General features: G+C 49.9%; 2 long non-coding RNA genes across 4 annotated transcripts; one reads left to right on the plus strand and one right to left on the minus strand.

The window, feature by feature from the left end:
* Positions 1-38,189: 38,189 nt before the first annotated feature.
* On the minus strand, positions 38,190-114,086 carry LOC140429348 (uncharacterized). 3 transcript variants are annotated; one of them, XR_011949050.1, is made up of 4 exons: positions 114,007-114,086; positions 100,489-100,576; positions 54,414-54,522; positions 38,190-39,710 (listed from the first exon to the last, which is right to left on the minus strand). It is a non-coding gene; the product is annotated as an uncharacterized lncRNA (long non-coding RNA). The 3 variants fall into 3 exon arrangements; XR_011949049.1 differs by lacking the exon at positions 114,007-114,086 and adding an exon at positions 108,904-108,981; XR_011949048.1 differs by lacking the exon at positions 114,007-114,086 and adding an exon at positions 108,624-108,735.
* Positions 83,376-92,264, plus strand: LOC140429347 (uncharacterized). The gene is made up of 2 exons (XR_011949046.1): positions 83,376-83,593; positions 85,492-92,264. It is a non-coding gene; the product is annotated as an uncharacterized lncRNA (long non-coding RNA).
* Positions 114,087-144,179: the final 30,093 nt, after the last annotated feature.

The raw sequence follows: 144,179 nt of genomic DNA on the forward strand, positions 1-144,179 counted from the left end.
AGATTGCTCTCTTCCTTTCCACGGCCGGGGACCACGCCATCCATATCTTCAACTCTCTCACTTTTGCTGAAGGTGAAGATATGTCCAAGTTCAAGACAGTCCTGCTCAAATTCGACAGTCATTGTAACATTGAGGTAAATGAAAGTTTTGAGTACTATGTCTTTCAACAGCGTCTGCAGGGTAAGGATGAATCTTTTCAATCTTTCCTCACCCACTTTTGCATCCTCGCGCAGTCCTGCAATTACGGCTCCACTTCCGATTCGATGATCCGTGACCAGATTGTTTTCGGTGTGCAATCGGACCCCCTACGCCAGCAGCTCCTCAAGGTTAAACAGCTCACCCTTGTGATAGCCATCGAGACCTGCGTTCTGCATGAACACACCACAAACCGATACTCGCACATTTAAGCGGCTGAAACAGCGCGGCAAGGTCCCCACGAGGCAGAGCGGGTGCAAGCCATTAAACAACTCCAGGGCCTAAGCCTGGATGAGGGCGGCCATTTTGCGGGCTCCCGCGCATGCGCGCACAAACCGAGGGGACGGCAAGGCCGCAGACCACACTGCGCAGGCACGTACTGTGTACGACCATACCGTGCATGCGCGGTGGCGTACTGAACGTTCTGACGTCATGACGTGCGGCAACTGTGGCTCCGCCCACTTAAAGCGGCAATGTCCTGCAAAATCCCGACACTGTCTCCAATGTGGCAAGCTTGACCACTATGCAGCCCTATGCAGGTCTGCTCAACCTACTACCTCTCGTTGCTCCAACCAGCCACGCAGGGATGTCCGAACCATCCAGCCACCGTTCACCGATTCCTACTTGATTCCGGACCTTGACACCGAGGACCCTAAAGCACCATTTCGGGTGGGCATCATCACCAAACACAAGATGCTCCAGAAGACAAAAGCCAAGTCTCTCCCAATATTCAGCATTGATCCGGACGACGAGTGGTGTGCCACCCTCACGGTCAACCAGAATTCGTCGCCCACCTCAGAGACTGAATTTATGACTGCCTGAATTCATGGACTCTTTGAACTCATGAACTGTTTGTTTTGTTACCCTGTTTGATTAACTCACTGGTTTGTACATACTGATGTTCTAGTTATAGTTTGTGTTACATACTGTCCATCTGCACTAGACACCTTCCAATGTAAATATCTTAGCGTTTCTGTACATAGTCCTGTAAATATGCTCGCATGTGCCACACATAGTTAGGAACATTCGCATACTACATTATTTATTGCCACGAACACACATTTTTTTAGAAAAGGGGGGATGTCATAATATACACATCAGTATATGATGGTACAGAGACACACACTGACTGACACACTGCAAGACCAATCAACACACACAACACAGCAGCCAATCACCAGTTAGGGCACGGTCACTATAAAGACAGAGGGCACTAGTTTTCCCGCTCATTCGGGATGCAGCCTCTGAGTCAGACAGAGCCCGCAGTCAGTAGCACAAACATCCACCATGTGCTAGCAGTATAGGCTGGGTCAGGTTAGGCATAGGTCTTCAGTCAATCTAACATAGTGTCGACTCACAGTGCAAGTATGTTTAACAGCTCTTAGCTAAATAAAAGAGAGTTGTACTATTACAAGTGTTGGTAGCCTGTCTATGTTACTGCTAAGGTAAACGCAGTCTCCACAGATCCAGAGTACCCAACACGTCAGGGGTCTCCCAGGGGATCAGAGGCCCCCAGGTACATACTCTTTGTGGCATTGTTGGTGCCACCCGGTCACCCTGTCACTGCCAGCCCTGCAGTGCCAACTGGGTGCCAGCCTGGCACTGCCAAAGGGCCCAGGTTGCACTGTCAGCTTGCAGGGGCATTGTCAGGGTGCCAGTTTGGAACTACCAAGATGCCAAGCTGGCACATTTTATGTGCAGGCGGTCTGGCCGGCGAAAGCCTGCATGGGTGTTGGGGGGGGTGGGGGCAGGACCCTGCTATAGTTCGTTGGGGCTTGCGGTGGGTCGGGGATTGCATCTGGGGCCTTGGAGATCCATTTTCAAATGGCATCCCAATCTCTCGCAACACTGAGGAGTTCCGGTGAGCTGAGTTCCTCGGTGTAGAAAACGTGGCTATGTGTTAAATAAGGAGCCTCATTCCGTGCTGTGGCCCCTTATTTAATGCAATTGGTGTGGCATAGCCTTGTATATCTCGGCGCTGCGAACGCATTCCCATTTAGTTGAATCATACTCAAAGAGTCATATTGTGATTCTCTCTCCACTGAACCTGCCAGACCTGGTGGGTTTTTCTAGCATATTCTGTTTTCATTTTATATGAGATTTCCTCATGATAGTGCTATTGTCAGAAAATGACCCGTAGCTTAATCAGAGTGGCAATGTCCAGCGGATTAGAAAATAGAACATACAGTACAGGAGGAGGCCATTCGGCCCATCAAGTCTGCACCGATCCACTTAAGCCCTCACTTCCACTATTCCCGTAACCCAATAACCTCTCCTAACCTTTTTGGTCACTAAGGGCAATTTAGCATGGCCAATGTACCTAACCTGCATGTCTTTGGACTGGAAGGAAACCAGAGCACCCGGAGGAAACCCACGCAGACACGGGGAGAACGTGCAGACTCCGCACAGCCAGTGACCCAGCGGGGAATCGAACCTGGGACCCTGGCGCTGTGAAGCCACAGTGCTAGCCACTTGTGCTACTGTGCTGCCCCAATTGCCACTGTCAATGGACTTACCCACATTGAAATTGCAACATCTCTGTCACGTCCAACCTTCCTCACTCAGGCTGGGTGAGACAGGAGCAGCGAAGCGTGTCCCCCATAACTGGCCTGCAGATAAGTAAGACATGCCCTCTTTTTACCGAAATAACTGCTGTAAAGGAAATGTTTAAAGAGACAATTTAAAGGGAGATGGTAAGTTTCAAAGGTAAGTGGTTCAGACAATGGAAGCAGGCAGAGGCAGACTGGGAAGGAGAGCGGTGAGACTGAGAAGGAGATGTAGGGGGTGTTGGACTTGGTGTGGGAGGAGGGGGTGGAAGGGGGAAAATGGAAGGGGGGGGAGAGGTGGCCGGTCAGACTGGGAGAGTGGGGGGTTTGGAATGAATGCGTGGGGGCGGTGGTCAGACTAGAGGGGGGAGGGAAGGGACAGACTGGAGGAGAGGGTGTTGAACCCCCACTCCTGGTCTGACCCACTTCCTGGTGCAACCTGACCCCATCCAGCCCGATCCTCCCCACCCTCCCAGTCCAACCCCGCCCTCCTGGACTGACCCTGCCTCCCAGTCTAATCCAACACGATTTCCTCTCAGTGTTTAATACCATCCAACCCTGGTACCATGTAATTTTTGTGTAGAAGGGCCTGATTTATATTACAAGAACACTTGTAGCTAAAGGTATACATTATTTATTAACATTAACTGTGGGTCAACTATATACAAAACAATATGCATCAAATCTTCAAATTACTCTCTTCATCATTTGCAAATTTAAACGCATTAAACATAACAATTGCTTTGGGCCCTGCACTGTTAGGAGCAATGCTACCTTACACGAATCTGATTGATCTCCTAAATTTACTGCAGGATAAAAACAGATTAAATTGCTGTTTAAACGCACGCCATTTGCTGTCCACATCACCATGAAATCTGAGACTCATTGGTGGCTTTTATAACTCCATGTTGTTGATTCTGGCAGTCTGCAAAATCTCCAACTCTCTGTGGACCATATACAACTACATACAAAACAACGGCTGAATAACAGTATGATCATGCACAAGCAATCGCTCTGCTCTGGAGAAAAGAATCCCAATTGCTCTTGATAGGCATAATAATTCAATCCTGATAATCTGGTAAAACTATTTTTGCACCTTTGTCAGTGCCTGTATATCCTTTTTATAATTTAGTTATGACTCAGTTAGGGGCCAGTACCGTTTTGTTTAAAGTAGATGAAATTTGAATTCCCAGGTATATACTGAGAGAATAAACCCACACGATTTCATGATTTTTAAACAAATGGAAGAATTTTTATTATACAAAAGTCAAAAAAAGCACACAGTAAATACTATCCATTGAACACTCCAGCATCCAGGCTTATTGTGAGGCAAGAAATAATTAATGGGCAAACTGTAGTTGAACACAAATTGCACACCAAGTGGTAGACACAAGCAATACAGGTCCCACGAATATCCCAGCAACCCACCAATGTATCAATGATCACTGAGTCACAGTGTCGTTCCAACTCTGTCTTCTTCGCGAGGGCCTTCAGCTCCTTACTTTCAAGGATTTCGCCCCTTGATTTCTCTTCAATAGCAACTTAGCTCAGCATTAAGAGGGCATCTTGCATCTCCTGCCTGCAATGAGTTGTTGGGCAACAAGACTCCAGCTCAAACTTCCCTCGTGACTGTTCACCTCACAGTGCCTCGTCCTGACACTGAATCCCACTGGGTTTACAAGGCTGCACCCCAGCATCTAGTCACATGCGCAATCCTAGCTCTCTAGCTACACTGAGCAGACTGCCGCCATGGCCTTTTCTTGGCCCAACTCTCGGCTTCACAGAGCAAACAACTAGCTTCACTGAGCTGACAACTGATCCTCATGAGCTTTGTTCTGTGCCCAGGCTCCCACACACACTGAGCAGACACTGCTCCCAGGCTCCTTCTACACTCCAGCTTCCCATCTGCACAGAACTATCAACTGCTGCTGCTCAACTAAATCTCCTCTCATGGGCTAGTTTATGTGCAGCCCACTAGTTTCTTTTTAACGTATTTTATTCCAAATATTGTCAAAAATACAAAAACATAATAATCTGGGGAACATTCTCCCCAACTCACAATTTTACAGTCTGTACAAGGTCTTCCCCTTTTTCACCCCCTTCCACCCCCCCCCCCCCGCCCCCCACGATGAACAATTCTTCGAACATGGTCATGAACAATCCCCACTGTCCCTCAAAGCCCTCCGCTGAACCCCTCAATTCAAAAGTAATCTTCTCAAACCGCAGTAACTCGTACAGGGCCCCTAGCCAGGTCGCCACCCTGTGCAACCAGAAAGGTGAAGCCGACGACATCGGCTTCCCTACACTCTATCTGCTTGGGAATTTCCGATACGCCCAAAATCGCCACCATCGGTTCCGGCCCGACCTCTATCCCTGCTCCTTGCAAGCATCCCGAACACTCCCGCACAGTATCGCTCTAATTTTTCACCCCCCCAAAACATATGTGTGTGGTTTTCTGGTCCTCGCCCACACTTCTCACACATGCCTGCCACCCCCTGGAAGATTCCACTCATCCTCACCTGAGTCATCTGTACCGTTTACTACCTACCCTGTGTACCACCTTAAATTGTATCAACTCATCCTCGCACACAGGGAGGTTGAGTTCACCCTGTGCAGAGCCTCACTCCACACTCCCCAACCAACTCCCCCCCCCCCCAACTCCTCCTCCCGTTTCTCCTTGATCCTCACCACTTGCGTTCCCCCATGCTCCCCCAGCCACATGTATATGTCCCCAATCATATTCTCCCCTTCCACGCCTGGAAGCAGTAACTGTTCCAATAGGGCATACTTTGGCAGCCTGGGAAGTCCTTTCCACACCTTCCGTGCAAAGTCCCTCACTTGTAGATACCTAAATTCACTTCCCTTCGGGAACTCTACCCTCTCCCGCAGCTCTTCCAGCTTGCAAACCTCTCCTCCAAATTTAAATCTCTCACCCTCACCAGCCCCACCTCTCTCCACCTCCTGTACATGCCATCCGCCTCCCCCGGCTTGAACATGTGGTTCTCACACAACGGTGTTAACACCGACATCCCCTCCATCTTACAATGTCTCCTCAGCTGGTTCCACACCCTAACCATGGCCTATACGACCGGGCTCCCTGTATATCTCCATGGTGCCAGCGGTAGTGCCACCATCACCATGGCCCTCAGGCTGGGTCCCCTGCAAGGCTCTTCCTCCCTCCTCACCCATTCCAACCCTTCTCCTTCCCACCACTGCCTCACTTTCTCCACATTCGCTGTTCAATAGTAGTGCAGCAGGTTTGGTAACGCCAACCCCCCTTTCTGCCTCTACCTCTGTAGCAGGGCCCTCTTTGCCCTTGGCACCTTCCTTGCCCATATAAACTCCAAAATAACTGCATCCAGCTTCTGGAAAAAGGAATACAAATAAGAACCTTGGCAGGACATTCATTTTCACCACTTGGACCCTTCCCACCAGCGTCAGATGTAGCATATCCTAAAGTTCTCCTTTATCTCCTCCACCAACTTTGTTCAGTTCCAACTGTGCAATGTCATCAGCAAGGGCTCTATCGCTAGTGCAAACAACAGCAGTGACAGCGGACACCCCTGCCTTGTTCCCTCGTTTCCCGATGCAACCCGAAAGTCCTTGAGCTCATCTCATTGGCCCGTACACTTGTCACCAGAGCCACAAAATTTGGCCCAATACCAAACCTTCCCCGAACCTCAAACAGGTACCGCCACTCCATCCGATCAAATGCCTTTTCAGCGTCCATAGACACCATGATCTCATGTGCCCATTCTCTCTTCAGAATCATGATCACATTCAATAGACTTATGTTACTCAAGAGTTGCCTGCCCTACACAAAGCCCTTTTGATCCTCTGCAACCACTACTGGACACCCATCCTTCCATCCTCCCCGCCACTAATTTAGCCAACATTTTCACATCTGTATTCAACAGTCATATGGGCTTGTATGACCCATATTCTAACAGGTCCTTCCCTTTCTTTGGTATAAGTGTAATCATTGCCTGTGTCATTGTCTATGGCAGCTCCCCCTTCTCCAGCGCCTCGCTAACGTCCCCAGTAGGTGTGGTGTCAGTTCCACCGCAAACTGCCCGCTTACTCTGCCCCCACCACCCCCACCAACACCTCCTGGCTTACCACAAAAAAATTGATTCTGGAGTATACCTTGTACACATGCGAGATGAAGGAGAACTCCTTCCCCTCCAGGTTCTTAAATCTCCATGGGTCCACCATACCCATCCTTTCCATAAACGCTCCCAGCTCTTTCGCCAACTGCAACCTTCCCATTGACCTGGGGCTCGAACTGTCCACCCTCGGCTCCAGCACACATTAATGTCCCCTCCATTAATCAACTGACATGTGGCCAAGTCCAGAATCACTCCCAGCAGCCCCCTCGCGAATCCCACATGGTCCCAATTCGATGCACCAGTTCGCCGGTGTGCCCTCCAACACCCCGTTCACCGTCACGTATCGCCCACCCAGGTCCCGCGCTTGCTTGACACTAACAAACCCCATCTTTTTACTCAACAGAATGGCCAACCCCCCCACCCCCCCACCGCCCGTGACTTTAAGTCAAACCCCGAATGAAATACCTGATGCACCCACCTCTTTGTCAACCTAACCTGATCCCTCACCCGGAGGTGCGTCTCCTGCAGAAAGACCACCCTTGCCTTCCAACTTCTTAGGTGCGCAAAGACCTGAGATCTCTTAACCAGGCAGTTCAGCCCCTGCCGTTCCATGTTATAAGCCTTATTGGAGGCTTATGACTCCACTGCCCTCTATTGTCCACCATCTGTCCCGTTTAATTTCACCCTAAACTGGGCCCATCAAGATAATAATAATCTTTATTGTCACAAGTAGGCTTACATTAAAACTGCAGTGAAGTTACTATGAAAAGCCCTTAGTCGCCACATTCCGTCACCTATTTGGGTACACAGAGGGAGAATTCAAAATGTCCAAATTACCTAACAGCACGTCTTTTGGGACTTGTGGTAGGAAACCGGAGCACCCGGAGGAAACCCATGCAGACACAGGGAGAACGTGCAGACTCCGCAGACAGTGACCCAAGCCAGGAATCGGACCTGGAACCCTGGCGCTGTGAAGCCATAGTGCTAACCACTATGCTACTGTGCTGCCGAAGGGAGATGGCCCCATCTCCGCCCCTGATCACGCTTCTCCTCCAACACTGCCACATCGTATTTTCCTCCCCGCTCCTCCCCCCACCACTCACACCACTCTCTCTGTCCTCCCTCGGCCAACCCTCGTGGCCATCTCCCCCACCTCACTTCCGTTCACCAGCATTACTGCCAGCGTGACAGCTCCTGCCCGTAGGTTCCTCCTATCTATTCCTCCCCCCCTCCCCCCACCCTTTCCTCCTTGATCGACGAAACGGCTCCCTGTGCACCTTCCCCTCCCTCACCCAAACAAAGACACACCCAAAACCACAGGTCACCACCTCCAAAAAATAAACACCACCACAGGCGGCAGGAGGGGGCGGGCGCAGTTGCCTTATTACCCCTTAACAAATAGTCATCACGGTGAAATCCCCCCCACCCGAGAAGAACCCAAACCACCCGCGTCCACCTAATAAACGCCATCAGCTGCTCCATCTGGGGTTTTCGAACAGTCGGTGACCCTTCCCCTCTGCCATCTTTCCAATTGCTACTGCACCACTGGTTTTTCCAATTCCTTGGCCAGGTCTTTAACCTTTTCCTGCCGGGTCTGATGACCAGCAGACATGCCACTCCTGGGGAAACTTCTCCTCCACACCTTCATACCCACTTTCCCGTCAAAATTTTCCCATTTTCGGGCAAAAAGAGCTCAAATCTATGCCTTCGAGGCGGAGTTGCCCTGTGTGTGACCACTCACTCCATGCCCGCCAACGGAAATAGAGCCCACTAGTTTATTTGTATGTCCCGTGACTCATGGCCAGCTTTTGCAAGCTGCTTTGCTCCGCACAGCACACGCCGGTGCATCGCTGCCTCTGTCCGAGCCCTTCAGCTTCTTTAGACAGCTGTGAAAAGAACCCTGGGAGTGGAGCATGCACGCAATTTCTCCCTGCTTGCGCTGGAGTCCTGGGCATACCAGAAATTGTAGTCCTCGGCCTCATAATATATCGTGGAAATTTTAAGAAATACAAATATTGAGTCCAGAACAATCCTCCAAGTGTGGTCTAACTAAATATCCATACAGATTTTAACATAATTTTCTGTTTTTCAATTCTATCCCTCTAGAAAAGAACTCTAATGCTATGTTATATTTTTCTGACCTTATTTAAACGCGTATTGCTTTTGCTGTTATTAACCAGCAAGACTACTTTTAGTGATTTGTACATCTGTACTCTGAGATTCCTTTGCTCCTCTATCCCAGTTAAGGTCTTATTTTTCACCTTCTGGGGCGAAATTCTCCCGAAACGGCGCGATGTCCGCCAACTGGCGCCCAAAATGGCGCCAATCAGACGGGCATCGCTCCGCCCCAAAGGTGCGGAATGCTCCGCATCTTTGGGGGCCGAGCCCCAACATTGAGGGGCTAGGCCGACGCCGGAGGGATTTCCGCCCCGCCAGCTGGTGGAAACGGCCTTTGTTGCGCCGCCAGCTGGCGCGGAAATGACATGTCGGGGCGGCGCATGCGCGAGAGCGTCAGCGGCCGCTGGCAGATTCCCGCGCATGCGCAGTGGAGGGAGTCTCTTCCGCCTCCGCCATGGTGGAGACCGTGGCGGAGGCGGAAGGGAAAGAGTGCCCCCACGGCACAGGCCCGCCCGCGGATCGGTGGGCCCCGATCGCGGGCCAGGCCACCGTGGGGGCACCCCCCGGGGCCAGATCGCCCTGCGACCCCCCCAGGACCCCGGAGCCCGCCTTGTCCCGCCGTTCTAAAGGTGGTTTAATCCACGCCGGCGGGACAGGCAATTTATGTTAATCTTTAAATCAGTGTGTATTTGTGAATTTAAGGGGGGAGTAAAGGAGTATTGCAGAGTAATCCAACTTTTCATGTTTTGTAAACATTTTCTCTTGTTGTTGAAACTAATGAACAATCCTGTGACTTGGTCCTCCACGTTTGATTAAAAAAAAGTAAAAGTTATAGGGCGGGATTGTCCGTTTCTGAAGTGTTAACTCATGTGCAGGATTCATGGAGTTCCATGACAGCAAAACTGGCAGCGCACCTGGACCGATTCTGCTACTGTTGAGGGGCTAGCACTTGGAGCCACGTGGAATACAATCGATTCCAATGAGAAACGGTGTGGGATTCGCCGTATTTCGTGATTGACAGTCAGGAAGCTGACAAGCTGCAGCCGCATATACACACTTCACTCCCCACACACACCATCCCAGCCAACAAGATGGCAGCAAGACACGCAGACCTACACTTCACGGATGCTGAGCTGGAGACCCACCTGGACATGGTGGAGGAGAGGCTGATGACTCTGTACCCTGGCCCTGGAATGAGTTGCCAGCCGTCGCCATTCACCTTGCCTGGGCGCAGGTGGCAGAGGTGGTCAGCGCTGTAGGTAACACTGTCCGGACTGGCCAGCAGTGCCGCAAAAAACTGCATGATCTCCTCAGGGCAGCCAAAGTGAGTAGGCAACACTGTGCCCCTGGCACCAACCCCTGTCCCACACACTTGTAACCCTACCCCAACCCCCCAATCAGAGGGAAGGCGAATCCCCACCCTGCACCACATGTCAGCAACCATACCGGCCACCGTGGCCACTGAGGCCACCAATTACCCACCCCCTGGGCTGCATGCATCGGACCGTCCAACACTGTTGTTTTCTGTTCATCCCCCCCACCAAGAGAAGGCTGCCCACAACCGCCGGGAGCGGGAGAAGACAGAAGGGGGACTGCCGGGCCTGCTGCCCCTAACCATGGCAGAGGAAAGGGCCTGGAGGAACGGGAGCTCACTGGGGTGGGATTCGGCCGCGGACAAGGAAGTGAGACCCTGCTGAGTTGCGGTTTCCCTCGGAACCTCTGAGGGGGTGGACAGTCAGAGGGCAGGCCGACCCCAAGGACTAGCTGCCTTCCAGGTGGGTCTTAGGCCCCTGGAGAGAAGAGTCCCACCGATTGTGGCAATGCAGTCGCAGAGCCAGGGACTACATGAAGGATTGTCGGCGAGCATCCAGCACCTGCAGGTGCAGTTGGAGGAATCCAAACATGTGCAGGAGCAGGAGGTGGTGCTGACCATGCGTCCCCCACCATCACCACCTCCACACTACTCTCACCCTCACCCTCACACCACCTTCACCCGCACCCTCACCGCCATCACCCACACGCCCCCGGCCCACGGTCAAACCATGCGTCTTGTCTTGTGTCTTACAGGACCTGCCGGAGATGGGGCGTGTCCATCTGGGATATCCCACCCCCAGCCAGTGCCACAGCCAGAGCCTCCCTGTGACCCGAGCAGCGACGCTGAGAGCAGCTCGGACACCAGCCCTCTGCCTGAGACTTCTTATCACAGCTGTCTCCAACGCCTTCCACCATCCCAGAGACACTCACCTCAGTTGGGCATATTAGTGAAGAGGCTCCTGGAACACTGTCTGGTGCGAACCACACAGCTGACTCAGTATAGCAGGTGGAGGTAGGAACAGCTGAGGGGGCATACGGTCGGAGGGCAGGCCGACCCCAGGGACTTGCTGCCATCCAGGTGGACATCGGGCTTCTGGAACAAACAATCCCATCGATTGTAGAGTCGCAACCCCGCACGGGTGGCATCCGAGGTGGAGGCATTGGAGGAGACAGGTTTGGCTATGGATCAGCATGTACAATGCCTGGAGCATTCGGTGCGGGTGCTGCTTGTGAGGCCCAGGACAGGATTACCGCCTCACAGACAGCAATGTGCCAGAGCTACGTGGACATCGCAGCGGCACTCCTGAGCATGGCCCAGTCACAGCAGGCCTGTCTGGGAATGTCGACATTGACAGCATTACGGGCAGCACGGTAACACAGTGGTTAGCACAGTTGCTTCACAGGCTCCCAGATTTGATTCCTGGCTTTGGTCACTGTGAGGAATCTGCACGTTCTCCTCGTGTCTGTGTGGGTTTCCCCCGGGTGCTCCGGTTTCCTCCCACATTCCAAAGATGTACAGATTAGGTGGATCGGCTATGATAAATTGCCCTTAGTGTCCAAAAAGGTTAGGTGGGGTTACTGAGTTACAGGGATAAGGTGGAGGTATGGGCTTAAGAGGAGTGCTCTTTCCAAGGGCCGGTGCAGACTCGATGGGCCGAATGGCCTCCTTCTGTACTGTAAATTCTATGAAATAGACTTTAGTTCTATTTCTATGAAATACCCAGGCGCTGGTCGACGTGGCACAGTCACTGGCTGACGTGGCACAAAGCCAGAAGATGATAGCACAGTCAATGGGTAAGATGGTGCAGTCCCAGACAGAGATCGTCCACTCCCTGTGCTCCATGGCCGCGAGCAAGCAGACCTGGTCAAGCCCAGACAGGGCCTGCAGGACTCTCAGCTCCAGGTAGCAGGGCAGTCTCAGGGGATAGCTCTGCTCGCACCCCTTTCCCATTAAGTAGCCCGGGGGCCATCGGGCACCCTGAGGGAGGAGTAGGTGATGGGGCCCGTGCCGGTGACTCGCACAGGGGACGTGCACAAACACCGCAGCACTTCAGGCTCCCACCCTTCCTGTCGTTGGTGCATCTGGTGGGCAGCGGGCAAAACAGGACGGCATCACATCACCTGGGACACCCGAGCAGCATCCAGGTCCGGTCGCCCAAGAAGACGGCTGCCAATGGGGACCCAGGTCGCAGGGCGGGAATCACAGCAGGCTGCCTTCATTCCAGATGTAACGTCTGGGTGATCCACCAAGATGTAGCGTTAGGGCCCGTAAGTAAAGAAAGTTAGACACGAAAGTTGGCACGGGTGCAGGGCACAGTTTAGTTATAGGGGCGAGGGCACAAATCTGCACTTTTGTTGTCACATTAAACATCTGTTCACACTGTTACAACCTGTCTCCGTGCTCTGTCAGATGGGTGTAAGGGGTGGACTGCTCTGGGCTGGCTGGAAGAGAGGAGGGGGTGGAATGTTAGGTCTTTATGGGTGGCCTGGGCTTTCCACCCCACAAACCCCCTTCTCGACCATCCCCACCATCATTACTCCAGGGATTCGATGGGACTGTGTGATGGAGTGGCCAGCTCATATTGCAGGGGTCACCCAGGTGGACGGTGGAAAGTGCTTCCATGGGCAGGAGTCAGACGCTATAATACGATGCGAAGCACCAGAGCTCATCACACAGCGGGTTGTCATCATCCTCCATCCCATGGACCAGACCCGGTGTTACTGCCAACCCAGGGCCCCCACCCCGTAGTGTGGCAGGTATGGTTCATGCAGGGGGTTGCAGGCGAGGGTTGGTCGGAGGGGGGGGAAGTGTGTGGCGGTGGGATGCGGAGTCCATGCTCCTGGCCAGTAACCCTCTCCCCCAGTTGCTGAACCTGGAGGCGATCAGAGCACCCCGTACACATTGGCCCTGGTGCACACGACGTGCGGCCTCCCTTGCCTGCCTGGGCTCCATATCCTGTCTGTCCTCCCCCTCCCCCGCATCCTCCTCGTCAGACAAGGACTGGTGTTCATCCTCCTCCTCAACATGACGCCCCTCTGCTGTGCGATGTGGAGGACACCGCAGGCCATCATGATGCGGATGACCCTCTCAGCATCACCTGGAGGGCCCCTCCAGAGTGATCCAGGCACCTGAACTGCATCTTCAGGAGGCCGAAGCACCGCTCGATCATGATCCTGCTTGCTGTATGGGCGTTGTTGTAGCAGGTCTCCGCGTTGGTTTGTGGCCTCCAGATAGGTATCATCAGCCATGACTGCAGTTGATAACCCCTGTCGCCCGGAGGGCGGGATGGGTGGGGGGGGGGGGCATCCTGGTGGGCTCGGTCTACATTGAAGTGGATGTATTGAGTAGCCTGGGCATATAGGACCCCCGTGACGGCACGGATGCACCTGTGCACCGAGACCTATGAGATCCCAGAGAGGTCCCCACTCGGTGCCCGGAAGGACCCCATGGTGTAATAGTTCAGGGCGACCATCACCTCGACACCCACCGGGAGTGGGTGTCCTTCCGCATAAACCTGCGGTGCCAGGTCTGCCATGATCTGGCAGTTATGTCGCACTTTCTCCCTGCTCAGCCGGAGTCTTCAACGGCATGCCCAGTCCAGCAGGTTCTCGAATGACAGGCAGTGCTGGTACACACGAGGCCTCATATGGCGCCTCCTTGGCACCTCCTCGGCCTGTTGGGTGGCTGCCTCCTGTTCCTCTGGGGCACGCTCCACGGCTGCATGCTCCGCTGCTGTAACTACCTTCTCATCCTCCTCCTCGAGCAGCTCCAGCTCATACAGCCGCCGGGCATCCCCCAGGGCTGCGGCGACTAGCTGGAAGGTCACTATACAAGGTCAATATCCAATATCTGCAGGGGGTGAAAGGCTGACATGTTAGCATGGTGCATACCAATGTGCCCAACCAGGACAACAGGCTACATGGTGGCCCTAATTGGCACTGCGGGGTCTGCTCCCGCATGTCACCCCACCCCATTCCTGCATCCCTGGCCCTGTCAGTGGCCGGCACCATTGGAGCCTCTGGCCCTGATGTAGACCCTGATGCCAGGAGTATAGTTGGCTGGCACTGCCCTTGCTAACGGTATGCTCAGCGGCCCCCACCTGATCCCCCCCGCCCTAGGGGCTACTGTGGGTATTGTCGTGGGTGGGCTGCCGGCGGGTGTCAGCCGCTGGGGAGGGGTAAGCCGGATGGGGGACTGTAGGGGTTAGGTTCGGGGCCAGTTTTACTGTGCAGAATCAGGGGCCAAGGTGGGTGGGGTACACAGCAAGTTGGCTGCCTTGCAGGTCACGGCAATGGAGGTCCATGACTGGACACTACCCCTGTCCCATCAGAGGTCACCCCCAGCCATTCGGCCTGTTCCCCCATCACCCTGGCCCCAGCAGGACCCCCCCCCCCCGACCTCAGCCAGCCTGGCCAGTGTCTGGCCCAACAACCTACTGTCGCACCTCCCTGTGTCCTATCTCCTCTCTCTCTCCTCATCAGCCACGATGCTAGTTTCACAATTTTTAAAAGCACAAGTGAGCTGCACCGTCGGGAACTCGGCCCATCGGAGGCGGTGGATAGTGGAGGCCCCAGAGAATACCTGGTCAGGCATGCTAATGACATGCAAATGGTGTTTACTGTATGTGCATTCCAGATCGCATTGGCATCGCTGTCGAAGTGACCGAGAATGAGGGTTCCCGTCAAATCGCCGCCCGCCGCGATTTTGGCTTCGGAACCTATTCCCCACCCAATCACGTTTTACGATTTCGCGGTCGGCCAACGGAGAATCCCGCACACGGTCTTTTGAGCCAGGGTTCCATTTTGGGTATTTCCCATCCAGTTATAGCACCAACTGTGATCGTAACACACCACACTTCAGTCGTCTATTCAACTCAGCTTACGGACCCTTGTAAACACCAGAGAGCATTGGCCCATTTTACTCAAGGCAGAACATTTCTGGTAATGTACGAAACAAAAAATCTATTGGATATCAATCATGCGTGCAGAAATATTTGTCCTCTTCAATGTATCATAGAATCGCAGAATCCCCACAGTGCAGAAGGAGGCCATTCGGCCTATCGAGTCTGCACCAACAATGTACATCGTCTTATTTGGGTGCCATAAACTTGGGCATATTACAAAATTGTTATGTCCTTGGGAAAACTCAGTAGATATGAATGATATTTAAACTAAATCCCCAATATTAACAATATGCAGGGAGGTAGAGAGAGAATCGCTTTGAGGTTGAGGGGGAGCCTAAAAATCACAGGGATACAGAGATGCAGCTGGATTTTAAAGCAGAACTCATATCATAACCTGCACAGGATATACGAGGTGGCAATGATTAAACTCCCGTGAGCCTTGCCGCATACAAGCTGCCCTGTTAAAGGGGGCGGGGAACCCTGAACCATCTTCTGTATAAAGTCAGCCAGTTTGAGTACTGACAGGAGAGACCTGGCTGGGATCTTTTGTGCTGTGTAAATAATAGTTATCGTAATAAAGGCTAGCTGGCAGCCAGGAGTGGAAGCTAAAGGGGACAATTGGAGGGGTTGGACCACCAGTCTGGAAGGTTGGGAGACGGAGAGAGAACACAGGAAGGAAGGGATGGGGGAATTAAACCGATCATCACGAAGAGGGGGCAAGCTCACGACTGCGGCTTTGGTAGTGTGGATCACCTGATCGGGGCAGTAGATTTGCTTAATGGGCCAGGGGACATCACTCACTCCACTTTGTCCACAAGCAGTGTTGTATGATGCAATCAACTGCTGGATGCAACTGTTTCCATCTCCCTTCAGCTGCTGGGTTTCCTGAGCCCGGAGTGAAACTGATTTGAATATTTTAATGAGGCTTCCCAGCCCTTGAGAATGAGACTCAGAAATGCCACATGAGGTAAGAATGGTGCATGTAACAGATCGGTTTCTCTGACCTCTTTATTTATAACACCCCACCCTCGATTCCCTCTCACTCATCATGGAGGCTGTTAAAACTCCCCCCTTTGGATCAGTACTATCTGCTGATCTGATGGGATTTTGTATTAGTAACGTATAATAAGTAGAAGATATTTGTATTCTGCAGAAATGGTTCCAATGCATTGGATCAATTCCAATACTAATTGAATGGAGGATCTGTGCTTCAGGGCCTGTGCTGAAGGACAAAAAGTACTGATCGTTACTGAGATCAAACTCTTGTTTAAATTGCTGAAGGCCCCCTCTTCATACGTATTTCTTAAAAATGGAAATATTTACCTGGTTCCAAGTATGTCAATTGACTCATGCCTCACCAGCTGATATTGCATTCAACATGGCCTTTATTACTGGCATACTAGCTTTTTTAACAGGTGGACTCTGTTCAGCTTTTAAAATTGGCCACCATTCATCACTGAAAAGCTGACATCAGAATCACATGAACGTGTTTGGGGGAGCATTTTTGGCTTGCTCTGCAAGGCACTGCGTAGGTCTGGTGAGCAAAGTGCTGGGTGGGTCTACAGGAAAGCTTTAAGCTGTGGGAGCAGTTGCACTGCCATCAGGTGATCTTGGTGAGGAGAGCTGGACAGAGAGGAGTAAAGGAATCAAAGTGCTGGAAGTATACGTAATTGAGAATGCTAGTAAGAAACGTACCGCACTGTCGTTTCACTGTATCAATAATGACACTATTCTAGAAACAACTGGAGTACAAAAAAAAGGGTCAAAAAAGAATGGAGACAAAACCACAGAGACCTTTTCAGCGAGACACGTTGTGGTATTATGTATGGGGGTCATGTGGGACTGGAAGCCCTAATGTCATTGGCTGACAGATCCCGGGTCCTGGTTGGCCGTTGACCTCAAGCTCCGCCCTGAAGGCGGAGTATAAGAAGCCGGTGTCTTCCCCCGCAGGCCAGTTTACTATCGAGCTGCTGGGGAACAGACACGCTTAATAAAGCCTCATCGACTTCACTATATTCGTCTCATGGAGTCTTTGTGCGCTACAATTTATTAAGCGTGCCTAAAAAGGACTATGGAGCTCAGGATCATTCCAGAATGCCTGAGCATCAGCCCCCACGCAGTGAATGCGGCAGCAGCCTTCAAACACTGGCAGACTTGCTTCGAGGCCTACATCAGAACGACCACCGGCCGAGTCTCAGACGAACAAAAACTGCAGGTCCTGCACTCGAGGGTGAGCACGGAGATTTTCACCCTCATTGAAGACACCGACGATTTCCAGACGGCGTTCGCAGCACTCAGAAGTCTCTACGTTCGCCCAGTTAACCAAATCTACGCTCGCTACCAGCTCGCGACAAGACGGCAAGCTCCCGGAGAATCGATGGACGAGTTCTACGCCGCGCTGCTGATTTTGGGACGAGCCTGCAGCTGCCCGTCGGTGAATGCAAACGAACACACGGACATGTTAATGCGCGACGCTTTTGTGGCAGGTATGCAATCCTCCCAAATCCGCCAAAGACTTCTAGAAAAATAGTCGCTAGGACTCTCAGAGGCACGGGCCCTAGCAGCCTCCCTAGACGTGGCCGCGCGTAATATCCGCGCCTACGGCCCCGACCGCGCAGCAGGCCATTGGGCCCCGTACGTACCCGTCGCGGCAAACCCCCTACCCCCCCCCGGACACCCCACAGGCTTGCGCAGTCCAAACGCCGAGTCGCACCGGGGGCGCCCGCTGTTATTTCTGCGGCCAGGCGAAACACCCCCGACAGCGCTGGCCGGCCCGCGCAGCCATCTGCAAAAGCTGCGGGAAAAAGGGCCATTATGCGGTGGTGTGCCGATCCCGCGAGGTCGCCGCCGTCCCGGGGCCACAGGGAGCCCTACAAGCAGTCTATGCGTCCCAACCCCCCCAGCACGCCATGTGCGACCCGCAGGCGCAGCCTCTCTGGGTCCTGACCACCGCGGTCCCGGGAGAACTGGGAGCCCTGCACGTCACCTACGCTCCCCAACCCTCCTCCCCGCAGCCCATGTACGACCCGCCGCCGGCGCTGCCGCTTTGGGTCCCGGCCAACATTCTCCACGGAGAGGAGGGGGTTTTTCGCGTCCCTAACGCCACCCTAACCCCCGTCCCGCGCCCCACGCCTGACCCGCCGGTGCCACCTACTTGGACCCCGACCACCGCTGTCCCCGGTGAGGGAGCTCCTCGCGCTCCTTGCGCTCGCGGCCCCACGCCTGACCCGCCGGCGCCGCCGACTTGGGCCCCGACCACCGCTGTCCCCGGTGAGGGAGCTCCGCGCGGTCCTAGCGCTCGCGGTCCTAGCGCTCGTGGTGAGGGAGCTCCGCGCGGTCCTAGCGCTCGCGGTCCTAGCGCTCCCCAGACCCCCCAGCACACCATGTGCGACCCGCAGACGCCGCCATTTTGGGTCCCGACCACCACGAGGGGAGGAGGGGCGCCGTTGTGCGACCCGCAGACGCCGCCATTTTGGGTCCCGACCACCACGAGGGGAGGAGGAGCGCCGCCATCTTGGACCACCCCCGACCTGTACGACGCATGGGGGCGGCCATTTTGTCCACCCCCGCCGCCATCTTGTGACCCCCCAGCCACGTGCGATGTATGGGGACGGCCATTTTGTCCATCCCCGACGCCATCTTGGACGGCAACAATGGACCCCACCCCACTACTACAACCACGGCTCGCTTCGGTTACGCTCGATCAGGCTCGGGCCCGGACACTCCAGACGACGACGACAACGGTCCTAATTAACGGCCACGAGACGCCATGCCTAGTCGACTCCGGGAGCACGGAAAGCTTTATACACCCCGACACGGTAAGACGCTGTTCCTTGACCACCTATCCCAGCGCACAAAAGATTTGCCTAGCTGCAGGATCCCACACCGTACAGATCCAGGGATTCTGCATAGTTACCCTAACGGTGCAGGGGAGGTAGTTCAAAAACTACAAACTTAACGTCCTTCCCCAACTCTGTGCCCCCACCTTGCTGGGATTAGATTTCCAATGCAATCTACAGAGCCTTACGTTCAAATTCGGCGGCCCCATACCCCCACTCACTATCTGCGGCCTCGCAACCCTCAAGGTGCAACCCCCGTCCTTGTTTGCGAACCTCACCCCGGATTGCAAACCCGTCGCCACTAGGAGCAGACGGTACAGCGCCCTGGACCGGACCTTCATTCGGTCCGAAGTCCAGCGGCTACTAAAGGAGGGCATAATCCAGGCCAGCAATAGTCCCTGGAGAGCGCAGGTGGTAGTAGTGAAGACAGGGGAGAAACAACGGATGGTCATTGACTATAGCCAGACCATCAACAGGTACACACAACTAGACGCGTACCCTCTCCCCCGCATATCCGACATGGTCAATCGGATTGCCCAGTATAAAGTCTTCTCCACCGTGGACCTCAAGTCCGCCTACCATCAGCTCCCCATCCGCCCAAGTGACCGCAAGTACACAGCCTTCGAGGCAGACGGGCGATTATACCATTTCCTACGGGTCCCTTTTGGCGTCACAAACGGGGTCTCGGTCTTCCAACGGGAGATGGACCGGATGATTGACCAACATGGGTTACGGGCCACGTTCCCGTACCTCGACAATGTAACCATCTGCGGCCACGATCAGCAGGACCACGACGCCAACCTCCAAAAATTCCTCCAGACCGCCAAAGCCTTGAACATCACGTACAACAAGGACAAGTGCGTTTTTAGCACCGACCGGCTAGCCATTCTGGGCTACATAGTACGCAATAGGATAATAGGCCCCGACCCCGAACGTATGCGCGCACTCATGGAATTTCCCCTCCCGCACTGCCCAAAAGCCCTGAAACGCTGCCTGGGGTTCTTTTCGTACTACGCCCAGTGGGTCCCCCAGTACGCAGACAAGGCCCGCCCCCTAATACAGACCACGACCTTCCCTCTGTCGACAGAGGCTTGCCAGGCCTTCAGCCGCATCAAAGCGGACATCGCAAAGGCCACGATGCGCGCCATCGACGAGTCCCTCCCCTTCCAGGTCGAGAGCGACGCCTCCGACGTAGCTCTAGCGGCCACCCTTAACCAAGCGGGCAGACCCGTGGCCTTTTTCTCCCGAACCCTCCACGCCTCAGAAATCCGCCACTCCTCAGTGGAAAAGGAAGCCCAAGCCATCGTGGAAGCTGTGCGACATTGGAGGCATTACCTGGCCGGCAGGAGATTCACTCTCCTCACTGACCAACGGTCGGAAGCTTTCATGTTCGATAATGCACAGCGGGGCAAAATTAAAAATGACAAGATCTTAAGGTGGAGGATCGAGCTCTCCACCTTCAACTATGAGATCTTGTACCGGCCCGGAAAGCTGAACGAGCCGTCCGATGCCCTATCCCGCGGCACATGTGCCAACGCACAAATTGACCGCCTCCAAACCCTCCACGAGGACCTCTGCCACCCGGGGGTCACTCGGTTTTACCACTTCATCAAGTCCCGCAATCTCCCATACTCTTTAGAAGAGGTCCGTACAGTCACAAGGGACTGCCACATCTGTGCGGAATGCAAGCCGCATTTTTTCAGGCCAGATGGAGCGCACCTGATTAAGGCTTCCCGCCCCTTTGAACGCCTCAGTCTCGATTTCAAAGGGCCCCTCCCCTCCATCGACCGCAACGCATATTTTCTTAATGTAGTGGACGAATACTCCCGCTTCCCTTTTGCCATTCCCTGCTCCGACATGACCGCGACCACAGTCATTAAAGCCCTGACCAGCATCTTCACACTGTTCGGTTACCCGCATACGTCCACAGCGATAGGGGGTCCTCTTTCATGAGTGACGAGCTGCGCCAGTTCCTGCTCAGCAAGGGCATAGCCTCAAGCAGGACGACCAGCTACAACCCCCGGGGGAACGGGCAAGTAGAAAGGGAGAACGGCAAGGTCTGGAAGGCCGTCCTACTGGCCCTACGGTCCAGGGATCTCCCAGTTTCACGGTGGCACGAGTTCCTCCCGGACGCTCACCATTCCATCCGGTCGTTATTATGTACAAGCACTAATCAAACGCCTCACGAGCGTCTCCTTGTCTTCCCTAGGAGGTCCTCCTCTGGAACGTCGCTGCCGACCTGGCTGGCGGCCCCAGGACCCATCCTGCTCCGAAAGCATGTGCGGGCACATAAGGCGGACCCGTTGGTCGAAAGGGTTCACCTCCTCCACGCAAACCCCCAGTACGCCTACGTGGAGTACCCCGACAGCCGACAGGACACGGTCTCCCTGCGGGATCTGGCGCCCGCCAGCACCATGCACACCCCCCCGACACCATCAACCCAACCGCCCCCCTTCCTGCCACCGCCGCACCTCGCGACCGCCCCCTTCCCAGGAGGATCAGTCCCCCTCCCCTTTGCACCGACAGCTGAAACCGTACGGCTCCCGGAGGCGACAACACTGGTACAAGCACCACCACCACCGCCGTGGCCGAGGCGATCGACACGGACGACCAGACCGCCCGACCGACTCGTGGCGTCGATGTAAAACAAAGATGGACTGTTCAAAGAACATTTTGTTTTTTTTTCCTATACCCTCTGTAAATAGTTGCAACAGGACGAAACTGTCCAATACTGTACTACCATGTGAATGTTCTATCCTCCCAGGACCAGCCCTGTAAACCCTTACCACCATACGAAGCATCACCCCGCCGGGTTCATTTTTGACAAGGGGTGAATGTGGTAGTATGTATTGGGGGTCATGTGGGACTGGAAGCCCTAATGTCATTGGCTGACAGATCCCGGGTCCTGGTTGGCCGTTGACCTCAAGCTCCGCCCTGAAGGCGGAGTATAAGAAGCCGGAGTCTTCCCCCGCAGGCCAGTTTACTATCGAGCTGCTGGGGAACAGACACGCTTAATAAAGCCTCATCGACTTCACTATATTCGTCTCATGGAGTCTTTCTGCGCTACACACGTTGGGCAAGATTTTTCAGCTGTTCACACCTACATGAAGAGAAGAAAAGCAGAAAAGAATCTGCGAAGTGGGGATATCCAGCTTAGCTCAAAGCTGCCAGTATCACAGAAAGGCTACCAAGAGCAGCCTCCTTCCTCAACATCCAAGTTCCTCACAATAGCCCAGGAGAGGAACACAAAGATAGGTCCAATCAGAGGAAAGGAAAATGTCAACCTCAAGAATACAGAAGAAACGCAGTCCTCCCCAGGGTCCAATCTCTGCCCATGCCAAAGAGTAATAAAATCACAGTTTCTTAATTCCAGGAACATATAAAACAAAGAGAAAACATATATATCCAAACGAAAAACCCAAAACGGATTAGGTCCAACTGGGGAGGGGGGGTATCCTCAATCTCAGCAAGGACTGAACTAACATTACCAACCATATTCACCCACCCTTCACCCCGCCCCAGCTTCACTCAGTCTCTTCATAATCAAAAGGGGTAAAACTGCACAAATCACACTTCAGGATCTCTCAAAGATTCCATTGACTGAAACGCGAGACACTATCTCTTCCACAATGCCGTCTCACTGATGCCCAGGCAGTCCACAGCCTAGACCCCAGCCTAGGGGGCGTGGAGGGAGTGTGGGGACTACGGTCCTCCCTCAGTGTGTGCATTGGTTCCCCCCACCCCCCTGGACGACCCAGCCTGGATGGGCCCAGCCACTGCTCGGGTGTCCCAGGTGGCGTGGTGCAGTCCTGTTCTGCCTGCGGCCCACCAGATGCACCAGGGACAGGAGGGGGATAGTCCGAGGTGCTGCGGTGTTCCGGCACCTCCCCTGCAGGAGTCACCAGCATGCAGCCCATCACCTCCTCCTCCCTTGGGGTGCCCGATGACCCCCAGGCTATTCCATGGGATGGAGGTGGGAGCGGAGCCATCCCCTGAAACCCCCTGCCACCTGGCACTTCCAGTCCTGGAGGCCCGCTCTGGTCTCGACCAAGGCCCGCACGCACATGGCCATGGAGCACAGGGAGTGAACCATCTCTGTCTGGGACTGCACCACATTACGCTGAGATCCTGTGGGTGTGTGCTGCAGCAGCCAGTGACTGCGCCATCTCCCTCTGGGACTGGGCCACCTCCCTCTGTGTCTGCGACACGCCAGCCAGCACCTGGGCTATGCCGCCGACGTTCCCAGCCATGGTCTGGTGTGACTGGGCCATGCTGAAGAGCACCGCTGCAATGTCCGGGTGGTTCTGGCACATGGCTACCTGTAAGAGGCCTGTCTTGAGCCTTGGCTGACGCCTGCACAGAATATCCCAGGCCTTGGGAACGCTGATCCATAGCCAAAACCGTTGCCCCCCAGTGCCTCCACTGTTGGCGCCACCCGTGCGGTGTTAGCTTGGGTGGCACGCATGGCCGGCACCATACCCTGCTCCTGCGGATGGACTCCCCCACCTGCACCTGGAGGTGCTTGATGCTCGCTGTCATCCCTTCAAGACCCCTCTCCCCAGCATACTCCTGGCAAACGTCCAAGCGATCAAAAACAAGCTGGATGAACTTAACGCCAGACTTACCTCTCAGAGGGAAGTAAGAGACTGCTGTGTGCTCTGTTTCACAGAGACATGGCTCACCCCTGCCTCACCGGACTGTGCCATACAACCTGAAGGCTTCTCAATTCACCGGGCGGACCTCACGGCATCATCAGGCAAAGCGAAGGGTGGAGGGGTTTGCCTCCTCATCAACTCCTCCTGGTGCTTGGATGTGGCGACTCTGGCGACCTACTGCTCCCCAGACCTGGAATGCCTGACCGTGAAGTGCCGCCCATATTATCTTCCACGTGAGTTCACTTCAGCCATTATCACAGCAGTCTACATCCCACCCCAGGCAGTAGTGAGGAAGGCGCTGGACGAACTATACACAGTAATAAACAACTACGAAACAGAACACCCGGAGGCCTTGTTCATCGTGGCCGGAGACTTCAACAAGGCCAACCTCAAGAGTGTACTGCCAAAATTCCACCAGCACATCTCCTGTCCCACCAGGGGCGACAACACTCTTGACCACTGCTACTCAAAAATCAAGGGCGCCTACCGTTCCATCCCCGGACCGCACTTTGGGAAATCAGACCATAAGACCGTGCTCCTTCTCCCGGCATACAAGGAGAAACTCAAGCGGGAGAATCCAGCTAAGAAGGTTGTGCAGTGCTGGTCCGAGGAGACAGAAGAGCTCTTACGTGACTGCTTAGAGACAGTGGGCTGGTCCATATTTAAGAACTCAGCGACCAACTTAAATGAGTATGCCACCACTGTCCACGTTGGGACTAACAACATAGGTAAGACTAGGAAAGAGGACCTGTTTGGGGATTATAAAACACTAGGGGCTAAATTAAAGAACAGGTCCTCCAGGGTTATAATCTCTGGATTACTACCCGAGCCACGTGCCAATTGGCATAGGGTTGAGAAAATTAGAGAAGTTAACACGTGGCTAAAGGAGTGGTGCGGGAAAGAGGGATTCCATTTCATGGGGCATTGGCATCAGTACTGGGGCAGGAGGGACCTGTACCATTGGGAATGTCTTCACCTGAACCATTCTGGGACCAGTGTTCTAGCGAATAGGATAAATAGGTTGGTCGCAAGGACTTTGAACTAGCAAGTTGGGGGGAAGGGAAATGTGAAGCTATGGACAGTATAATGGTTAATGGAGATCAAGGCAGCAGGTTACGTGACAGGTTATTATGTAGAGATATGGGTTCCAAGACAAGGAAAATTAGGAGAAAGGGTAAGAGGAAAAATAAATTGTGAAAAGTTACTGATCAAGGTGTTAGGATTCATAACAAAGACATAAAAAACAGCATAAGTGTACTTTACCTGAATGCTCGTAGTATACAAAATAAGGTAAATGAGTTGATGGTGCAAATCATCGTGAATGACTATGATTTAGTGGCCATTACTGAAACATGGTTAAAAGATGGTCACGACTGGGAGTTAAATATCTAAGGGTATCAGACTATACGAAAGGATAGAATGGACGGTAAGGGCGGTGCTGTAGCTTTGTTGTTTAAGGATGGCATCCGGGCAACAGTAAGGGATGATATTGGTGCTATGGAGGACAAGGTTGAATCAATTTGGGTGGAAATCAGGAATAGCAAGGCGAAAAGGTCACTGATAGGAGTAGTCACAGGCCACCAAATAGTAACAGGATGGTAGGGCAGGCAATAAGCAAAGAAATAACGGATGCATGTAGAAATGGTACAGCGGTTATCATGGGAGATTTTAATCTGCATATCGATTGGTTTAACCAGGTTGGTAAAGGCAGCCTTGAGGAGGAGTTTATAGAATGTGCCCGGGATAATTTCCTGGAACAGTCTGTAATGGAACCTACAAGGGAACAAGCGGTCCTAGATCTGGTCCTGTGTAATGAGGCAGGATTGATTAATGATCTCATAGTTCGGGATCCTCTTGGAAGGAGCGACCACAATATGGTGGAATTTAAAATACAGTTGGAGGATGACAAGGTAAAATCAAACACTAGTGTTTTGTGCTTAAACAAAGGCGATTACAATGGGATGAGAGAAGAACTAGCTAAGGTAGACTGGGAGCAAATACTTCATGGTGAAGCAGTTGAGGAACAGTGGAGAACATTCCGAGCGATCTTTCACAGTGTTCAGAAAAGGTTCATACCGACAAAAAAGAAAGACGGTAGAAAGGGGAAAAATCGACCGTGGATATCTAAGGAGGTGAGGGAGAGTATCAAATTGAAGGAAAAAACATACAAAGTGGCAAACATTAGTGGGAGACTAGAGGACTGGGAAGTCTTTAGGGGACAACAGAAAGCTACTAAAAAAGCCATAAAGATGAGTAAGGTAGACTATGAAGGTAAACTGGCTCAGAACATAAAAGCAGATAGTAAAAGCTTCTACAAATATATAAGACAAAAAAGAGTGGCTAAGGTAAATATTGGTCCTTTGGAAGATGAGAAGGGAGATTTAATAATAGGAGACGGGGAAATGGCTGAGGAGCTGAACAGGTTTTTTGGGTCAGTCTTCACAGTGGAGGACACAAATAACATGCCAGCGACTGATGGAAATAAAGATATGATAGGTGCGGACCTTGAGATGATTGTAATCACTAAGGAGGCAGTATTGGGCAAGTTAATGGGGCTAAAGGTAGACAAATCTCCTGGCCCTGATGGGATGCATCCCAGAGTGTTAAAAGAGATGGCTAGGGAAATTGTAAACGCACTAGTGATAATTTATCAAAATTCACTGGACTCTGGGGTGGTCCCAGAGGATTGGAAAGCAGCAAACGTGACACCACTGTTTAAAAAAGGAGGTCGACAGAAAGTGGGTAATTATAGGCCGTTAAGCTTAACTTCGGTTGTAGGGAAAATGCTGGAATCTATCATTAAGGAGGAAATAGCGGGGCACCTGGAGGGAAATTGTCCCATTGGGCAGACGCAGCATGGGTTCACAAAGGGTAGGTCGTGTCTGACTAATTTGGTAGAATTTTTTGAGGACGTTACCAGTGCAGTAGATAACGGAGAGCCAATGGATGTGGTATATCTGGATTTCCAGAAAGCTTTTGACAAGGTGCCACACAAAAGGTTGCTGCATAAACTAAAGATGCATGGCATTGAGGGTAAAGTGGTAGCATGGGTAGAGGATTGGTTAACTAACAGAAAGCAGAGAGTGGGGATAAATGGGTGTTTCTCTGGTTGGCAACCTGTAACGAGTGGGGTACCTCAAGGATCAGTGTTGGGCCCGCAGTTGTTCACAATTTACATAGACGATTTGGAGTTGGGGATCAAGTGCAATGTGTCAAAGTTTGCAGACGACACTAAGATGAGTGGTAAAGCAAAATGTGCAGAGAATACCGGAAGTCTGCAGAAGGATTTGGATAGGTTACGTGAATGGGCTAGGGTCTGGCAGATGGAATTCAATGTTGCCAAGTGTGAGGCTATCCATTTTGGGAGGAATAACAGCAGAATGGATTATTATTTAAACGGTAAGATGTTAAAGCATGCAGCTGTGCAGAGGGACCTGGGTGTGCTGGTGCACGAGTCGCAAAAAGTTGGTGTGCAGGTGCAACAGGTGATTAAGAAGGTTAATCGAGTTTTGTCTTTCATTGCTAGAAGGATGGAGTTCAAGACTAGTGAGGTTATGCTGCAATTGTATAGGGTGTTGGTGAGGCCGCATCTGGAGTATTGTGTTCAGTTTTGGTCTCCTTACCTGAGAAAGGACATATTGGCACTGGAGGGAGTGCAGAGGAGATTCACTAGGTTGATCCCAGAGTTGAGGGGATTAGATTATGATAAGAGGTTGAGTAGACTGGGACTGTACTCATTGGAGTTTAGAAGGATGCGGGGGGATCTTATTGAGACATATAAAATTATGAAGGGAATAGATAGGATAGATGCGGGCAGGTTGTTTCCACTGGTCGGGGAAAGCAGAACTAGGGGGCATAGCCTCAAAATAAGGGGAGGTAGATTTAGGATGGAGTGTAGGAGGAACTTCTTCACCCAAAGGGTTGTGAATCTCTGGAATTCCTTGCCCAGTGAAGCAGTTGAGGCTCCTTCTTTAAACGTTTTTAAGAAAAAGATAGATGCCTTTCTAAAGAAAGGATTCGGGGATATGGTTTACGGGCCGGAGAGTGGAGCTGAGTCCACAAAGATCAGCCATGATCTCATTAAATGGCGGAGCAGGCTCGAGGGGCCAGATGGCCTACTCCTGTTCCTAGTTCTTATGTTCTTATGTCACAGACTTCATCAGCAAATGTGTGGACGACTGCGTGCCAAAGAAAGCAGTACGTGCGTTCCCCCACCGGAAATCATGGCTCAATCGCAAGATTGACTCCCTACTGAAGGACAGATCTGAGGCGTTCAAGGCAGACGACCCTGACCTATACAAGAAATCCAGGTACGACCTCCGCAAAGCCATCCGGAATGCCAAGAGAGAATATCAAACCAAGCTAGAGTCACAGACAGACTCTCGGCGGTTGTGGCAAGGACTAAACAACATAACGGGCTACAAAGCGAAGCCGAACAGCATCTCTGGCAGCAGCGCACCCCTCCCCGATGAACTCAATGCATTCTATGCTCGGTTCGAGCAGGTAACCAACAATCCGCTGGATTGCTCCAGTGCCCCAGCAGCCCATAATTCACCCATACCCACCATCACAGCTTCCGAAGTCAGATTGGCTGTCCTGAAAGTGAACCCTTGGAAGGCAGCGGGCCCAGACGGGATCCCTGGTCGTGCACTCAGAGCCTGCGCGGACCAGCTGGCAGAGGTATTCACAGACATCTTTAACCTGTCCCTACTCCACTCCAAGGTCCCCACCTGCTTCAAGAAGACCACCATCACACCGGTACCAAAGAAGAACCAAGCAACGTGCCTCAATGACTACCGACCAGTGGCCCTGACTTCAGTCGTAATTAAGTGCTTCGAGAGGTTGATCATGAAGCGCATCACCTTCATACCCTCAGAACGCCTTGATCCACTGCAATTCGCATACCGCTGCAACCGGTCCACATCAGACACCATTTCCCTGGCCATACATTCATCCCTAGAGCATCTTGAAAACAAGGACTCCTACATTAGACTCCTATTTATTGACTACAGCTCCGCGTTCAACACCATAATCCCAGCCAAGCTCATATTAAAGCTCCAAAACCTAGGACTTGGCTCCCCACTCTGCAACTGGATCCTCGCTTTTCTGACCAACAGACCACAATCAGTAAGAATGAACAACAACACCTCCTCCACAATAGTCCTCAACACCGGCGCCCTGCAAGGCTGCGTGCTTAGCCCCCTACTCTACTCCCTGTACACACACGACTACATGGCAAAACTTGGTTCCAACTCCATCTACAGGTTTGCTGACGATACGACCATAGTGGGCCGGATCTCGAATAACTATGAGTCCGAATACAGGAGGGAGATAGAGAACCTAGTGGAGTGGTGTAGCAACAACAATCTCTCCCTCAATGCCAGCAAAACTAAAGAGCTGGTAATTGACTTCAGGAAGCAAAGTACTGTACACACCCCTGTCAGCATCAACGGGGCCGAGGTGGAGATGGTTAGCAGTTTCAAATTCCTAAGGGTGCACATCTCCAAAAATCTGTCCTGGTCCTTCCACGTCGACGCTACCACCAAGAAAGCACATCAGCGCCTATACTTCCTCAGGAAACTAAGGAAATTCAGCATGCCCACATTGACTCTTACCAACTTTTACAAATGCACCATAGAAAGCATCCTATCGGGCTGCATCACAGCCTGGTATGGCAACTGCTCAGCCCAGGACCGTAAGAAACTTCAGAGAGTCGTGAACACCGCCCAGTCCATCACACGAACCTGCCTCCCATCCATTGACTCCATCTACACCTCCTGCTGCCTGGGGAAAGTGGGCAGTATTATCAAAGATCCCTCCCACCCGGCTTACTCACTCTTCCAACTTTTTCCATCGGGCAGGAGATACAGAAGTCTGAGAACACGCACGAACAGACTCAAAAACAGCTTCTTCCCCACTGTCACCAGACTCCTAAATGACCCTCTGATGGACTGACTTCATTAACACTACACCCTGTATGCTTCATCCGATGCCAGTGCTTATGTAGTTACATTGTGTATGTTGTGTTGCCCTATTATGTATTTTCTTTTATTCCCTTTTCTTCTCATGTGCTTAATGAACTGTTGTGCTGCTCGCAGAAAAATACTTTTCACTGTACCTCGGTACACATGACAATAAACAAATCCAATCCAATCCAATCTTGTAGTCCCTGGCTCTCTGACTGCATCTGCACTGTGACTGGGACTGGATGTTCCAGAAGCACAGGACCCGTCTGGACGGCATCTGGTTCCTGGGGCCAGCCTGCCCTCTGACTGTCCGGCCCCTCAGCTGCTCCTACCTCCACCTGCTGTACTGGCTGAGCTGTGTGGTGCGCACCAGTTAGTGTCCCAAGAGCGTCTTCACTAAAATGACCACTCTGGGGTGGTGGAGGATGTAGGAAACAGCTGTGATGGAATGTCAGTGTCATCCTCCGACCCGAGCTCCGGGTTTTCCTGAGTGTCGGGTGGAGGCTGGTGTTCGGGCTGCTCTCCCGATCAGTGCTCGGCTGTCTGGGGGAAACCGGCTCTGGCACGAGTGGGGCGAGGGACTCTGGATGGATTGGCCCCATCTCCAGCAGGTCCTGCAAGACACAAGATGACACGTATGATTAGACAGAGGGCCGGGTTGTGTGGGGGGCACGGTGACGGATGCAGTTCTGCTTGTCCCCCTCCGGTCTTCTGGCAGTTGTGCGAGGCCTTTTTCTGGGGAGGGGGGGGAAACACAAACAATAAAACAGTTGGACGGTCTGATGCATGCAGCCCAGGGGTTGGGTATATGGTGGCCTCAGCGGCCAGGGCACCCGGCCATGGCAGATGGCATGGGTGCTGCCATGTGGGGCAGGGTGGGGGTTCAGCCGTCCCCCGGGGGGAGTGGCCGGGTTACGAGTGTGTGGGGAGGCAGATTTAGTGCTAGGGGCATGGAGCAGTCAACTCACCCTGGCCCCCTGAGGAGGTGGTGCAGTTTCTTTCTGCCCTGCATGGCGATGACCGGCTCTGCCACCTGCGTCCAGGCATGGCGAATGGAGGCGCCTGGCGGCCTTTCTCCCGAGACGGGGTATAGGATCATTCTTCTCTCCTCGATGAAACCGGCACCGTTTTTCATGGAATTGATTGTGTTCCACGTGGCGACGGTGCTAGCCCATTTAAAGTAGCTGAATCGGTGCAGGTGTTGCGCCTATCTTTCTGTTGCAAAACGCTGCACATCTTCCGCTGGCATCAACACTTAGCCTCAGAAACGGAGAAGCTAGTCCTTGATCTATTTTTGTTCTCCATACCTACATATAAAATCGAAGATTGTGGAGCAATATTTTGAATCATAATCTAGATCAAAAAAGCATGAGACGTCAGGCTATAACAACTGCAATAATTTAATTCTTCATGACTGAAGTCTGTAGACAGTTTCCACCAAGTTGCCATAGAAATCCAAGACATGTGTTGTGATCAGCAAAGCACGCATTATAAAGAAAATAAATGCTTTAAATTACTGCGGGGAATTTAGATCAGAAGGGATACACCCTGGAATTCTCAAAAAATGAGTTTGGAAATAGATCAAACTCTACATGGGCAGAGAGCTCATACAAACTTGATGTTCAATGAAGGTTGGAAACAGGGATCAAGAAATTACAGACCAATTAATCTAACACTGCCAGTGCCGAAAATATACATGACCACTTTCTGGGATATTGTAAGACACCATCTGTAAAGCTTAAGGGGAGTTAGCAATACGAGATGCCTCACTAATCTATTCCAATGCTTTGAGGAAATTACTTGGCAAGGCCTATCCAGTGGATATAATGTAATTGAATTCCGAAGTTATTAACAAGCATCTGTATGTGGCATTTTCGAGGAAAAGAATGCATGGAATTAATGAAAATTATACAATTAATTTAAATAATGACTTGGAATGCAGTACATTGAAATGATGTGAATGTTATTTGTCCTCAAGTGTAGACTTTGATAATGCATCACCATTTGTGACATTTGTTCACTTTGCTATTGCAAAATTAAATAAAGAAGGAACTTGAATTGTGTGGTAGTATGTATTAGGGGTCATGTGGGACTGGAAGCCCTAATGTCATTGGCTGACAGATCCCGGGTCCTGGTTGGCCGTTGACTTCAAGCTCCGCCCTGAAGGCGGAGTATAAGAAGCCGGAGTCTTCCCCCGCAGGCCAGTTTACTATCGAGCTGCGGGGGAACAGACACGCTTAATAAAGCCTCATCGACTTCACTCTATTCGTCTCACGGAGTCTTTGTGCGCTACAATTTATTAAGCGTGCCTAAAAAAAAAAAGGACGATGGAGCTCAGGATCATTCCGGAATGCCTGAGGATCAGCCCCCACGCAGTGAACGCGGCAGCAGCCTTCAAGCACTGGCAGACTTGCTTCGAGGCCTACCTCAGAACGACCACCGGCCGAGTCTCAGAAGACCAAAAACTGCAGGTCCTGCACTCGAGGGTGAGCACGGAGATTTTCTCCCTCATCGAAGACTCGGACGATTTCCAGACGGCGTTCGTAGCACTGAAAAGTTTCTATGTCCGCCCTGTTAACCAAATCTACGCTCGCTACCAGCTCGCGACGAGACGGCAAGCTCCCGGAGAATCGATGGACGAGTTCTACGCCGCGCTGCTGATTTTGGGACGAGCCTGCAGCTGCCCGTCGGTGAACGCAAATGAACACACGGACATGTTAATGCGCGATGCTTTTGTGGCAGGTATGCAATCCTCCCAAATCCGCCAAAGACTTCTAGAAAAAGAGTCGCTAGGACTCTCAGAGGCACGGGCCCTAGCAGCCTCCCTAGACGTGGCCGCGCGTAATACCCGCGCCTATGACCCCGACCGCGCGGCAACCCATTGGGCCCCGTACGTACCCGTCGCGGCAAACCCCCTACCCCCCCCCGGACACCCCACAGGCTTGCGCGGTCCAAACGCCGAGTCGAACCGGGGGCGCCCGCTGTTATTTCTGCGGCCAGGCGAAACACCCCCGACAGCGCTGCCCGGCCCGCGCAGCTATCTGCAAAAGCTGCGGGAAAAAGGGCCATTATGCGGTTGTGTGCCGGTCCCGCGAGGCCGCCGCCGTCCCGGGAGCACAGGGAGCCCTACAAGCAGTCTATGCCTCCCAACCCCCCCAGCACGTCTTGTACGACCCGCAGGCGCAGCCGCTCTGGGTCCCGACCACCGCGGTCCGGGAGAACTGGGAGCCCTGCACGCCGCCTACGCTCCCCAAACCCCCTCCCCGCAGCCCATGTATGACCCGCCGCCGGCGCTACCGCTTTGGGTCCCGGCCAACACTCTCCACGGAGAGGAGGGAGTTTTCCGCGTCCCTAATGCCACCCTAACCCCCACCCCGCGCCCCATGCCTGACCCGCCGGCGCCACCTACTTGAGCACCGACCACCGCTGTCCCCGGTGAGGGAGCTCCGCGCGGTCCTAGCGCTCGCGGTCCCAGCGCTCCCCAGCCCCCCCCAGCACACCAGGTGCGACCCGCAGATGCCGCCATTTTGGGTCCCGGCCACCACGAGGGGAGGAGGGGCGCCGATGTGCGACCCGCAGACAACGCCATTTTGGGTCCCGGCCACCACGAGGGGAGGAGGGGCGCCGCCATCTTGGATGCCCCAGACCTGTACGACGCATGGGGGCGGCCATTTTGTCCACCCCCGCCGCTATCTTGTGACCCCCCAGCCACGTGCGATGTATGGGGGCGGCCATTTTGTTCATCCCCGACGCCATCTTGGACGGCAACAACGGACCCCACTCCACTACTACAACCACGGCTCGCTTCGATTACGCTCGATCAAGCTCGGCCCCGGACACTCCAGACGGCGACGACAACGGTACTAATAAACGGCCACGAGACGCCATGCCTTGTCGACTCCTGGAGCACGGAAAGCTTTATACACCCCAACACGGTAAGACGCTGTTCCTTGACCACCTATCCCAGCGCACAAAAGATTTGCCTAGCTGCAGGATCCCACTCCATACAGATCCAGGGATTCTGCATAGTTACCCTAACGGTGCAGGGGAGGGAGTTCAAAAACTACAAACTAAACGTCCTTCCCCAACTCTGTGCCCCCACCTTGCTGGGATTAGATTTCCAATGCAATCTACAGAGCCTTACGTTCAAATTCGGCGGCCCCATACCCCCACTCACTATCTGCGGCCTCGCAACCCTCAAGGTGCAACCCCCGTCCTTGTTTGCGAACCTCACCCCGGATTGCAAACCCGTCGCCACTAGGAGCAGATGGTACAGCGCCCAGGACCGGACCTTCATTCGGTCCGAAGTCCAGCGGCTACTAAAGGAGGGCATAATCCAGGCCAGCAATAGTCCCTGGAGAGCGCAGGTGGTAGTAGTGAAGACAGGGGACAAACAAAGGATGGTCATTGACTATAGCCAGGCCATCAACAGGAACACACAACTAGACGCGTACCCTCTCCCCCGCATATCCGACATGGTCAATCGGATTGCCCAATATAAAGTCTTCTCCACCGTGGACCTCCAGTCCGCCTACCATCAGCTCCCCATCCGCCCAAGTGACCGCAAGTACACAGCCTTCGAGGCAGACGGGCGATTATACCATTTCCTACGGGTCCCTTTTGGCGTCACAAACGGGGTCTCGGTCTTCCAACGGGAGATGGACCGAATGGTTGATCAACATGGGTTGCGGGCCACGTTCCCGTATCTCGACAATGTAACCATCTGCGGCCATGATCAGCAGGACCACGACGCCAACCTCCAAAAATTCCTCCAGACCGCCAAAGCCTTGAACCTCACGTACAATGAGGACAAGTGCGTTTTTAGCACCGACCGGCTAGCCATTCTGGGCTACATAGTACGCAATGGGATAATAGGCCCCGACCCCGAACGTATGCGCGCACTCATGGAATTTCCCCTCCCGCACTGCCCAAAAGCCCTGAAATGCTGCTTGGGGTTCTTTTCGTACTACGCCCAGTGGGTCCCCCAGTTCGCAGACAAGGCCCGCCCCCTAATACAGACCACGACCTTCCCTCTGTCGACAGAGGCTTGCCAGGCCTTCAGCCGCATCAAAGCGGATATTGCAAAGGCCACGATGCGCGCCATCGACGAGTCCCTCCCCTTCCAGGTCGAGAGCGACGCCTCCGACGTAGCTCTAGCGGCCACCCTTAACCAAGCGGGCAGACCCGTGGCCTTTTTCTCCCGGACCCTCCACGCCTCAGAAATCCGCCACTCTTCAGTCGAAAAGGAAGCCCAAGCCATACTGGAAGCTGTGCGACATTGGAGGCATTACCTGGCCGGCAGGAGATTCACTCTCCTCACGGACCAACGGTCGGTAGCCTTCATGTTCGATAGTGCACAGCGGGGCAAAATCAAAAACGACAAAATCTTAAGGTGGAGGATCGAGCTCTCCACCTTCAACTATGAGATTTTGTATCGTCCCGGAAAGCTGAACGAGCCGTCCGATGCCCTATCCCGCGGCACATGTGCCAACTCACAAATTAACCGCCTCCAAACCCTCCACGAGGACCTCTGCCACCCGGGGGTCACTCGGTTTTACCACTTCATCAAGTCCCGCAATCTCCCATACTCTTTAGAGGAGGTCCGTACAGTCACAAGGGACTGCCACATCTGCGCGGAATGCAAGCCGCATTTTTTCAGGCCAGATGGAGCGCACCTGATTAAGGCTTCCCGCCCCTTTGAACGCCTCAGTCTCGATTTCAAAGGGCCCCTCCCCTCGACCGACCGCAACGCATATTTTCTTAATGTAGTGGACGAATACTCCCGCTTCCCTTTTGCCATTCCCTGTTCTGACATGACCGCGGCCACAGTCATTAAAGCCCTGAACAGCATCTTCACACTGTTCGGTTACCCCGCATACGTCCACAGCGACAGGGGGTCCTCTTTCATGAGTGACGAGCTGCGCCAGTTCCTGCTCAGCAAGGGCATAGCCTCAAGCAGGACGACCAGCTACAACCCCCGGGGGAACGGGCAAGTAGAAAGGGAGAACGGCACGGTCTGGAAGGCCGTCCTACTGGCCCTACAGTCCAGGGACTTCCCAGTTTCACGGTGGCAGGAGGTCCTCCCGGACGCTCTCCATTCCATCCGGTCGTTATTATGTACGAGCACTAATCAAACGCCTCATGAGCGTCTCCTTGTCTTCCCTAGGAGGTCCTCCTCTGGAACATCGCTGCCGACCTGGCTGGCGGCCCCAGGACCCATCCTGCTCCGAAAGCATGTGCGGGCACATAAGGCGGACCCGTTGGTCGAAAGGGTTCACCTCCTCCACGCGAACCCCCACTACGCCTACGTGGAGTACCCCGATGGCCGACAGGACACGGTCTCCCTGCGGGATCTGGCGCCCGCCGGCAACACGCACACCCCCCCGACACCATCAACCCAGCCCCCCCCCCTTCCTGCCACCGCCGCACCCCGCGACCGCCCCCTTCCCAGGAGGATCGGTTCCCCTCCCCTCAGCACCGACCAAGAATCAAGCCCGAGCTGAAACCGTACGGCTCCTGGAGGCGACAACACTGGTACAAGCACCACCACCACCACCGGGGCCGAGGCGATCGACACGGACGACCAGACTGCCCGACCGACTCGTGGCGTCGATGTAAAACAAATATGGACTGTTCACAAGAACATTTTGCTTTTCTTCCTATACCCTCTGTAAATAGTTGCAACAGGACAAAATTGTCCAATACTGTATTGCCATGTGAATGTTTTGTCCTCCCAGGACCAGCCCTGTAAACCCTTACCACCATCCGAAGCATCACCCCGCCGGGTTCATTTTTGACAAGGGGTGAATGTGGTAGTATGTATTGGGGGTCATGTGGGACTGGAAGCCCTAATGTCATTGGCTGACAGATCCCGGGTCCTGGTTGGCCGTTGACCTCAAGCTCCGCCCTGAAGGCGGAGTATAAGAAGCCGGAGTCTTCCCGCGCAGGCCAGTTTACTATCGAGCTGCGGGGGAACAGACACGCTTAATAAAGCCTCATCGACTTCACTCTATTCGTCTCACGGAGTCTTTGTGCGCTACAAATTGTTATAGCACTGTATGACATTCCAGAATGCTTCACCACTAATCGACTTTGGGAAGTGAGGTGTAGGACACAATCCTGTCTATATCAATGATGTCAAAGTGGAGATGGTTGACAATTTCAAGTTCTTAGGTGTGAATATTAACAACAATTCGTCCTGGTCCATCCATGTTGATGTTACGATCAAGAAAGCACAACGCCTTTACTTCCTCAGGAAATTAAGGAAATTCGGCATGTCCACAATGACTCTTACCAATTTCTACAGATGCACCATAGAAAGCATTCTATCTGGCTGCATCACAGCCTGATATGGAAACTGTTCTGCTCAAGATTGTAAGAAATTACAGAGACTCGTGATCACAACTCAGTCCATCACGCAAGCCTGTCTTCCATCTGTTGACTATTTCACACTGCCCTGGGAAAGCGGACAACATAATCAAAGACCCCTCCCATCCTAGTTATTCTTTATTCCAACTTCTTCCATCGGGCAGAAAATACAAAAGCTTGAGAACTCATTTTAGCAGATTCAAAAACAGCTTGGGCTGGATTCTCCGCCCCGCCACGACACATTTCAGCCCCGACCCGCCGGTGGGATTCTCTGTTACACCAGCTGGTCAATTGGGTTTCACATTGTGGGGCAGCCCCACTCCGTCGGGAAACCCCCAGGTGCCGGCAAAATGGAGAATCACGCCGGCGGAGAATCCCGGCCTTGATTTCCTGCTGGTACATGACTGTTGAATGCCCGTCTATATGTGGAATTGATCTTTGTATGTCTTTTTCCTTTTTACAGTTGTAATTACTTTTGTATGATGTATTTCTGTGATCTGTCAGGTCTGTTTGCAAAATAATACTTCTCACTGTACCATGGTACATGTGGCAGATTTTATCAATAAACAATAATGAAGTAATTTTGATGTAGAGTCACTGTGACAATGTAGGGAATTGTACATTATTTAAATTATTTTAATAAGTGGAGAATTTACAGTGGCAATCATAGCAGAAAATACACAAACAATTAAAATCAAGCCCCTGATAAAGAATGGAATTCCAAGAAATAAGGATGACCAAATACAATTTTGAACATACTATATGGAGATATTGATGACACCACTTCCATGTTTCAGTTGCAAAATATGCACCGAAGCACCACATAGAGTTGGTTGGATGTTGTACACACATTAGGTGCCATAGGTGTGTCACACACCATATTGGTAAAGGCAGGCTAAGTCCAAGACCTATGTGTAAAATAGACATCAGTCCCTCTGTATCGACACTCTGGTCCATATGCAGCTCAGGTGGTGGTTTGGGGTGGGGAAAGAATGAGGGGCGGTGCAGGTATGCAGCTGATTGCAGGGATCTGCTTGTCCATGTGGCACTGCCAGCGATCTGGGTGCCAGGTTGGCAGTGCCAGGGATCAGGGCCAGGGAGCCTTGCTTGGTGGAGGAGGGGTGAGTGAGTGTTCCCTGGAGCCTCCCTGAGGAAAGGGTGGGAGATGGGGGTGGGGGGGGGGTGGGGGGAAGATTGGGAAGCCAGACAAAATGGCGCCCCTATCTGTGAGGATACTTTCCTGCTGGGCTCACCAGTAGGAAATGACTTAAGTGCAGCCTTAGGGGACAGAAACTGCCCGTGGCCAAAAAAAATGGCTTAGTGCCATTGAATACCAGATGTTTCTTGGCACTATAACCACAGAGAAATACTCTGCTAAACGCGCCCAAAACCGGACATTGATTTTTTTTCCGGTTAAATCGCACCACCAGCCTCTTGCATTTCTTTCTCCTGGAATTCGTGAGTCCTCATAATGGTAGCCTCCATGAATTAAAGCTCACATTTATGTTAAACTGGAAATGTGCAGCTTCATTAAAAGGTTTCACTGAGTGCCTCGCAGCTGCCTCCTGAAAATAGATTGATCACCTGCCTCCTGACCAACCTTTGTTAAAATTGGAGTTGGGTGGATTGCTGGCAGACTCTGGTCGGGTAAGAGAATTTAACCATGTTTGTCTCTTCACCCTGTCATCTCCTCATATTCAGCTGGCATTGGAAACTAAAATTACTCCTGTACCACTGTCAATAATGGCAGTGGAATTCTAATGAGCAGCTTGTAATCTTCAATCTGACTAATCAGGAAATATTTCACTGCAAGCATGTTATTCCACAGTACATGGGTTTAAAATGCAATAATGTCCTCTCAAAAAAGGCATCTGGATTACACCTTATTATGATATACTTTAACAAACCCACATATGTGAAGGTGTATATAGTGGCTATTTTATGGGTGGGCAAGACTCTCAATGCAGATTAGGCATAAAGGAAAGCTTTAAAAGGAAATACATGAGCTCTATAAAATACAGTACATGGGTAAAATTGCATACACAGGAAACAGCAGAATAAAACAAGTGAATTGACATTTTAAAACAGGCACAAGTGGAATGGGTGTGCATCGCCATTATTCTGCCTTCAAGTATTTTCGCCATTCTTTTGCTTGATTATTGCAAAATGTTTGCGTTATCAATCTTGCTGGAGATTATTTATAATATAATCTTCCGGTCCTGCTGGTGGCTACAGCATTTAGCATAGATCGCCCATCCCCAACCAGGAAGATCCTGCCAGTGGGAAGTTCTGGAAAATCCTGCCCAATGTAACTAATGGTGAACAAGTTATTTGTCTACTTGTGCTTACTCTGTTTCTCCTATCAGATGTTATTGGATTCAGAAAATTACATTCTGAAGAATTTCGTGTGATCCAAGTCTTCGGTCACTGAAATTAAGAGTTACACTTTTCCTATTTCATGACAATTAACATTGGCTAACGATACAGCAAATCAGGGGTTTGCTTCAGCTCTTTTCCAACCATTTTGTTTTTTCTCTCACCTCCTCACGGTAAAGCAATTTTTCGTGGAGAACAGAGTGGGGCGAAATCCAATGTGTCAAAGGTACAATTGAGTGCTGTGGGAAATCCTCTTTCAACCTCTTCCATTATCTCACAAATGACTTTTCCAGAATTATTATTCACTCATTCCTGAAGTCCTATAGAATAATAATAATCTTTATTAATGTGGCAAGTAGGCTTACATTAACACTGCAATGAAGTTACTGTGAAAATCCCCTAGTCGCCACACTCCGGCACCTGCTCGGGTACACAGAGGGAGAATTCAGAAAGTTCAGTTCATCTGACAAGCACGTCTTTCAGGACTTAAGGGAGGAAACCGGAAGACCGTGCAGACTCCAGACAGACAGTGACCCAAGCCGGGAATTTAACCCGGGACCCTGGCGCTGTGAAGCAACAGTGCTAACCACTGTGCTACCGTGCCGCCCATATAGGGGGGAATTGTGCTTACAGCAGTAATATCAGCGCAATCTGGATAGGATCATTCGAAGGAGTGCTAAAGATCTGGGATTTGTGAACGTTAATGAGTCATGCCCAAAGTAACTTGTGTTCAAGTGTTCATGCTCTTTTAATATTGCTTTCAGATTAGGGTGGCTGAATCAGGCTTTGGTAGAGTGGCCCTTTAAGGAGCGATACTTCATGGGCCGGGTGATGGGCCTAGAGCCTATCGGGACATAAGCCTAGCAAAAGTTTAGGTGCAGGTTGGCCATTGGAGCTTTGTCAGAGTTAGACCTGGAGTTGTGGGAACAATTGTGCTGCCTGGTGTATATAGTTCGCCTTGGTTCAATAAACCTCATTTGTCTTTCAACACTGCCTCGTTGATCATGTCAGAATATAACACAGACTCTGACCCCAGGTGTAAAATTGCTAGAGTCATATTACAGCAGAGAAGGATGCCATTTGGCCCATCGAATCCACATGAGTTGCACTGGTCAGGAAAAGCTCCTCAAATTAGACTAATTTTCTCAGATGCAGATTGAGTTTTTTGAAGGGATAACCAAGAAGGTAGATGAGGCAGTGCAGTCGATGTTGTCTAAATGGACTTTAGCAAGGCCTTTGACAAGGTACCGCATGGTAGGTTGTTGCATAACGTTAGATCTCACGGGATTCAGGGTGAAGTAGCCAATTGGATACAAAATTGGCTTGATGACAGAAGACAAAGGGTAGTTGTAGAGGATTCTTTTTCAAACTGGAGGTCTGTGACTGGCGGTGTGCCTCAGGGATCAGTGCTGGGTCCACTGTTATTTGTTATTTATATGTATGATTTGGATGAAAATTTAGGAGGCATGGTTAGTAAGTTTGCAGATGCCAAGATTGGTGGCATAGTGGACAGGGAAGAAGGCTATCTAGGATTGCAATGGGATTTTTATCAATTGGGCCAGTGGGCCGATGAATGGCAGATGGAGTTTAATTTAGATAAATGTGAGGTGATGCATTTTGGTCGATCGAATTGGGGCAGGACCTACTCAGTTAATGGTAGGGAGTTGGGGGAGAGTTCGTGAACAAAGAGATCTAGGAGTACAGGTTCATAACTCCTTGAAAATGGAGTCACAGGTGGACAGGCTGTGAAGAAGGCATTCGGCATACTTGGTTTCTGATGCACGATCAATTAAACTCGAAGACGAGTTTGTATCATAACTGAAGGCTTTAATAGGCTAGATCTGTTCCCCAGCAGCTTCGGTACAGAATGAGGGCTGCTGGGACGGCACCTGTTCTTATACCCCGCCTGTCAGGGCGGAGCCACATACTAAACAGCCAATGGTAAGCTGCTAGGCTTACCCAATGGTCTACAGCCTCCCGGCTACTGCAATACCTGATACTACCACAGTTCCATTGTTCAGAACGTTGAAAACAGTAGTTGGGACGTCTTGTTAAAGTTGGACAAGACATCAGTCAGGCCACACTTGGAATACTGTGTACAGTTCTGGTCACCTTATTATAGAAAGGATATTATTAAACTAGAAAGAGTGCAGAAAAGATTTATGAGAATGCTGCCGGGACTTGGTGGTCTGAGTTATAAGGAGAGGCTGGATAGGCTGAGACTTTTCCCCCTGGAATGCAGTAGGCTTAGGGGTGATCTTATAGGTCTATAAAATAATGAGGGGCATCTTTTCTTTTGAGTCAACATCTTTTCCCAAAAATAGGGGAATCTAAAACTGGAGCGCATAGGTTTAAGGTAAGAGGGGAGAGATACAAAAGGGTCCAGAGCAGCAATATTTTCACACAGAGGGTGGTGAGTGTCTGGAGTGAACTGCCCGAGGCAGTGGTAGAGACGGGTACAATTTTGTCTTTTAAAAAGCATTTAGACAGTTATATGGGAAAGCTGGGTACAGAGGGATATGGGCCAAATGCGATCAATTGGGACTAGCTTCGTGGTAAAAACTGGGTGGCATGGACAAATCGGGCCGAAGGGCCTGTTTTCATGCTGTAAACCTCTATGAATCTATGGCATATGCATTTTTCTTAGAAAATGTCCTAAGAAACTGAAATATGTACAACGTGAACCTATAAAATAGTTCAGTATTTTAAAAATCATTGTCGGTGATTACTTACAGGTACTGGACACTTATTAAAAATACTTATTTATTAAAAATAGAGAACTTAGAGTGCAACAGGAGGCCATTTGGCCCTTCATCTTTAAGCCACCAAGCCCAATCCTACTTTCCATCATTTGGTCCACAATTTTAGTCAAACAAATAAAACTGCACCTGGTAACCACTTTGAATACATTAAGCAATGCCTGTTCATAGGAAAGAAAGAAACAATTACACTGCCGAATTGTCCTAATTCATGGAAGGTTTTACGTCTGTGAAGATGCAAATATATTTTAGTAGAAACTTGAATTGTAACCAAACAATTTCAAGCACATTTTTAGTGCAATTCACTGATTGCTCCCAAAGTGGGAAATATGCCCTTGTATGTAAAGGCAAAACATTAGCAATAAATGCGGTGCATGACCGGAGAGGTACTGGGCACATTTCAGTGGCATCCGGGTGTCTTTGGGAGGGGTTTCTCAGCTGCTGAAGTGCTGGGAAATACACAGCTATTCAACGGCACTTTGCCCAATTTTTTGTCATGGGGACTTTCGCCCACAGAGACTGCACTTAGAGAGCTGGGCCGGGATTCTCCCCTACCCGGCGGGGCGGGGGTCCCGGCGGGATGGAGTGGCGGGAACCACTCCGGCATCGGGCTGCCCCAAAGGTGCGGATTTCTCTGCACCTTTAGGGGCCAAGCCCTCACCTTGAGGGGCTAGGCAGGAAAGGCCTTTGGTGCCACGCCAGCCGTGGCCGAAGAGACTTTGCCGGCCGGCGGAAGTCCGCGCATGCGCGGGAGCGTCGACGTCAACACCTGCACATGCGCGGGGGAGGGTCACTTCCGCATCGGCCATCGCGGAGGCGATGGCCGAGGCAGAAGGAAAAGAGTGCCCCCACGGCACAGACCTGCCCGCAGGTCGGTGGGCCCCGATCGCACGCCAGGCCACCGTGGGGGCACCCCCCAGGGCCAGATTGCCCCGTGCCCCCCCCCCCCCCCCAGGGCCCCGGAGCCCACCTGCGCTGCCAGTACCTCCGGTAAGGTAGGTGGTTTGATTCACTCCGGTGGGACTGGCATGACAGCAGCGGGTTTTCAGCCCATCGCGGGCCGGAGAATCGCCGGGGTGGGGGGGGGGGGGGGGGGACTGCCGACCGGCACGATTCCCGCCCCCACCGAATTTCCGGTGCTGGAGAATTCGGCGGCCAGCGGGGGCGGGATTCACGCCGCCCCCCCGGCGATTCTCCGACCTGGCGGGGGATCGGGGAATCCCGCCCCTGATTTCACCAGCAGGAACGGCTGTGCTCATTTTGAGCGGCAGCCCGATCTTCCCCCCCCCCCCCCCCGAACTTCTCTCAGACCCTCCCATTTTATTAACCCCCCCTCCTCATCTCCCCAACCTTGTTGAGGTCCCGAAGAACCCTCCTTCACCCTCCGTCCAATTGGTAAGGCCACCCCCGGCTCCACTCAGGCAATGCCAAGTTGGCAGCCGTGCACCTTGGCACTGCCAGGGTGGCACTGCCATAGTGGAAGGCTGGCAGTACCAAGGTGCCTAGTCCACCACCACAGGGGAGCTTTAATACCCAGCGAGACACCCCGAGGTGCAGTTACACCTGATCAATGTTTGTGTGGACCAATACTAAATGGTGCCTTGGCAAGGTTTTGCAGGCGCAGCTGTTGAGTCCCGGGAGCCGTGTGAATCCGGAGTCCGAGTATGTAAATGAGCTCCATTTAAATATGCAGATCTGGATCTTGTCCACCGAGGGGGAGATCCAGATCTCACCAGGCAAAGTGAGTCGGCTGAGGCTTAGTCGGCCCGGCTCAAAGTCCGAATTGCGACTTTCGCGCAATCCACCCCTTTCATCGATCTGTGCCCGACGCAACGGGGTCGTTGAACCTTGCCCACTAACTACAGCCAGCAGTTAATCGGACTTCACATTTCTGGTGAGGAGCTAGGCCCCCAGCTACTCCTGCCCTGCCCCACCAAGAGCACATTGAAAATTTGAGCAGACACGGTTCAAGATTTTCAGAACATTAATGGAATCTTTCAGTCAGAAAATTATCCCTTGCATTCTCCAAAGCAGCTGTTTTTATGAGCATGCACAAAAAATCTTCACCAATTTTCATTCAAAAGTAAGAATATACTTTTGTCACGGATCCGATTAAATTTTGTCATCTCATTGATTTTCCTTTCTGCTGAAAAGCTATGGAACAAACCTCTACTGAGCTACCACATGTCTGCCAGTCAAGAACAATTTAATAAAATCCAGGGCAATATCCTGTGGGCCTGCAACAAGCAACAAAATATTATTTTGTTTTAGTGCCCATTGTTGGATGTGTTTGAGATTAATAATGTCAGTCTTCCAAAAACTGCAAAACAGAATGAATTAAATGTGATTTATAAATGATGCAGATGTGTTCCAGTATGCTACACTGAAGACAGAACATTGTGGCCAGAATTGTATGCTCAACCCCAAGCTGGGGGGAGCGTAACATTTCAAGTACGGGGTTCCCTCCGGGTTTTCGCCCGCCCCAAACCAGATGCAATTTCATGGTCGGGTGGACAAGGCCACGGACAGGAGGCCTCTCCATCCCCTGATTAAGGCCCTTAATTGACTGCTTAAAGGCTTTTTCCTGCTTAGCTCAATTTCTGGGCTGGCGAACATCGGCCGGATCAGGTTGCAGAATAGAAAAACGGGACAATCTCAATCTCAGGCATGGGGGGCACAACCTGAAGGCCCCTTCAGAGTTGGGGCACCTCCCTCACAGAACGTACAAATGAGGGTGACACAACACCCCCTCCCAGCACCCCACACCAGACACCCCCCACCAGAGAGCCCCACCAGTGACCCCACCAGAGACCCCCATCAAATCCCCTCACCAGAGACCCCCAGCAGAGACTCCCATCAGAACCCCCACCAGAGACCACCACCAGCGACCCCCCATCATATCAAAGATGATCACCACCATGAGGGAGAACCCCCTCATAACAGAGAACCCCCCCGCAGAGAAACTCCCATAGCAGAGACTCACCCATAACAGTGAGCTACTCACCAGAGAACCACTCCATAAGAGAGAACCTTCCCCCATATCAGAGAACTCCTTATAGCAGAGAACACCCCATTAAAGAGAATCCTCCACCAGAGAATCCCACATAGCAGAGAACCCTTTCCCATAACGGAGAACCCCCTATAACAGAGAACCCCCACCCCCCCCCACCCAATCAGTCAACCCGGTCTGCAAGCTAAAGAACAGACCAGGTAGAAACAATGAAAAAAGCACTGCCTTTTCGCTCACCTGTGGTGTACAGCTGCTGCTTCAGACTGATGTCTGGAAAGTAGCAGCTGTAACTTAATAGAAAGCCCAAACCCCATCGCAAACCTTTACATACTGCTCAAATCATCTCATCTCCCTTCACGCTTGAATGCATCTCAGGTAGCTTGCTTTGAACCTAACTGCAATGTTTATAAACATCTAGCTATGATTGGCAGGTCGCCACCACATGAAAAGCAGTTAAGTGCTTTCTGCTCAGAAAAAGAGGAAGTGAAAGCACTTAACTCCTAGATGTTTATAAACATTGTGGTTGGGTTCAAAGCACATTACCAGAGATGCATTCAAGCTTGAAGGAAGATGAAAATTAACAATCCAGACACCTGGCTGTCTGGAAGCTGTCAATTGCAGGCAGCAAAAGGCTATTTCTCTTTGAAGTGAATAGAAGCCTTGCAGGTCAAAGAATCTGGGGAGGGTTTAAAACGTTGTGATGTGGTTTTGGCTTCCTATTAAGTTACAGCTGTTACTTGGAGAATCCAGTGCTCAGCCTGTTAATAGAATGCGAATGGGTCTTTTTGACCTATTTGCAGCCTCCTGTTGGCAGGACGCGAACCTCGATGCCACCGCCAGAAGGGGACCGGACCATCACAAACAGATGATCCCCTCTCCCAGTTTTTTCCCTGAGATGGGACTTTCCACTGTATTGAAAACCTTATCACTGGTAGTGGGTGGTGGAGAATCCCCCCAGGATAATCTCGCAATACATAGAGAATGATAAGGCAGATTCCAAGAGCAGAAACCTCTCACTTGATGTGAAATTTTTTAAAAAACTGTTTATATTAAGACTTTTACAACTTCAGGATACCCAAAGCGCTTCACAGCCAATGAAGTGTGAAAACCGATAAAGTAGAGATAAATGTACCATTCAATTCACTAACATCAATTAGCTGATGACCGATTAAACTGTTTTTGAAGTGTAGGTTGAGGAATAAGTGCTGGTAAGGACAAGGGGAGAACTCCCCTACTCTTCTTCAAATAGTGTCACGGGTTCTTGATTGAAAAGACAAAGGAATCCCATCCCTGCCCCAACAAGGGGAAGGCGCCTCAACCTGAGATTTTCAGGGATCAGGGATTCAGGATTTTGGTCACATTGGCAGACCGAATTATGCATGGGATAATCTAGGATCGAGAACTTCAAAAGAAAGAGAAGAAAAGTACTGAGAAAGAAAAATGGAATCGGAATATAAATCACCCTTCACCATCAATTTGTATCCAGTATGGGTGGAAAGGAGGTAGACAGATAGGAGGTGAACGATCTGCTTGGGAAATTGAGCTCAACTTAGGCAGTGTCAATAAAAAGGAAATGGTTGTTGAAAAGGCAATAATATCTGAACATGGAAACGGGTTTGATTTCTCATCAGGATGACAATAGGATAAGAGATGGGGAATTTGTTTGGGAAGAAGATTGCGGGAACACCAGGTGCTGCAGTGAATATGAGGATAAGGTGTCCAGATTAATCTTTCATCAGTGCATTCATACCATGATTCTTAACCTTCATTTCCTCTTTTCTGAATAGCATGGCTAGTGTGCAGTAAAAATACATATGATTGAATAGAGTTAAAAGATGCAAAAAGATTCTTCCTTTCACTGAGTTAAAATGAACGCATAATACATTAAGAGGTGAGTCATGTCTCAACAGTTGTTTTTTGGCTGTAGCCACCTGGGTTGGCCACTTCCCGACTTAAAATGGAGATCCGCAAAGGCTACAGGGAAATTCAGCCAACACAGGCAAAAACTAGCAAGTGCAGAAATCCTGTGTATTAGAACTTGCAAAAGCCCAGACAGCACTGAAACTCACAGCCATCTGCATACTAATGAGCGATCCCCGGGTACAGTGGAAACATTTAAGGTGAATAAGGCCAAGCCAGACTCCTCGGCGCCAGCAGGAGCCAAGACAAAGGAAAGCCAACGGACACTCAGGGACCGCCCAGCGATCAGGGAACGGCTCCAGTATTGGAGAAATCAATCCAAGTGATCGGAACCCAGTCCAATCACTTGGAACCAGGAACCCCGAAGGGCGGGAAGCCCCTGGGGACTATAAAGTAGTGTCCCCAAGTTCAAATTGGTCTTCTTGGCAGGGTCACTCAGCAGCGAATCAACCCTTGAAAGTGAACTGCCCAAGCTGCCGCATCAACCAAGTAAGTCTCCAGTCAACGCTACGAGATAGGCGCTCCTAGCTACCAGTCCTTACCAGCTTTTGAATCCTGCAGTTTCAGAACCCGAACGGAAGGCCATTTGTTCCCCTGACCTGGTGGGCCAGTCCAAAGCTAAGTATAGGCCTGTTAGTTATAGATATAGTTTATTAAGTAGAATTTATGCATGAGTAGCGATTGTGTATAATAAATGTGTGTTGATTTGAATCTTACTAATTAGTGTGTTGAGTTATTGATCAGTACTTGAACTTGAACCTCGTGTTGGTATCATAAAGATACCTGGCGACTCTAGAGCAAAGGTTATAAAACAGAGCAAATTGAACCAACCAAAAGTTAGCAACATTTACTGGCGACTCTGGTAGGATCCGATTTAGAAGTAGCCGAACCACTCCGGGAGAACCCAGAATTGAATTAAGAATCCAATTGGGAACAGAAAAAACCCACAAGTGTTCAAGCAGTTCTGATCAATCCTCATAATTCGGAAGTGTGTTAATGCATGCGTAACTAACAGGGCTATAAGGTAAAACTGGTAGATTTTTGTTGCGAAAAACTGTCGGGAGTTTGTATTCCGGAAATTAGTGAACGCCGTACCCGTAATTACAGCACCGCCTTAGTACCCCTCGTTCCAAATTTTAAGAGAGTATTTAGAGAGGAAAGATGGCAATGCAGGCAATGCAATGCCTGATGAACCCTGAAGAATTTGTGGTCGCAGCGACCAGCAGCAGAGTAGGACAGTGTCCCGTTTGGGAAGAAGAGATCAGGAAATATCTCAAAGGGAAAGGATGGCCCCTTTGGAGTGAATTCTGTGATAATGAGGAAACAGGGCCCGGGAGTATAGGACATACTTGGTGGGAGAACCTGTCAGAGATCCATAAGAAAAGCTTAGGAAAAGCTCACAAACCGATGGCAATCGTGTCCTGTCTGGCACAATTGCGAGGCACAGAGGAGGTCGTTCGGACGCTCCGCAAAGAGATAGAGGAGAGACATCGAATGAGCAAGGTCGATGTTAGCGAGATCGAGAAAGAGAATATAGAGTTAAGAAGGAAGTTGCCAGCAAAGGTCGGAGAGGTGGATGATGCCAATAGGGTACACCAGTCTTGTCTAGCGCATCTGAGCGGCTTCCAAGCTCAATATGAAAAGGCCTATCAGGACACGCAACGTGCAGTCCTGGTAAGGAAAGAGACAGAGAAACAGGTAGAGCCATTGGAAAGGCAGTGCAGCGATTTAAAGGCAGCGTTAAGAGCACTCCATGCTGCCATGATGGAGCACAGACAAAGCTCATTAGATCATGCGAAGTGCCGGAAGCAGATTGCAGAACTGCAGTCTTTGCTTTCGGTGCAAAATGGGTTCCAGAGCACCTTTGGATCCAAATTAGATGAGGAAGCCGGCCCTGATTGGCAACAATTAAATGAAACCGCGCATAGGTATGTTCAGGGAACATGTGCACAAAGAAAGCCCCAAAGAAGAAAAGCAGCCCAACCCCCCACAGAGCAGATAGTTCAGGCACCCATGAATCCAGTAACCACCCACCGCACAGTCACATCGGAAGGAGACGCGGAATTCCTTTACACCACCCCCTTAACCGTGACCCAATTACGGGACGCGTGCGAAAAGATCACACCATTCCTCCCCACCTCAGACCCCCACCACTTCTTTGCTAGAGTGAAGCAGCAGGCGACCATGTACGGCCTGGATGAATGTGTGCAAGTGAAGCTCACAGTTTTGAGTTTAGACCCTTCAGTTGTAGCAGCCCTTCCCGACCCACAGTATGTAGGAGGAGGCACCCTTGCAGAGATGCACACGGTGATCCTAGACGCGATTGGTTACAACAGAGGTGACCCAGTAGAAGGCCTGAATAAGTGCAGGCAGAAAAAGACAGAACACCCCACAGCGTTTGCTGGACGTCTGTGGATCCATTTTACAGCCGTTTTCGGCAATTTAGACCGTGCCCATTTGTCCCAAGACAACATGGCCAAATGGACCCGCACCCTTATCTCCCATGCCACAGAGGCAGGACAAAAAGCCTGTACCAATTATGACCCCTCGAAGAAGCGCACAACAAACATTGGGTTTTAAAAAGATTGTCCCGCACCTGGGAGCAATCTGTCCAAAACAAAACCGCATTTATAGCACCCGATGAAGAGCAGGTAGAAATGAACCCAGTTAAAGCACACCAGAACCCCGCATGGGTAAATGAGGGCAGGAACAGCCAACCCCAGCCCAAAGCTCAAGAATGTTTCAATTGCGGACAATTAGGACATTACGCACGAGAATGTCAAGCCCCCCTGAAACAGCAACGGAATCAGCCCACAAATGCCCCCCGACCCAGCAAAGACACCAACAGCCCCGACCCCCCACCCAGGAAACCATACCCAAGGGAACAATGCACCAGAGAGCCTGCTCCACCTTATGTTCCCCAGGAGTCATGTTACAACTGTGGGCAGTCAGGACACTTCGCCTGAGATTGCAGGAGACCCCCACCAGCTACACTAGCCCCCAGGTATGAAAGAGAACACCACCCACAGCAGCTACAATGTCCCAGCTGCCCCATGCAAACTGTGAGCGCTTACCCACCACTTCTCCTGGCAGGGACACCTCAGCAAGGCCACTTCATTTTTGTTTCACTCCTCCTTCCTCTCTTCTTCGGCCACACTACACTGCCTCCATATGCTAGTTACACCCCAGTCCAAATGTGATTTACGATGTCCTTTCTGATGAAACATGCAGCATGTTTGTTCAATGTTTGTTCGTTAATGTTATCGTTAAGTGTTGTGTGTAAACTCAAAAGTTTTCACGACCTCACGTCACCACTCCTTTAACGCCCCCCGGCTGTTAAAGGTACAAGTTTGTCCCAAACAATAGTTCAGTTCAGAGGAACTAGTCTGTCGGCAGACAACAATCATAACTACTCTACTGATTCGAAGGTAATCACGAGAGGCAGCCCCCACGACGACCACATTCTTACCCGTCGCGGCCCATACGCACACCATTTTTGGCTCATTACGTTCAAAATTCTTTTGTTTGGTTTAGCAACCCTTAGGATTGCTTCCCTATGCTATTTACATCCTCAAACACTAGGATGGTAAATGACACAGGCTGCGAAACGGCTCGCAGTACGGCAGTATTTTCTTAGATGTCTTGTCCAAATATTCGTTTTTTTTTAAATGAGGGAGTCACACATGGTGACAAATTATAAAGGGAAATTGGCACTACAAGACAGACATGCTAACGCACGAGATATTAACCAAGATAGTAACAGAAACTATGCTTGATCCACATAATTCCAGAAGCTCCAGGAAGAGAGAAGAAACGGAAAGGAAGAGACGAAAAGGAAAGAAGACAACAATGAAGACGTCATACGTGTTTTTCGTCGTTATTGTAATTTGTATCCCGTTCCGCGTGAATGCGAAACCCCTGACCCCTACCACACAGGCCATGAATGATTCCCACCCCTACCATACACTACACCCTGACATAGTTAACCCCGAGATAGTTACCGACACCCCGACCTGGTGCGACAAGTTTCTAACCTGGTATTCACTATCATACGTAATTTAATCCCTTCTAGTATTGGCGATACTCTGCAGCATCGTGCAGACTATCCGCATGAGGAAATGGCGAAGAAGAGCCTACCGCGCTTGCACCCCGGTATACAGGATAAGATCCCCTATTTCCGGTTATCACCAGGACCCCGAACCCCTTGATCTACAATAAAGAACATTTGTGTTGCATCTTTTGTAAATAAAGAAATGTGTTTCGTTTACAACGGAAATATTGTACGCCCCTGTGCTTGACTGCCAAGCCAGAGGAAAAATGTGAATGCTGCTATTATTTTTGTATTGTTAGGAAGTTAGTATGATTGAATGTTTGAGTGAGTGTAGTTTATGAGAGATAGTTAGAGGTACCTTTTTTTGTTGTAATGCATGTCCCTGTCTGACATAGCGCCACTTAGAATTGTTAGTTAAATAATTTTCATACATAGTTATGGTCAGTGTAGAGGCCATGGAAGAGTGCTCACTGGGTCAGGAAGTGAAGACAACGCAGTTATGTGATCCTTTACGCTTCGCGTTAGGGATCACAAGGAGGGTGTGTAGCCACTTGGGTTGGCCACTTTCCAACTTAAAATGGAAGTCCGCAAAGACTACAGGGAAATTCAGCCAACACAGGCAAAAACTAGCAAGTGCAGAAATCCTGTGTATTAGAACTTGCAAAAGCCCAGACAGCACTGAAACTCACAGCCATCTGCATACTAATGCGCGATCCCCGGGTACAACGGAAACATTTAAGGTGAATAAGGCCAAGCCAGACTCCTCGGCGCCAGCAGGAGCCAAGACAAAGGAAAGCCAAAGGACACTCAGGGACCGCCCAGCGATCAGGGAACGGCTCCAGTATTGGAGAAATCAATCCAAGTGATCAGAACCTAGTCCAATCACTTGGAACCAGGTACGGGGTCTGCCCCGAAGGGCGGGAAGCCCCTGGGGACTATAAAGTAGAGTCCCCAAGTTCAAATCGGTCTTCTTGGCAGGGTCACTCAGCAGCGAATCAACCCTTGAAAGTGAACTGCCCAAGCTGCCGCATCAACCAAGTAAGTCTCCAGTCAACGCACGCTACGCGATAGGCGCTCCTAGCTACCAGTCCATACCAGCTTTTGAATCCTGCAGTTTCAGAACCCGAACGAAAGGCCATTTGTTCCCCTGACCTGGTGGGCAAGTCCAAAGCTAAGTATAGGCCTGTTAGTTATAGAGATAGTTTATTAAGTAGAATTTATGCATGAGTAGCGATTGACTGTGTATAATAAATGTGTGTTGATTTGAATCTTACTAATTGGTGTGTTGAGTTATTGATCAGTACTTGAACTTGAACCTCGTGGAGGTATCATAAAGATATCTGGCGACTCTAGAGCAAAGGTTATAAAACAGAGCAAATTGAACCAACCAAAAGTTAGCAACATGGCAAATTGTGATGACTTGTCTTGGCTATCCACGTGAGGTCTGTAAACCTCTTTCCACACCATGTGGCAGTCCATGACATCAATGTAGATTGTATGGGAGGGAGGAATGTAGATGTTGGTGCTTGGAGGGGGTAGACCAGCCATTACGGGAAAGAGGCAGCTGGAGTTTAAGGCTTGGAAGGACAGGTTGGTGACGGCAGAGGGGAGGCCAAAGGCTTCCCTAGCCCACAAGGAATGTTTAAAACGGAATTTATCTTCTTGAGCTGGCAACTCTCCTTTCCTTTAAGCTACCGTATTTCCTGAGCCCAGGAAAGCATGAATGGCAACTGATAAATTTAAATCTGGTCCCAAATCGCTGATTTAAATACGTTAATGAAATGGCCCCCCACCTCTTGAAGGTGAGACACTCGCACAACATGAAACTTCCATCTCAGTTGGGGGCAGGTTGTTTTTGGCTTTAATTTTTAACCTGCTCATTATTGATCTACTGTTGATACTTGGCTCAGTAATTCGTCCACAAATTGATTTCTCAATTATCTTTTTGTTGTGATGGAATCTATTGCTCTTACCATGATATATTCTGTGGTCACTACACTTGAAGGTACTGCTTGTACACCATAAAGCAACCTTATACAAGTGACAAGTAAATCTTTATTAACAATACTTGACTATGTACATAGTTATAATAAATATCGAGAGCATTCCACAATAGGTCTTTCCACATTGATACTCATCTCGTGACTGGCCCCAGCTCGAGGCCATGTGCCTTCTTACGTCACCATATGGTCAGTACTGTACTCAATATCATGTTAACTCTTTAGATACCAGGGGCGGGATTCTCCGACCCCCCACCGGGTCAGAGAATCGCCGGGGGCTGGCGTGAATCCCGCCCCCGCCGGTTGCCGAATTCTCCGGCACCAGATATTCGGTGGGGGGTGGGAATCGCGACGGGCCGGTTGGCGGGACCCCCCCGGCGATTCTCCGGCCCGCGATGGGCCGAAGTCCCGCTGCTGGAATGTCTGTCCTGCAGGCGAGAATCAAACCACCTCTCTTACCGGCGGGACTAGGCGGCACGGGCGGGCTCCGGGCGATCTGGCCCCGGGGGGTGCCCCCACGGTGGCCTGGCCCGCGATCGGGGCCCACCGATCCAGGTGCGGGCCTGTGCCGTGGGGGCACTCTTTTCCCTCTGCCTCGGCCACAGCCTCCGCGATGGCCGACGCGTAAGAGACCCCCCCCACCCCCCCCCCGCACATGCGTGGGGATGACGTCAGCAGCCGCTGACGCTCCTGCGTATGCACGGACTTCCGCCGGCTGGCGAAGTCCTTTCGGCCCCAGCTGGCGTGGCGCCAAAGGCCTTCCACGCCAGCCGGTGGAGCGGAAACCACTCCGGCGCGGGCCTAGCTCCTCACGGTGAGGGCTTGGCCCCTAAAGGTGGGGAGAAATCCCCACCTTTGGGGCGGCCCGACACTGGAGTGGTTCCCGCCACTCCATCCCGCCGGGACCCCGCCCCGCCGGGTAGGGGAGAATCCCGCCCCAGATTCCTCTACTACATACTAAGGTGACCAAAACCCTGCTATTCTTGATCTTTTCAGAGCTGCAACACTCTCCATTCTAAATGACCCTCTCACCAACAGACTGAACAGACTTGTTGCACAGGACAGCTTCAGCACAGAATCAGCCCCATAATTTCAAATATAACCCGATTAATAATCTGTAGAATTTATTAAAAAGATACATCTTGAAGAGTATCCAGAATGTGATTATAGTTAGTGAGAACATCTTCACACTGCAACACATTCATTGAATTCAAACCTTTTCCTTTCATTACAGCTGTTTGATTCAATTATGTGCATAGACGTCACTACCAACTATTCCTCACCATATGTAACATCTGCTGAATAACCGAGGGAAAAGATTGATCGAAGGTTTCTTGGCTATTTACTTCATTCCTTCATATTGTTCATCCATCTCAGCTCACAATTCAGCCTCTGTAATCAATCCAAAACCAATTTACATCATTAATATTGCTGACAATTGCAAGATTTAGAAAACTTGTTGAGCTCCTTTAATTTAAGAACTATATAGAAGGAGATCTGCATTCAATTTCAATGTTTGAAATTGTACTATGTGGCCTGAGGTGAAGTATTGAAAAGTAATGCAATAAGGATCGATTTTTAAAATTATACAAGAGAACCATGAACCAGAGGGGCACCAATATCCTGGGAGGGAGGTTTTCTAGTACTCTTCGGGAGGGTTTAAACTAATTTGGCAGGGGAATGGGAACCGGATTTGTAGTCCAGCAACTAAGGTAGCCGATATTCAGGTCGCCAAAGCGTGTAATGAGGCAGTGGGAAAGGGAACACTGACAAAGGAGAGTACTTGCAGGCACGGAGATGGGTTGAAGTGTGTATACTTCAACGCAAGAAGCATCAGGAATAAGGTGGGTGAACTTAAGGCATGGATCGGTACTTGGGACTACGATGTGGTGGCCATCATGGAAACTTGGATAGAAGAGGGGCAGAAATGGTTGTTGGAGGTCCCTGGTTATAGATGTTTCAATAAGATTAGGGAGGGTGGTAAAAGAGGTGGGGGGGTGGCATTATTAATTAGAGATAGTATAACAGCTGCAGAAAGGCAGTTCGAGGAGTATCACCCTATTGAGGTAGTATGGGTTGAAGTCAGAAATAGGAAAGGAGCAGTCACCTTGTTAGGAGTTTTCTATAGGCCCCCCAATAGTAGCAGAGATGTGGAGGAACAGATTGGGAAACAGATTTTGGAAAGGTGCAGAAGTCATAGGGTAGTAGTCATGGGTGACTTTAACTTCCCAAATATTGAGTGGAAACTCTTTAGATCAAATAGTTTGGATGGGGTGGTGTCTGTGCAGTGTGTCCAGGAAGCTTTTCTAACACAGTATGTAGATTGTCCGACCAGAGGAGGGGCAATATTGGATTTAGTACTGGGTAATGAGCCAGGGCAAGTGATAGATTTGTTAGTGGGGGAGCATTTTGGAGATAGTGACCACAATTCTGTGACTTTCACTTTAGTAATGGAGAGGGATAGGTGCGTGCAACAGGGCAAGGTTTACAATTGGGGGAAGGGTAAATACGATGTTGTCAGACAAGAATTGAAGTGCATAAGTTGGGAACATAGGCTGGCAGGGAAGGACACAAGTGAAATGTGGAACTTGTTCAAGGAACAGGTGCTACGTGTCCTTGATATGTATGTCCCTGTCAGGCAGGGAAGAGATGGTCGAGTGAGGGAACCATGGTTGACAAGAGAGGTTGAATGTCTTGTTAAGAGGAAAAAGGTGACTTATGTAAGGCTGAGGAAACAAGGTTCAGACAGGGCATTGGAGGGATACAAGATAGCCAGGAGGGAACTGAAGAAAGGAATTAGGAGAGCTAAGAGAGGGCATGAACAATCTTTGGCGGGTAGGATCAAGGAAAACCCCAAGGCCTTTTACACATATGTGAGAAATATGAGAATGACTAGAGCGAGGGTAGGTCCGATCAAGGACAGTAGCGGGAGATTGTGTATTGAGTCTGAAGAGATAGGAGAGGTCTTGAACGAGTACTTTTCTTCTGTATTTACAAATGAGAGGGGCGATATTGTTGGAGAGGACAGTGTGAAACAGATTGGTAAGCTCGAGGAAATACTTGTTAGGAAGGAACATGTGTTGGGCATTTTGAAAAACTTGAGGATAGACAAGTCCCCCGGGCCTGATGGGATATATCCAAGGATTCTATGGGAAGCAAGAGATGAAATTGCAGAGCCGTTGGCAATGATCTTTTCGTCCTCACTGTCAACAGGGGTGGTACCAGGGGATTGGAGAGTGGCGAATGTCGTGCCCCTGTTCAAAAAAGGGACTAGGGATAACCCTGGGAATTACAGGCCAGTTAGTCTTACTTCGGTGGTAGGCAAAGTAATGGAAAGGGTACTGAAGGATAGGATTTCTGAGCATCTGGAAAGACACTGCTTGATTAGGGATAGTCAGCACGGATTTGTGAGGGGTAGGTCTTGCCTTACAAATCTTATTGAATTCTTTGAGGATGTGACCAAGCATGTGGATGAAGGTAAAGCAGTGGATGTAGTGTACATGGATTTTAGTAAGGCATTTGATAAAGTTCCCCATGGTAGGCTTATGCAGGAAGTAAAGAGGCATGGGATAGTGGGAAATTTGGCCAGTTGGATAACGAACTGGCTAACCGATAGAAGTCAGAGAGTGGTGGTGGATGGCAAATATTCAGCCTGGATCCCAGTTACCAGTGGCGTACCACAGGGATCAGTTCTGGGTCCTCTGCTGTTTGTGATTTTCATTAATGACTTGGATGAGGGAGTTGAAGGGTGGGTCAGTAAATTTGCAGACGATACGAAGATTGGTGGAGTTGTGGATAGTAAGGAGGGCTGTTGTCGGCTGCAAAGAGACATAGATAGGATGCAGAGCTGGGCTGAGAAGTGGCAGATGGAGTTTAACCCTGAAAAGTGTGAGGTTGTCCATTTTGGAAGGACAAATATGAATGCGGAATACAGGGTTAACGGTAGAGTTCTTGGCAATGTGGAGGAGCAGAGAGATCTTGGGGTCTATGTTCATACATCTTTGAAAGTTGCCACTCAAGTGGATAGAGCTGTGAAGAAGGCCTATGGTGTGCTCGCGTTCATTAACAGAGGGATTGAATTTAAGAGCCGTGAGGTGATGATGCAGCTGTACAAAACTTTGGTAAGGCCACATTTGGAGTACTGTGTACAGTTCTGGTCGCCTCATTTTAGGAAGGATGTGGAAGCTTTGGAAAAGGTGCAAAGAAGATTTACCAGGATGTTGCCTGGAATGGAGAGTAGGTCTTACGAGGAAAGGTTGAGGGTGCTAGGCCTTTTCTCATTAGAACGGAGAAGGATGAGGGGCGACTTGATAGAGGTTTATAAGATGATCAGGGGAATAGATAGAGTAGACAGTCAGAGACTTTTTCCCCGGGTGGAACAAACCATTACAAGGGGACATAAATTTAAGGTGAAAGGTGGAAGATGTAGGAGGGATATCAGAGGTAGGTTCTTTACCCAGAGAGTAGTGGGGGCATGGAATGCACTGCCTGTGGAAGTAGTTGAGTCGGAAACATTAGGGACCTTCAAGCAGCTATTGGATAGGTACATGGATTACAGTAAAATGATAGTGTAGATTTATTTGTTCTCAAGGGCAGCACGGTAGCATTGTGGATAGCACAATTGCTTCACAGCTCCAGGATCCCAGGTTCGATTCCGGCTTGGGTCACTGTCTGTGCGGAGTCTGCACGTCCTCCCCGTGTCTGCGTGGGTTTCCTCCGGGTGCTCCGGTTTCCTCCCACAGTCCAAAGATGTGCGGGTTAGGTGAATTGGCCAATGATAAATTGCCCTTAATGTCCAAATTGCCCTTGGTGTTGGGTGGAAGTGTTGAGTTTGGGTAGGGTGCTCTTTCCAAGAGCCGGTGCAGACTCAAAGGGCCGAATGGCCTCCTTCTGCACTAAAAATTCAATGATAATCTATGATTAATCTAGGACAAAGGTTCGGTACAACATCGTGGGCCGAAGGGCCTGTTCTGTGCTGTATTTTTCTATGTTCTATGTTCATGAGGCAGAAAACTGTGCGAATATAATAGAGGAAGACATTTTTTCCTCTTCGTTTTCCCTGCAGGTGTCTGCTTACTTTAAAATATCAACCTTCACTTTTTTGCTGACATTTTAATTGTTCTACCTGTTTGCTTTGGAAAGCATTTCATTATCATCAAATTGATTTTCCATTTGAAAGCTCCAGCAGTTCATTTTGCTTTGGCTAATATCATAATTGGACATTACTGAAACTTTTTGGGATGTTTGTGGTCACGTTGGCATATATATTTCCAATTTCCTTTGTGGTTTCTTTAAACGGTTCAAAGATTATTTGCTGCTGAATTTTTGTGGGGTTTTTTTGTTTAGAAATATGGTAAATGGCATTAAGACATTTTTTTATGAAGACAGAGCTGGGGTTGTGAGAATCTACTCTACATTTGCAGCAGTTACTGTGTGTTGTAGTGGAGGGTTGAAGACATAATTTAGACTCGGAATCATTTGTGTGCTCCCAGTTCCCATGTGTGTGTGGGGTAAGGAGGGTTGCTGCAGGCCCTTCGATAATCTGGTGACCCACAGTTATACACGTTGGTTTGTTAAATCCTCTGAAGCTTTGCACACAGTAATCTTCAATTACATACAGATATGAGCCCAACTCAATATTTTTCAGTTGGTCTCTTTTTAAATTAATTACAGCAATAACATGAAAGGGCAAAGCTTATAGTGTAGGACACCATAAAGACTGAAAAGAGTAAAGCAGAAAGCAGTGAGTAGGTTATGCCAAATATTTGTTATCTGTCCTGAAGAGTGTGTAAGAAGAAAATAACTGAGGGGGGTAAATGGTTCCATTCTTTTCATGGTTTAGGTCGGAAGAGGAATGAGTTGGAATAGGAGACTGCACTGTGAATTGATTTCAGCTCAGTTGTAGAAAGGAATAAGAACATAGAAAGAGGAGCCAGGAGTGGAACTTTTGGCCCCTCAAGCCTGCTATATTATTCAGTTGGATTATAGATCATAGAATTTACAGTGCAGAAGGAGGCCATTCGGCCCATTGAGTCTTCGCCAGCCCTTCAAAAGAGCACCCTACTCAAGCCCAGACCTCCACCCTATCCCCGTAACCCAGTAACCCCAGCTAACCTTTTTTGGACACTAAGGGCAATTTAGCATGGCCAATCCATCTAACCCGCACATCTTTGGACTGTGGGAGGAAACCGGAGCACCCGGAGGAAACCCATGCAGGTAAGGGGAGAATGTGCAGGCTCCACATTACAGCTGATCTGCTAGTGGCCTCGAATCCACTTTCCTGCCTGCCACCTGTTAGGTCTGGAGGGGCCCGCACTCTGGATTCTGTTAAAATGCGATGCAAGGTTTATTAAGGGTGTTGCTCATACAATCAAGATGGTCATCTGCCAAAGCCCACGCAAATACTCTGCTGACATCATTGCACATCACGTGATGCAGAACCAGCAAGAATGTATTCCCAGATACACAACACCACCATAACTCTGGGCTCCCTTGTAGATCAAAAATCGTGTAACTCAGCTTCGAAGGTATTCAATGACCCAGCGCCCACCACTTTCTAGGGAGGTGAATTCCAAGATTAATAACCCTCCGTGAGAAGAAATTCTTCGTCATCTTTCGTAAATAGGTGACCCCTTATTCTGAAACTGTGCCCCTAGTTCGAGATTTCCCCACAAGACAAAACATTGCCAAGCCCCCTCAGAATCGCATATATTTCCATAAGACAATGGAGCAAGAAGTAGGCCATTTGGCCCATCGAGCCTATTCTGCCATTCAAAGACAACATGACTGATCCAAAATGATAAACCACAAAGCCACATTTCCCCATTACCCTTGATTCCTTTGCTGATTAAACGTCTGCCTATCTGAGTCGTGCATATATTTAGCAATCCAATCTCCACAGCTTTCTGTGGTAACGAGTTCCACAGATTCACTACCCTTTGAGAGAAGAAATTGATCCTCATCCCTGCCTTAAATGTGCAACCCCTTACTCTGAGATTGTGCCCTCTGGTCCTAGACCCTGCCCCAAGCATCTCAGCATCTACCCTCTCAAGCCCCTGAAAATCCTACATGTCTCAATAAGGTTACCTCTCATTCTTCTAAACTTCAATGAGTACAGGCACAACCTATTGAGTGTCTCCTCAGTAGACAACTCCTTCATCGCAAGAATCAATCTACCCATCCTCCACTTAACTACCTCCAATGCAAATATCTCCCTTCTTAAATAAGGAGACCAAAACTGTGCGCAGCATTCTAGGTGTGGTCTGGTCTCACTAATGCTCTGTATAGTCCACCCCCTTTGCAATAAAAGCCCACATTCCATTTGCCTCCCTAATTACTTGCTGTACCTGCATGCTCACCATTAGTAATTCATGTACACAGACAACCAGATCTTTCTGTAGCTCAGCATTATGTAGTCTCTTTCCATTTAAATAATATTCTTCATTTCTACTCAAGGTGGACAGCTCCATGTTTTCCCACATTGTACTTCACCTGTCAAATATTAGCCCACGCTTTGTTAGGAAAGAGTTCATGTTCCCTCGTACTTAAGATGGAATTGGGATTTTAATTGTTTTATTGTTCTTATTTTTTGATATACTGTATCAATAGATAAAGGGGATACAGGTTGCATTGTTATGTTGTGGAGAAGTGAATACTGAACACAGTAAACTTGGAGGTGAAGAAGTTAAGATTTGCTTCCTAATTTTTACGATAGAGTTACCATTGGAGATTAACAATGATAGCAGAGGCTGGCCACTGCCTGGAAGAAAAAAGGATTGTAAACTAAGGGCAAAAGACTACAAAGAACAAAGAAGAAAGAACAATACAGCACAGGAACAGGCCCTTTGGCCCTTCAAGCCTGACCCGGTCACGTGCTCTGTGGGCAGATGTCTGGTGCAGCACACCATCGGGATTCTCCGTTTCGCCGGCTGATCAATGGGGTTTACCATTGTGGGGCAGCCCCATGCCATCGGGAAACCTCTGGGCTGCCAGCGAAACGGAGAATCCCGACGGCGGAGAACTCAGCCTTTTACTCTGAATTCTAACCTAAAGAACAATTTAGAGTAGCTTGGAAAATAAATAGCTGAATCCAAAGGTAGAATGTCAGAATATGACTGTCCACCATTGTTTTCTGAGGATCAACCTGAAGACTAATGAAGAATGAAGTTACCATGTGGACACGGATTACGTCCTTGCCCAAGAAAAAAACAAGGAATGGCCGTGGCATTCTCCCAAACGAGCGGGCGGGCCGTGCGGCGCCAAAGAGTGGCGTGAACCACTCCAGTGCGGGCCGCCCGGAAGTTGCGGAATCCTCCGCACTTCCAGGGGCTAGGCCGGCGCTGGAGTGATTGGTGCCGTGCCAACTGGTGCAGAAGGGCCTCCACCTGCCGGTGCAAGTTGGCGCATGTGCGGCAGCGCCAGCGTGTTCTGGTGCATGCGCAGAACCGCTGGCGTGATTCTTGCACGTGCGCCGGGGATCTCTTCTCCGCGCCGGCCATGGCGGAGCTTTACAGAGGCCGGCGTGGAGGGAAAGAGTGCCCCCACGGCACAGGCCCGCCCGCAAATCGGTGGGCCCGGATGGCAGGCCAGGCCACCGTGGGGGCCCACCCCGGGGCTGGATCCCCCTGCGCCCCCCGAGGACTCCGCAGGCCGCTCTCAGAGCCAGGTCCCGCCGGTATAGACCTTGTGTAATTCATGCCGGCGGGACCGGCCGAAAACGGGCGGCCGCTCGGCCCATCGGGGCCCGGAGAATCGCCAGGGGGGCCACTGCCAACGGCCCCCGACCGGCGCAACGTGATCCCCGCTCCCGCCAAAGAAACAGAGCTGGAGAATTCGGCAGCCGGCGTCGGAGTGGTGGGGCACGATTCACGATTCAGCGGGGGGTCGGAGAATCCCGCCCAAGGTATTTTCTGAATCGGAGATGGAGCAACTGGAGTTAGAAAAATGATGGATATATTAGTAACTTTCATAGATAAGGTCGACTTATTAAGTGCTCAAGAGGCTTGGTCAGATTTTGACAAATTTAGAAAGTCAGATGTTGGCGCGATTCTCTGGAAAGATTTGGTGGCAAGCGGGAACTGCCACGACCTTCCCGGCGAGGTCGGCAAAGCTTTCAAAGGTAATTGTTCCACTTAACGGGGCCTCATGGGCTTCTCGCCACAAATGACAGCTCACCAGCTAACAAGGTCGAGCGGCACTGAAACAGCACTCGCTCAGCCAGCCCCAGTCAGTTCACAGCCATGGCGCCGAGAAGACCGCCCCCAAGATTCAGCAATGCAAACCTGGCCAGGTTCCTAGATGCGGTTGAGGCCAGGAGGGATGTCCTATTCCCTAAGGGTCCCGGAGGGTGAGCCATAGGGCAGCCAGTGCTGCCTTGGATGAGGTAACGGCGGCTGTAAGCTTGGAGTATGACCAGGAGGACTGGCCTCCAATGCTGTAAGAAGGTCAATTACCTACACTGGGCAACACGGGTGATTTGACACCAATGCCCCCCCACCCCTCCCGAGACCTTTCCATTCCACGCGAGCATCCATCTCCCCAACTCTCCATGTGGCCCCCAACCCTCCCTTCCCCCCCCCTCCCTTCAACCCCCCCACCCAACCTTTCCTTCACACTGCCCCCTCCCACTATTGTGAACCATGCGTGTGGCTAATGATGCATTCTCTCTGTGTCTCTGCAGGAGAAGCTCTCGCACAATCGCCGGGAGAGAGTCCAGACTGGCGGAGGTGTGCCGGACACAAGGATCCTCATGGCCTTTGAGGAACGGGCCCTGGAGGTGGCGGATGTGGCTGAGGACAGAGCGGTCACCAACGCGGAGGTTGGTGGAAGTTGCAGAGGCAAGGATCGACCGGGCTCCACCTGGCAGCGTAAGTTGTTATTGCCCCACTGACTGACCCATCCCTCCCACTGACACATGCCAATTCTCCCGCAGATTCTCCAGGAGAACAACTTGGAGGGGAACTCCAAGGAAAACACAAGCGCACGTCACAGCTGTCACCCCACCGTCCGCCAACGCAGAGACACACACCTCGGTGGGAAACGTTAGTGGTCAGGCTTCTGGGGCACAACCTGGTGAGCACCACACAGCTGCTGATGCACATCAGGTGGAGGCAGGAACCCTCAGGCAAGACAGCAGTAGGAGGTCTGCTGGATCCCAGCCAGATGCTGAGACTCTGGTACAGGGTTACCCGGAGCTGATGGAAACATTAGGGAGCAGCCACTATATTCAGAGGGTGATGTCAGCGACACTCTAGCAGGTACATAGCCGATTGGTGGAGTCCAGAGGCTATGCATGCAGGAGATGCCGCCGGCAATGTGTGGCACCGAGGCGAACACTGCTAGGTTGGCGACCACATTGGAGTGCCTTGTGCACGACATCGGCAGCATGAGTGAAGGTGTCCAAGGCATCGTGCAGTCAGTGGAGGCCATGGCTGAGGGTCTCGTCAGAGTGTCCGACTCGCTGGGGGTTGTGGCCCAGTACCAGGCAGACCTTAATGAAGTTCTGCGGGACATGTCCTGCTCTCAGATGGGAATGGCCGAGGCACTGTGGAGCTTGTCCCAGTCGCAGGTGGACATTGCCGATCACTGAGGGGTATTGCTGAAGGTTGTATCAGAGCTCCGCTTAAGTCTCCAGCCTCCATACTGGCATCATTAGCCAGGCCCTCAGTGGATACCCCTTATCCACCAAGAGCCAGCCGCCCATCCTGGGGTGGTCCTCGAAGAGGCCAGGGATGACCGGCTGCCACAGGATGTAGCTGTCGTGGACACTCCCCGGGAAGCATGCACATACATGCATGATCTTCATGTGGTGGTCACACGCAAGCTGCATGTTCAGGAAGTGGAACCCCTTCCTGTTCATGTAGGGCACTCTCTAATGGCCCCGTGAGCACATGGCAACGTGCGTGATGTCTATCAGCCCCTGGACCTGTGGCATCCTGGCGATGGCAGAGAATCCTACTCCCCGGGCATCCTCATGGGCTTGGTCCATGTCAAAGTTGATATAATTTGCCACCCGGGCAAAAAGGATATCCATGACCTGTCAGATGCACCTTGGTCTGTGGCCTGCGAGATGCCACACAGGTCCCTTCTCGAGCCCTGGAAGGATCCTGAGAACATAGAACATGGAACATACAGTGCAGAAGGAGGACATTCGGCCCATCGAGTCTGCACCGACCCACTTAAGCCCTCACTTCCACACTATCCCTCCTAATCCTTTTGGTCACTAAGGGCAATTTATCATGGCCAATCCACCTAACCTACATGTCTGTGGACTGTGGGAGGAAACCGGAGCACCCGGAGGAAACCCACGCAGACACGGGGAGAACGTGCAGATTCCGCACAGACAGTGACCCAGTGGGGAATCGAACATGGGACCCTGGAGTTGTGACGCCACAGTGCTATCCACCTGTGCTACCGTGCTGTCCTGAGGCGTAAACATTCAGGGCTGCAGTGATCTTGATGGCCACCGGGAGTGGGTGTCCTCCTCCACATGATGCCAAGTTCCCGAGGACATGGCACAGGTGCCACACCCTGTCCTTGTTGAGGCGGAGCTTCCTGCGGCACGCACTGTATGTCATCTGTTCAAACGACCAGTGACGCCTGTATACCCTGGACCATCGCAGCCCTCCACCCTCTGAATTCCTCCCTGGCCTGATGTGGGGCAGGGTCCCGCCTCTCCGGTGCCTGGTGCCTGGCCTAGCAGCAGCACCACCAGGACAAGCTCTGCAGGGTCCAAAATACCGTCCATACCATTTAATATCTGTAAGGCATTGAGAGACCTTTAATTATGCAGTATTAGACAGTGGATATACATCTACAGTATGTGGAATGAACTGGCTGAAATGCTATCTGGACTCTTTATGTAACAAAGATCGGAACAAGGTTAAAGAATTTGGATGTTCCGCGAGTTTCAGATTTGGGGATTATAATACCCTCAAATCACTGAAAGAGGAGTAATTCCTTGTAAAATCGCCGGAAGGAATCATTTTATTAGCACGGATGTCGTGTCCAGTGAAACACCTTTATCATGGAACTGACCATCGATGAAGAAAGCACATATGAAGCTTGACATAGAAAACGACAAGGCCTTGTTGATAATTTTTCTCCTGTGGTAGAAAGGTAAATATTGCCTTCTGGCATGGAAAACCAAAAAAGATAAGAGGAGTGGTAAAACGTACAATGGCAGCAGACATTTACCCTAGTCAAGGCAGTAGATGTGGCATTTTTTATATCCATGATACTTACTGAAATTTTAAATGGAACAGGTTATTCATAAACAGTACCTATGGAGTGTCACATCGACAATAATTCTCTTTGGGAGGATGTCCACTCTACAAAATGGGCCAATGGAAAGAGATTACAGATTTACATAACGAGCCCTAAATGGATGCTCGAGAACAAGGAGATACACAAAATCAAGTCGGCTGATAGTAGTTATCAATCATCGGACGTTTTGAAGAAAAGAGGGGCTAACTCAAAGAGGATATTAGAAATTATTAAAGAGGCTCGTCTTTTCCAATAAAGAAGAGATATGTGAGTGGGAAAAAAAGGGAATAGGGTGCATTTATTGCAGAAAAAATATATACGTGCATTTGTAATATGGTATATTGTAATGTAAGTCAAGGTTAAAGAATTTTTACTTTTACATCAAAGATGGCGCCGGACTCTCTGCGAGCTCTCCCCAACAGATCCGCTTTTTACTTAACTTATACACGTTCTAATCTTTTAAAAATTAATTCTAAAACTAACATTATTACTAACCTCTCTCTTTTATCTTCTCTTGCAGGCTTGAACATCCTCCAAGGTCCTTGGAGACCTTTTGACCCGACCCGACCTGACCTCCGCAACCTGGAAGAAGATCGGGCCCAAACCGGAAGTGAAGCCCCGACCTCAATTTGGAGGCGACCCGGACCTCGGTGCTCCCAACCCGGCCTAACTACCGACGCCAGCCCCGGATCGCCTAGCCCACACCCCGGAGCTCCCGACCCGACCCCCGATAGAACATAGAACATAGAACAATACAGCACAGTACAGGCCCTTCGGCCCACGATGTTGCACCGAAACAAAAGCCATCTAACCGATGGCAAGACCCGGCCCAAGGCGACCCCGAGAGATCCGCCCAGCGACCCGACCCGGAGAGGCCCTGGCCAACCTGGTGATGGAAGAAAGAAAAATCCACCTGTAGGCCCGACCAGGCCTACTTCAATATCCGACCCAAGGTGTGCCCAGGGAGGGAACAGACCATGGGACCCAGCCCAACCTGCCTCAGGAAGCCTCTGCCCACGACCCAGAACCCCAAAACGGCAGAGACCCCACGCGAGGACCCGACCGCGCTGCATGGTATTCCCACGCCTGCAGAACGCCGGGACCCATCAGGATCACAAACATGAACCCTTAGCAACCCCTCTACCTCAACCAGCGCCCTGGTCCCCGCCAGCACTCTGGACCCTGCCAGACGCAACCACCTACCTTCCACAAGGGCTGACATCTCCCATCGGATCCCAGGATCATCCAGGAGCAGCCGCCGATCAAGGAAGCGAGGGAAACGAGGCGGTCTGCAGGTTAGACTGAAGCAACGCGGTTTCAAGGCCCCTCTCCCCAGCATACGCCTGGCAAACGTCCAAGTGATCGAAAACAAGCTGGATGAACTTAACGCCAGACTTACTCTCAGAGGGAAGTAAGAGACTGCTGTGTGCTCTGTTTCACAGAGACATAGCTCACCCCCGCCTCACCGGACTGTGCCATACAACCTGAAGGCTTCTCAATTCACCGGGCGGACCGCACGGCATCATCAGGCAAAGCGAAAGGTGGAGGGGTGTGCCTCCTCATCAACTCCTCCTGGTGCTTGGATGTGGTGACCCTGGTGACCTACTGCTCCCCAGACCTGGAATACCTGACCGTGAAGTGCCGCCCATATTATCTTCCACTTGAGTTCACTTCAGCCATTATCACAGCGGTCTACATCCCACCCCAGGCAGTAGTGAGGAAGGCGCTGGACAAACTATACACAGTTATAAACAACTACGAAACAGAACACCCGGAGGCCTTGTTCATCGTGGCCGGAGACTGCAACAAGGCCAACCTCAAGAGTGTACTGCCAAAATTCCACCAGCACATCTCATGTCCCACCAGGGGCGACAACACTCTTGACCACTTCTACTCAAAAATCAAGGGCGCCTACTGTTCTATCCCCCGACCGCAATTTGGGAAATCAGACCATAAGACGGTGCTCCTTCTCCAGGCATACAAGCAGAAACTCAAGCGGGAGAATCCAGCTAAGAAGGATGCGCAGTGCTGGCCCGAGGAGACAGAAGAGCTCTTACGTGACTGCTTAGAGACAGTGGACTGGTCCGTATTTAATAACCCAGCGACCAACTTAAATGAGTATGCCACCACCGTCACAGGCTTCATCAGCAAAGGTGTGGACGACTGCATGCCAAAGAAAGCAGTACGTACATTCCCCAACCGGAAACCATGGCTCAATCGCGAGATTGACTCCCTACTGAAGGACAGATCTGAGGCGTTCAAGACAGACGACCCTGACCTATACAAGAAATCCAGGTACGACCTCCGCAAAGCCATCCGAGATGCTAAGAGAGAATGTCAAACCAAGCTAGAGTCACAGACAAACTCTCGGCGGTTGTGGCAAGGACTAAACAACATAACGGGCTACAAAGCGAAGCCGAACAATATCTCTGGCAGCAGCGCACCCCTCCCCGATGAACTCAATGCATTCTATGCTCGGTTCGAGCAGGTAACCAACAATCCGCTGTCGAGTGCCCCAGCAGCCCATAATTCACCCATACCCACCATCATAGCTTCCGAAGTCAGATCGGCCTTCCTGAAAGTGAACCCTCGGAAGGCGACGGGCCCGGACAGGATCCCTGGTCGTGCACTCAGATCCTGCGCGGACCAGCTGGCAGAGGTATTCGAGGACATCTTTAACCTGTCCCTACTCCACTCCGAGATCCCCACCTGCTTCAAGAAGACCACCATTATACCGGTACCAAAGAAGAACCAGACAACGTGCCTCAATGACTACCGTCCGGTGGCCCTGACTTCAGTCGTAATGAAGTGCTTCGAGAGGTTGATCATGAAGTGCATCATCTCCATACTCCCAGAACGCCTTGATCCACTGCAATTCGCATACCGCCGCAACCGGTCCACATCAGACACCATTTCCCTGGCCCTACACTCATCCCTAGAGCATCTCGAAAACAAGGACTCCTACATCAGACTCCTATTTATTGACTACAGCTCTGCCTTCAACACCATAATCCCAGCCAAGCTCATATCAAAACTCCAAAACCTAGGACTTGGCTCCCCACTCTGCAAATGGATCCTTGATTTTCTGACCAACAGACCACAATCAGTAAGAATGAACAACAACACCTCCTCCACAATCGTCCTCAACACCGGCGCCCTGCAAGGCTGCGTACTTAGCCCCCTACTCTACTCCCTGTACACACACAACTGCGTGGCAAAACTTGGTTCCAACTTCATCTACAAGTTTGCTGATGATACGACCATAGTGGGCCGGATCTCGAATAATGACAAGTCAGAATTCAGACGGGAGATAGAGAACCTAGTGGAGCGGTGAAGCGACAACAATTTCTCCCTCAATGCCAGCAAAACTAAAGAGCTGGTCATTAACTTCAGGAAGCAAAGTACTGTACACACCCCTGTCAGCATCAATGGGGCCGAGGTGGAGATGGTTAGCAGTTTCAAATTCCTAGGGGTGCACATCTCCAAACATCTGTCCTGGTCCACCCACGTCGACGCTACCACCAAGAAAGCACAACAGCGCCTATACCTCCTCAGGAAACTAAGGAAATTCGGCATGTCCACATTAACCCTTACCAACATTTACAGATGCACCATAGAAAGCATCCTATCGGGCTGCATCACAGCCTGGTATGGCAACTGCTCGGCCCAGGACCGCAAGAAACTTCAGAGTGTTGTGAACACCGCCCAGTCCATCACACGAACCTGCTTCCCATCCATTGACTCCATCTACACCTCCCGCTGCCTGGGGAAAGCGGGCAGCATAATCAAAGATCCCTCCCACCCGCCTCACTCACTCTTCTAACTTCTTCCATCGGGCAGGAGATACAGAAGTCTGAGAACACACACGAACAGACTCAAAAACAGCTTCTTCCCCACTTTCACCAGACTCCTAAATGACCCTCTTATGGCCTGACCTCATTAGCACTACACCCTGTATGCTTCATCTGATGCCAGTGCTTATGTAGTTACATTGTATATGTTGTGTTGCCCTATTATGTATTTTCTTTTCTTCCCTTTTCTTCCCATGTACTTAATGATCTGTTGAGCTGCTCGCAGAAAAATACTTTTCACTGTATCTCGGTACACGTGACAATAAACAAATCCAATCCAATCCAAAGATTTTCTTCTTGTTCAATCGACTGCTCCAATATATAAAGGGGATACAAGTAGCACTGTTTCATTGTGGAGAATTACTGAACACAATAAATTTAGAGTTGAGGAAGTCAAGACTTGATTCCTAGTTCTTATTATAGAGTTACCATTGGAGATTAGCACACTTAACCTATTTATATCCCCTTGCAGACTATTTTTATCCCCCTCACAGCATGCTTTCCTACCTATCTTTGCCTCGCCAGTAAATTTGGCTACAATACACTCAGTCCATTTATCCAAGTCATTGATATAGATTGCAAATAATTGAGGCCCGAGCACTGATACCTGTGCCCTCCGCTAGTTACAGTTTGCCAACCTGAAAATGACAGAATTGCTACAGAAGGAGGCCATTCGGCCCATTGAGTCCACACCAACTCTCCGGGAGAGCAACCTACCAGGCCCAAACCAGTGCCCCATCACTGTAACCCCATCTAACCAGCACATGCTGGGACACCCAAAGAGCAATTTAGCATAACTAATCCACCTAACCTGCACATCTTTGGACTGTGGGGGGAAACTGGATCACCCACAGGAAACCCACACTGTTACGGGGAGAAAATGCAAACTCCACATAGATAGTCACCCATTGGAATTGAATCTGGGTCCCTGTTGCTGTGAGGCAACAGTGCTAACCACTGACCCACCGTGCGCCCCCTTCATTTATCCATTTATCCAGACTCTCTTCTTCCTATTCGTTAGCCAATCCTCTAGCCCTGCTAATAGGTTACCTCAAAACCATGAGCTCGTACCTTGTATGTGGCACCATATCAAATACCTTCTAGAAATCCAAATGCACCATGGCCGGGATTTTCCAGTCTTTCCTGCCACCGGGACCTTCCGGCCCAATGAGGTGACCCCACTGTGACAGTTTCCCCCATGGCGTGGCTGGTGAGCAGCGCAAATGGTCATTGGCATCTGCAGAAGGTAGGCTGGAAAATACCAGTCTGCACCTACTTCATCCACCCTGCTTGTTCCATCCTCAAACGAACAATAATAAATTTGTCAAAACATGGGTCAGGATTCTTTCAGCCCACGCTGGGCCGGAGAAACGCCACGCCGGGCGCAAATCGTGCGACGCTGGTCCTCCGATTCTCCGGAGAGCGGAAAATCGGCACCATTGGCGCTGGCGCGGTCGGCACGGCGCCGGTCAGGGGGCCGCTCTACGCGGTTTCCCCCCCCCCGCTGATTCTCCGTCGGGATGGGTCGAGTGGCCGCAAAAAAAATCCAAGTTCCGCCGGCGCCGTTCACGTGAGTTCTTACCTGGCGGGACCTTGGCGAGCATGCATCCGGGGGCGGCCTGGTGGGGGGGAGGGGATCCGACCCCATGGGGGGCCTTCACTGTGGCAAGGCCCCCAATTGGGGCCTACCGATCTGCAGGCCGGCCTCTCGGGTTGGGGGCCTGTTTTGTGCCGCGTCAGCCCCTGTGGCCCTACGCCATGTTGTGTCGGGGCCGGCGCAGAGAAGGAAGCCACTGCGCATGCGCGCATTGGCGCCGGTTGCACTACGCATGCGCGCATTGGCGCCGGTTGCACTACGCATGCGCGCATTGGCGCCGGTCGCACTACGCATGCGCGCATTGGCGCCGGTTGCACTACGCATGCGCGCATTGGCGCCGGTCGCAGTGCGCATGCACAGACCCGTGGCGCCCATTTGATGCCGGCATCGTCAGCTGGAGCGGCGTGGGTCGCTCTAGTGCCGTGCTGGCCCCCTGAATAGGTCAAAATCGCTGCTCCTGAGGGCATGTTGACGCCATCGTGAAACACAACACCGTTTACAACGGCGACAACACTTAACCTCAGGATTAGAGAATCCCACCCACTGTTTCTGTTTCTCAAAACCGCTTTAATTCTGCGTGATAGTACAATGATTTTCAAAATATTCTGCTACTTCCTTAATAATGGATTCCAGCATTTTCCCATTGATAGATATTAGCTTAACTGGCCTGTCGTTTCCTGCTCTCTGTCTCCTTAATTCTTTAATAGGAGTGTTACATTTGAAAATTTGCAATCAACCTTTCCAGAATCCAGGGAATCTCAGAAGATTACAACCAACAAATCCACCATCTCTGCAGGTCCTTCTTTAAGGATTCTCTGGATCTAATGTAGGCCATTAGATCCAGAGAACTTGTCAGCCTTTGGTTCCATTAGTTTCCCTCATACTTTCTTTCTTGAAAGTTTCTCCCCCACTTTTGCCCTTAATTTTCTACTATTATTAGGGCAACCTTAGTATCTTCTACCGTGAAAATAGATGCAAGATACTTATTCAAATTTCTATTTCCTATTATTAATTCCCCAGGCTCATCCGCAAAGAGACTAATATTTACTTTAGCGGAAAAGGGAGATTGGCTATCAAGTGACATACAATAGATCACAGCCTGAAAGAAAGTTTCTAAAACGGTGGTGAGCTACAGAGTGTATAAAATGTGAAGCATCGGTTTTGGTGTAGGTTTTCGTCATTTCGACATTATTAGAATTTATTCTGAGTTACTTTGGCTCTGGCATCAGCATGAGGATAACACTCTGGACCAGATTTAATACTTATACTTTCAGAATCAACTTTCCATCCACTGAATTGGGTATTCTTCATCTTACGATTTGATGACTCTTTGTGCATTAATAGCATCCCATGATTTGATGATATGAAACATCAATGGGCCAGGGCATGTATTTCCGCTCTTTCAGGAGATAGTTTTTCCCTGACAACCATGCACCTATTCCATTTGACACAAACGCGATCCTTGAATGGCTTTTTGAGGCACACATCCAAAGGTTGAACGACAAACATTAAACCCCCTGGTGTAACTGCAAAGTCAGTGCTAATTCTTTGCAAGTACCTCTTGATCTCATCAGTTGTATGGGATCTGAACATGCCCACACCAGTAAGCTGCATTCTTTACCAGGCCACCGGGACAACTATTCCACCGCTTTATCAATTCACAACTTTACACCATCTTCATCCATCCAACCATTGCCATGGACATACACAAAATCTTACAAGAAACTTCAAATTTGGCATGGTTTTATGTTGGAAAATTGCCATCGGCTTTAATTTTGTCCCGTTATGCAGGCTAGTGTCACCATGAGTACTGTCTTCTCATAGATGTTACTAGACCTGTTTGCGAATCTTTCAGCTCCACATTTTAGTTGCTGGGCATATTGAAATTCATGGGCATTTCATCTACGTTTCCAATGTGACATAATGAGTATTTTGAGCTGGATTCTCCCAAAATGAGACTATGTCCCCACGCCAGCGTAAAAACGGTGGAGTTTTACTCCCGAAACTCCATGAAAAAAGTTAAATGAATTCATAACCCTGCAGGGGTCTAGCACGTACCCAGAGTGAATCTCGCAGCTGTTGCTGCTAATACGGGCTCCCGTACCTCCGGGTCAGAGGCCGCGCATGCGCACGGTGACGACGTCCAGCGGCCGCGTCGTGCTCCATGGCGGACTTGGACCGCGGAGCCTTTCCGAAGATGGAGACCCCCCGATCGGTCGCGCGTCCGAGCCTCAAACCCCGCACATTTAATTCCAGGCCGCCTATAAGGCCCCCCCGGTCTCTGATGCGCCTGTCCCCGACCAGTGCGACCGTGAACTGAGTCTGCAGCCGCCACGCGAGCATCCCGACCGGCAATAGGTGGTTAGTTCCATGCCGTCAGGAACTCGGCTGGTTGGGAGCGAAAGATCGATGAGTGAGCCTCTGGCAATGGGCCCCCGGCGGCCTGGCATACTCCACGGTGACGCCGATTTTCGATGCCCGGAGAATCGCCGGACCTGCGGCGGGCTCGATTACGCCGTCAAACTGGATTCTCCGCCCCGGCGCTGGCCGCGATTGCGGCGTCGGGCTGCGGAGAATCCAGCCACATGTCTTTGCTGCTATTTGATGATGAACCACTCAAAACTGATAATTTTATCGAGGTCACAGAATCATGAATTGTTACGGTGCAGAAGCTGGCCATTGACCCATCATGTCTGCAGGACTCACCAAACAAGCATCATGACTTAGTGCCATTCCCTGCCTTTTCCCCATACCCCTGCACATTGTTCCTATTCAAATAATCATCTAATACCCTCTTGAATGTCACAATTGAACCTTGCAAGCATTGCATTCCAGACCGGAACCATTTGTTGTGTGAAAAGAGTTTTTATCACATCACATTTGCTTCTTTTGCATATCACCTTAAATTTGTTCCCTCTCATTATTGATCATTTTACAAGAGGAAACACTTTCTCCCTATCTACTCTGTCCAGCCCATTCATGATTTTGAACATCTCTATCAAAGCTCATCTTCACCTTGTTCTCTCTAGGGAGATCGGTCGCAAACTCTCCAATCAATCCAAATAACTGAAGTTTCTCATCCCTGGAACCATTCTTGTAAACCTCTTCTACGCTCTCTCCAATACGTTCACATTCTTCTATAGTGCAGCACCCAGAACTGCACACAGTACTCCAGATGAGTGCCTCGTATAAGTTCATCACAACCTTCTTGCTATTATACTCTATGCCCCTATTAATAAAGCCCAGAATACTTTATTAAATGCTCTCTCCAGCTGTCCTGCCACCTTCAATGATCTGTGCACATATACATCCATGTCCCTTTGCTTCTGCAACCGCTTACAAATTTTACCCCTTTTTTATATTGTCTCTCTATGTTCTTCCTCCTAAAATGCATCATCTTCCACTTCTCCACATTGATCTGCCTCTGTCACCTATCTGATCACTCCACCAACTTGTCTGTCCTTCTGAGGTTCTACACTGTCCTCTTCACAGTTTACAATACTTCTAAGTTTTGTATCATACTTAAACTTTTAAACTGTCCCCTGCACACCAAGATCTAGACCATTAATATATAACAGGAAAAGCAAAGGTCCCAATACTGACACCTGGGGAACACCATTACAAACCTTCCTCCAGACCGTATAATATCGATTGATTCGCTGCTTCCTCGTATTCAGTTAATTTTGTATCCTTTTGATGTAATCCATGTCTCCATCTTCGGAAAGGCTCCGCGGTCCAAGTCTGCCATGGAGCATGACGCGGCCGCTGAACGTCGCCGCCGTGCGCATGTGCGGCCTCTGACCCAGAGGTACAGGACCCCGTATTAGCAGCAACAGCTGCGAGATTCACTAGACCCTTGCAGGGCTATGAATTCATTTAACTTTTTTCATGGAATTTCGGGAGTAAAACTCCACCGTTTTTACACCGGCGTGGGGACATAGTCTCATTTTGGGAGAATCCAGCTCAGAATAATCATTCTGTCACTTTGGAAACGTAGATGAAACGCCCATGAATTTCATTCCTTAAAGTGGTTACACCAGCTAGCTGTTGTGCTGAAATCTTTGTTGGACTCGGTGTTTGAATGGCCGACTTAAGTTTGTATATCTGCATTGCAGTTCTGGTGACAATGTAACCATTCCGATGATTTTTGAGGATCCATTCCAATACGTGCTGCTCAGTACGTCCTACTTTATCATGGTGAATTTGGCCTTGGGCATCTTCTTCTTCATGGCGGATTTCTTCTTCTTCCATTCTCGCAGCAGATTTTCACTCACAATAAATTGTCTTGCTGCAGCACAGTTGTTTGACGAGTGAATAAATGATTTGGTTTTTAGCTTGAAACCAGCCTCATACTTCATTCTTTCTGCCAGTGGACCCATTTCTGTTTGGTGTTCGCTACATACAGTCTGCTATGTGGAGGCAACATGACCTATACCGCTTGCTTGATGCCACATGCTGACATATAAGGTGAGTAAAACATGTGTATCTGAGGTGCAAATTTGAACTCCTAAAGCAATTTAATTTCTTTGCAATAAAGGGGTCAAATGATATGCCAACTATAAACCTAAATATGAATGTTCGTGCTGAGAAAATGGGCTCATCTTGTCTGCTGGGTTGATTTGTATGGTTGATTTATAAGATCATTGTCTTCTTGTATCTTGATCTGGAGTATGAGAGAAAGATGAGGGGAAGAATACTGAAGATATTTGAGCTTCATATAGAATTAAGAAATATCGAGGAGAATTGATATGTATTTCACAAATTCCTGGAGGCGGCTGGAACAATGGAGTTGATGGGGGAGATCCACTTGAGCTCAGATGAGGTGGTGAGGTCAAGAATTTTAATGGATGAAGTAGTATTAATGGATTATTGCTTTTCTTTTTCATATGTGGCCATTGCCTCTCAACAGATGTTATCTAGAACATTAAGAGTTTTATCCAATCCTGCAATTAAAAGATTTTAAATTTGGATTTAGGTCAGATTATAAACTTTACTAATCTAATTTGTGAACTTTGACCAAATTTGCAACAATAGAGGTAAAGTCTTGATTATTAGAAACATTTCTAATGGCAAGAAAACTCCCAGAAACTGGCATGTTACATTGGTTAATATAGTCATCCATTGGGAACAAGTGTGCAAGCGTCCAACTTTTTTTCAATGCTGGAAACCACTTAGTGAAGGTTTCCAAAAAACATCAGCTACGGTCATTAATTTAGTGTTTTTCTAAATCCAAGAATTACATTGCAGTTCCATCAGACTTAAGGAGTTGCAGACATTGTTCTAGATTTTTCTACATCTATTAGAAAAATGGCATGGCCAGACAGCTGTCCACCCATTTGATTCATTTGGCAGTTCAGATTGCATGGGGATGGGAGGATGGGGGCAGGTGGCCTATTTAAATTTCAGGTGACTTTAAAGCTGGAATCTCACTCATGGCTGTTTCTCCGTTGCTGGGATAAAGGGAAATAGAGTTTAGATGCAGCAATTAATAGATTGGAGAGAGAAAAAGAGAGTGAAAAAGAGAGATCGATCGCAAGGAAATTAAAGAGAAGCAGCAGGGGCTGCCCAAAGTGAGCAATGCTTTGAGAGTCTGATCAATGTTGGTGTTGACTTAGTTGAGGGCAAGTGTATTAATCCAGGAGACACGAAGAAGAAGGCAAACAGGTTTATTTTAACTCAAAACGTAAAATCGCTACCACGGGGCGTCATTCTCCGACCCCCCGCCGGGTCGGAGAATGGCCGTTGGCCGCCGCGAATCCCGCCCCCGCCCCCGCCGAAGTCTCCGCTCCCGGAGATTGGGCGGGGGCGGGAATCCGGCCGCGCCGGTTGGCGGGACCCCCCGCTGGATTCTCCGGCCCGGATGGGCCGAAGTCCCGCCCAGGAATTGCCTGTCCCGCCGACGTAAATCAAACCTGGTATTTACCGGCGGGACCAGGCGGCATGGGCGGGCTCCGGGGTCCTAGGGGGGGCGCGGGGCGATCTGACCTCGGGGGGTGCCCCCACGGTGGCCTGGCCCGCGATCGGGGCCCACCGATCCGCGGGCGGGCCTGTGCCGTGGGGGCACTCTTTCCCTTCCGCCTCCGCCACGGCCTCCACCATGGCGGAGGCGAAAGTGACTCTCCCCACTGCGCATGCGCGGGAAACTGACAGCGGCCGCTGACGCTCCCGTGCATGCGCTGGGAAACTGACAGCGGCCGCTGACGCTCCCGCGCATGCGCCGCATTTCCGCGCCAGCTGGCGGGGCAACAAACGCCATTTCCGCCAGCTGGCGGGGCGGAAATCCCTCCGGCGTCGGCCTAGCCCCTCAATGTTGGGGCTAGGCCGCCAAAGATGCGGAGCATTCCGCACCTTTTTGCCGGCGCGATGCCCGTCTGATTTGCGCCGGCTTTGGCGCCAGTCGGCGGGCATCCCGCCGTTGGGGGAGAATTTCGCCCACGGTGTCCAGCACTAATGTCCCAGACTGGGACTATCGGAACTCCTGGTCTGGAGCTCATTAATGAGCTCAAACTGGGTGGACCTCCGCCCACTACCACAGGAGCCCATACTCTATGAGCTCCATGGGGAGATTGATTAGTGATTCCCCATGGTCCTCATGAGGGTTATTACATCCCTCCCCCTCACAAGTCCAGATCCCCCACCTCCCCCCCCCCTCCCCCGCCCCCCATTCCCACGACTATGAGGCCTCCTTCACCTCTTGGCACACAGCCATGGGTCAGTAGGCCGGATCAGGGGCGTGAAACAGATAGGGGATCGTCGCTTCCTGGCAGAGCGTCGAAGGGTCACTAATGGGGCTCCTCTTCAACGCTGACCTCCGGCTAAGGGTCAGTTATCTCCATTTCTATTTCTGATCCCGAGTCTCCGTCCTTGAGTGGAATTACTTTTGGGTTTCCCATGGACTGTGTCCCTGCCCAGAGGTGGTTGCAAAGGACATTGAGGGTGTCATTCCATCCAGAGTCATTTCAGCAGGGGAGGGTACCCTGTTCCTAGGATGGTCCATGTGTTTCCTTACGGTCTTCTCTTTAGTCTTGACCTTGTACAAAATGGGGCCAGTCTTTTCCACTGTGACTCCTGGGGTCCAAGGAGATCCATCTCCAAAGTTACGTACGTAGACTGTGTCTCCTGACTTCAAGGTCCTGTCGGGCCTTTGGATATCAAAATTTCTTTCCTAGGCTTCTTGTCATGACTCCACTTTCCCCCCTAGATTGGGATGGTAGGGTGGCACAGTGGTTAACACTGCTGCCTCACAGCGCCAGGGACCCGGATTCAATTCCGGCATTGCGTGACTGCCTGTGTGGAGTTACCTTTGGTTTCCTCCCACAATAAAGATATGCAGGTTTGGTGGACTGGCTATTCCAAAATTGCCCTTTTGCTTTCAGGGATGTGCAGGTTAGGGAGGTTTATGGGGATAGGGCGGGGGAGTGGGCTTAGGTAAGGTGCTCCTTCAGAGGGTTGGTGCAGACTCGATGGGCTGAATGGCAACCTTCTGCACTGTAGGGTTTCTATGGTAGGCTGTCTCTGGTGCGGGATCGATGGCCCATGAGCAGCTCTGCCGGTGCGACTCCCGTAATAGTGTGTGAAATAGTCCTGTCATCGAAGAGGAACCGGGCCAATTTGCTGTCTCGAGAACCAGTGGTCTGTTTCTTCATGCCGTTTTTAAATGTTTGGAACAACCATTTGGCCAAGCCATTGGAGGATGGATGGTATCGCATTGTTCAAATATTTTAATCCCATTTGACTTCACAAATGTCTGGAATTTTCTGCTTGCGAAGGGGGTTCTATTGTCTGACATAGGACCTCCGGTATCCCATGAATGCAACATGATTGCTGGAGATTCTCTGTGTCATATTGGATGTGTATGTCCATCTTTTAGAATTGTCATTGACCAAGATTAAGAACATTGAACCCACGAACAGCCCAGCTGTTACCCATACCCATACCCAAGGCCTCCCTGTCATTCCACGAGTGCAGCAAGGCTGAAGGTGGGAACCTCTGGTTCTCCTGACACAAAAGGCACTGTTTCACCAAGTTCTCAAAGTCAGTGTCAAGCCCAGACCACCAGACATAGCCCCTTGTAAGCATCTTCATCTTGGAGCCCCCTGGGTAACCGTTGTGTAGCTCCATCAAGATTGGGTGCTGACTTGGGCGGGGGTTGACCACTCCGGCTCCCCATAGGATGATGCCATCTTTCACACTCAATTCTTGGTGTTTGGATAGAAAGGGCTTCATATCCTCTGTAGGGTATCCTCGCATTCGGCCACTTCGGATCATGTGGTGCAGTTTTACCAGCGTGGGGACCTTCAGAGTCCACGCCTGGACCTGCTTCACAGATACAGCCAGGGTATTCAGGAAATGTCATTGTGACTTTTCCCATCACTGGTGAAGGGGGCCAAGCTTGTGGGCAACGATAGCCAACTCAGGGCATCAGTGTTGGCAATACGTGTACCAGGGTGGTGCTCAAAGGACTACTAATAGGCTGACAACAATAATACCCAACATTGGATCTGAGCCGAGGCGATAAGTGAATCACTTTATTCGCCAAAAGGTGCAACAGGGGGTTATTTCAGAACATACAGTGCAGAAGGAGGCCATTCAGCACATCGAGTCTGCACCGACCCACTTAAGCCCTCACTTCCACCCTATCCCCCTAACCCAATAACCTCTCCAAACCTTTTTGGTCACTAAGGGCAATTTATCATGGCCATTCCACCTAACCTGCACGTCTTTGGACTGTGGGAGGAAACCGGAGCACCCGGAGGAAACCCATGCAGACACGGGCAGAACGAGCAGACTCCGCACAGACAGTGACCCAGCGGGGAATCGACCCTGGAACCCTGGCACTGTGAAGCCACAGTGCTATCCACTTGTGCTACCGTGCTGCCCATGTTATAGTCCGTGATTATCATAAAGTGCCGGTCGTAGATGTATGAATGGAATTTCTTTCATCCAAATATCATGGCCAGTCCCTCTTTTTTGATTTGGGCATAGTAACTGCCAAGGTTCATGATGCATGTGCAATTGGTTGCTCGGTGCCATTGTCCCGTCAATGGGAGAGGACTGACCCTACTCCACACGGAGAGCCATTGAATGTTAGTACCAGTTGTCTTGTGGGATCGTAGTGTGCCAAAATGTTGGATGATAGTAGCTGTTTGAGGCACGATCAATTTGACTGGAGACTAAGTTGAATCCAAACTGAGGCTTTATTAGTATCAGATGTGTGGCACCCCACAGCAGCTGACGAAATGGCTGCGAGCTGGAGGCCACGCATATTCATAATCCGACTCCTGGGCGGAGCTAGCATGCAGGGGCCCAGGTGAACCTGTAGTGCAGGTTCTACCGTACAACCTCTAATATCAGAACACAGTGGTTTACCACACTGTTGCTTCACTTCATCTTGTGGCACCTGCCATGACCACTTCCGGTACTTCTTCAACCATACGTGTAGGGGTACCAGTAAAGTAGCCAAGTTGGAGATGAATTTCCCGTAATAATGTATGAAGCCTAGAAACGACTTCAGTTCAGTCATGTTTCACAGGATCGGTGCCCTATAATGGCCTTCATTTTGTCCTCCACAGGGTACAGGCCGTATTTATCAATGGAATACCCGACGTATGTTATCTCACTCGCCTGGAACACGCGCGTTTCCTGTTTGAGGTAGATGTTCGCGTTAGAGAACCGTTGTTGGGCTCTCTCTAGGCTTGACAGATGTTTTTTTTGGGTGGCTCCTGTGATTAACATGTCATCTAGGTACACTGCCATTTTAGGTAGCCCTTGAAAGATATTTTCCCTTATGCGCTGGAAAATGGCCCATGCCAACAAGATTCCAAAAGGCAGGCAGATGGGTTCGTACAAGCCGCTAACAGCATTGATAGTTGCGTATTTTCTGGGTTCCATCTCAAGTTCTAGAAGAAGGTAAGCGTGGCCATATAAAGTTTGGTATAAGTGTGGCCTCCTGCCAGTTTTGCATAGTGCTCCTTGATGCTCACCAATCTAGAAGGGAGGCTCTGTTGACATTAGTCCCTGCAAAGGTGAATCGACTTGTCGGGCTTGAGCATTGGGACCATTGGCATGGTCCACTGTGTAAATTGCACCGGGCATATGATGCCAAGACTCTTCAATCACTTGAGTTCAGCTCCATCTTGGAGAGCAAGGCATAGGGGACAGTCGTACCCTGACATACTTAGGTAGGGCATTAGGATCGACATAGATTTTTGCTCTTGCTCCCTTGATTTTACCGAGGCCTTCCTGAAATAATTCATGGTATTTTCAAATGACCCCATATATGGGGGATGCGGTGACGTTTTGTCACTGGACTAGTAATCCAGAGACCCAGAGTAATGCTCTGTGATCCCGGGTTCGAATCCCACCAGGGCAGATGGTGAAATTTGAATTCAATAAAAGGCTGGAAATTAAAGTCTAATGATGACCATGAAACCATTGTCTTTTAGCCATCTCATCAGGTTAGGAGGGCATAACTGCAGATTCTGGAAGCATCACTAATGTCCATATTACATGTATCATCATTATTGTGATGTAGGGAAGGTCATTGATGAAGCAGTTGAAGATAGTTGGGGGCCTGAGACACAACCCTGAGGAACGCCTGCAGCAATGTCCTGGGATTGAGACGATTGACCTCCAACAACCGCAACCATCTTCCTTTATGGAAACTATGACTCCAACCAATGGAGAGATTCAAATCAGTTGTAATTGAGGTCTCAGTCCTGTGTAAGTAAGATTATCTGTGCATTTCAAAGGCCATTTTACTGAAACTTCTAATATTGGAACAGCCTGAGGAGAAGGGAAAGGGATTATTTGCTTTCAGATGTTGACATTCTCATTAAATTCATCAAACTCAGGTGCAGCTGTCTGTCAATTATCAGAGATAAAAATGAGCAGAACTGTACTTGGGATATCAACACAATCTCCAACCACTGAAGGAACTTGAAGACCGATGTCTTGGTTTGAGCCAAAAAACAGGACAAATAAAAATTGGTATAAAGGACATGGGCCTCACACAGGCCCCCACCATCCAGAAAGTTGGTAGGGAACAGATCCTCGACAATTTAAAGAGATAAATCATGGCATAGATACATAAAAGATAGGAGCACGAGGACGCCTTTTGGCCCTTCTAGCCTGCTCTGCCATTTATCACGACCATGGCTAATCATCCAACTCAATAGCCAAATCCTGCTTTCTCCCCATAACGTTTGATCCCATTCGCCCCAAGTGCTATATCTAGCCGCCCCTTGAATATATTCAATGTTTAGCATCAGCTACTTCCTGTGCTAATAAATTCCACAGGCTCACCACTATTTGTGTGAAGAAATGTCTCCTCATCTCTGTCCGAAATGGTTTACCCTGAATCTTCAGACTGTGACCCCTGGTTCTGGACACACCCACCATCAGGAACATCTTTCCTGCATCTACCCTGTCTAGTCCTGTTAGAATTTTATAAGTCTCTAAGAGAATCCCCCCACGTTCTTCTGAACTCCAGCGAGAACAATCTTAACCTGGTCAATCTCTCCTCATATGACAGTCCCGCCATCCTTGGAATCAGTCTGGTAAGCCTTCGCTGCACTCCCTCGAGAGCAACAACATCCTTCCTCAGAAAAGGAGACCAAAACTGCACACAATATTCCAGGTGTGGCCTCACCAATGTCCCGTATAATTGCAAGAACACATCCCTGCTCCTGTACTCGAAACCTCTTGCAATTAAGGCCAGCATACCATTAGCCTTCTTTACCACCTGCTGCACCTGCATACTTACCTTCAGCGACTGGTGCACAAGGACACCCGGGTCCCGCTGTATACTCCCCTCTCCCAATTTACAACCGCTCAGGTAGTAATCTGCCTTCCTGTTTTTGCTTCCAAAATGAATAACCTCACACTTATCCAAATTATACTGCATCTGCCATTGGTTTGCTCACTCGCTCAACCTGTCCAGATCATGCTGTAGGGTCTCTGCATTCTCATCACAGTTCACTCTCCCACCCAACTTGGTATCATCTGCAAACTTTAAGATGTTACATTTTGTTCCCTCATCCAAATCTTTAATATATATTGTGAATAGTTGGGGTCCCAGCTGAAGGGGGGGTTCAGCGATGATAATCTCGTAAAACTAGTTAGCATGAGTAGTTTTACATAAGTTGTTTTATTAAGGATTGAGATGAATTATAGGACTGAGTAATCATTATTAACCATTAAATATGTATTTTTAGGACATAGCAATAATAAGTACTCAAATGGGATTTAGAATAGCTCACTTGACCAAAAGGACATTGCTTCTGACATCTGTTCTGTTTCTCACAGTCAGCAAGCTGCTGGGATTGTAAGCAGCTGTCAGGATGATGATCAATCATGCGCTGCTTGCGACTCTATTGGGTGAAGTTTAAACACTGCTTGCAATTCTATTGGATAAGTTTAAAAGAAGCAGCTTCAGGGATTGGATCGCGTTCAACTGGGGTGGGCTATTGATTTTTGAACGTTGTATAATTACTGTGTCCAGGTCTTTGTTCGGTAGAACAGGTCTTGGCTGATATCCAGTCTGCTCGCCGTAACAAGCTTGATTAAATAGCCATCTTGTCCAGGTTGTGGTGTTTTTGTTTTTCTCTGTACTGAGCTGAGGCAAGGGGAATAACCCCATGTGGAAGCTGACTCAATACACAGGTCTTGAAACCACTACTACATTATTTGGCACACTGCGAGCACGGGCATACACAGGATTCTGGCAGAATGATCTGCCTTCTAAATACGGGTGAGTACATTTCAATTTACCACCCAGTAGATAGAGGAGTTACGGATCAGGCGGTCTGATCCATAAGTTGTGCGAAAGTTGCGAGTAGGTAGCAGTGGAGACACACAACACTGAGAATGCGCTAATGTTGGGTGGGCAAAGACGGACTTTTGTGCCACGCCGATGAGCAGAGCAGGATAAACCGCCGTGCATTAAAAAGATTGGAATGGGTACGGCCCCATGACGATTCGATGGAGGCCAAAACAGGGAACCCCAGAGGGGCTCAGAGAAAGTGACCAGTCAGACAAAGCTGGAGTCATTATTCTGAGGTTGTATGTGTAACAGGATTTGAAACCCCACTGCTTAGAGCAGCTGTGGATAAAAGGGGAAGTACAAAAAATGACAAAGATACATGAATTGGAGCACAAAAGTTAACTGTTTTAGCATGCTATTGATTGGTTTTTAAATTGCCCGAAAAATGTGTGTAAATTAATTGATACAAGATTAAATTATGGATGTATGGGAATTCAATAATGCAAGTTAAAAGTATAAATTCTAAGCATGCATCACCCCTGTGAGGGAACAAAGGTTTGGGTGAAATGCCTTTGAGATTTAAATTTACTAAAGGGTTGGTCATGCCTATGAAATCAGGTGTTGAAGATTGGATTAAATGGAAGAAAAAAAAAGACAAATGAATCAAACAAACAGTTTAAGTTTTATGATGAAAAAGGGTAGTGAGCCTTGTTCATTACTGTAACCGGGCAAATGGGTAGTGAGCCTTGTTCATTACTGTAACCGGGCAAATGGGTAGTGAGCCTTGTTCATTACTGTAACCGGGCAAATGGGTAGTGAGCCTTGTTCATTACTGTAACCGGGAGAGTGTGAGCTTGCAGCTCAGCAAAAACAAAGGCTGCTGTGAACTTTACGAGCAGCAGTATCATGTTTTGTTTGTTTGGAGGAGATTTGTGGAGTAATGTTATTATTTAGAGTTATCTTTCTGAGGAATGATTATTTTCGTTTCAAAAACACTTGTTGCCTGAAGTTGCGTTTTTTTGATGTTTAATCATTTAAGTGCTTCAAGTCCAAACAGTTGATAGAAACCTGAAGTCGTGTTTTCTGGCCAGAGGCATGATTCCAGGATTATTCTGAACCACATGTGGGAATTTTAATCCGGATATAAATTCACACATGTAAGAATGAGGCCATTTTAATTTAACAAGATTGCTTGGAGTTTGAGATATCAGAATTGATTATGTCTGATCCTGTATTGGATTGATTTTGTGTTCAAACTTTGGGTCAGGTTGAAAAATAATTATTCCTGACGCAATTGATATTGGTCGGAAGAAAGGAAACAAAGTTTGAAGGATAAAAATGGGTGTCGATTAGAGCCTGCTAAAAATCCCTCCTCGTGTTTCTGGTTAAGTCAAACAAAGAGGGTGGTGACTAATGATGTCCAGTTGAAGGCTTATACCTGTTATAACCTGCCTACTTACCATTGGCTGGGGACTAATGACAATCCCACAATCCTGTGGGAGTATGAGCTTCCCCAATGAGGGGGCGGAGAAACCATTAGTAAACTCCAAGTATAAATAAAGCTGGCCAGTTTGGAAACAGCAGGAAGGAGTGTGCAGCAAGGGAAGTTGCTGCTGCTGTTATATATATATATGTTATTGTAAATAAATGTTATTACTTTGTATCCTTAAAACTCGTGCTGGATTCTTCGTGGCCCTCACAAAAATACCCCTCCTCTCTTCATACAGCAGATAATTAACCCTTGCCTGTTAACAGCTGAAGGTGTTTTTTTACAGGCATTAAGAATTTTTATTTTGAATTGACAGCTGAAGAGGTTTTCGTTTAACAGGAATTGCGAATTTTAATATTGACTTGTCCAAATGGATCTTTTGTGTTTTACTTTTTAGGTAACTGCAGTGGAACAAGATTTGCAGTAGCTTCGAGGATTTGAGAATTTCTAAGTGACTTTCAGTAGTGCAGCAATAGCCAACATGATTTAAAATCTAGTGGAGGGGTAAGCAACCCTTGTGAAACCCCTACAAGATTTAGCAAAGGGGGAAGGGCGAGCAAAGACAAAGTAGAGCGCGGGGAGGGGATGCCGGCTTTTCCAACCTACACAGGGAATGGTGAAGGGGCCCACCTGGGGTGGCTGGGCCTCAGTAAGCCATTCCACATCTTCTGCCAGGAGGGTTCGTGGAATGTAGGCCAATGTAGTAGCCTAGAGGCATGGGGATGAATTAAGACCAGTGGGTTATTTCTCCGCCCAAATGGATGCAGTAGGAACAGGCATGCACCAATGTGTGTGGGTTTTGGCGTGCCCTTCATGGGCAATAAATGCATCAGAACCCATCACCCTGATGGGTAAGATAATCCTCCATAGCCCTCATACTATTGTTCAATTCTTAGAGGCTGGAAGACTGCAGAGTGTCTCGGGTAGTAGACGCTCAAAGTGGGAAGCTAATATTTTACCTGGGGACAGACATGTGGAAATCTGTAAAGATATGAGGGAAAATCCCGCGATAGGAAAATCCCGCGATAGGGTTAACAGTACACGGAATGGAACATGAATGTGTTGTGGAAGTAGAGGAGGACACTAGTGGAGGCTTGGCAGAAGAGCCACTGGTGGGAGAGGGAGTGAGAAACTTATATGTGGATGGAGCAAGGAAGTATACAGGAGGGGAGCCCCATACGGCATGGGCTGTAGTGGATACTGAAGATTGTTGATTGCAGGAGATCAGATCCCTGGGAACCACTCAGCACGAATAGCTCGATTAATAGCTCTAACGAAGGCCCTGGAATGGGGCAAGGGAAAGCTAATCAATGTGTACACTGACAGTCGGGACGCTTCTGGCGTAGTTCATGCCAATATGACAGCTTGGAGTAGGCGAGGGTTTGTGACCTCCAGTGGAGGACACATACAGCATGAGAATTTAATCAGGGACTTGATCCTGGCCGCCCAACAGCCCTTATAAGTAGCCGTGATTAAGGTCTAGGCCCATCAGAGAAATGAGAACTATGCGCAGCAAGGTAACAGTTTGATCCAATCAGGCTGCGAGAGACCTATTAGAGCAGGAACGGGTGGGGATGTAGACTCCAGGAATAGCAACTGTTAAGGCCGCAGGCAATGCTGATATTGATGTAAGGCAGGTTCAAGAACAAGCACTAGTGGAGGAAAAGGGGGGGGTGGAGAAATAACGGGAGACGGATAGGCCATGATGGAATATGGTGGAGAGAGGGAAAGATAATAGCCTCCGAGGTTGTGCAACAATCCCTGTGGGACATATACCATGGACAAGCGCACAGAGGGAGAGACAATATGATCAAACTACTAAAGGAATGTTGGTGGTGGAAGGGAATGGACAGGGATGTGGCCAAATTCTGCTAGCGATGCATACAGTGCACCCTGGTGGATCAAGGCCGTCCCTGCAAGATAAATGGGAAGTCAGGCACTGGCCCAAGGGACCAGGGGGAAATTTGCAACTAGATTTCACTGGTCATTTGCCTCAGATACAGGGTAGAACATACTATTTGGTGATTGTAGATCAATTCACCCGGTGGGTGGAAGCATTCCCCACTGCTAATAGCATGGATTTGATATTGGCTAATGAAATAATACCAAGTTGGGGTGTGCCACTTCAACTGGATTCTGACCAATGGGCCCATTTCACGGGGAAAGTCATGAGGGAGGCTTGTGGGGTTTTTGGCATCCAGCAAAGATTCCACATCCCACACCATCCTCCAAGCTTGGGAATGGTAGAGCGGATGAACCAATCCTTGAAAATAGCCTAGCCAAAGCTATATTGCAGGAAGGGAATAATTGGGTACGGGCCCTGCATGCAAAAGTGTTGCAACAAAGAGCCATTCCCGTCTGGGGAACGGGTCTAACCCCTTTTGAGTTAATGCCAGGAAGGGCAATGCGCCTCCCGGAGGAGGTGATAACTGGGGGAGTGGAACTTGAGATAAGCAAAGGCACTGTACTCCAATGCACGCAAGATCTGGTGAACCGCCTGCATGCCCTTAAGGGTCAGGTAATTGCACAGCAACAACATAGTGATTGGACCAAACTGACTGGAAAGAATGAAAATGAATGAATGAAATGAAATGAAAATCGCTTATTGTCACAAGTAGGCTTCAATGAAGTTACTGTGAAAAGCCCCTAGTCGCCACATTCCGGCACCTGTTCGGAGAGGCTGTTACGGGAATTGAACCGTGCTGCTGGCCTGCCTTGGTCTGCTTTCAAAGCCAGCGATTTAGCCCTGTGCTAAACAGCCCCAGAATACCCCAGAACTACCGACACCAGGGGATAGGGTCATTGTCAAACACATGACAGGTAAAAAAGAACCAGGGGTTTGATGGGAGGGACCCTATGCAGTAATCATCGCTGGACAAATATGTGCCTTAATAGACGTGAAATCCGGTCCGCGATGGCGGCACTGGACGCAGTTGAAATCATACCCTCATGAGTCATCCCATAATCACAAGGATTGAGAGAACCCTCCGGTGGGTCAGCGGATCCAAGGAGCGGGGGGGGTAGCCAAGGCATTGCCAGCTGCGGCACTTGTAATGGGATTTATCTGGATTTGTAGATGGGTCACCTGAGTGGCTCAGGATATGGGACTAAGGCACGGACCCGATGTATACGAGGAAGGAATGGCGATGATGTGAATGATATAATACTAATTGAGCACCGGAAGATGTTTGTTTATTCCTACAGGATTCTATTGCTAGCACACCTCTGGATCCCATCTCATTTCTGGTTGCAATCGTCAACATCGACCACCTCGCCAGGGACGCGGAAGGAGCCGGACATTGCTGAAGTCAAGTCCAGTGATCGCATGTATACTAATGTCACGCAGGTGCGTCGGGATGCTGTTAACGTTATGAGAGATGTAAAGTGGAGGAGTGGTATAGGTTTTTATTCTGATGACACTCAGGATGTATGCACAAAGAAGATTCTATATGTCCCTGCATGGCGGCTTATGTGAATTACGTGCAATTCCGGAATACCTGGGGGCCCTATATCTGTTGGGAACCCAGGATCATGGGAGTTACAGGTGATACGGAAAGCTGGGACGCAGGACCTTTGCCCCAGGCAGGATGACATTGTTTTTAAAATGACCGATCAGGGAACGCTACATGACATCGATGGCTCAAATCACCCGATTGTGACCTAGTAAGTTATGGGGGACCGTCTGGTAATTCACTGAATAGATCCCTGCCAGGCACCTAACCGTACTGACAATCATGAGATGATATGTGATAGATTAACAGCTTTGTATCGGGGAAGTGAGGGAGGCAGCCAGTCAGCGCAGGAGTCCGAGAATCAGGTGGGATATTGTAGGAAGCAAGGACTCCACAGGCTATGGGTGGGGACCAGGCCGAAGCCTACCACCATCACTGTGACACTGGTGAGCTCTGGCTCGATTACAACCACGAATCCAAGGACAACTCCAAGCCCGAATGTGATGAGCATATCACTAGCCACACTGTGGGACACGGGTTAGTTCTGACCCTCACTGAGGGATCAGGGACGATGATGAATCAGTGACAATAGAATCAGGATCTGGACATGTAAGAGTTATGATTGATGTCACCATCTACACTTACCAGTCTATTGCTGTGGACGAGGATTTTTTGTAGCCTTGGGAGAGGGGGATTTTGGACAGGAGTTGCTGGAAAATACGTAAGCGACAACAGAGAGACATAGTGGAACTGAACGCCCTTGACATTGTGGAGATAAGCGCAGGGATTGAGGTTATGAAAGGGCAATTGAGAGCTGCGGTTCAGGATATATACCAGGATGCCAAAACGGCTACAGCCCTTAGCCAGCAAGTCAATCAGCTTGTGTGGAAGGCATTTAAACAGTTGTAGCCATATCAGACAACAATTAATGAGTTACGTTGTATAACAACTATACCAAGCGAGGCATTGTGTGTGAATTGCCTGGGCATAATGTTGTTCTAACCAATTTATCTGAATCTATTACCATTGGCCGACATGAACTGACTCCATACAGGGATGTGTCCATCGTGGACACAGATGACCTCGAGCGAACTGACGATGACCAGCGGATTCACCGATATGGCCAGAAGGGACTTCCACGCATCCCGCGCTTGCGGGCCGATTGGGAAGGACTTCAGGAGGCGGCAATGCCAATTGACTACCTCTGGAACAAGGAGCAGGAGCTCATCCGGGCTCACGCTGAGAAGGCTGCGTAACTGTTTCAGTACACAGAACCTTTTCTCTACAATATGGAATTGGGGACGGAATGCCAATAGCCATCCATGGATACGTATTATTTTGCACGTTGTTGTACTTTTGCGGCTTTTATATTGTTCGTCTTTTTTATTATGCTCTATTGCCTCAGACGCCGCATTAGGAAATGGCAGACAGACTGTCGCCCCCTAGTTAAAGGGGAACTGTTGCAGCTCTTACCTGTTGAATATTCCACACATCAGCCGGACTCCAGTAAATTCAGTATGTCTCTTTAATGGCCTATTCTTGGGCTAGTCAAGGGCCAAAAGGGGGGATTGAAGGGGGGGTTCAGCGATGATATCTCTTAAAACTGAATCGCTAGCATGAGTAGTTTGACATAAGTTGTTTTCTCCGTAACAAGCTTGATTAAATAGCCACCTTGTCCAGGTTGTGGTGTTTTTGTTTCTCTCTGTACTGAGCTGAGCCACAGGGAATAACCCTACGTGGAAGCTGATTCAATACACAGGTTTTGAAACCACTCTTACACCAGCACCGATCCCTGTGGCACCCCACTAGTTACTGCCTGCAAATTTGAAAAGGACCCATTAATTCCTACTCTTTGTTTCCTCTCTGCCAACCAGTTTTCTATCCCTGGCAAGAGAGCTCAAAGCCATAGTTTGTTTCTCGTGCTCAATGTGGGAAGCCGGGTGCACTGCCATTTCACGCACTAACTTCCAGTGTCCGGGCTCAGCATGTGTGTAGGAAGTGTCTCTAGATGTAGCTTCTAGAAGCCTGGGTTTCAAAGTATGACCGACAGGTGGGGACAGTGTGGAGCATCTGCGAGGCAGAGAGTATCGTGGATAGCACATATAGAGAGATGGTCAGGCTCAGACTTCGCAGGCAGGAAGGGAATGGGTGACCACCAAGCAGGGCAAGAGGGTTAGGCAGGCAGTGCAGGAATTGCCTGTGGCCATTTCCCGCAAACAGATATACTGCTTTGGATACTATTGAGGAGAATGGCCTCTGAGGAGAAAGCAGCAGCAGCCAAATTTGTTGTACCACAGTTGCTTCCGCTGTAAAGCGGAGGAGTACAAAGTTTGAGTATGCAATAATTATAATAATCTTTATTGTCACATGTAGGCTTACAGTAACACTGCAATGAAGTTACTGTGACAAGTCCCTCGTCGGTACATTCCGGCACCTGTTCGGGTACACAGAGGGAGAATTCAGAATGTCCAAATTGTCTAACAGCACGTTTTTCGGGATTTGTGGGAGGAAACCGAAACACCCGGAGGAAACCCACGCAGACACGGGGAGAACGTGTAGACTCCGCACAGACAGTGGCCCAAGTGGGAATCGAACCCGGGGCCCTGGTGCTGTGAAGCAACAGTGCTAACCACTGAGCTATCGTGCCGCCCAGTTATTGGGAATTGACTTATACGGAGCATAGATTGGCATTTATGTTGCTGCAAACAAGACTCCAAGATGCTTTGTTGCCTATCTGGTGTTAGGGTGTGGGGCAGCAAGGCGGCACAGTGATTAGCACTGCTGCCTCACAGGGCCAGGGACCCGGGTTCAATTCCGACCTAGGGTGACTGTGTGGAGTTTTCACATTCTTCCCTTGTCAGCGTGGGTTTCTTCCAGGTGCCACGGTTTCCTCCCACAGTCCAAAAATGTTCAGATTAGGTGGATTGGCCATGCCAAATTGCTCCAAGTGTCTAAAGATGTGCAGGTTAATGGATTGGTCATGCTAAATTGCCCCTTCATGCAGGTTAAGTTATGTGTGTGGGGAGGATGGGAAGTGGATCTGGGTGGAGTGCTCTTTCGGAGGGTCAGTGCAGACCCGATGGGCCAATTGGCCTCCTTCTGCACTGTAGAGATTCTAAGATTCTATGAACTCCGACAGTCCGCTGCCATTTCACGCTCTAACAAGCACTGATTTGCAGAAGGCGTGACTTTCGTTCTCACTTCGGTGGAACTCCTGCCTCGGAGAGCTGCCGATCAATCAGATTGGCCAACAGCTCTCCAGCTACTCCAGGCACAAGAGCTGCAGTGACTGGAAGAGGCACTAGAGCAACGGGCGTGGAACCAAGTGCAGGGGGGCGGAGTGAATGTAACTGGCAGGGTTCCCCAGGGAGGGGAGGGTAATGTATGCCTGCTGGGCTTTTGTGGTGGTAAAATTGCTTCCAACTCAGTGTGGCCAGGATCCCAGAGGGAATCCCCTCCATGCAACAGTTTCTGAAATGTATCCCTCTTTCATCCCAGAAGGCAAAAAACGGTTCGGACCAGCAGTCTTAGTTCCCCGTTTTACTGGTGTTCCAATTTGAATTCTACAAGACCAATTCAGACCAATATTATTATTTTTCCATTTTCCTTATGGGATGTCAAGTTTTAAGTTTGGAATTTGATGGCATACAGTCAACCTAGTGCTGGTCTGTTTCTTTCTGTCCATCTTAATCCTCAATAAACAGCTTCATTATTTAAAGCAGGAGCCGGTTCCATTGTGTCGCGATTAATTGATATTCCATCAGGAAATGCCATAAAAATGTAATAATTTGCCTTTCAAGGTCATATTTGTCTTGTTATTCTCAAGGTTTTATTGTATTCGGCAAAGTTTATATTCCGTCCCTAGTGAAGGATTACTGATGCTGTGTTTTACGTGCTACAGAGAAAATCCCTCCCTTGTTCCTGGATTGAGATCACTCTGGTGCGTTGGATGAGAATGGTCTATTCCATGCCAAAATATATGCACACATCATTAGAGTCATGCTGAGCTGCCAGATCTTTACAAGCTAGTGATCGCAGCAACTTAATTTTAACTTTCTTGTCAACCAAAATGGCAGCTCAGTTCACAAGTGATGAAGTAGAGACAGTGCCGGTATTGTTTGTGTTAACTGCATTCAAGGAATTTTGTCTTTTTTACTCAGAAGTTCAACTATAGATAACGTAATTATTTGAGTCAAGTGTTTAGCGAAGCCTCTATTTGGTCATGGCTACCTCTGGTTTGTCAGTTGGACATTCAGTCTAATTTTTTTATCCTTTTCACCACTCATGGCATTAGAATCAACTGCACCATTTGGACAAACTTCATAGAATGGACCAGATTGTTGGACAGATTATGATAGAAATGTTCCAAATTATAAAAGAATAAGGCAAGGTAGGCAGAAGCCAACTATAGCTTTGAATATTTTGAGGTGTCAAGTACAAGGTTCTGTAGGCGGAAGATTAAATGTAAGAGATTTAAACTAGAAAATTCTACCTTATTCATAAGTTCATTATAGCTGCGCATTAGTCACTGAGGTAGAGACTACAGCAGCATTCAAGTTTACATTGGATAGCTGAGTAAAGGGAAAGGTTGTTGAGAGTATGTAGGTAAAGAAAGAGGAGGGTTATGAAAACAATCCTGTTAAATATGGCCAGTGTTATTTTCCCGCGTGACGGGTGAAAGACAAATGGCAGGATTTTCCGTTTCTGTGACTAAGTGTTAGTGCCAACGGAGAATCTGTGGACTTTTACAACAAGAAAATCAGCGCCGCACCTGCACCGATTCTGCTACCAGTGAGGGGCAAGCACCGGTGCCGTGCGGAACACCATTGAATCCCATGAAAAACGGTGCAGGATTCACCGGGTCCATGATGGATACTCGCAGGGTTGACAAGCTGCACTCCCCAAACACACTTATCGAAGCCGAAAAGGTGGGACAGGTTATGCTAGACCCACAGTTCATGGGTAGGTCGGCTGGGCCAGAGGGCACCCAGGGGGATGCCCCGGGGATGGGAGGCACCTATATGACCCAGGGCACCAGGTTTAAAGTGGGCTGTCAGCGGCATGTGCAGCTGCATGACTGCCTTGGCTGCTGCGATAATTGTGTTGCGTACCCGTCCACCCCGACCCCACATCCCACCTCCTGGCCACCCCCCAGTTCTCCCCCAGCCCTGGCAGAAGCCCCTCAGCCAGCGGCACGACTGTCGGCAAAGTATGGCGGTGTTGGACACTGTCCATACGCACTCTCTCCCTCTCAACAGCCGCCACGCCAAGATCGTGATTTCCGATAGCACACGTGGACCGCACCGTCGGGAACTCGGCCCGTCGGAGGTGGAGAATTGCGGGTGGGCCACTAATAATATGCAAATGGTGTTTAAAGTACGCGTGGCGCGCGTACTTTGACACCATTTTCGAGGTGACGGAACATCACGGTTTTGCGTCAAACCACTGCCGCGTCTTTGGCATCGGAAGCTATTCTCCGCCCAATTGCACGCCCCGATTTCAGTTGACTAACGGAGAATCCCGCCAAATATTATTGCTTAGATTGTTTCCATGTTGTAATCACTATATATTACATTGTGTCATTTAATATGTGCAAAATCTCTACCCAGGCCTGTATGAAAACTAGATGTAACATGAAAAAGCAAATTGGCTAAAAATTGATTTGCACCATCGGGAGGAAACACATGTTCATGTTGGTTCCAATGCAGGCAAGCAGCAGGCAAATTTGGTGCTGCCACTTCACAAACATGATTATAGCTTAGTGTTGAGTGTTTGCTGCAGAGCTGCATTCCACTGTGCTCAACAGAGAGCAAGAAGCATTTGCTAAAAACATGTGGTGCAGCCATGCTTCTGTTCTTGAACAGTAAGAAGTCTTACAACACCAGGTTAAGGTCCAACAGGTTTGTTTCAATGTCACTAGCTTTCGGAGCGATGCTCCTGCCCCCATCCCACACACCCATAACTTGACCCATTCCTCCGTCCACATGGAGGGTGGCCACACCCCCACCTTGCATCACATGCCCGCATCCAGACTGGACACCATGGCCGGGTGTCCTGGCCAATGAGGCCACCAGCTACCCACCTCCTGGGCTGCATGCGTCTGACTGTCTAATGCTGTCATTTTCTGTCCCCCCCGCCCCACACCACACCCACCAGGAGAAGGCCGCTCATAACTGCCGAGAGCAGGAGGAAACTGGAGGGCGACCACCGGACATGCGTCTCTTCACCATGGCAGAGCAGATGGTCCTGGGCATGGTCGGCAGAAAGTGGACCATGTAAGGTGGAAAGTAAGTCATCGGGGTGGAGGTCCGTCATGGGCAAGGAGATCCTGCTGGGAGCGGCTCCCCACCCCCTCAACACCAACGCCATGCCAATCCCACCCTCATCCCCAAACCACCCACATACCACCCTCACTGTCACCCCACCCCCATACCACTCATTCCCCCCCTCCACACCGCCACCCCCACCATCGTCCCCACTCCATCCGCACCCCCATTCCCTCGGCCCGTGGTCTCCTCATTGGTCTTGTCTTGTATCTTGCAGGGCTTGCTGGAGATGGGGTGCACAGCAAGATGACTGCCTTGCAGGCCGCAGCAATGGCAGTCATACCTGAACATCGCCCCAGTTCTGTGGGGGGTCACCTCGACCTCCCGGACCATTCCATCATCACCTCCCATCCGGCTCTAGAAGCTCCCCCCCACCCCAGCCAGCCCGGCTAGTGTCCGGCCCAACAGGCCACAATCGCGCCTCTCCATGTACTAACTCCTCTCTCTCCCTCATCAGTCCCGGCACCAGTTTCACGATTTTGTTAAAGCACAAGTGAACCGCACCATCTGGAATTCAGCCCATTGGAGGCGGAGAATCGTGGAGGCCCCAGAGAGTACCAGGTCAGGCCCCCTAATGATATGCAAATAGTGTTTACTGTATGTGCGTTCTGGATCACATTGACGCCGCTGCCGGACAAGGTGGAGAATTGCGATGTGGCATCAAATCAGCATCCGCCACGTTTCGGCGCCGGAACCTATTCTCCGATTTCGGTGTCAGCCAATGGAGAATTCTGCCCAAAGTGTTTAAACAGCATACAGAGCTAGGATGTCTTGACTCATGTGTGTCTGAACCAGACAAGCAAGCTATAAACATTCACCTAGCAATTGGAAATGAAGGTCCACACAGGCTGAACATTTCAGGATTAACAGAAGAGTTAAAGGATCCACTAAAGCTATGGACTGCATGCTCAGAATCAGGTTAAACATCCTTATTCACCGATTAGAGTTCATGTAATTTCGACAACAGCCTGCAGAATCTATAGACCTCAATATCAGCCGATGCAGAGAAAAGAGTATATGCTGTGATTTTTCAAACAGAACTAGAAGTCAGAATTGTTGAGTTGGTGATCATATTTACTCCCACGAAAATATCTGCTGGACAAGCCCAAAAGACCAAAGGATCAAAGAATTAATCAAGGATGGAGGCAAGTACAAAACAGTACTCGCAGGTGAACAAAGCTTACAGTTCTTAAATATAACTCCTATTGTTGACACACTGAGTAGAACACCCAAGCCTAGCATGACATGTGGAAGGTGTGGACTTCTGCATGCCCCAAGGACATGTCCAGTTTGGGGGTTTACCACAGGCCTCCCAACAGCCAGCGGGAGATAGAGGAGCAGATAGGTAGACAGATTTTGGAAAAGAGTAAAAACAACAGGGTTGTGGTGATGGGAGACTTCAACTTCCCCAATATTGACTGGGACTCACTTAGTGCCAGGGGCTTAGGCGGGGCGGAGTTTGTAAGGAGCATCCAGGAGGGCTTCTTAAAACAATATGTGGACAGTCCAACTAGGGAAGGGGCGGTACTGGACCTGGTATTGGGGAATGAGCCCGGCCAGGTGGTAGATGTTTCAGTAGGGGAGCATTTCGGGAACAGTGACCACAATTCAGTAAGTTTTAAAGTGCTGGTGGACAAGGATAAGAGTGGTCCTAGGAAGAATGTGCTAAATTGGGGGAAGGCTAATTATAACAATATTAGGTGGGAACTGAAGAACATAGATTGGGGGCGGATGTTTGAGGGCAAATCGACATCTGACATGTGGGAGGCTTTCAAGTGTCAGTTGAAAGGAATTCAGGACTGGCATGTTCCTGTCAGGAAGAAGGATAAATACGGTAATTTTCAGGAACCTTGGGGAACGAGAGATATTGTAGGCCTCGTCAAAAAGAAAAAGGAGGCATTTGTCAGGGCTAAAAGGCTGGGAACAGACGAAGCCTGTGTGGAATATAAGGAAAGTAGGAAGTAACTTAAGCAAGGAGTCAGGAGGGCAAGAAGGGGTCACGAAAAGTCATTGGCAAATAGTGTTCAGGAAAATCCCAAGGCTTTTTACACGTACATAAAACGCAAGAGGGTAGCCAGGGAAAGGGTTGGCCCACTGAAGGATAGGCAAGGGTATCTATGTGTGGAGCCAGAGGAAATGGGCGAGGTACTAAATGAATACTTTGCATCAGTATTCACCAAAGAGAAGAAATTGGTAGATGTTGAGTCTGGAGAAGGGCGTGTAGATAGCCTGGGTCACATTGAGATCCAAAAAGACAAGGTGTTGGGTGTCTTAAAAAATATTAAGGTAGATAAGTCCCCAGGGCCTGATGGGATCTACCCCAGAATATTGAAGGAGGCTGGAGAGGAAATTGCTGAGGCCTTGAGAGAAATCTTTGGATCCTCACTGTCTTCAGGGGATGTTCCGGAGGACTGGAGAATAGCCAATGTTGTTCCTCTGTTTAAGAAGGGTAGCAAGGATAATCCAGGGAACTACAGGCCGGTGAGCCTTACTTCAGTGGTAGGAAAATTACTGGAAAGAATTCTTCGAGACAGGATCTACTCCCATTTGGAAGCAAATGGACGTATTAGTGAGAGGCAGCATGGTTTTGTGAAGGGGAGGTCGTGTCTCACTAACTTGATAGAGTTTTTCGAGGATGTCACTAAGATGATTGATGCAGGTAGGGCAGTGAATGTTGTCTATATGGACTTCAGTAAGGCCTTTGACAAGGTCCCTCATGGTAGACTAGTACAAAAGGTGAAGTCACACGGGATCAGGGGTGAGCTGGCAAGGTGGATACAGAACTGGCTGGGTCATAGAAGACAGAGAGTAGCAATGGAAGGATGCTTTTCTAATTGGAGGGCTGTGACCAGTGGTGTTTCACAGGGATCAGTGCTGGGACTTTTGCTGTTTGTAGTATATATAAATGATTTGGAGGAAAATGTAACTGGTCTGATTAGTAAGTTTGCAGACGACACAAAGGTTGGTGGAATTGCGGATCGCGATGAGGACTGTCAGAGGATACAGCAGGATTTAGATTGTTTGGAGACTTGGGCGGAGAGATGGCAGATGGAGTTTAATCCGGACAAATGTGAGGTAATGCATTTTGGAAGGTCTAATGCAGGTAGGGAATATACAGTGAATGGTAGAACCCTCAAGAGTATTGAAAGTCAAAGAGATCTAGGAGTACAGGTCCACAGGTCACTGAAAGGGGCAACACAGGTGGAGAAGGTAGTCAAGAAGGCATACGACATGCTTGCCTTCATTGGCCGGGGCATTGAGTATAAGAATTGGCAAGTCATGTTGCAGCTGTATAGAACCTTAGTTAGGCCACACTTGGAGTATAGTGTTCAATTCTGGTCGCCACACTACCAGAAGGATGTGGAGGCTTTAGGGAGGGTGCAGAAGAGATTTACCAGAATGTTGCCTGGTATGGAGGGCATTAGCTATGAGGAGTGGTTGAATAAACTCGGTTTGTTCTCACTGGAACGAAGGAGGTTGAGGGGCGACCTGATAGAGGTCTACAAAATTATGAGGGGCATAGACAGAGTGGATAGTCAGAGGCTTTTCCCCGGGGTAGAGGGGTCAATTACTAGGGGGCATAGGTTTAAGGTGAGAGGGGCAAGGTTTAGAGTAGATGTACGAGGCAAGTTTTTTACACAGAGTGTAGTGGGTGCCTGGAACTCGCTACCGGAGGAGGTGGTGGAAGCAGGGACGATAGTGACATTTAAGGGGCATCTTGACAAATACATGAATAGGATGGGAATAGAGGGATACGGACCCAGGAAGTGTAGAAGATTGTAGTTTAGTCGGGCAGCATGGTCGGCACGGGCTTGGAGGGCCGAGGGGCCTCTTCCTGTGCTGTACATTTCTTTGTTCTTTGTTTGTTCTTTGTAAATGGTGGCATACATAAAACTCCCATGATAATAGTGCTGGAAATATTTATTCAACATGAGAGGCTGAATTAGAAAAGGAAAAGGGCAGCACGGTAGCACAGTGGTTAGTACTGTGGCTTCACAGCGCCAGGGTCCCAGGATCGATTCCCTGCTGGGTCACTGTCTGTGTGGAGTCTGCATGTTCTCACTGTGTCTGTGTGGGTTTCCTCCGGGTGCTCCAGTTTCCTCCCACATGTCCCGAAAGACATGTTTGTTAGGTAATTTTGACATTCTGAATTCTTCCTCAGTGAACCCGAACAGGTGCCGGAATGTGGTGACTAGGGGCTTTTCACAGTAACGTCAGTGCAGTGTTAATGTAAGCCTACTTGTGACAATAAAGATTCTTATTATTAAATTGCAAAAATAGGGACGAATGTGGATTTGAGATTACAACGGGATCAGCCATGATCTTATTGGCTCGAGGGGCCGAGTGGCCTACTCCTGCTCCTAATTTGTATGTTCATATATTTGTGTCTTGTCAAATATAATTGCATTAAAATTTGAAAGGATCAATCGAGTTTTCATTTTCCATCGTCATTCTACCCATTTTATTCCAGACCTGGAGAAGGCTGACAATTATGATCCTGGCTCTGCAGCTGGGATGGTGTCCTTAGGATTTTCGGTGCCATTGTCTTAAGTGTACGTCAGGAATAAAATTAGATTTGCACAGTTATGTAGATTATGTAGACAACCTGACCCGGGAGCTACTTGTATGTTTAAGTGCATACACTTAAACATGCAACCACCAGGAAAAATGGTGGCAGAGGACTCAGTAGAAGAGTGCAAATTGGAACAGCACCCAGTACAAATCCACCATTCTGGGTGCCAGAGAAACCTGTGGGCAGATTACACATTCTCCCCGGATTTGAAATCCATTAGCTATTCTTCCCCTCACAAGCCATGCTATTTTGCCTACTTCAATCCTTCCAGGAGAGGATATCAGGCTTGTGTCTCACAATACAACCTTAACTCCAACCAAATGACTCAAGACAAGAGGTCAGTGACAACAGAGTTAATACAAGTATCATTACCTCATTCAAATTTAGGCCGTACTCTTTTTTAGGAGGCTTCCTCGCGGTGCCGAAGAGTGCCTTCATTTTGTCTACCTTGGTGCCTTATCTCAGGGCACAGTGTTGTGAGCAGGTGGTTGCAAGTTTAGAGCAACAGCCTCTTGAGGCTGAAGTGGTCTTCTCATGACAGTTAAATCTGCTGAGAACCAACATCTCTTCTGTTGTTTCGTACACAGCCTGATCCTGTTCCTTATGTGGTGTTTGGGGAAAGGGGTTTGGTTGAAGAACTGGCATGAGAGAAAACAGCATTAAATTGAAAGGCTGCAGCCATGCTACAACTGCCTGGCCCAGCCGCAGGTTGGCCACTGATCCACGTAGCGCAGCTTTACTGGGTTGTCACCAAATCCTGAAAACCTGAAAAGTGTCATCCTGAAATTCTGCATGGGTTCTTCTAATCTTCCACCATAGATTTCAGTGTAAACAACTAAAAATGGTCATTTACATCCTGCACCTGGGATTTCTGCCTGACTGCCACCTGTAGCAATCCCATGTAGCATCAGAGAAATATCTTGGAATGGAGGAAGCTTGCTTCAGGATTTAAAAGCCTCCAGCAACTTAATGTGACGACAGCATATTCAATGGATCAGTATCCACCTGCTTTACATCAGCTTGTTGAACAACAGTGAACTCACCCCATGAATTCTAGTGGAGTCAGCAGCATACTTCACCATCCAGCGAATGTCCCACAGGCATTCTAACTCCCCAGGAATTTCAGGACATCTGTTGATAAAGGACATGCAAATTTAATGCAAAAAATATGATACAAGACGTGGGGATCTCCAATTTAATAGATTCCCTCAATATGGAATTATAAATGACATTTTGGTCTAAAGTTGGGTTTAGTTGCCAGGCAACATGTGCCAGAGTTGACTGGGGCAGATGTTGGTCCTAATCCAAGAATTAACAAATGTCAAAGCTGCAAACAGTTATACATCATGAGAGCAGCAGGAGGTAGATATTTATGAAGAAAGCACAAAATGCCACTCTTCTTATTTCACAACAGCATGAGGAGGGGATAATGTTTTGGGCAGGATTAAAATATATTAACATTTCCTGGAGAGTTTCAGTGTTGTGCTGCTTCTTCCCAAATTATACAGGCCTGAGGAAAGATTTGGCCCAAGGAGACTGGGCACAAATAATTGAGGGTAGGGTGGTTGAGGAACAATGGCAGATGTTCAGGGAGATATTAACTACCTCTCAATTATTGTATACTTCTGAGAAAAAGAGGAATTGTAAAAGGGAGTAAAATGTTCCATGACTAAAAAAAGAAGTCAAAGAGGACATAAAGGCAAAAACTAGGGTATACCATACTGCAAAAGCTAGTGGTAAGCTAGAGGATTGGGAGAACGTTAAGGTTCAGCAAAAGGCTTCATAAAATAAGACCATAAGACGTAGAAGCAGAATTAGGCCACTAGGCCCACTGAGTCTGCTCTGCCATTCAATCATGACTGATATTTTTCCTGCCTTCTCCCCATAACCCCTGATTCCCTTATCAATAAACTCAAAAGTGCTAAGTTGAACTACAAAAGGAAACTACGAAAGGAAGCTAGGGGAAAACGTAAACACTGACACCAAAAGTTTCTATAAGTATATAACGAGGAAGAGAATAGCTAATGTAAATGTTGGTCCTTTAGAACACGGTACTGGTGAGGAAATAATGAGGAACACAGAGATGGCAGAGGCACTGAACCAATATGTTGCCTCTGTTTTCATGGTAGAGGAGAATAAAAACTTTCTAAATACTGCAACATCGGACGTGTGGGAGATATTTCAAGCGACAATTGATTAGGATTCAGGAAAGTCACGTTCCTGAGAGAACGAAGGATAAATATGGGAAGTTTACAGAGCCTTGGATTACGAGGGATATTGTGAACCTTATCAAAAAGAAAAAAGAGACTTTTGTATGGTCTAGAAGGGTGGGGACAGTCGAAACCCTTGAGGAGCATAAAGAAAGTAGGAAGGTACTGAAGTGTGAAATTGAGAGGCTAGGAGGGGGATGAAAAGTCCTTGGCAAGTCGGATTAAGGGGAATCCTAAAGTGCTTTATTCATGTGTAAAAAGCAAGAGGGTGGCCAGGGAAAGGATTGGACCACTTAAGGACAGTGGGGGGAATCTATGTGTTGAGCCAGAGCAAATGGGCGAGGTACTAAATGAGTACTTTGCATCAGTGTTCACCAAAGAAAAGGACTTTGTGGAAGATGTTTTTTGGGTAAGGTGTGTGGACAGCCTGGGGCATGTTAACATCGAAAAGGAGGAGGTATTGGGTCTTTTAAAAGATATTAAGGTAGATACGTCTCCTGGGCCAGATGGGATTTACTCCAGAATACTGAGGGAAGCATGGGAAAAAATTGCTGGGGCCTTGATTGACATCTTTGTATCCTCATTGGATACAGGTGACTGGAGAATAGCTCATATGGTACCGCTGTGTAAGAAAGGTAGCAGGGATCACCCTGGAAACTATAGGTCGGTGAGCCTCATGCCAATAGTAGGTAAATTATTGGAGAGAATTCTCAGGGACAGGATTTATACCCGTTTGGGAACAGATGGACTCATAAGCGATAGACAGCATGGTTTTGAGAAGGTCTTGCCTCACTAACTTGATCAAGTTTTTTGAGGAGGTGACAAAGATGATTCATGGGGGTAGGATGGTGGATATTGTTTACATGGACTTCAGTAAAGACTTGACAAGGTGCTTCATGGCATACTGGTACAAAAGGTGAAGTCACACGGGATCAGAGATGAGGTGGTAAGATGGACACAGAACTGGCTAGGTAACAAAAGGCAAAGGGTAGCAATAGAAGGGTGTTTTTCTGAATGGAAGGTTGTGATTAGTGGTGTTCCACAGGGATCAGTGCTGGGGCCTCTGTTGTTTGTAGTGTACATAAACGATTTGGAGGAAAATGTAGCTGGTCTGATTAGTAAGTTCACGGATCACACCGAGGTTGGTGGAGTGGCAAATAGTGTTGAGGATTGTGAGAAGATACAGCAGGATACAGATACATTGAAGACTTGGGCAGGGAAATGGCTAATGGAATTTGATCCGGACAAATGTGAGGTAATGCATTTTGGTAGATCTAACATAGAAGGGAAATATACCGTAAATAGCAAAACTCTTCGGAATATAGAAAGTCAGAGAGATCTGGGCGTGCAGGTCCACTGATCCTTGACGGTGGCAACACAAGTGGATAAGGTGGCCAAGAAAGCATACGCAATGCTTGCCTTCATTGGACGGGGCATCAAGTATAAAAACTGGCAAGTCATGCTACAGTTGTATAGAACCTTATGGCACTTGGAATATTGTGCACAATTCTAGTTGCCACATTACCAGAAGGATGTGGAGGCTTTGGAGAGGGTGCAGAGGACGTTTACCAGGATGTTGCCTGGTCTGGAGAGTGTTAGCTCTGTGGAGAGGCTGAATAGACTTGGACTGTTTTCATTAGAAAGACGGAGGTTGAGGTGCAAACTGATAGAGGTCTACAAGATTGTAAGGGGCATGGATAGAGTGGATGGGCAGGCACCTTTTCCCAGGGTGGAGGGGTCAGTCACCAGGGGGCATAGGTTTAAGGTCTGTGGGGCAAGGTTTAGAGGAGATGTGCGAGGCAGGTATTTTATGCAGAGGTTGGTGAGTGCCTGGAACTCTTTGCCAGGGGAGGTTGTGGAAACAGATACATTAACAGCATTCAAAAGGCATCTTGACAAACACATGGATAGGATGGGTATAGAGGGATACGGCACAAAGAAGTGCTGAGGGTTTTGGCAAAGGTTGGTATCATTCTGGTACAGGCTTGATGGGCCGAAGGGCCTGTTCCTCTGCTGTATTGTTCTTTGTTCTTGACATTAATAGTGGAATGGGGACAGGAACTAAATAAAATTACAACAGGTGAAACAATTACTGGCATGTCTGGGAAATTGGTTGAGTCGCAGGTGACAGAATGAAGGGATAAAGGGTAGGTACTCAAATTGGCGGGATGTGACTAGTGGTGTCCCACAGGGGTCAGCATTAGGGCGTCAATTGTTCACTCGAATAAATAGTAATTATTCATTAATGATTTGAATAATGGCATTGAATGTCACATATCCAAATTTACTGATGACACAAAATTGGGTGGCATTGTAGACAGTTGGTGGGATTCGCCGGACCCCCAGCCGCGTGTTTTATGACAGCGCGACATTTGCTGGCAGCAGGATTCTATCTTCCCTCCATTTGTCAATGGGATTTCCCATTGTAATTACCCCACACCGCTGCGAAACCCCCATGCGGAGGTGCACTGCTAGCGGAAAAAGTGAATCGCAACGACCGGAGAATTCCGGCCAGTGTAAATGTCAGCATAAAATTACAACGGGATATTGATAGACTAGGTGAACGGGCAAAACTGGCAGATGGATTTCAATGTAAGCAAATGTGAAGTTATCCATTTTGGATCAAAAAATGATAGATCCTGGTACTTTCTAGACGGTATGAAGCTAAATTCAGTAGATAGAACATAGAACATAGAACAATACAGCGCAGTACAGGCCCTTCGGCCCACGATGTTGCACCGAAACAAAAGCCATCTAACCTACACTATACCATTATCATCCATATGTTTATCCAATAAACTTTTAAATGCCCTCAATGTTGGCGAGTTCACTACTGTAGCAGGTAGGGCATTCCACGGCCTCACTACTCTTTGCGTAAAGAACCTACCTCTGATCTCTGTCCTATATCTATTACCCCTCAGTTTAAAGTTATGTCCCCTCGTGCCAGCCATTTCCATCCGCGGGAGAAGGCTCTCACTGTCCACCCTATCCAACCCCCTAATCATTTTGTATGCCTCTATTAAGTTTCCTCTTAACCTTCTTCTCTCCAACGAAAACAACCTCAAGTCCATCAGCCTTTCCTCATAAGATTTTCCCTCCATACCAGGCAACATCCTGGTAAATCTCCTCTGCACCCGCTCCAAAGCCTCCACGTCCTTCCTATAATGCGGTGACCAGAACTGTACGCAATACTCCAAATGCGGCCGTACCAGAGTTCTGTACAGCTGCAACATGACCTCCTGACTCCGGAACTCAATCCCTCTACCAATAAAGGCCAACACTCCATAGGCCTTCTTCGCAACCCTATCATCCTGGGTGGCAACTTTCAGGGATCTATGTACATGGACACCTAGATCCCTCTGCTCATCCACACTTTCAAGAACTTTTCCATTAGCCAAATATTCCACATTCCTGTTATTCCTTCCAAAGTGAATCACCTCACACTTCTCTACATTAAACTCCATTTGCCACCTCTCAGCCCAGCTCTGCAGCTTATCTATATCCCTCTGTAACCTGCTACTTCCTTCCACACTATCGACAACACCACCGACTTTAGTATCGTCTGCAAATTTACTCACCCACCCTTCTGCGCCTTCCTCTAGGTCATTGATAAAAATGAAAAACAGCAACGGCCCCAGAACAGATCCTTGTGGTACTCCACTTGTGACTGAACTCCATTCTGAACATTTCCCATCAACCACCACCCTCTGTCTTCTTTCAGCTAGCCAATTTCTGATCCACATCTCTAAATCACCCTCAATCCCCAGCCTCCGTATTTTCTGCAATAGCCTACCGTGGGGAACCTTATCAAACGCTTTGCTGAAATCCATATACACCACATCAACTGCTCTACCCTCGTCTACCTGTTCAGTCACCTTCTCAAAGAACTCGATAAGGTTTGTGAGGCATAACCTACCCTTCACAAAGCCATGCTGACTATCCCTGATCATATTATTCCGATCTAGATGATTATAAATCTTGTCTCTTATAATCCCCTCCAAGACTTTACCCACTACAGACGTGAGGCTCACCGGTCTATAGTTGCCGGGGTTGTCTCTGCTCCCCTTTTTGAACAAAGGGACCACATTTGCTATCCTCCAGTCCTCTGGCACTATTCCTGTAGCCAATGATGACATAAAAATCAAAGCCAATGGTCCAGCAATCTCTTCCCTGGCCTCCCAGAGAATCCTAGGATAAATCCCATCAGGTCCCGGGGACTTATCTATTTTCAGCCTGTCCAGAATTGCCAACACCTCTTCCCTACGTACCTCAATGCCATCTAATCTATTTACCTGGAGCTCAGCATTCTCCTCCACAACATTATCTTTTTCCTGAGTGAATACTGACGAAAAATATTCATTTAGTATCTCGCCTATCTCTTCAGACTCTACACACAACTTCCCATCCCTGTCCTTGACTGGTCCTACTCTTTCCCTAGTCATTCGCTTATTCCTGACATACCTATAGAAAGCTTTTGGGTTTTCCTTGATCCTTCCTGCCAAATACTTCTCATGTCCCCTCCTTGCTCGTCTTAGCTCTCTCTTTAGATCCTTCCTCGCTACCTTGTAACTATCCATCGCCCCAACTGAAACTTCACACCTCATCTTCACATAGGCCTCCTTCTTCCTCTTAACAAGCGATTCCACTTCTTTGGTAAACCACGGTTCCCTCGCTCGGCACCTTCCTCCCTGCCTGACCGGTACATACTTATCAAGAACACGCAGTAGCTGATCCTTGAACAAGCTCCACTTATCCAGTGTGTCCAACACTTGCAGCCTACTTCTCCACCTTATCCCCCCAAGTCACGTCTAATGGCATCATAATTGCCCTTCCCCCAGCTATAACTCTTGCCCTGCAGTGTATACTTATCCCTTTCCATCCTTAACGTAAACGTCACCGAATTGTGGTCACTGTCCCCAAAGTGCTCACCTACCTCCAAATCCAACACCTGGCCTGGTTCATTACCCAAAACCAAATCCAATGTGGCCTCGCCTCTTGTTGGCCTGTCAACAAACTGTGTCAGGAAACCCTCCTGCACACACTGTACAAAAAACGACCCATCTAATGTACTCGAACTATATCTTTTCCAGTCAATAGTTGGAAAGTTAAAGTCTCCCATAATAACTACCCTGTTACTTTCGCACTTATCCAGGATCATCCTCGCCATCCTTTCCTCTACATCCCTAGAACTATTTGGAGGCCTATAGAAGACTCCCAACAGTGTGACCTCTCCTTTCATGTTTCTAACCTCAGCCCATACTACCTCGGAAGATGAGTCGCCATCTAGCATCCTCTCCGCCACCGTAATACTGCTCTTGACTAGCAGCGCCACACCTCCCCCTCTTTTGCCTCCTTCTCTGAGCTTACTAAAACACCTAAACCCCGGAACCTGCAACATCCATTCCTGTCCCTGCTCTATCCATGTCTCCGAAATGGCCACAACATCGAAGTCCCAGGTACCAACCCATGCTGCCAGTTCCCCTACCTTATTTCGTATACTCCTGGCATTGAAGTAGACACACTTCAAACCACCTACCTGAACACTGGCCCCCTCCTGCGATGTCAAATCTGAGCTCCTGACCTCTATACTCTCATTCTCCCTTACCCTAAAACTACAATCCAGGTTCCCATGTCCCTGCTGCATTAGTTTAAACCCCCCCAAAGAGCACTAACAAATCTCCCCCCCCAGGATATTTGTGCCCCGCAGGTTCAGATGTAGACCATCCTGTCTGTAGAGGTCCCACCTTCCCCAGAAAGAGCCCCAGTTATCCAGAAATCTGAATCCCTCCCGCCTGCACCATCCCTGTAGCCACGTGTTTAATTGCTCTCTCTCCCTATTCCTCATCTCACTATCACGTGGCACCGTCAACAACCCAGAGATAACAACTCTGTTTGTTCTAGTTCTGAGCTTCCATCCTAGCTCCCTGAAAGCCTGCCTGACATCCTTATCCCCTTTCCTACCTATGTCGTTAGTGCCAATGTGGACCACGACTTGGGGCTGCTCCCCCTCCCCCTTAAGGACCCGTAAAACACGATCCGAGACATCACGTACCCTTGCACCTGGGAGGCAACATACCAAACGTGAGTCTCTCACGCTCCCACAAAATCTCCTATCTGTGCCCCTGACTATCGAGTCCCCAATTACTAATGCTCTGCTCCTCTCCCCCCTTCCCTTCTGAGCAACAGGGACAGACTCCGTGCCAGAGGCCCGTACCCCATGGCTTACCCCTGGTAAGTCGTTCCCCCCACAAGTATCCAAAGCGGTATACTTGTTTCTCAGGGGAACGACCGCAGTGGATCCCTGCACTGACTGTTTTTTCCCAGTCCCTCTTACAGTTACCCATCGATCTCCAATTTTTGGTGTAACTAATTCCCTGAAGCTGCTATCTATGACCCCCTCTGCCTCCCGAATGATCCGAAGTTCTTCCAACTCCAGCTCCAGTTCCAGTTCCCTAACTCGGTCTTGGAGGAGCTGGAGATGGCAGCACTTCCTGCAGGTAAAATCAGCAGGGACACTAACGGCATCCCTCACCTCAAACATCCTGCAGGAGGAACATTGCACACCCTTCCCTGCAATCCCTCTAACTTTCTACCAAGATCTGGCTAACAACTAAATTAAATTTTTTATATAAAAAAAAATATTAATAACAATAATAAAATATGGTACTTACCTCACACCAATGGGTTTTATTATTAGGTTAGAGGAGGAGGGCGGGTGGGAGACACTACACGTGTAGTGTCTCGGGTTTCCTCTCCACCAGAATGTATTGGTGAGGGTCTTCCCAGAAGTCCGTGGGTCGACTTCCTGTTCCCACCTTAAACACTAAAATTAAAAAAAAAATTTAAAGGAGAGACTTACCTCCCAGAAATCACTTCCGCACTGCCCCCGCTGAAATGGACTAGCCTGCTCCGCTCCTGCTGAAATCGACTTGGCCTGCAAGGTAAATAAGTTGTTAATCAGTACTTACCTCACCCAGACAGCGACCTTTTAAACGGTCCCCTCTGCCTCGCACCTCCCGCGCTGTTTCTAAGGTCCCAGCTCTCACTCCCGAACTAAACAGCTGACCTGCAAGGTAAGTAAGTTAATCAGTACTTACCTCACCCCAGGCAGCGACCTTTTAAACGGTCCCCTCTGCCTCGCAGCTCCCGCGCATTTTCAAATTCCCGCGCTGTTTCTAAGGTCCCAGCTCTCACTCCCGAACTAAACAGCTGACCTGCAAGGTAAGTAAGTTGTTAATCAGTACTTACCTCACCCAGGCTGCGACCTTTTAAACGGTCCCCTCTGCCTCGCAGCTCCCGCGCTTTTTCAAATTCCCGCGCTGTTTCTAAGGTCCGAGCTCTCACTCCCGAACTAAACAGCTGACCTGCAAGGTAAGTAAGTTAATCAGTACTTACCTCACCCAGACAGCGACCTTTTAAACGGTCCCCTCTGCCTCGCAGCTCCCGCGCTGTTTCTAAGGTCCCAGCTCTCACTCCCGAACTAAACAGCTGACCTGCAAGGTAAGTAAGTTAATCAGTACTTACCTCACCCCAGGCAGCGACCTTTTAAACGGTCCCCTCTGCCTCGCAGCTCCCGCGCTTTTTCAAATTCCCGCACTGTTTCTAAGGTCCCAGCTCTCACTCCCGAACTAAACAGCTGACCTGCAAGGTAAGTAAGTTAATCAGTACCTACCTCACCCAGGCAGCGACCTTTTAAACGGTCCCCTCTGCCTCGCAGCTCCCGCGCTTTTTCAAATTCCCGCGCTGTTTCTAAGGTCCCAGCTCTCACTCCCGAACTAAACAGCTGACCTGCAAGGTAAGTAAGTTAATCAGTACTTACCTCACCCCAGGCAGCGACCTTTTAAACGGTCCCCTCTGCCTCGCAGCTCCCGCGCTGTTTCTAAGGTCCCAGCTCTCACTCCCGAACTAAACAGCTGACCTGCAAGGTAAGTAAGTTAATCAGTACTTACCTCACCCCAGGCAGCGACCTTTTAAACGGTCCCCTCTGCCTCGCAGCTCCCGCGCTGTTTCTAAGGTCCCAGCTCTCACTCCCGAACTAAACAGCTGACCTGCAAGGTAAGTAAGTTAATCAGTACTTACCTCACCCCAGGCAGCGACCTTTTAAACGGTCCCCTCTGCCTCGCAGCTCCCGCGCTGTTTCTAAGGTCCCAGCTCTCACTCCCGAACTAAACAGCTGACCTGCAAGGTAAGTAAGTTAATCAGTACTTACCTCACCCCAGGCAGCGACCTTTTAAACGGTCCCCTCTGCCTCGCAGCTCCCGCGCTGTTTCTAAGGTCCCAGCTCTCACTCCCGAACTAAACAGCTGACCTGCAAGGTAAGTAAGTTAATCAGTACTTACCTCACCCAGACAGCGAACTTTTAAACGGTCCCCTCTGCCTCGCAGCTCCCGCGCTGTTTCTAAGGTCCCAGCTCTCACTCCCGAACTAAACAGCTGACCTGCAAGGTAAGTAAGTCAATCAGTACTTACCTCACCCCAGGCAGCGACCTTTTAAACGGTCCCCTCTGCTTCGCAGCTCCCGCGCTTTTTCAAATTCCCGCACTGTTTCCAAGGTTCCAGCTCTCACTCCCGAACTAAACAGCTGACCTGCAAGGTAAGTAAGTTGTTAATCAGTACTTACCTCACCCAGACAGCGACCTTTTAAACGGTCCCCTCAGCCTCGCCGCTCCCGCGCTGTTTCTAAGGTCCCAGCTCTCACTCCCGAACTAAACAGCTGACCTGCAAGGTAAGTAAATTAATCAGTACTTACCTCACCCCAGGCAGCGACCTTTTAAACGGTCCCCTCTGCCTCGCAGCTCCCGCGCTTTTTCAAATTCCCGCACTGTTTCTAAGGTCCCAGCTCTCACTCCTGAACTAAACAGCTGACCTGCAAGGTAAGTAAGTTAATCAGTACCTACCTCACCCAGGCAGCGACCTTTTAAACGGTCCCCTCTGCCTCGCAGCTCCAGCGATTTTTCAGATTCCCGCGTTGTTTCTAAGGTCCCAGCTCTCACTCCCGAACTAAACAGCTGACCTGCAAGATAACTAAGTTAATCAGTACTTACCTCACCCAGACAGCGACCTTTTAACCGGTCCCCTCTGCCTCGCAGCTCCTGCGCTGTTTCTAAGGTCCCAGCTCTCACTCCCGAACTAAACAGCTGATCTCAAGGTAAGTAAGTTAATCAGTACTTACCTCACCCCAGGCAGCGACCTTTTAAACGGTCCCCTCTGCCTCGCAGCTCCCGCGCTGTTTCTAAGGTCCCAGCTCTCACTCCCGAACTAAACAGCTGACCTGCAAGGTAAGTAAGTTAATCAGTACTTACCTCACCCAGACAGCGACCTTTTAAACGGTCCCCTCTGCCTCGCAGCTCCCGCGCTGTTTCTAAGGTCCCAGCTCTCACTCCCGAACTAAACAGCTGACCTGCAAGGTAAGTAAGTTAATCAGTACTTACCTCACCCCAGGCAGCGACCTTTTAAACGGTCCCCTCTGCCTCGCAGCTCCCGCGCTTTTTCAAATTCCCGCGCTGTTTCTAAGGTCCCAGCTCTCACTCCCGAACTAAACAGCTGACCTGCAAGGTAAGTAAGTTGTTAATCAGTACTTACCTCACCCAGGCTGCGACCTTTTAAACGGTCCCCTCTGCCTCGCAGCACCCGCGCTTTTTCAAATTCCCGCGCTGTTTCTAAGGTCCGAGCTCTCACTCCCGAACTAAACAGCTGACCTGCAAGGTAAGTAAGTTAATCAGTACTTACCTCACCCCAGGCAGCGACCTTTTAAACGGTCCCCTCTGCCTCGCAGCTCCCGCGCTGTTTCTAAGGTCCCAGCTCTCACTCCTGAACTAAACAGATGACCTGCAAGGTAAGTAAGTTAATCAGTACTTACCTCACCCCAGGCAGCGACCTTTTAAACGGACCCCTCTGCCTCGCAGCTCCCGCGCTGTTTCTAAGGTCCCAGCTCTCACTCCCGAACTAAACAGCTGACCTGCAAGGTAAGTAAGTTAATCAGTACTTACCTCACCTAGACAGCGACCTTTTAAACGGTCCCATCTGCCTCGCAGCTCCCGCGCTGTTTCTAAGGTCCCAGCTCTCACTCCCGAACTAAACAGCTGACCTGCAAGGTAAGTAAGTCAATCAGTACTTACCTCACCCCAGGCAGCGACCTTTTAAACGGTCCCCTCTGCTTCGCAGCTCCCGCGCTTTTTCAAATTCCCGCACTGTTTCCAAGGTCCCAGCTCTCACTCCCGAACTAAACAGCTGACCTGCAAGGTAAGTAAGTTAATCAGTACTTACCTCACCCAGACAGCGACCTTTTAAACGGTCCCCTCTGCCTCGCAGCTCCCGCGCTGTTTCTAAGGTCCCAGCTCTCACTCCCGAACTAAACAGCTGACCTGCAAGGTAAGTAAATTAATCAGTACTTACCTCACCCCAGGCAGCGACCTTTTAAACGGTCCCCTCTGCCTCGCAGCTCCCGCGCTTTTTCAAATTCCCGCACTGTTTCTAAGGTCCCAGCTCTCACTCCCGAACTAAACAGCTGACCTGCAAGGCAAGTAAGTTAATCAGTACTTACCTCACCCAGGCAGCGACCTTTTAAACGGTCCTCTCTGCCTCGCAGCTTCCGCGTTGTTTCTAAGGTCCCAGCTCTCACTCCCGAACTAAACAGCTGACCTGCAAGGTAAGTAAGTTAATCAGTACTTACCTCACCCCAGGCAGCGACCTTTTAAATGGTCCCCTCTGCATCTCAGCTCCCGCGCTTTTTCAAATTCCCGCGCTGTTTCTAAGGTCCCAGCTCTCACTCCCGAACTAAACAGCTGACCTGCAAGGTAAGGTAGTTGTTAATCAGTACTTACCTCACCCAGGCTGCGACCTTTTAAACGGTCCCCTCTGCCTCGCAGCTCCCGCGCTTTTTCAAATTCCCGCGCTGTTTCTAAGGTCCCAGCTCTCACTCCCGAACTAAACAGCTGACCTGCAAGGTAAGTAAGTTAATCAGTACTTACCTCACCCAGGCAGCGACCTTTTAAACGGTCCCCTCTGCCTCGCAGCTCCCGCGCTGTTTCTAAGGTCCCAGGTCTCACTCCCGAACTAAGCAGCTGACCTGCAAGGTAAGTAAGTTAATCAGTACTTACCTCACCCCAGGCAGCGACCTTTTAAACGGTCCTCTCTGCCTCGCAGCTCCCGCGCTGTTTCTAAGGTCCCAGCTCTCACTCCCGAACTAAACAGCTGATCTGCAAGGTAAGTAAGTTAATCAGTACTTACCTCACCCCAGGCAGCGACCTTTTAAACGGTCCCCTCTGCTTCGCAGCTCCCGCGCTTTTTCAAATTCCCGCGCTGTTTCTAAGGTCCCAGCTCTCACTCCCGAACTAAACAGCTGACCTGCAAGGTAAGTAATTTAATCAGTACTTACCTCACCCAGACAGCGACCTTTTAAACGGTCCCCTCTGCCTCGCAGCTCCCGCGCTGTTTCTAAGGTCCCAGCTCTCACTCCCGAACTAAACAGCTGACCTGCAAGGTAAGTAAATTAATCAGTACTTACCTCACCCCAGGCAGCGACCTTTTAAACGGTCCCTTCTGCCTCGCAGCTCCCGCGCTTTTTCAAATTCCCGCACTGTTTCTAAGGTCCCAGGCCTCACTCCTGAACTAAACAGCTGACCTGCAAGGTAAGTAAGTTAATCAGTACCTACCTCACCCAGGCAGCGACCTTTTAAACGGTCCCCTCTGCCTCGCAGCTCCAGCGATTTTTCAAATTCCCGCGCTGTTTCTAAGCTCCAAGCTCTCACTCCCGAACTAAACAGCTGACCTGCAAGGTAAGTAAGTTAATCAGTACTTACCTCACCCAGGCGGCGACCTTTTAAACGGTCCCCTCTGCCTCGCAGCTCCCGCGCTGTTTCTAAAGTCCCAGCTCTCACTCCCGAACTAAACAGCTGACCTGCAAGGTAAGTAAGTTAATCAGTACCTACCTCACCCAGGCAGCGACCTTTTAAACGGTCCCCTCTGCGTCGCAGCTCCCGCGCTTTTTCAAATTCCCGCACTGTTTCCAAGGTCCCAGCTCTCACTCCCGAACTAAACAGCTGACCTGCAAGGTAAGTAAGTTAATCTGTACTTACCTCACCCAGACAGCGACCTTTTAAACGGTCCCCTCTGCCTCGCAGCTCCCGCGCTGTTTCTAAGGTCCCAGCTCTCACTCCCGAACTAAACAGCTGACCTGCAAGGTAAGTAAATTAATCAGTACTTACCTCACCCCAGGCAGCGACCTTTTAAACGGTCCCCTCTGCCTCGCAGCTCCCGCGCTTTCAAATTCCCGCACTGTTTCTAAGGTCCCAGCTCTCACTCCTGAACTAAACAGCTGACCTGCAAGGTAAGTAAGTTAATCAGTACCTACCTCACCCAGGCAGCGACCTTTTAAACGGTCCCCTCTGCCTCGCAGCTCCTGCGCTGTTTCTAAGGTCCCAGCTCTCACTCCCGAACTAAACAGCTGATCTGCAAGGTAAGTAAGTTAATCAGTCCTTACCTCACCCCAGGCAGCGACCTTTTAAACGGTCCCCTCTGCCTCGCAGCTCCCGCGCTGTTTCTAAAGTCCCAGCTCTCACTCCCGAACTAAACAGCTGACCTGCAAGGTAAGTAAGTTGTTAATCAGTACTTACCTCACCCAGGCAGCGACCTTTTAAACGGTCCCCTCTGCCTCGCAGCTCCCGCGCTTTTTTAAATTCCCGCACTGTTTCTAAGGTGCCAGCTCTCACTCCCGAACTAAACAGCTGACCTGCAAGGCAAGTAAGTTAATCAGTACTTACCTCACCCAGGCAGCGACCTTTTAAATGGTCCTCTCTGCCTCGCAGCTCCCGCGTTGTTTCTAAGGTCCCAGCTCTCACTCCCGAACTAAACAGCTGACCTGCAAGGTAAGTAAGTTAATCAGTACTTACCTCACCCCAGGCAGCGACCTTTTAAACGGTCCCCTCTGCATCGCAGCTCCCGCGCTTTTTCAAATTCCCACGCTGTTTCTAAGGTCCTTGCTCTCACTCCCGAACTAAACAGCTGACCTGCAAGGTAAGTAAGTTGTTAATCAGTACTTACCTCACCCAGGCTGCGACCTTTTAAACGGTCCCCTCTGCCTCGCAGCTCCCGCGCTTTTTCAAATTCCCGCGCTGTTTCTAAGGTCCCAGCTCTCACTCCCGAACTAAACAGCTGACCTGCAAGGTAAGTAAATTAATCAGTACTTACCTCACCCCAGGCAGCGACCTTTTAAACGGTCCCCTCTGCCTCGCAGCTCCCGCGCTTTTTCAAATTCCCGCACTGTTTCTAAGGTCCCAGCTCTCACTCCCGAACTAAACAGCTGACCTGCAAGGCAAGTAAGTTAATCAGTACTTACCTCACCCAGGCAGCGACCTTTTAAACGGTCCTCTCTGCCTCGCAGCTTCCGCGTTGTTTCTAAGGTCCCAGCTCTCACTCCCGAACTAAACAGCTGACCTGCAAGGTAAGTAAGTTAATCAGTACTTACCTCACCCCAGGCAGCGACCTTTTAAATGGTCCCCTCTGCATCTCAGCTCCCGCGCTTTTTCAAATTCCCGCGCTGTTTCTAAGGTCCCAGCTCTCACTCCCGAACTAAACAGCTGACCTGCAAGGTAAGGTAGTTGTTAATCAGTACTTACCTCACCCAGGCTGCGACCTTTTAAACGGTCCCCTCTGCCTCGCAGCTCCCGCGCTTTTTCAAATTCCCGCGCTGTTTCTAAGGTCCCAGCTCTCACTCCCGAACTAAACAGCTGACCTGCAAGGTAAGTAAGTTAATCAGTACTTACCTCACCCAGGCAGCGACCTTTTAAACGGTCCCCTCTGCCTCGCAGCTCCCGCGCTGTTTCTAAGGTCCCAGGTCTCACTCCCGAACTAAGCAGCTGACCTGCAAGGTAAGTAAGTTAATCAGTACTTACCTCACCCCAGGCAGCGACCTTTTAAACGGTCCTCTCTGCCTCGCAGCTCCCGCGCTGTTTCTAAGGTCCCAGCTCTCACTCCCGAACTAAACAGCTGATCTGCAAGGTAAGTAAGTTAATCAGTACTTACCTCACCCCAGGCAGCGACCTTTTAAACGGTCCCCTCTGCTTCGCAGCTCCCGCGCTTTTTCAAATTCCCGCGCTGTTTCTAAGGTCCCAGCTCTCACTCCCGAACTAAACAGCTGACCTGCAAGGTAAGTAATTTAATCAGTACTTACCTCACCCAGACAGCGACCTTTTAAACGGTCCCCTCTGCCTCGCAGCTCCCGCGCTGTTTCTAAGGTCCCAGCTCTCACTCCCGAACTAAACAGCTGACCTGCAAGGTAAGTAAATTAATCAGTACTTACCTCACCCCAGGCAGCGACCTTTTAAACGGTCCCTTCTGCCTCGCAGCTCCCGCGCTTTTTCAAATTCCCGCACTGTTTCTAAGGTCCCAGGCCTCACTCCTGAACTAAACAGCTGACCTGCAAGGTAAGTAAGTTAATCAGTACCTACCTCACCCAGGCAGCGACCTTTTAAACGGTCCCCTCTGCCTCGCAGCTCCAGCGATTTTTCAAATTCCCGCGCTGTTTCTAAGCTCCAAGCTCTCACTCCCGAACTAAACAGCTGACCTGCAAGGTAAGTAAGTTAATCAGTACTTACCTCACCCAGGCGGCGACCTTTTAAACGGTCCCCTCTGCCTCGCAGCTCCCGCGCTGTTTCTAAAGTCCCAGCTCTCACTCCCGAACTAAACAGCTGACCTGCAAGGTAAGTAAGTTAATCAGTACCTACCTCACCCAGGCAGCGACCTTTTAAACGGTCCCCTCTGCGTCGCAGCTCCCGCGCTTTTTCAAATTCCCGCACTGTTTCCAAGGTCCCAGCTCTCACTCCCGAACTAAACAGCTGACCTGCAAGGTAAGTAAGTTAATCTGTACTTACCTCACCCAGACAGCGACCTTTTAAACGGTCCCCTCTGCCTCGCAGCTCCCGCGCTGTTTCTAAGGTCCCAGCTCTCACTCCCGAACTAAACAGCTGACCTGCAAGGTAAGTAAATTAATCAGTACTTACCTCACCCCAGGCAGCGACCTTTTAAACGGTCCCCTCTGCCTCGCAGCTCCCGCGCTTTCAAATTCCCGCACTGTTTCTAAGGTCCCAGCTCTCACTCCTGAACTAAACAGCTGACCTGCAAGGTAAGTAAGTTAATCAGTACCTACCTCACCCAGGCAGCGACCTTTTAAACGGTCCCCTCTGCCTCGCAGCTCCTGCGCTGTTTCTAAGGTCCCAGCTCTCACTCCCGAACTAAACAGCTGATCTGCAAGGTAAGTAAGTTAATCAGTCCTTACCTCACCCCAGGCAGCGACCTTTTAAACGGTCCCCTCTGCCTCGCAGCTCCCGCGCTGTTTCTAAAGTCCCAGCTCTCACTCCCGAACTAAACAGCTGACCTGCAAGGTAAGTAAGTTGTTAATCAGTACTTACCTCACCCAGGCAGCGACCTTTTAAACGGTCCCCTCTGCCTCGCAGCTCCCGCGCTTTTTTAAATTCCCGCACTGTTTCTAAGGTGCCAGCTCTCACTCCCGAACTAAACAGCTGACCTGCAAGGCAAGTAAGTTAATCAGTACTTACCTCACCCAGGCAGCGACCTTTTAAATGGTCCTCTCTGCCTCGCAGCTCCCGCGTTGTTTCTAAGGTCCCAGCTCTCACTCCCGAACTAAACAGCTGACCTGCAAGGTAAGTAAGTTAATCAGTACTTACCTCACCCCAGGCAGCGACCTTTTAAACGGTCCCCTCTGCATCGCAGCTCCCGCGCTTTTTCAAATTCCCACGCTGTTTCTAAGGTCCTTGCTCTCACTCCCGAACTAAACAGCTGACCTGCAAGGTAAGTAAGTTGTTAATCAGTACTTACCTCACCCAGGCTGCGACCTTTTAAACGGTCCCCTCTGCCTCGCAGCTCCCGCGCTTTTTCAAATTCCCGCGCTGTTTCTAAGGTCCCAGCTCTCACTCCCGAACTAAACAGCTGACCTGCAAGGTAAGTAAGTTAATCAGTACTTACCTCACCCAGGCAGCGACCTTTTAAACGGTCCCCTCTGCCTCGCAGCTCCCGCGCTGTTTCTAAGGTCCCAGCTCTCACTCCCGAACTAAGCAGCTGACCTGCAAGGTAAGTAAGTTAATCAGTACTTACCTCACCCCAGGCAGCGACCTTTTAAACGGTCCCCTCTGCCTCGCAGCTCCCGCGCTGTTTCTAAGGTCCCAGGTCTCACTCCCGAACTAAACAGCTGATCTGCAAGGTAAGTAAGTTAATCAGTACTTACCTCACCCCAGGCAGCGACCTTTTAAACGGTCCCCTCTGCTTCGCAGCTCCCGCGCTTTTTCAAATTCCCGCGCTGTTTCTAAGGTCCCAGCTCTCACTCCCGAACTAAACAGCTGACCTGCAAGGTAAGTAAGTTAATCAGTACTTACCTCACCCAGACAGCGACCTTTTAAACGGTCCCCTCTGCCTCGCACCTCCCGCGCTGTTTCTAAGGTCCCAGCTCTCACTCCCGAACTAAACAGCTGACCTGCAAGGTAAGTAAATTAATCAGTACTTACCTCACCCCAAGCAGCGACCTTTTAAACGGTCCCCTCTGCCTCGCAGCTCCCGCGCTTTTTCAAATTCCCGCACTGTTTCTAAGGTCCCAGCTCTCACTCCTGAACTAAACAGCTGACCTGCAAGGTAAGTAAATTAATCAGTACTTACCTCACCCCAAGCAGCGACCTTTTAAACGGTCCCCTCTGCCTCGCAGCTCCCGCGCTTTTTCAAATTCCCGCACTGTTTCTAAGGTCCAAGCTCTCACTCCCGAACTAAACAGCTGACCTGCAAGGTAAGTAAGTTAATCAGTACTTACCTCACCCAGGCTGCGACCTTTTAAACGGTCCCCTCTGCCTCGCAGCTCCCGCGCTGTTTCTAAAGTCCCAGCTCTCACTCCCGAACTAAACAGCTGACCTGCAAGGTAAGTAAGTTGTTAATCAGTACTTACCTCACCCAGGCAGCGACCTTTTAAACGGTCCCCTCTGCCTCGCAGCTCCCGCGCTTTTTCAAATTCCCGCACTGTTTCTAAGGTCCCAGCTCTCACTCCCGAACTAAACAGCTGACCTGCAAGGTAAGTAAGTTAATCAGTACTTACCTCACCCAGGCTGCGACCTTTTAAACGGTCCCCTCTGCCTCGCAGCGCCCGCGCTGTTTCTAAAGTCCCAGCTCTCACTCCCGAACTAAACAGCTGACCTGCAAGGTAAGTAAGTTAATCAGTACCTACCTCACCCAGGCAGCGACCTTTTAAACGGTCCCCTCTGCGTCGCAGCTCCCGCGCTTTTTCAAATTCCCGCGCTGTTTCTAAGGTCCCAGCTCTCACTCCCGAACTAAACAGCTGATCTGCAAGGTAAGTAAGTTAATCAGTACTTACCTCACCCCAGGCAGCGACCTTTTAAACGGTCCCCTCTGCCTCGCAGCTCCCGCGCTGTTTCTAAGGTCCCAGCTCTCACTCCCGAACTAAACAGCTGACCTGCAAGGTAAGTAAGTCAATCAGTACTTACCTCACCCCAGGCAGCGACCGTTTAAACGGTCCCCTCTGCTTCGCAGCTCCCGCGCTTTTTCAAATTCCCGCACTGTTTCCAAGGTCCCAGCTCTCACTCCCGAACTAAACAGCTGACCTGCAAGGTAAGTAAGTTAATCAGTACTTACCTCACCCAGACAGCGACCTTTTAAACGGTCCCCTCTGCCTCGCAGCTCCCGCGCTGTTTCTAAGGTCCCAGCTCTCACTCCCGAACTAAACAGCTGACCTGCAAGGTAAGTAAATTAATCAGTACTTACCTCACCCCAGGCAGCGACCTTTTAAACGGTCCCCTCTGCCTCGCAGCTCCCGCGCTTTTTCAAATTCCCGCACTGTTTCTAAGGTCCCAGCTCTCACTCCTGAACTAAACAGCTGACCTGCAAGGTAAGTAAGTTAATCAGTACCTACCTCACCCAGGCAGCGACCTTTTAAACGGTCCCCTCTGCCTCGCAGCTCCAGCGATTTTTCAAATTCCCGCGCTGTTTCTAAGGTCCCAGCTCTCACTCCCGAACTAAGCAGCTGACCTGCAAGGTAAGTAAGTTAATCAGTACTTACCTCACCCAGGCTGCGACCTTTTAAACGGTCCCCTCTGCCTCGCAGCTCCTGCGCTGTTTCTAAGGTCCCAGCTCTCACTCCCGAACTAAACAGCTGACCTGCAAGGTAAGTAAGTTAATCAGTACTTACCTCACCCCAGGCAGCGACCTTTTAAACGGTCCCCTCTGCCTCGCAGCTCCCGCGCTGTTTCTAAAGTCCCAGCTCTCACTCCCGAACTAAACAGCTGACCTGCAAGGTAAGTAAGTTGTTAATCAGTACTTACCTCACCCAGGCAGCGACCTTTTAAACGGTCCCCTCTGCCTCGCAGCTCCCGCGCTTTTTCAAATTCCCGCACTGTTTCTAAGGTCCCAGCTCTCACTCCCGAACTAAACAGCTGACCTGCAAGGCAAGTAAGTTAATCAGTACTTACCTCACCCAGGCAGCGACCTTTTAAACGGTCCTCTCTGCCTCGCAGCTCCCGCGTTGTTTCTAAGGTCCCAGCTCCCACTCCCGAACTAAACAGCTGACCTGCAAGGTAAGTAAATTGATCAGTACTTACCTCACCCCAGGCAGCGACCTTTTAAACGGTCCCCTCTGCATCGCAGCTCCCGCGCTTTTTCAAATTCCCGCGCCGTTTCTAAGGTCCCAGCTCTCACTCCCGAACTAAACAGCTGACCTGCAAGGTAAGTAAGTTAATCAGTACTTACCTCACCCCAGGCAGCGACCTTTTAAACGGTCCCCTCTGCCTCGCAGCTCCCGCGCTGTTTCTAAGGTCCCAGCTCTCACTCCGGAACTAAACAGCTGACCTGCAAGGTAAGTAAGTTAATCAGTACTTACCTCACCCAGACAGCGACCTTTTAAACGGTCCCCTCTGCCTCGCAGCTCCCGCGCTGTTTCTAAGGTCCCAGCTCTCACTCCCGAACTAAACAGCTGACCTGCAAGGTAAGTAAGTCAATCAGTACTTACCTCACCCCAGGCAGCGACCGTTTAAACGGTCCCCTCTGCTTCGCAGCTCCCGCGCTTTTTCAAATTCCCGCACTGTTTCCAAGGTCCCAGCTCTCACTCCCGAACTAAATAGCTGACCTGCAAGGTAAGTAAGTTAATCAGTACTTACCTCACCCAGACAGCGACCTTTTAAACGGTCCCCTCTGCCTCGCAGCTCCCGCGTTGTTTCTAAGGTCCCAGCTCTCACTCCCGAACTAAACAGCTGACCTGCAAGGTAAGTAAATTAATCAGTACTTACCTCACCCCAGGCAGCGACCTTTTAAACGGTCCCCTCTGCCTCGCAGCTCCCGCGCTTTTTCAAATTCCCGCACTGTTTCTAAGGTCCCAGCTCTCACTCCTGAACTAAACAGCTGACCTGCAAGGTAAGTAAGTTAATCAGTACCTACCTCACCCAGGCAGCGACCTTTCAAACGGTCCCCTCTGCCTCGCAGCTCCAGCGATTTTTCAAATTCCCGCGCTGTTTCTAAGGTCCAAGCTCTCACTCCCGAACTAAGCAGCTGACCTGCAAGGTAAGTAAGTTAATCAGTACTTACCTCACCCAGGCTGCGACCTTTTAAACGGTCCCCTCTGCCTCGCAGCTCCTGCGCTGTTTCTAAGGTCCCAGCTCTCACTCCCGAACTAAACAGCTGACCTGCAAGGTAAGTAAGTTAATCAGTACTTACCTCACCCCAGGCAGCGACCTTTTAAACGGTCCCCTCTGCCTCGCAGCTCCCGCGCTGTTTCTAAAGTCCCAGCTCTCACTCCCGAACTAAACTGCTGACCTGCAAGGTAAGTAAGTTGTTAATCAGTACTTACCTCACCCAGGCAGCGACCTTTTAAACGGTCCCCTCTGCCTCGCAGCTCCCACGCTTTTTCAAATTCCCGCACTGTTTCTAAGGTCCCAGCTCTCACTCCCGAACTAAACAGCTGACCTGCAAGTCAAGTAAGTTAATCAGTACTTACCTCACCCAGGCAGCGACCTTTTAAACGGTCCTCTCTGCCTCGCAGCTCCCGCGTTGTTTCTAAGGTCCCAGCTCTCACTCCCGAACTAAACAGCTGACCTGCAAGGTAAGTAAGTTGATCAGTACTTACCTCACCCCAGGCAGCGACCTTTTAAACGGTCCCCTCTGCATCGCAGCTCCCGCGCTTTTTCAAATTCCCGCGCCGTTTCTAAGGTCCCAGCTCTCACTCCCGAACTAAACAGCTGACCTGCAAGATAAGTAAGTTGTTAATCAGTACTTACCTCACCCAGGCTGCGACCTTTTAAACGGTCCCCTCTGCCTCGCAGCTCCCGCGCTTTTTCAAATTCCCGCACTGTTTTTAAGGTCCCAGCTCTCACTCCCGAACTAAACAGCTGACCTGCAAGGTAAGTAAGTTAATCAGTACTTACCTCACCCAGGCAGCGACCTTTTAAACGGTCCCCTCTGCCTCGCAGCTCCCGCGCTGTTTCTAAGGTCCCAGCTCTCACTCCCGAACTAAGCAGCTGACCTGCAAGGTAAGTAAGTTAATCAGTACTTACCTCACCCCAGGCAGCGACCTTTTAAACGGTCCCCTCTGCCTCGCAGCTCCCGTGCTGTTTCTAAGGTCCCAGCTCTCACTCCCGGACTAAACAGCTGATCTGCAAGGTAAGTAAGTTAATCAGTACTTACCTCACCCCAGGCAGCGACCTTTTAAACGGTCCCCTCTGCTTCGCAGCTCCCGCGCTTTTTCAAATTCCCGCGCTGTTTCTAAGGTCCCAGCTCTCACTCCCGAACTAAACAGCTGACCTGCAAGGTAAGTAAGTTAATCAGTACTTACCTCACCCAGACAGCGACCTTTTAAACGGTCCTCTCTACCTCGCAGCTCCCGCGCTGTTTCTAAAGTCCCAGCTCTCACTCCCAAACTAAACAGCTGACTTGCAAGGTAAGTAAGTTGTTAATCAGTACTTACCTCACCCAGGCAGCGACCTTTTAAACGGTCCCCTCTGCCTCGCAGCTCCCGCGCTTTTTCAAATTCCCGCACTGTTTCTAAGGTCCCAGCTCTCACTCCCGAACTAAACAGCTGACCTGCAAGGTAAGTAAGTTAATCAGTACTTACCTCACCCAGGCAGCGACCTTTTAAACGGTCCTCTCTGCCTCGCAGCTCCCGCGTTGTTTCTCAGGTCCCAGCTCTCACTCCCGAACTAAACAGCTGACCTGCAAGGTAAGTAAGTTAATCAGTACTTACCTCACCCAGACAGCGACCTTTTAAACGGTCCCCTCTGCCTCGCAGCTCCCGCGCTGTTTCTAAGGTCCCAGCTCTCACTCCCGAACTAAACAGCTGACCTGCAAGGTAAGTAAATTAATCAGTACTTACCTCACCCCAGGCAGCGACCTTTTAAACGGTCCCCTCTGCCTCGCAGCTCCCGCGCTTTCAAATTCCCACACTGTTTCTAAGGTCCCAGCTCTCACTCCTGAACTAAACAGCTGACCTGCAAGGTAAGTAAGTTAATCAGTACCTACCTCACCCAGGCAGCGACCTTTTAAACGGTCCCCTCTGCCTCGCAGCTCCAGCGATTTTTCAAATTCCCGCGCTGTTTCTAAAGTCCCAGCTCTCACTCCCGAACTAAGCAGCTGACCTGCAAGGTAAGTAAGTTAATCAGTACTTACCTCACCCAGGCTGCGACCTTTTAAACGGTCCCCTCTGCCTCGCAGCTCCTGCGCTGTTTCTAAGGTCCCAGCTCTCACTCCCGAACTAAACAGCTGATCTGCAAGGTAAGTAAGTTAATCAGTCCTTACCTCACCCCAGGCAGCGACCTTTTAAACGGTCCCCTCTGCCTCGCAGCTCCCGCGCTGTTTCTAAAGTCCCAGCTCTCACTCCCGAACTAAACAGCTGACCTGCAAGGTAAGTAAGTTGTTAATCAGTACTTACCTCACCCAGGCAGCGACCTTTTAAACGGTCCCCTCTGCCTCGCAGCTCCCGCGCTTTTTTTAATTCCCGCACTGTTTCTAAGGTCCCAGCTCTCACTCCCGAACTAAACAGCTGACCTGCAAGGCAAGTAAGTTAATCAGTACTTACCTCACGCAGGCAGCGACCTTTTAAATGGTCCTCTCTGCCTCGCAGCTCCCGCGTTGTTTCTAAGGTCCCAGCTCTCACTCCCGAACTAAACAGCTGACCTGCAAGGTAAGTAAGTTAATCAGTACTTACCTCACCCCAGGCAGCGACCTTTTAAACGGTCCCCTCTGCATCGCAGCTCCCGCGCTTTTTCAAATTCCCGCGCTGTTTCTAAGGTCCTTGCTCTCACTCCCGAACTAAACAGCTGACCTGCAAGGTAAGTAAGTTGTTAATCAGTACTTACCTCACCCAGGCTGCGACCTTTTAAACGGTCCCCTCTGCCTCGCAGCTCCCGCGCTTTTTCAAATTCCCGCGCTGTTTCTAAGGTCCCAGCTCTCACTCCCGAACTAAACAGCTGACCTGCAAGGTAAGTAAGTTAATCAGTACTTACCTCACCCAGGCAGCGACCTTTTAAACGGTCCCCTCTGCCTCGCAGCTCCCGCGCTGTTTCTAAGGTCCCAGCTCTCACTCCCGAACTAAGCAGCTGACCTGCAAGGTAAGTAAGTTAATCAGTACTTACCTCACCCCAGGCAGCGACCTTTTAAACGGTCCCCTCTGCCTCGCAGCTCCCGCGCTGTTTCTAAGGTCCCAGGTCTCACTCCCGAACTAAACAGCTGATCTGCAAGGTAAGTAAGTTAATCAGTACTTACCTCACCCCAGGCAGCGACCTTTTAAACGGTCCCCTCTGCTTCGCAGCTCCCGCGCTTTTTCAAATTCCCGCGCTGTTTCTAAGGTCCCAGCTCTCACTCCCGAACTAAACAGCTGACCTGCAAGGTAAGTAAGTTAATCAGTACTTACCTCACCCAGACAGCGACCTTTTAAACGGTCCCCTCTGCCTCGCAGCTCCCGCGCTGTTTCTAAGGTCCCAGCTCTCACTCCCGAACTAAACAGCTGACCTGCAAGGTAAGTAAATTAATCAGTACTTACCTCACCCCAAGCAGCGACCTTTTAAACGGTCCCCTCTGCCTCGCAGCTCCCGCGCTTTTTCAAATTCCCGCACTGTTTCTAAGGTCCCAGCTCTCACTCCTGAACTAAACAGCTGACCTGCAAGGTAAGTAAATTAATCAGTACTTACCTCACCCCAAGCAGCGACCTTTTAAACGGTCCCCTCTGCCTCGCAGCTCCCGCGCTTTTTCAAATTCCCGCACTGTTTCTAAGGTCCAAGCTCTCACTCCCGAACTAAACAGCTGACCTGCAAGGTAAGTAAGTTAATCAGTACTTACCTCACCCAGGCTGCGACATTTTAAACGGTCCCCTCTGCCTCGCAGCTCCCGCGCTGTTTCTAAAGTCCCAGCTCTCACTCCCGAACTAAACAGCTGACCTGCAAGGTAAGTAAGTTGTTAATCAGTACTTACCTCACCCAGGCAGCGACCTTTTAAACGGTCCCCTCTGCCTCGCAGCTCCCGCGCTTTTTCAAATTCCCGCACTGTTTCTAAGGTCCCAGCTCTCACTCCCGAACTAAACAGCTGACCTGCAAGGTAAGTAAGTTAATCAGTACTTACCTCACCCAGGCTACGACCTTTTAAACGGTCCCCTCTGCCTCGCAGCTCCCGCGCTGTTTCTAAAGTCCCAGCTCTCACTCCCGAACTAAACAGCTGACCTGCAAGGTAAGTAAGTTAATCAGTACCTACCTCACCCAGGCAGCGACCTTTTAAACGGGCCCCTCTGCGTCGCAGCTCCCGCGCTTTTTCAAATTCCCGCGCTGTTTCTAAGGTCCCAGCTCTCACTCCCGAACTAAACAGCTGATCTGCAAGGTAAGTAAGTTAATCAGTACTTACCTCACCCCAGGCAGCGACCTTTTAAACGGTCCCCTCTGCCTCGCAGCTCCCGCGCTGTTTCTAAGGTCCCAGCTCTCACTCCCGAACTAAACAGCTGACCTGCAAGGTAAGTAAGTTAATCAGTACTTACCTCACCCAGACAGCGACCTTTTAAACGGTCCCCTCTGCCTCGCAGCTCCCGCGCTGTTTCTAAGGTCCCAGCTCTCACTCCCGAACTAAACAGCTGACCTGCAAGGTAAGTAAGTCAATCAGTACTTACCTCACCCCAGGCAGCGACCGTTTAAACGGTCCCCTCTGCTTCGCAGCTCCCGCGCTTTTTCAAATTCCCGCACTGTTTCCAAGGTCCCAGCTCTCACTCCCGAACTAAACAGCTGACCTGCAAGGTAAGTAAGTTAATCAGTACTTACCTCACCCAGACAGCGACCTTTTAAACGGTCCCCTCTGCCTCGCAGCTCCCGCGCTGTTTCTAAGGTCCCAGCTCTCACTCCCGAACTAAACAGCTGACCTGCAAGGTAAGTAAATTAATCAGTACTTACCTCACCCCAGGCAGCGACCTTTTAAACGGTCCCCTCTGCCTCGCAGCTCCCGCGCTTTTTCAAATTCCCGCACTGTTTCTAAGGTCCCAGCTCTCACTCCTGAACTAAACAGCTGACCTGCAAGGTAAGTAAGTTAATCAGTACCTACCTCACCCAGACAGCGACCTTTTAAACGGTCCCCTCTGCCTCGCAGCTCCCGCGCTGTTTCTAAGGTCCCAGCTCTCACTCCCGAACTAAACAGCTGACCTGCAAGGTAAGTAAATTAATCAGTACTTACCTCACCCCAGGCAGCGACCTTTTAAACGGTCCCCTCTGCCTCGCAGCTCCCGCGCTTTCAAATTCCCACACTGTTTCTAAGGTCCCAGCTCTCACTCCTGAACGAAACAGCTGACCTGCAAGGTAAGTAAGTTAATCAGTACCTACCTCACCCAGGCAGCGACCTTTTAAACGGTCCCCTCTGCCTCGCAGCTCCAGCGATTTTTCAAATTCCCGCGCTGTTTCTAAAGTCCCAGCTCTCACTCCCGAACTAAGCAGCTGACCTGCAAGGTAAGTAAGTTAATCAGTACTTACCTCACCCAGGCTGCGACCTTTTAAACGGTCCCCTCTGCCTCGCAGCTCCTGCGCTGTTTCTAAGGTCCCAGCTCTCACTCCCGAACTAAACAGCTGATCTGCAAGGTAAGTAAGTTAATCAGTCCTTACCTCACCCCAGGCAGCGACCTTTTAAACGGTCCCCTCTGCCTCGCAGCTCCCGCGCTGTTTCTAAAGTCCCAGCTCTCACTCCCGAACTAAACAGCTGACCTGCAAGGTAAGTAAGTTGTTAATCAGTACTTACCTCACCCAGGCAGCGACCTTTTAAACGGTCCCCTCTGCCTCGCAGCTCCCGCGCTTTTTTTAATTCCCGCACTGTTTCTAAGGTCCCAGCTCTCACTCCCGAACTAAACAGCTGACCTGCAAGGCAAGTAAGTTAATCAGTACTTACCTCACCCAGGCAGCGACCTTTTAAATGGTCCTCTCTGCCTCGCAGCTCCCGCGTTGTTTCTAAGGTCCCAGCTCTCACTCCCGAACTAAACAGCTGACCTGCAAGGTAAGTAAGTTAATCAGTACTTACCTCACCCCAGGCAGCGACCTTTTAAACGGTCCCCTCTGCATCGCAGCTCCCGCGCTTTTTCAAATTCCCGCGCTGTTTCTAAGGTCCTTGCTCTCACTCCCGAACTAAACAGCTGACCTGCAAGGTAAGTAAGTTGTTAATCAGTACTTACCTCACCCAGGCTGCGACCTTTTAAACGGTCCCCTCTGCCTCGCAGCTCCCGCGCTTTTTCAAATTCCCGCGCTGTTTCTAAGGTCCCAGCTCTCACTCCCGAACTAAACAGCTGACCTGCAAGGTAAGTAAGTTAATCAGTACTTACCTCACCCAGGCAGCGACCTTTTAAACGGTCCCCTCTGCCTCGCAGCTCCCGCGCTGTTTCTAAGGTCCCAGCTCTCACTCCCGAACTAAGCAGCTGACCTGCAAGGTAAGTAAGTTAATCAGTACTTACCTCACCCCAGGCAGCGACCTTTTAAACGGTCCCCTCTGCCTCGCAGCTCCCGCGCTGTTTCTAAGGTCCCAGCTCTCACTCCCGAACTAAACAGCTGACCTGCAAGGTAAGTAAGTTAATCAGTACTTACCTCACCCAGACAGCGACCTTTTAAACGGTCCCCTCTGCCTCGCAGCTCCCGCGCTGTTTCTAAGGTCCCAGCTCTCACTCCCGAACTAAACAGCTGACCTGCAAGGTAAGTAAATTAATCAGTACTTACCTCACCCCAAGCAGCGACCTTTTAAACGGTCCCCTCTGCCTCGCAGCTCCCGCGCTTTTTCAAATTCCCGCACTGTTTCTAAGGTCCCAGCTCTCACTCCTGAACTAAACAGCTGACCTGCAAGGTAAGTAAATTAATCAGTACTTACCTCACCCCAAGCAGCGACCTTTTAAACGGTCCCCGCTGCCTCGCAGCTCCCGCGCTTTTTCAAATTCCCGCACTGTTTCTAAGGTCCAAGCTCTCACTCCCGAACTAAACAGCTGACCTGCAAGGTAAGTAAGTTAATCAGTACTTACCTCACCCAGGCTGCGACCTTTTAAACGGTCCCCTCTGCCTCGCAGCTCCCGCGCTGTTTCTAAAGTCCCAGCTCTCACTCCCGAACTAAACAGCTGACCTGCAAGGTAAGTAAGTTGTTAATCAGTACTTACCTCACCCAGGCAGCGACCTTTTAAACGGTCCCCTCTGCCTCGCAGCTCCCGCGCTTTTTCAAATTCCCGCACTGTTTCTAAGGTCCCAGCTCTCACTCCCGAACTAAACAGCTGACCTGCAAGGTAAGTAAGTTAATCAGTACTTACCTCACCCAGGCTGCGACCTTTTAAACGGTCCCCTCTGCCTCGCAGCTCCCGCGCTGTTTCTAAAGTCCCAGCTCTCACTCCCGAACTAAACAGCTGACCTGCAAGGTAAGTAAGTTAATCAGTACCTACCTCACCCAGGCAGCGACCTTTTAAACGGTCCCCTCTGCGTCGCAGCTCCCGCGCTTTTTCAAATTCCCGCGCTGTTTCTAAGGTCCCAGCTCTCACTCCCGAACTAAACAGCTGATCTGCAAGGTAAGTAAGTTAATCAGTACTTACCTCACCCCAGGCAGCGACCTTTTAAACGGTCCCCTCTGCCTCGCAGCTCCCGCGCTGTTTCTAAGGTCCCAGCTCTCACTCCCGAACTAAACAGCTGACCTGCAAGGTAAGTAAGTTAATCAGTACTTACCTCACCCAGACAGCGACCTTTTAAACGGTCCCCTCTGCCTCGCAGCTCCCGCGCTGTTTCTAAGGTCCCAGCTCTCACTCCCGAACTAAACAGCTGACCTGCAAGGTAAGTAAGTCAATCAGTACTTACCTCACCCCAGGCAGCGACCGTTTAAACGGTCCCCTCTGCTTCGCAGCTCCCGCGCTTTTTCAAATTCCCGCACTGTTTCCAAGGTCCCAGCTCTCACTCCCGAACTAAACAGCTGACCTGCAAGGTAAGTAAGTTAATCAGTACTTACCTCACCCAGACAGCGACCTTTTAAACGGTCCCCTCTGCCTCGCAGCTCCCGCGCTGTTTCTAAGGTCCCAGCTCTCACTCCCGAACTAAACAGCTGACCTGCAAGGTAAGTAAATTAATCAGTACTTACCTCACCCCAGGCAGCGACCTTTTAAACGGTCCCCTCTGCCTCGCAGCTCCCGCGCTTTTTCAAATTCCCGCACTGTTTCTAAGGTCGCAGCTCTCACTCCTGAACTAAACAGCTGACCTGCAAGGTAAGTAAGTTAATCAGTACCTACCTCACCCAGGCAGCGACCTTTTAAACGGTCCCCTCTGCCTCGCAGCTCCCGCGCTGTTTCTAAAGTCCCAGCTCTCACTCCCGAACTAAACAGCTGACCTGCAAGGTAAGTAAGTTGTTAATCAGTACTTACCTCACCCAGGCAGCGACCTTTTAAACGGTCCCCTCTGCCTCGCAGCTCCCGCGCTTTTTCAAATTCCCGCACTGTTTCTAAGGTCCCAGCTCTCACTCCCGAACTAAACAGCTGACCTGCAAGGCAAGTAAGTTAATCAGTACTTACCTCACCCAGGCAGCGACCTTTTAAACGGTCCTCTCTGCCTCGCAGCTCCCGCGTTGTTTCTAAGGTCCCAGCTCCCACTCCCGAACTAAACAGCTGACCTGCAAGGTAAGTAAGTTGATCAGTACTTACCTCACCCCAGGCAGCGACCTTTTAAACGGTCCCCTCTGCATCGCAGCTCCCGCGCTTTTTCAAATTCCCGCGCCGTTTCTAAGGTCCCAGCTCTCACTCCCGAACTAAACAGCTGACCTGCAAGGTAAGTAGGTTAATCAGTACTTACCTCACCCCAGGCAGCGACCTTTTAAACGGTCCCCTCTGCCTCGCAGCTCCCGCGCTGTTTCTAAGGTCCCAGCTCTCACTCCCGAACTAAACAGCTGACCTGCAAGGTAAGTAAGTTAATCAGTACTTACCTCACCCAGACAGCGACCTTTTAAACGGTCCCCTCTGCCTCGCAGCTCCCGCACTGTTTCTAAGGTCCCAGCTCTCACTCCCGAACTAAACAGCTGACCTGCAAGGTAAGTAAGTCAATCAGTACTTACCTCACCCCAGGCAGCGACCGTTTAAACGGTCCCCTCTGCTTCGCAGCTCCCGCGCTTTTTCAAATTCCCGCACTGTTTCCAAGGTCCCAGCTCTCACTCCCGAACTAAACAGCTGACCTGCAAGGTAAGTAAGTTAATCAGTACTTACCTCACCCAGACAGCGACCTTTTCAACGGTCCCCTCTGCCTCGCAGCTCCCGCGCTGTTTCTAAGCTCCCAGCTCTCACTCCCGAACTAAACAGCTGACCTGCAAGGTAAGTAAATTAATCAGTACTTACCACACCCCAGGCAGCGACCTTTTAAACGGTCCCCTCTGCCTCGCAGCTCCCGCGCTTTTTCAAATTCCCGCACTGTTTCTAAGGTCCCAGCTCTCACTCCTGAACTAAACAGCTGACCTGCAAGGTATGTAAGTTAATCAGTACCTACCTCACCCAGGCAGCGACCTTTTAAACGGTCCCCTCTGCCTCGCAGCTCCAGCGATTTTTCAAATTCCCGCACTGTTTCTAAGGTCCCAGCTCTCACTCCCGAACTAAGCAGCTGACCTGCAAGGTAAGTAAGTTAATCAGTACTGACCTCACCCAGGCTGTGACCTTTTAAACGGTCCTCTCTGCCTCGCAGCTCCCGCGTTGTTTCTAAGGTCCCAGCTCCCACTCCCGAACTAAACAGCTGACCTGCAAGGTAAGTAAGTTGATCAGTACTTACCTCACCCCAGGCAGCGACCTTTTAAACGGTCCTCTCTGCCTCGCAGCTCCCGCGTTGTTTCTAAGGTCCCAGCTCCCACTCCCGAACTAAACAGCTGACCTGCAAGGTAAGTAAGTTGATCAGTACTTACCTCACCCCAGGCAGCGACCTTTTAAACGGTCCCCTCTGCATCGCAGCTCCCGCGCTTTTTCAAATTCCCGCGCCGTTTCTAAGGTCACAGCTCTCACTCCCGAACTAAACAGCTGACCTGCAAGGTAAGTAAGTTAATCAGTACTTACCTCACCCCAGGCAGCGACCTTTTAAACGGTCCCCTCTGCCTCGCAGCTCCCGCGCTGTTTCTAAGGTCCCAGCTCTCACTCCCGAACTAAACAGCTGACCTGCAAGGTAAGTAAGTTAATCAGTACTTACCTCACCCAGACAGCGACCTTTTAAACGGTCCCCTCTGCCTCGCAGCTCCCGCACTGTTTCTAAGGTCCCAGCTCTCACTCCCGAACTAAACAGCTGACCTGCAAGGTAAGTAAGTTGTTAATCAGTACTTACCTCACCCAGGCTGCGACCTTTTAAACGGTCCCCTCTGCATCGCAGCTCCCGCGCTTTTTCAAATTCCCGCGCCGTTTCTAAGGTCCCAGCTCTCACTCCCGAACTAAACAGCTGACCTGCAAGGTAAGTAAGTTGTTAATCAGTACTTACCTCACCCAGGCTGCGACCTTTTAAACGGTCCCCTCTGCCTCGCAGCTCCAGCGATTTTTCAAATTCCCGCACTGTTTCTAAGGTCCCAGCTCTCACTCCCGAACTAAGCAGCTGACCTGCAAGGTAAGTAAGTTAATCAGTACTTACCTCACCCAGGCTGTGACCTTTTAAACGGTCCTCTCTGCCTCGCAGCTCCCGCGTTGTTTCTAAGGTCCCAGCTCCCACTCCCGAACTAAACAGCTGACCTGCAAGGTAAGTAAGTTGATCAGTACTTACCTCACCCCAGGCAGCGACCTTTTAAACGGTCCTCTCTGCCTCGCAGCTCCCGCGTTGTTTCTAAGGTCCCAGCTCCCACTCCCGAACTAAACAGCTGACCTGCAAGGTAAGTAAGTTGATCAGTACTTACCTCACCCCAGGCAGCGACCTTTTAAACGGTCCCCTCTGCATCGCAGCTCCCGCGCTTTTTCAAATTCCCGCGCCGTTTCTAAGGTCCCAGCTCTCACTCCCGAACTAAACAGCTGACCTGCAAGGTAAGTAAGTTAATCAGTACTTACCTCACCCCAGGCAGCGACCTTTTAAACGGTCCCCTCTGCCTCGCAGCTCCCGCGCTGTTTCTAAGGTCCCAGCTCTCACTCCCGAACTAAACAGCTGACCTGCAAGGTAAGTAAGTTAATCAGTACTTACCTCACCCAGACAGCGACCTTTTAAACGGTCCCCTCTGCCTCGCAGCTCCCGCGCTGTTTCTAAGGTCCCAGCTCTCACTCCCGAACTAAACAGCTGACCTGCAAGGTAAGTAAGTTGTTAATCAGTACTTACCTCACCCAGGCTGCGACTTTTTAAACGGTCCCCTCTGCCTCGCAGCTCCCGCGCTTTTTCAAATTCCCGCGCTGTTTCTAAGGTCCCAGCTCTCACTCCCGAACTAAACAGCTGACCTGCAAGGTAAGTAAGTTAATCAGTACTTACCTCACCCAGGCAGCGACCTTTTAAACGGTCCCCTCTGCCTCGCAGCTCCCGCGCTGTTTCTAAGGTCCCAGCTCTCACTCCCGAACTAAGCAGCTGACCTGCAAGGTAAGTAAGTTAATCAGTACTTACCTCACCCCAGGCAGCGACCTTTTAAACGGTCCCCTCTGCCTCGCAGCTCCCGTGCTGTTTCTAAGGTCCCAGCTCTCACTCCCGAACTAAACAGCTGATCTGCAAGTTAAGTAAGTTAATCAGTACTTACCTCACCCCAGGCAGCAACCTTTTAAACGGTCCCCTCTGCTTCGCAGCTCCCGCGCTTTTTCAAATTCCCGCGCTGTTTCTAAGGTCCCAGCTCTCACTCCCGAACTAAACAGCTGACCTGCAAGGTAAGTAAGTTAATCAGTACTTACCTCACCCAGACAGCGACCTTTTAAACGGTCCCCTCTGCCTCGCAGCTCCCGCGCTGTTTCTAAGGTCCCAGCTCTCACTCCCGAACTAAACAGCTGACCTGCAAGGTAAGTAAATTAATCAGTACTTACCTCACCCCAAGCAGCGACCTTTTAAACGGTCCCCTCTGCCTCGCAGCTCCCGCGCTTTTTCAAATTCCCGCACTGTTTCTAAGGTCCCAGCTCTCACTCCCGAACTAAACAGCTGACCTGCAAGGTAAGTAAGTTAATCAGTACTTACCTCACCCAGACAGCGACCTTTTAAACGGTCCCCTCTGCCTCGCAGCTCCCGCGCTGTTTCTAAGGTCCCAGCTCTCACTCCCGAACTAAACAGCTGACCTGCAAGGTAAGTAAATTAATCAGTACTTACCTCACCCCAAGCAGCGACCTTTTAAACGGTCCCCTCTGCCTCGCAGCTCCCGCGCTTTTTCAAATTCCCGCACTGTTTCTAAGGTCCCAGCTCTCACTCCTGAACTAAACAGCTGACCTGCAAGGTAAGTAAATTAATCAGTACCTACCTCACCCAGGCAGCGACCTTTTAAACGGTCCCCTCTGCCTCGCAGCTCCAGCGATTTTTCAAATTCCCGCGCTGTTTCTAAGGTCCAAGCTCTCACTCCCGAACTAAACAGCAAGGTAAGTAAGTTAATCAGTACTTACCTCACCCAGGTTGCGACCTTTTAAACGGTCCTCTCTGCCTCGCAGCTCCCGCGCTGTTTCTAAAGTCCCAGCTCTCACTCCCGAACTAAACAGCTGACCTGCAAGGTAAGTAAGTTGTTAATCAGTACTTACCTCACCCAGGCAGCGACCTTTTAAACGGTCCCCTCTGCCTCGCAGCTCCCGCGCTTTTTCAAATTCCCGCACTGTTTCTAAGGTCCCAGCTCTCACTCCCGAACTAAACAGCTGACCTGCAATGTAAGTAAGTTAATCAGTACTTACCTCACCCAGGCAGCGACCTTTTAAACGGTCCTCTCTGCCTCGCAGCTCCCGCGTTGTTTCTCAGGTCCCAGCTCTCACTCCCGAAATAAAGAGCTGACCTGCAAGGTAAGTAAGTTAATCAGTACTTACCTCACCCCAGGCAGCGACCTTTTAAACGGTCCCCTCTGCCTCGCAGCTCCCGCGCTTTTTCAAATTCCCGCGCTGTTTCTAAGGTCCTTGCTCTCACTCCCGAACTAAACAGCTGACCTGCAAGGTAAGTAAGTTGTTAATCAGTACTTACCTCACCCAGGCTGCGACCTTTTAAACGGTCCCCTCTGCCTCGCAGCTCCCGCGCTTTTTCAAATTCCCGCGCTGTTTCTAAGGTCCCAGCTCTCACTCCCGAACTAAACAGCTGACCTGCAAGGTAAGTAAGTTAATCAGTACTTACCTCACCCAGGCAGCGACCTTTTAAACGGTCCCCTCTGCCTCGCAGCTCCCGCGCTGTTTCTAAGGTCCCAGCTCTCACTCCCGAACTAAGCAGCTGACCTGCAAGGTAAGTAAGTTAATCAGTACTTACCTCACCCCAGGCAGCGACCTTTTAAACGGTCCCCTCTGCCTCGCAGCTCCCGCGCTGTTTCTAAGGTCCCAGCTCTCACTCCCGAACTAAACAGCTGACCTGCAAGGTAAGTAAGTTAATCAGTACTTACCTCACCCAGACAGCGACCTTTTAAACGGTCCCCTCTGCCTCGCAGCTCCCGCGCTGTTTCTAAGGTCCCAGCTCTCACTCCCGAACTAAACAGCTGACCTGCAAGGTAAGTAAATTAATCAGTACTTACCTCACCCCAAGCAGCGACCTTTTAAACGGTCCCCTCTGCCTCGCAGCTCCCGCGCTTTTTCAAATTCCCGCACTGTTTCTAAGGTCCCAGCTCTCACTCCTGAACTAAACAGCTGACCTGCAAGGTAAGTAAATTAATCAGTACTTACCTCACCCCAAGCAGCGACCTTTTAAACGGTCCCCTCTGCCTCGCAGCTCCCGCGCTTTTTCAAATTCCCGCACTGTTTCTAAGGTCCAAGCTCTCACTCCCGAACTAAACAGCTGACCTGCAAGGTAAGTAAGTTAATCAGTACTTACCTCACCCAGGCTGCGACCTTTTAAACGGTCCCCTCTGCCTCGCAGCTCCCGCGCTGTTTCTAAAGTCCCAGCTCTCACTCCCGAACTAAACAGCTGACCTGCAAGGTAAGTAAGTTGTTAATCAGTACTTACCTCACCCAGGCAGCGACCTTTTAAACGGTCCCCTCTGCCTCGCAGCTCCCGCGCTTTTTCAAATTCCCGCACTGTTTCTAAGGTCCCAGCTCTCACTCCCGAACTAAACAGCTGACCTGCAAGGTAAGTAAGTTAATCAGTACTTACCTCACCCAGGCTGCGACCTTTTAAACGGTCCCCTCTGCCTCGCAGCTCCCGCGCTGTTTCTAAAGTCCCAGCTCTCACTCCCGAACTAAACAGCTGACCTGCAAGGTAAGTAAGTTAATCAGTACCTACCTCACCCAGGCAGCGACCTTTTAAACGGTCCCCTCTGCGTCGCAGCTCCCGCGCTTTTTCAAATTCCCGCGCTGTTTCTAAGGTCCCAGCTCTCACTCCCGAACTAAACAGCTGATCTGCAAGGTAAGTAAGTTAATCAGTACTTACCTCACCCCAGGCAGCGACCTTTTAAACGGTCCCCTCTGCCTCGCAGCTCCCGCGCTGTTTCTAAGGTCCCAGCTCTCACTCCCGAACTAAACAGCTGACCTGCAAGGTAAGTAAGTTAATCAGTACTTACCTCACCCAGACAGCGACCTTTTAAACGGTCCCCTCTGCCTCGCAGCTCCCGCGCTGTTTCTAAGGTCCCAGCTCTCACTCCCGAACTAAACAGCTGACCTGCAAGGTAAGTAAGTCAATCAGTACTTACCTCACCCCAGGCAGCGACCGTTTAAACGGTCCCCTCTGCTTCGCAGCTCCCGCGCTTTTTCAAATTCCCGCACTGTTTCCAAGGTCCCAGCTCTCACTCCCGAACTAAACAGCTGACCTGCAAGGTAAGTAAGTTAATCAGTACTTACCTCACCCAGACAGCGACCTTTTAAACGGTCCCCTCTGCCTCGCAGCTCCCGCGCTGTTTCTAAGGTCCCAGCTCTCACTCCCGAACTAAACAGCTGACCTGCAAGGTAAGTAAATTAATCAGTACTTACCTCACCCCAGGCAGCGACCTTTTAAACGGTCCCCTCTGCCTCGCAGCTCCCGCGCTTTTTCAAATTCCCGCACTGTTTCTAAGGTCGCAGCTCTCACTCCTGAACTAAACAGCTGACCTGCAAGGTAAGTAAGTTAATCAGTACCTACCTCACCCAGGCAGCGACCTTTTAAACGGTCCCCTCTGCCTCGCAGCTCCCGCGCTGTTTCTAAAGTCCCAGCTCTCACTCCCGAACTAAACAGCTGACCTGCAAGGTAAGTAAGTTGTTAATCAGTACTTACCTCACCCAGGCAGCGACCTTTTAAACGGTCCCCTCTGCCTCGCAGCTCCCGCGCTTTTTCAAATTCCCGCACTGTTTCTAAGGTCCCAGCTCTCACTCCCGAACTAAACAGCTGACCTGCAAGGCAAGTAAGTTAATCAGTACTTACCTCACCCAGGCAGCGACCTTTTAAACGGTCCTCTCTGCCTCGCAGCTCCCGCGTTGTTTCTAAGGTCCCAGCTCCCACTCCCGAACTAAACAGCTGACCTGCAAGGTAAGTAAGTTGATCAGTACTTACCTCACCCCAGGCAGCGACCTTTTAAACGGTCCCCTCTGCATCGCAGCTCCCGCGCTTTTTCAAATTCCCGCGCCGTTTCTAAGGTCCCAGCTCTCACTCCCGAACTAAACAGCTGACCTGCAAGGTAAGTAAGTTAATCAGTACTTACCTCACCCCAGGCAGCGACCTTTTAAACGGTCCCCTCTGCCTCGCAGCTCCCGCGCTGTTTCTAAGGTCCCAGCTCTCACTCCCGAACTAAACAGCTGACCTGCAAGGTAAGTAAGTTAATCAGTACTTACCTCACCCAGACAGCGACCTTTTAAACGGTCCCCTCTGCCTCGCAGCTCCCGCACTGTTTCTAAGGTCCCAGCTCTCACTCCCGAACTAAACAGCTGACCTGCAAGGTAAGTAAGTCAATCAGTACTTACCTCACCCCAGGCAGCGACCGTTTAAACGGTCCCCTCTGCTTCGCAGCTCCCGCGCTTTTTCAAATTCCCGCACTGTTTCCAAGGTCCCAGCTCTCACTCCCGAACTAAACAGCTGACCTGCAAGGTAAGTAAGTTAATCAGTACTTACCTCACCCAGACAGCGACCTTTTAAACGGTCCCCTCTGCCTCGCAGCTCCCGCGCTGTTTCTAAGCTCCCAGCTCTCACTCCCGAACTAAACAGCTGACCTGCAAGGTAAGTAAATTAATCAGTACTTACCTCACCCCAGGCAGCGACCTTTTAAACGGTCCCCTCTGCCTCGCAGCTCCCGCGCTTTTTCAAATTCCCGCATTGTTTCTAAGGTCCCAGCTCTCACTCCTGAATTAAACAGCTGACCTGCAAGGTAAGTAAGTTAATCAGTACCTACCTCACCCAGGCAGCGACCTTTTAAACGGTCCCCTCTGCCTCGCAGCTCCAGCGATTTTTCAAATTCCCGCACTGTTTCTAAGGTCCCAGCTCTCACTCCCGAACTAAGCAGCTGACCTGCAAGGTAAGTAAGTTAATCAGTACTGACCTCACCCAGGCTGTGACCTTTTAAACGGTCCTCTCTGCCTCGCAGCTCCCGCGTTGTTTCTAAGGTCCCAGCTCCCACTCCCGAACTAAACAGCTGACCTGCAAGGTAAGTAAGTTGATCAGTACTTACCTCACCCCAGGCAGCGACCTTTTAAACGGTCCTCTCTGCCTCGCAGCTCCCGCGTTGTTTCTAAGGTCCCAGCTCCCACTCCCGAACTAAACAGCTGACCTGCAAGGTAAGTAAGTTGATCAGTACTTACCTCACCCCAGGCAGCGACCTTTTAAACGATCCCCTCTGCATCGCAGCTCCCGCGCTTTTTCAAATTCCCGCGCCGTTTCTAAGGTCCCAGCTCTCACTCCCGAACTAAACAGCTGACCTGCAAGGTAAGTAAGTTAATCAGTACTTACCTCACCCCAGGCAGCGACCTTTTAAACGGTCCCCTCTGCCTCGCAGCTCCCGCGCTGTTTCTAAGGTCCCAGCTCTCACTCCCGAACTAAACAGCTGACCTGCAAGGTAAGTAAGTTAATCAGTACTTACCTCACCCAGACAGCGACCTTTTAAACGGTCCCCTCTGCCTCGCAGCTCCCGCACTGTTTCTAAGGTCCCAGCTCTCACTCCCGAACTAAACAGCTGACCTGCAAGGTAAGTAAGTTGTTAATCAGTACTTACCTCACCCAGGCTGCGACCTTTTAAACGGTCCCCTCTGCATCGCAGCTCCCGCGCTTTTTCAAATTCCCGCGCCGTTTCTAAGGTCCCAGCTCTCACTCCCGAACTAAACAGCTGACCTGCAAGGTAAGTAAGTTGTTAATCAGTACTTACCTCACCCAGGCTGCGACCTTTTAAACGGTCCCCTCTGCCTCGCAGCTCCAGCGATTTTTCAAATTCCCGCACTGTTTCTAAGGTCCCAGCTCTCACTCCCGAACTAAGCAGCTGACCTGCAAGGTAAGTAAGTTAATCAGTACTTACCTCACCCAGGCTGTGACCTTTTAAACGGTCCTCTCTGCCTCGCAGCTCCCGCGTTGTTTCTAAGGTCCCAGCTCCCACTCCCGAACTAAACAGCTGACCTGCAAGGTAAGTAAGTTGATCAGTACTTACCTCACCCCAGGCAGCGACCTTTTAAACGGTCCTCTCTGCCTCGCAGCTCCCGCGTTGTTTCTAAGGTCCCAGCTCCCACTCCCGAACTAAACAGCTGACCTGCAAGGTAAGTAAGTTGATCAGTACTTACCTCACCCCAGGCAGCGACCTTTTAAACGGTCCCCTCTGCATCGCAGCTCCCGCGCTTTTTCAAATTCCCGCGCCGTTTCTAAGGTCCCAGCTCTCACTCCCGAACTAAACAGCTGACCTGCAAGGTAAGTAAGTTAATCAGTACTTACCTCACCCCAGGCAGCGACCTTTTAAACGGTCCCCTCTGCCTCGCAGCTCCCGCGCTGTTTCTAAGGTCCCAGCTCTCACTCCCGAACTAAACAGCTGACCTGCAAGGTAAGTAAGTTAATCAGTACTTACCTCACCCAGACAGCGACCTTTTAAACGGTCCCCTCTGCCTCGCAGCTCCCGCGCTGTTTCTAAGGTCCCAGCTCTCACTCCCGAACTAAACAGCTGACCTGCAAGGTAAGTAAGTTGTTAATCAGTACTTACCTCACCCAGGCTGCGACTTTTTAAACGGTCCCCTCTGCCTCGCAGCTCCCGCGCTTTTTCAAATTCCCGCGCTGTTTCTAAGGTCCCAGCTCTCACTCCCGAACTAAACAGCTGACCTGCAAGGTAAGTAAGTTAATCAGTACTTACCTCACCCAGGCAGCGACCTTTTAAACGGTCCCCTCTGCCTCGCAGCTCCCGCGCTGTTTCTAAGGTCCCAGCTCTCACTCCCGAACTAAGCAGCTGACCTGCAAGGTAAGTAAGTTAATCAGTACTTACCTCACCCCAGGCAGCGACCTTTTAAACGGTCCCCTCTGCCTCGCAGCTCCCGTGCTGTTTCTAAGGTCCCAGCTCTCACTCCCGAACTAAACAGCTGATCTGCAAGTTAAGTAAGTTAATCAGTACTTACCTCACCCCAGGCAGCAACCTTTTAAACGGTCCCCTCTGCTTCGCAGCTCCCGCGCTTTTTCAAATTCCCGCGCTGTTTCTAAGGTCCCAGCTCTCACTCCCGAACTAAACAGCTGACCTGCAAGGTAAGTAAGTTAATCAGTACTTACCTCACCCAGACAGCGACCTTTTAAACGGTCCCCTCTGCCTCGCAGCTCCCGCGCTGTTTCTAAGGTCCCAGCTCTCACTCCCGAACTAAACAGCTGACCTGCAAGGTAAGTAAATTAATCAGTACTTACCTCACCCCAAGCAGCGACCTTTTAAACGGTCCCCTCTGCCTCGCAGCTCCCGCGCTTTTTCAAATTCCCGCACTGTTTCTAAGGTCCCAGCTCTCACTCCCGAACTAAACAGCTGACCTGCAAGGTAAGTAAGTTAATCAGTACTTACCTCACCCAGACAGCGACCTTTTAAACGGTCCCCTCTGCCTCGCAGCTCCCGCGCTGTTTCTAAGGTCCCAGCTCTCACTCCCGAACTAAACAGCTGACCTGCAAGGTAAGTAAATTAATCAGTACTTACCTCACCCCAAGCAGCGACCTTTTAAACGGTCCCCTCTGCCTCGCAGCTCCCGCGCTTTTTCAAATTCCCGCACTGTTTCTAAGGTCCCAGCTCTCACTCCTGAACTAAACAGCTGACCTGCAAGGTAAGTAAATTAATCAGTACCTACCTCACCCAGGCAGCGACCTTTTAAACGGTCCCCTCTGCCTCGCAGCTCCAGCGATTTTTCAAATTCCCGCGCTGTTTCTAAGGTCCAAGCTCTCACTCCCGAACTAAACAGCAAGGTAAGTAAGTTAATCAGTACTTACCTCACCCAGGTTGCGACCTTTTAAACGGTCCTCTCTGCCTCGCAGCTCCCGCGCTGTTTCTAAAGTCCCAGCTCTCACTCCCGAACTAAACAGCTGACCTGCAAGGTAAGTAAGTTGTTAATCAGTACTTACCTCACCCAGGCAGCGACCTTTTAAACGGTCCCCTCTGCCTCGCAGCTCCCGCGCTTTTTCAAATTCCCGCACTGTTTCTAAGGTCCCAGCTCTCACTCCCGAACTAAACAGCTGACCTGCAATGTAAGTAAGTTAATCAGTACTTACCTCACCCAGGCAGCGACCTTTTAAACGGTCCTCTCTGCCTCGCAGCTCCCGCGTTGTTTCTCAGGTCCCAGCTCTCACTCCCGAAATAAAGAGCTGACCTGCAAGGTAAGTAAGTTAATCAGTACTTACCTCACCCCAGGCAGCGACCTTTTAAACGGTCCCCTCTGCCTCGCAGCTCCCGCGCTTTTTCAAATTCCCGCGCTGTTTCTAAGGTCCCAGCTCTCACTCCCGAACTAAACAGCTGACCTGCAAGGTAAGTAAGTTGTTAATCAGTACTTACCTCACCCAGGCTGCGACCCTTTAAACGGTCCCCTCTGCCTCGCAGCTCCCGCGTTGTTTCTCAGGTCCCAGCTCTCACTCCCGAACTAAAGAGCTGACCTGCAAGGTAAGTAAGTTAATCAGTACTTACCTCACCCAGGTAGCGACCTTTTAAACGGTCCCCTCTGCCTCGCAGCTCCCGCGCTGTTTCTAAGGTCCCAGCTCTCACTCCCGAACTAAGCAGCTGACCTGCAAGGTAAGTCAGTTAATCAGTACTTACCTCACCCCAGTCAGCGACCTTTTAAACGGTCCCCTCTGCCTCGCAGCTCCCGCGCTGTTTCTAAGGTCCCAGCTCTCACTCCCGAACTAAACAGCTGACCTGCAAGGTAAGTAAGTTTATCAGTACTTACCTCACCCCATGCAGCGACCTTTTAAACGGTCCCCTCTGCCTCGCAGCTCCCGCGCTTTTTCAAATTCCCGCGCTGTTTCTAAGGTCCCAGCTCTCACTCCCGAACTAAACAGCTGACCTGCAAGGTAAGTAAGTTGTTAATCAGATGCCCAAAGAGACCTGGGGGATCAGGGGCATAGATTTTATAAATGCCACAAACAAGTGCAGAAAGTAATCAAGAAGGCTGATGAAATGCTGGTCTTTAAATCCAGAGGACTGGAGCATAAGGAAGTAGATGTTATGCTGCAGCTTTACAAAACCCTGCTTAGTCTCCACTTGGAGCACTGAGAGCAGATCTGGGCACCGCACCTTAGAAAGGATATTTTGGCTTTGGAGGGAGTGTAACAGAGGTTCACAGGAATAATACTGGACTTCAGGGGTTAAGTTATGAGGAGAGATTATACAAATTAGGCTTGTTTTCTCTAAAATTTAGTAGGTTAATGGGTGATCTAATTGAAGTCTTCACGATATTAGCAGGAAAAGTCAGGGTAGATAAAGATAAACTCTTTCCACTGGTTGGAGATTCTAGAACTAGAGGGCATTGTTTAAAAATTAGGGCCAGACCATTCAGGAGAGATGTTAGGAAGCACTTCTACACACAAAGATGGTGGAGGTTTGGATCTCTCTTCCACAAAAGGCAATTGATAATAGATCAGTTGTTAATTTGCTGTAGATTTGTGAAGCAAGGGTATTAAGGGATGTGGGCCAAAGGCAGGTATATGAAGTTAGGATTCAGATTAGCCATGATCTCACTGAATGGTGGAGCAGGTTTGAGGGGCTGAGTGGCCTTCCCCTGTTCCTATACTCCTAAAAAGAATAATGTTCAAGACTATGGGGATAAGGCAGGGTGTTGTAGCCACCTGGGTTGGCCACTTCCCGACTTAAAATGGAGATCCACAAAGACTACAGGGAAATTCAGCCAACACAGGCAAAAACTAGCAGGTGCAAAAATCCTGTGTATTAGAACTTGCAAAAGCCCAGAAAGCACTGAAACTCACAGCCATCTGCATACTAATGAACGATCCCCGGGAATAATCAAAGCATTTAAGGTGAATAAGGCCAAGCCAGACTCTTCGGCGCCAGCAGGAGCCAAGACAAAGGAAGGCCAACGAGCACCTATGGACCGCCCAGCGATCAGGGAACAACTCCAGTATTGGAGAAATCAATCCAAGTGATCGGAACGTAGTCCAATCACTTGGAACCAGATACGGGGTCCGCCCCAAATGGCGGGAAGCCCCTGGGGACTATAAAATAGAGTCCTCAAGTTCAAATCGTCCTTCTTGGCAGGGTCACTCAGCAACTCGAATCAACCCTTGAGAGTGAACTGCCTAAGCTGCCGCATCAACCAAGTAAGTTTCCAGTCAAGGCACGCTACGAGATAGGCGCTCCTAGCTACCAGTCCATACCAGCTTTTGAATCTTGCAGACTCAGATCGAACGAAAGGCCATTTGTTCCCCTGACCTGGTGTGCCAGTTCCGAAGCTAAGTATAGGCCTTTTAGTGATAGAGAAGAGTCTAGAAAGTAGAGTTTATGCATGAGTAGAGATTTACTGTGTATAATAAATGTGTTTTTATTTGAATCTTACTAATAGGTGGGTTGAGTTATTGATCAGTACTTGAACTTGAACCTCGTGGCGGTATCATAAAGATACCTGGCGACTCTAGAGCAAAGGTTATAGAAACAGAGCAAATTCAGTAAAGACCCAACGGGCAACGAATTAAGAGCCAACCAAAGTTAGCAACAGTGTGTCACTAAAATGTTCCTGGGAAGAACTGGCACAAACACGACAGGCGAATGGCCACCTTGCATTTATAACTGTTCTGTGATTCTGAGGATCTATTTTATTTTATTCTTTCACGGAGTGTAAGTATCACTGGCAAGGCCAGCACTTGTTGCTCAATCACTGACTGCTACCAATTTCCTGAATAGTAACTGTCAGTAACAACTTTCTTCACTTTTTTCTTTAAAGTGTTTAAAAGCATTAAGACAGGCTTTTAATTTGAACAGACTAAACAGTTAAGATGTTTTTGAAAAGGGCTTTGGCCTGATGATGGAAATTACTTTCAAATACACCTTCCAGTCATCGGGTTAAATCTCACCCACACTCTTTCATCAATAGATACAATCAAATCAGGATTAGCTCATATTCTGTAGAGTGAACTCTGTTTTGATTTCCTTCAGTTCCCATGTCAGGCAGAAAAATTTAAAAGGGTTAATCCTACCAAACACACATTAAAAGGACTTGGTCACAGCTGTGTGGATTAGCAAGACGTGCCATGAGTAAACAATCCTTTTATGCAGCTAAAAATTCAAGTATTTTGCACTGACTCTGAATTTGTGAGGGTGTGTGTTAATGTAGACCTAGAAAGTGCAGTAATTAATGATAGTAACAGCTCAAAGGACTGCATTGCTTTATTGACAATCAAAACCCGTAGATGGTCGGGGGCTTATACAAATTGTAAGAAAGGTTGCTACATTTTAAAAGTGATTCTTCTTGTGAGAGTTTTGGGGATGTTTCAGCATAGTGAGGCACTACAACAAACAGAATGATTGCTGATGTTGAGCAATTAACAATTTGCGATTCATAGTTCATTGATTTTTAAAATAAATTTAGCGTATGCAATT

Source organism: Scyliorhinus torazame, chromosome 9 (assembly GCF_047496885.1).
Source record: "Scyliorhinus torazame isolate Kashiwa2021f chromosome 9, sScyTor2.1, whole genome shotgun sequence".
In the NCBI taxonomy this organism is placed as follows: Eukaryota; Metazoa; Chordata; class Chondrichthyes; order Carcharhiniformes; family Scyliorhinidae; genus Scyliorhinus; species Scyliorhinus torazame.